The 143,393-nt window shown below is 44.3% G+C and overlaps 2 protein-coding genes across 2 annotated transcripts; one reads left to right on the forward strand and one right to left on the reverse strand.

Moving 5' to 3' along the window:
• Nucleotides 1-746: 746 nt before the first annotated feature.
• On the reverse strand, nucleotides 747-28,245 carry SMYD4 (SET and MYND domain containing 4). Its single transcript, XM_044676336.1, has 10 exons — nucleotides 28,106-28,245; nucleotides 24,098-24,242; nucleotides 20,889-20,978; nucleotides 14,258-15,392; nucleotides 7,444-7,626; nucleotides 6,852-7,018; nucleotides 5,046-5,178; nucleotides 4,290-4,406; nucleotides 3,972-4,095; nucleotides 747-2,125 (listed from the first exon to the last, which is right to left on the reverse strand). Exons 1-10 carry the CDS (start codon nucleotides 28,243-28,245, stop codon nucleotides 1,957-1,959), a joined length of 2,403 nt encoding a protein of 800 aa, XP_044532271.1. The 3' UTR covers nucleotides 747-1,956.
• Nucleotides 28,246-35,762: 7,517 nt separating this feature from the next.
• On the forward strand, nucleotides 35,763-110,668 carry RPA1 (replication protein A1). The gene is made up of 17 exons (XM_044676337.1): nucleotides 35,763-35,854; nucleotides 48,452-48,502; nucleotides 49,209-49,287; nucleotides 50,040-50,148; nucleotides 55,228-55,316; nucleotides 73,340-73,432; nucleotides 76,314-76,443; nucleotides 77,857-77,959; nucleotides 80,217-80,285; nucleotides 80,448-80,640; nucleotides 80,828-80,967; nucleotides 81,544-81,692; nucleotides 85,192-85,324; nucleotides 87,530-87,706; nucleotides 89,781-89,888; nucleotides 108,954-109,040; nucleotides 109,515-110,668. Exons 1-17 carry the CDS (start codon nucleotides 35,822-35,824, stop codon nucleotides 109,623-109,625), a joined length of 1,854 nt encoding a protein of 617 aa, XP_044532272.1. The 5' UTR covers nucleotides 35,763-35,821; the 3' UTR covers nucleotides 109,626-110,668.
• Nucleotides 110,669-143,393: the final 32,725 nt, after the last annotated feature.

Raw genomic sequence — 143,393 nt, forward strand, 5'->3', positions numbered from 1 at the left:
ATTTGGCTTTTTGAAAACTTGTCCCACTTCAGTGGAGTCCCCACCTACTTCCAGAGGGGCCTATAGCAGGGCTTCTTCCCCTTCTGGGGCTCATGGACCCCCCTTGGGCAGTCTGATGACATCCACAGATCCCTTTTTGGAGTGTTTGTTGCTTCCATAATGGAAAGAAATGCTTAATTCCAGTTAGAGGCATGAAAATAAAGATGTATTTCTTTTTCCTATCCAAGCTCCCAGACTCCCCTGAAATTCATCCTCGGACCCCTTGGAGCCCACGACATAAGAATCCTTGGCCCTGAGCACGCTCTAATTCTCTAACAACGGAGCCCCACTCATCACTGACCACATCAAAATCACGGTTGGCCTCGATTCCCAGACCCGAGCCTACCTGAAACTTTCCAGTCGCCAGTGGCTAACTCATAAGCAGAGTTTTTACTCTTGAGTTGTTTACTAGATCTCTGGGTGGGCTGGGGGCCGGGCCATCCCACGCATGTAGGTGGGAGCCAGTCTGCATCCTCACTCCGAGTGTTCTGGCTCTGAAACCACAGCAGAACCTTGTCATTATTCTCCCGACGCTGAATATTCCCCCAGTGAGTTTGGGCTTGGTCTGCCTTTCTAAGGATGACGGATGTGACCTTTCAGTGTCACGTCTGAGATGGGACAGTTAGGACAGAGGTACAGCTATTATGAAATCATGACAGCATGCTCTGTTTTACTAGTTTGCTCAGGAGGCAGTGAGGGAACAGAATGGAAACTAAAGGGAAAGAAAACTGCAAAAATGGCTCCAGCCAAATCTGGAGCTGCTCAAGAGCCCATCCCATGAACACTCCGACCCCCAGGGGAATGCGATCCCATCTGGGAAGCCCAACGTACTTCTTAGAGGGAAGAAACCACATCAACGCCATCATTTCCTATAATGATCTTTTTGTTCTTAATGACTATTGCCATTAGTTCAATCCCCTCTGCGGTGTCCACGGCATCGTGTAACCACTGGGAACAACGGGCGTGTTCCACTGAAGCTGCCTCTTAACAATTTAGTGGGCTGGACCCTGGCCATGAGTCCCGAGGCCCAGACTCAGATTCCTCAGGAAAGTCCAGCTCCTTCCAATGGAACGCGGTGTCTCTAGATGCCCATTTTAGTCATCGGAGGGGGCCAGTTTTCAGTCTGGGCCATTCTCTCATTTCAGGGAACAGCACTCTGAACAATGCAGTCTTTGAAAGCCCATCTTTCCCAAAGGGGTATCTTGGGAGTAATGCTCCCCTGCCTTTGCCCCGTATCACACACCAGGCATGGGATTTTCCTGTAGGACACCTATTGTTTCTTTTTCGAAGGTTTGCTGATGTTTAAAAAAAGACAGAAAGAAACAACTGCTATTTCCTAATACTGGACTTATTTCGACTTGTAACAGAGAAATACAATTAATCTACCGTATCCCCTGACAACATACGCTTCATTCTGTATCCATGGTTCACCACCTCTTCATCAAGTGGAGGGAGGTCAGCTTGACTCTCAGTCCTTGGGAGCTGGGCCTGGTCCCTGATGTCCTTCGCTGCAGTTTTCTTTTACATTATAATGGTCGGGGGGTAAACTTCCCTCAGATTGCTTAATTCACTCTGCATCAATCCATGGAAGCCTCCTCAAGTTTCCAGGCATTCTTTCCATCCGACATTTTTTACAGTGCAATACTATGACTCCCTTAGTCACAGATAATTGTCAGCCATTTTCCAGCTGACAGATACCCACCGATTTCCAGTGTCTGCCACCGACACCTTGCTTGGTGTACAAGTCTCCACCTCTAACCCCTGGGGGCACTCGCCAGTCGGGGGCTGCTAGGTTGGGGGGCGCAGAGGCTTTCGCGGCTGGCCACGGCTCCAGGTCACTCGCCAGCGGCAGCTCACCGGCAACTCGACAGACAATTGGTGTGAGGGTGCCCAGGGCCTCTCTGGCCATGGCCAGCCTCACTTTCCCACGAGCCCGTGTGCGGGCCCCACGGGGAGGCCCGGCAGCTCCAGCAAGCACGCTTTCATCTGCTGCAGCTCCTGCATCTGCTCATTTTCGGGGTCGTAGTGAATGGACAGAACCTTCTCCGCCTTCTCTATCGCATGCAAGGCTTTGGAGACTGCAAACCTGGAGCGGAGGAGGCAAGTGGAGGTCACCCATTCCACCACGTGACAGCAGACCTAAGGGCACCGGGGGGTGGCGAAGGGGACAGCTCGGCTCCTGCCTTCCTTCTAGCCAGGGGCAGGGGCCGAGACGCACGGCTGGGGCCTACGATAGGAGGCAGTGGCTGATACGGGACATCCTCCTATGACGAAATAAAGCCAGCCCAAAGTCTCTAACTCAGAACACTCTTTTAGGATGAACAAGTGTGTCCAAAAGCTCATCTCCCCACTTAACAAAGGCCTGTTGGCTAAAGGGAGTGTCCACTTCCTCTATAAGGAGCCTGTTTATTGAAAGGTTGTCTCCACTGTTAGACTGAGCTCCTTCAGGAACAATTTTTGCCTTTTTGTGTACCCTCAACCCTCATCAGGGGGTCTGGCATATAGTAGGAGCTTGATTTGACTGATTGCAAACTCAGCCTTCACTATTTATCTTCCATGCCGGCACTTGATGGACTCCCTCCATACTCATTAAGAAGGCAAGGACATGTGTTTGTAGCTAGAGAGTGTAGTGAATAGAGTGCTGGGCCTGGAGTCAGGAAACTTCATCTTCCTGGGTTCAAATCTGGCCTCAGACACTTCCTAGCTGGGTGACCTTGAACAAGTCACTTACCCTGTTTGCCCCAGTTTCCTTGTCTGTAAAATGAGCTAGAGAAGGAAATGGCAAACCATTCCATGATCTTTGCCAAGAAAATCCCAAATGGGGTCACAAAGAGAAGGACATGACTGAAATGACTTAACAAGTGTTTGTTGAATGAATACAGTATTTAGGGGCAGGTAGGTGGCTCAGTGGATAGAGCATTAGGCCTGGAGTCTGGAGGGCCTGGTTTCAAATTTGGCCTCAGATACATCCTAGCTGTGTGACCCTGGGCAAGTCACTTGACCCCCATTGCCTACCCTTACCACTCTTCTGCCTTGGAGCCAATACACAGTATTGACTCCAAGATGGAAGGTGAGGGTTTAAAAAAAATAAAAGAGTTGTTGCTAAGAAAGAGAGTTAAAAAAAATGGCAAGGATCAGTGACTTCACTGGGCAGATCGAGACTCATCTCTAATGTAGAACCTCCGGATCTAGCAGAGGCCCAGGCAAGTTAGGTGACTCACTGGGTCATTAACTAGCAAATATCAGAGGCCTGGATTGACCCCAGGTCTTCTTGACTCCAAGCTCAGCCCTTAATTACCAGGATTTATCTCCCTCCCTGAAAGACTTAGCACTCAGTGGGTGCCAGGACGCAGCTTTTTTTTGGGGGGGGGGAGCATGGGTGGTGGTGGTGTAGGAAACTGTTCAGAAATGCTAAGATCAGGGTTTCCAAAAGAAGGCAGCGACAGAAGGAAGTGGAGGTCGTTAGATCACCACCCTCACCTTCTTCTGAAGCCTTTAAAAGAAAGGGTGAGAGGGCAGGAGGGTGAGAAGGCAGCCAGAAAACAGCAGAGTGCAGGGCTGCTGAGAAGGGAGAGGAGAGGAACACAGGCCCTGGGGAGGGGGGAAGAAGGAGGGAAGACCCAGCTCTCTCGCTCTCAGGAGGCACTTTAAGAAATGCCCACGGGCCCTAGGTGGGAATGACATTTTTTTCTCTGGGGAGCTGTTTTGGATTTCAGGATCTATGGGTCACCTCGCTCAAATGCTCACATCAAGGCAGACACAGTTTCGTTTTCCCCAGAAGAGGAAATAAGAAAGTGATTCAAGAATTCCAAAATACTCAGTGAAGCTTCTGGGATGGGGAAAAGGAACAGACAAAGGGGGGGGGCTGTCTTAGAGCGGCAGGTGTGTGCTGGGATGCGGGGCTAGGGTGACTGACGCCTGAAGAGCCTTACCCGTTGAAAAGGACCTGGGCCAACTTGAAGAGCTCATGGCCCATCTCCACACTGGCTGGTCCGTGCCGGGCCTCTACCGCCAGGAGGCTGTTTTGCAGGTGGGTTGCAGACCTGGGCCAGTCCCCTGTCAGGAAACACAACCTGATTCCAGCAAGAGAACCCCACTCTATTACAGCTGAGACTTCTGGGAGTAGGGAAGGGAGGGTGAAATAATGGGGGAGAAGGTCCGGGAGACACTCATTAAGCCAAGGCCAAACAAAACAATCCCCCCTCTTTTCTTGGGGGAAGCAGAATCAGTCAGGTAGACCCGTGCCCTACCGAGGCTGGCATATGCCTGGGCCAAGTGGTCCTCAATCTCTCCCATCAATATGTGCTCTGAGGACAAGAAGTTCTCAGCATCTTGCTGGCACCCCAACAAAAGCCGGACAGCTTGAGCTATGGATTCAAACACAAACAACACAGCGGGAATTTAGGACCCAAGTTCTGTAGCAGCTGGGCTGAGATGAGTGGGGAGTCTCCCCATTTCTCAGCTAAGAACCACATTCCTTATTGGGAGTAATCAGCCACACGCAGGGCATGGCTTTGCTGCCACAATGGTCCGGAGTTCCACCCCAGAGTCTGCAGTCTTCACTCTCAGGGCTGCCTCTACAAATCCTCCAGGCCAGGCCACACTGCAGGGTCCAGGGGGCAACAGGCCGTGGCTGCCCTATGCCTCAGCCCCTGAATAACACTGGTGCCCCATTGCTCTCCGGAGGCATCAGCCCTGTCTGGGACATAACCACACTTCTGGGAAACTGAGTCAGCGAGGCCTTGGGATCAGAACAAATGAGTATGACACGGGGGCCCCCACACGCCACAGAGAACTCTTTTGTTACTGGAGTGGGGCCAGCCTGGCTGTGTGAGCCACGTCATGCTGCCCTCCCAGGGCTGCCAAACGGGGAAGCTGGCTCTGGTTACCATGGATGACACAGCCATCTTGTGGCTGACACGGGGATAATCCCATTAAACTCAATAAGCATTGACTGAGCCCAAGTATGAAGGGTAGGGATTTGGGGTAAAGGGAGGGACTCTCACCCGATCTGTCATCTCTGAGCAGCTCCAGGGCTGCCTTCACCCGCTGCCGAAGGTCTTGTACCTGGTGCTCCAGCTGAGCCCTGCTCACAGAGGCTGTGCAGGCTCTGTTGTCACAGCACAGGATGTCGTCTCCCTGGGGAAGTCAGGTTTACTTACCCATCTTCCTGTGCTAATGCTGCAGTCCGAGGTGGACAGCTGGCCAATGTGGAGAGGGGCGGTCTCAATTCTACTCATTTTACCCATCATTTAGGCTCTGGGCTAGGAGGGAGGGATACAGAGGCAAAGGAAGGTCTCCTCTCTCAGGGGCCTCACACCCTACAGACCACCAGGATCCCTTTATGGCTCCTGGCCTTGACCATGTTTTCACACCATACCCAAAGCTGGGTTAAATCTGGTAGGTGTTGCTCCATAGGGAAAACAGGCTGTCTTGGGAGGTAGTTTCTATGATTTAATCCACTCATTCTTTGGGATTTGATCGTTTAGTTTCTGATGAATTTTTAGTTTATGCTTCCAAGGCCTTTTATTGAATAATGTTCTGAAAAGAGTGCATTTAATATTTCTGCTTTTCTGAATCTGTGAAGGTTTTTTGCTTGAATGTGGTCAATTTTTGTGAAGGTGCCATGGACAGCTGAGAAAAAAGTATATTCCTTTCTATTCCCATTCAATTTTCTTCAAAGCTCTATCATATCTAACTTGTCTAAAAGTCTATTCATCTCCTTAACAGGCCGTCTTGGAGGGGAATGACTTACCCTTTGTAGAAGGTATTCAGTTGGATCCTAAGAGACAGTTGGGGATGCTGGAGCTTCTTGTGGGGTAGGAGTTGGATGAGGGACACATTGGGTTTTGGGGGAAAGAGTGTTGGATATGGAGGCAGAGATGCTGAGTTTGAACGATGGCTGAATCACTTACTACCAGAGTAGCTACAGATAAAGTTTCCTAACCTCTCTGAGTCTCAGGTTTCCTCATTTGTAAAATGAAGCAGTGAGACCAAATAATCTCTCAAGTTCTTTCCAAATCTTCTGATTCACAAAGGAGTCTCCAAGGTCCCTTCCAGCACTGAGCTTCTGCAACACTCCCCTAAGGACAATCTTAGCTAGATATTTGGAGACAGAACCTTTACAAGCAGATTACTGTGGCCCACCCCAGCTAGACCTTTCAACGGCCACAGGATCTTTTCTTCTCAGTCCTTAAACTTTGGATGATTTTTTTGTTTTTTAAAGTGGGAAGGTAACAGCCTCACTATCATTGGAAAACAGTGCCACTTCTCAGTAGTCAGTGGGGTGAATGTGGGATGGGCTCCTGGCTGGTAGTTTTCTAACAGGGCCTTGTTTGGCTCTCTCATGAGTTGGGGATAAGACAATAGTAAATAAAGAGATCCAGGATTAGAACCCAGGTCCTGACTCCAAATCCAGTGCCCTTTTCATGCTTTACCAGTTGGCACCATGCTTCACAAGGCACCTGCCAGCATGCCTGATGAGCCAAGGAGAGAAACCTTATGTGCTATGCTCTTAGGCAGTGGTGTGGAATGAATGTGAGATATGAAGGCAGGAAAGCCCTGAGTAACTAACTGTTTCTCCCCAACACCCACCAGCAGGGTGACCATAGGAAATCCTGTCTCTAAGCTCTCCTTCCCTCATCTGCAAACAGAAGCCCTGACTGTCCCACGGGAGAGCTTCTCATGACTTGCTGGGAAGCTCAGCGCGAATGTGTGTGAAGGGTTTAGGGACCCTCGATGTTGGCTACTGGTGGGAGAATCTGGGTGGGGAGTGGTAAGAAAGGCTGAGGCCCAAGGAGGAGGAAAAGCACCTGCAGAGCTGCCTTGCACGAGGGACAACGGAACCGGCCTGGCTTTGGTGCCGTGCTAGCTGGGCACACCTCCTCATTCTGACAGGCCTGGCAGTGGCAGTCAAAGAAATACTGAGATCTCAGCTTCTGCTGCCTTGTAGTGACATCCATGCGGCACTCATGAGGCCCTGCCATGAGACACAACCGAGACGAGACTGAAATGGAGGGAAAAGGCTGGAGTTTCCTCCCTCAACCCAGCAGAGGGTCTGGGACAACATCTCCCTTTGTGAGCCCCCTCTCCCCTCCCCAAACAAGGGAGATGGATGCAGGGGAAGATGCGGGCCCTAGGACAAGGGCAAAGCAAGGGGCCAAAGAGCTCCTAGTTCACACCACTTTCAGGATAGAAAGTACTTGGTAAGGAAGATGCTGGGCTGGTGAAGAGGGGCCAAGTAAGAGGCCTCTGTTTGGGGCTCAGACCCTCCTCCCTGGATGTGGTGTGCTTGCCATCCTTCTGGAGATGCAGCAGCAGGAGAGTCCTCCCTGGGGTGCTGCTTCTCTTCCACTCTATTCTTTGGGAAAGTCTGGTGGTGAGAGGAGGTGGTGGGCAGCTCACCATAACAATGGAGGATCTCTTCCCCTTGTGCAATGAGCCGTGATGCCTGGATGATGCCCACTGAGCCCCTGAAGGACAGGCTGGTGTTGGGGCGGCACGAGTGGTTCAGCAGGCTGATGACAGGGAAGAAGCCTGTGGCGAGGCGGACCTGCCTGCGCTCTGTAATGAGGTCCCCTTCAGATCCTGAAAGTGCCAGAGGAAAAGTGACAACCTCATCAGGACACTAGTTCTAGCCTAGCTACCCATTTCTCGGAAGACAGAGATAGGAAACTGGGCCTTTAGCCCATCTGACTCATGTCTTTATAACCGGATCCAGTATAAATAGGAGGGAACATGACTCACAGCATTCTCTCGTCCCCAGGAGGCAAAGGGAACGAACACATTTAAAGCAAAAGTCCCCCAGAATTCTGGAAGCCTAATCACTCCTTCTCATTACCATGAAAAGGAACCCAAAGATTAAATATCTTAAATAATAATCAAAAAGGAATTATCAGCAGGGAGGCTTCCTGCCTGGTGAGATGAGAATGTTCACGAGAGTACAGAGACCAGAGTAACTGGCAGGATTATTTCCCGGAGATGTTCCAAATCATTGTAGGGCGAGTGCTTTGATTATCAGACCTTTGGTGGGTTAATTTAACCACTGTCCAAGTCCATTTTTCACATGCGAGGGTTAAATATATGAAAGAATCTCAGGTCTTTTGTGGAAGCTCAGTGATAAGGGCCCTCAGAAAGGAATCCATCTAGTCCGACCCATCCCTGGCCCCCCAATCCCTTTTAGATCACCAACACAGACATGGACATCCAGCCTCCATGGGAAAACCAGAAGTCAGGGGTGGGGGTGGGCCCTGCCATCTCCCAAAGCAACAAGTTCCCTTTCAGATGACTCCAGTTGTTAGGAATGTCTGCCTTCGGGAAGGTCCACTTCTGCCTCTCTCTAGCTTTCACCCACTGGAGCCAAGGTGGACAAGTCTGATGTCTCTAGAGAGCCCTTCAAACACTTAATGATCAGAACTGAACTCCTCCTAACTTTTCTTCCCTCCAGACTTACTGCCCTGGGTTCTTTTTTAAGGTCCTTGTACACCGAGGTTCTGAGTTCCCGTACCATCCTGGCTAGCCTCCCCTGAGTACTCTCTAGCTTGGTGATGGCTCTCAGAGAAGAGAACCTAAAGTCCAGAGGTGGTCTGACACAGGTGGAGCAGAGCAGCCGAGGGCCCACTTTGTCCTAAAGCTTCTGAGATCTTCTCCACACATGCCTTCCAGTCTAGACCTGTCACTGGGAAATTGGTTCTTTGAAGCCAAGTGGGGGCTTTACATTGATTCCTATGCATTTTATCTAATTAGATTTGACTTTTCCTTCTTGTCCGTCCCCACCTTTGGGGATCCTGACTGTCATTCTGTGTGTTTGGTTGCCTCTCCTGCCTTATGTCGTCTGCAACTTTGACAAGCATGCCTTCCATACCTTCATCATGGACCACAATGCTGAACTGAGAGGGCTAAAGAAAAATTCTCAGGGCACATCCTTGAGACATCTCAGGCAAGTGGATAGCACGGCAATTGGGTTTGGTCATTTGACCCATTTCAAAATCTACCAGGTTCTGTGTGTCTGCCCAGCGCCCTGCTGGGAAATCACAGTTCACATCAGTGGTCCCTGACAGAAATCTCAGTCCTCGTGCTTCCTGAGATGCTCTGATGTCTAAACGATCTTTTCACTTATCTGAAGGTCATTTCTCTGGTGATATAACCACCAAGGACACAGCCAAAGACAAGGAAAGAGGCCCACGAGTAGCCACAACAGATGTTGTAAAATGCTGACAAAGAAGCTCATGTTCTTCCTCACAGGAGAGCCCATCCCACAGAGCTGGAACAAGCTATCTGGTCACCGTAGTCAGGGTTTGAAACCCGGAGCCCTTCTGTTGTGTAGGAAGAAGCCTTTAGTTTTTGCTTGACAGACTACTTGACACGATAAAATAAATGCTGTCGTGCTACAAAGAACGGAATTGGCTGGCATTAAAAATGTTTATTTACAAAATGAAACAGTCGAAAATGTTCTTTATTGAGTGTATTCTAGGTGGCCACTTAACCCTGTCTCTCCCTACTCCTGGGTTTGTCTTCAGGCCTTCATTCCAAAGCTGTTTACTTTTACTTTAGACACAATTCCAACAAGTCTGTTTCATGTTTTCCCAGGTCAGTGCACTAAAAAGCAGCAAATTAGTAGGAAGGGAACTGTTGCTCAAGGCAGGAATGCTGGCAAAAGTGAGCTGTATCAGCCAACCGAGAAAGAGAGGAAGGAGGAAATTCTAATAGACCCAAGAACTGAAAAGGTCAGTGCAGTCTGGGGTCAGACTGTGCATGAGGCCTATTTGACACATACAGATGTCTTCGGCAGGCACTTCAGAGCAACATCTCACTCATGGGGGTCAGCTATCTAGTCACCTCAATTAGCAGAATCCAGCTGAGGGCCAGGATTATAGGAAGGCAAACAGCCCCGGAGGGCACAGCTCTATTACCTGACAGTACATTAACTGATGTGCATAAAGCTGACCCCAAGTCATCAAGAGAAGGTTACGGTTTGTTTCCTTTCCTTTGCCTAAGCAGCCAGAGAAGGAAGGAACATTGCAAAGACTCCTCTCCCCAGAGGTCCACTGTCATTCTTGGATGTCACCAGACCAGCGAGGGAGGGCAGGGGAAGCCAATTCTGCTCGCCGGGGTCGTGGGAAGGCACAGGTAAGTGTGACTCTCAAGAGACTCCACGTTAACACTTTTTATCAGCAATGCCCCACTAATTTTCTCCCCATAGCTATCGAATAAGCATCAACTTGACTGATCTGAGTTCTGTCTCTTTTCCTCTTCCCAGGAGGTGCTAATGAGCTGAGAAAATGCTCCAAGGCAGGCAGGCAGGGCCAGGGCCCAGTCTGGAGGAGTGGGCTCTGAATAATTCCAAGTGGACGAAGCCCACTTCTCAGCTAGTGATAGCTGACAATCGACAGTAAAACGGTTGCTAAAATTTTCCCTAAAAACATCACACTCCAGTCAGAGATATCAGTGTTGCAAATTATTTATGGATTCTCCCCAAGAGTGGGCTCAGGAACAGAAATGAGTGTTAGTTGGGTGTGTCTCTGACTGGGTTCCAAAAAACGTGATTTAGAACTCATCCATTATCCTGCTTTTGGTTGAGTCACTCACTCCCCCCTTCCATCAGAGTGCAGAGTAGCAGGATATGGTGGGTCAAAGGTCAGGAGGCCAGGGCTCTTTCTGAGCTGTGGCTTCCTCATCTGTAAAATGGGCATAAGCATATTTACTCTACCTACCTACCTACCTACCTACCTCAGGGTGCGGTACTGGGACTGTGAGCTCCAAAGGACTATACCAAAAGGGAACTAGTGTAGTATAGAGGAGAGGAGGGAGAAATGTTTGTGGAAAGCTGATGAGATAGATATAGGAAACTCTCTTGAAGAAAGCTCCATGAAAGTGCAGACTTCATGTAAAAAAGTAATGGGGGAGGAGGGATTGTTTCACTTCTCCAAAGACAGGGGAGCCTACAGAAACCAAGCCAGAGAGAGAGAAAAAGAGAGAGACGGAGAGAAAAAGAGGGCAGGAAGGAGAGGAGAGGAGAGGAGAGGAAAGGGGAGGGAGAGAGAGAGAGGGAGAGAGAGAGAGAGAGAGAGAGAGAGAGACAGAGAGAGAGAGAGAGAGACAGAGAGAGAGAGAGACAGAGACAGAGACAGAGACAGAGACAGAGACAGAGAGAGGGGATCATTTTGAGCCTAGGGCAGGAGAAGAACAAGGGGAAGTCAGTTATATATACTGGAATAAACAAAGAAACCCAGAGCTAAGGATCACATCACACCATGAAGGGCCTTAAATGTCGAGGTCTGAAATTTATACTTTCATAAACAATGGAGGGCCACTGAAAGTTTCTGAAGAGAGAATTGCCATGATCAGAGAATGTATTTAATTATCTAATTACAGGATATAATGATCACAGTACAATCACAATTATGATTATGCATGTATCCTAATTATATAATTAGGAGAGTGGTCAAGATGGTGATTTGGATGGCGTAGGATGGCATCCTACAGTGGAGAAGAGACTGGATACAGAGGGACTAGTTGGGAGGTGGTTTCAAGAGTCCAGGAGATCCAGGTGGTTGTAGGAAGGGGCAGATGAGTGGGAGTCATACTGTAGATGGAGAATCAGCAAAATCTGATGACTTCTGGCTGTGGGAGATTAGGGAAAGGATGAGTGGGAGGTTTGTCTGGTACAGTGAAATGAATGAGGCTTTAGAATCTGAGGACCTGGGTTCAGACCCTGAGTCTACTAATGATTACCTATGTGACCTTATCCTGTCATCCCTCCTCTTTGAGACTCAGTTTCTTCATCTGTATAGAGTGGGTAGGGCCAGGCCTGGAACTGGGAGAACCTGGGTTCAAATCTGGTCTCAGATACTTCCTAGCTATGTGACCCTGGGCAAGTCACTTAACCCCACGTTGCCTAGCCCTTACCACTCTTCTGTCTTAGACTTTCTACTAAGACAGAAGGTAAGAGTTTAAGGAAAAAAAAAAAAAAAAGTGGGTAGGCCTAGATGGTCTCTGGGGCCCCTTCAGATTCTATATCCATGATCCCACAATTCAGAGAAGCAGCATAACAAAGAAGCTAGGCGACTTGTCTTGGAATTAGGAATATGTGGGTTCATAGCCTGCCCCTGGCATTTATATAGCTGTGAGGCCATAGGCAAGTCACTCAGCCTGCCTTGGGTTTGCCATCTGCAAAATGGATCTAATACCACTGGCTACATCTGCGGTTGGGAAAACTGGACAAGCTATTATCATGTTAGCTGTTATCACTGGGGTCCTCTCAACAACCAAGTCTTTGACTACCTTTAACAGATAATTCAACTGGCTGAAATAAGAGTTCTACAGGACTTTCAAGGGGGACGTCTATGGTCAAAACGGTGTCAAGATGTGTTGGCCCAAAGTGAGAATTCCAGCTATAGACATCCCCCTTGGTTATGGGGAAGAAAAGGTGAGTGATGGGAACAAGACTTTTTCTCAGGACTGTAAAGGGCTAGAGAGCTGGCAGGGGGCTTTAGAGAGACACTCTCATCTTCCGGAAGAGTCTGAGGGAAGTGACCTTCCTTGGATCACTTTGTTGGTTAGTGGCTGAAGAGCCACGACGGCCAGAGCTTGGGTTGAGGCCTGCCTGGCTCCTGAAACGTGACTGCCGATACCTCGGCTTAGCTCCAAGCCAGGGACTGGTTCTTTCCCCTGAGAGAACATTAGAGAGAGGTTTCTTCAAATGTTCAGGAACAGGACTTGCAAATAGCACAACAAATGCCTGTGAGGTTCTTTGTCAAAGTCTCTCTCTTACTTAACACGTTAATCCCCCTTCTGTGTTCCTAATGACACAGCTGCTAATGAAATTCAATGAGAACACTAAATTGGGAGGTGTTGGAGCCCCAGTGAAATAATAAAAAGGGATAAAACCAAGATTAGAAATATGGGCAGATTAAAACCAAATTAGATTTAATTAGAAAATGCAAGTGAATATACCCAAGGAAAAAACTCCAAAACCTCTTAAAGTCTACTCAGTGGATGCTACTTGGAAAATAGAGATGGGGGCCGCTGGGTGGCACAATAGACAGGGTGCCAGACCTAGAGTTGGAACGACCTGTGTTCAAACCTGGTCTCAGATACTTCCTAGCTGTATGACCCTAGATAAGTCACTTAACCTCCACTGCACTGTCTAGTCCTTGCCCTTCTGTCTTAGAACTGTTACTAAGACAGAAAGTAAGGATTAAAAAAAAGAAAGACTAAAGAAAAAAGGGACAGCTCAGGAAGGACAGCTGGCAGTGCCAGAGGGCAGCCCAGGGTGAAAAAGCCAAGGCTACTGTGGGCTCCAATTCTGGGTGCTTCTCCATGCCAGGAGATGAAGTGCAGTTTCTGGTAAGACACCTCAGCAGAACACCATCAGCACCCCAAAGCCCATTTTCCCATGTAAAAATCATTTCACAGATGAGAAAACAGGCCTGAAGAGGTAGAACAACTTGCATATACTCATATACTTAGGTAGGATTTGAACACAGATCTTTCTGAATCAAGTCCAGTGTGTTACCTAGGAAATCACAGACATTACTCAGGTTCCTACAAAAAGTTTCTCTTGTCTAGAAACAAGTAAAGGAGACATTATTTGCCTTCTCCTAAGAGCATCACTTTGTCCTGCCAATGTTGCTGGTTGTCTGTCAGACTCAGCTCAGGTGGCACCTCGAGGGCCTCCTCAAGCTCCCTCAACTCTGGCTGCACGGCCTGCACGTGGTGGAAGCTCCTGGAGGGCAGGGCCCGTTTCCCTCCGTTGTGAACCCAGAGCCTGAGCTTAACCAGTCCTTGCTGAGGGATGGAGAGCTCGTTTGAGCCCCCCAACAGTCCTGGGAGGGAGGCAGGAAAGAAGCAATTCTCTCATTTTTATAGAAGGGAGAAAGTAAGATGCTTGGCTAACGTCAGTCAGCAGAATGAACAGGGACGAGAACTGGGTCAGCACTGACTAACTGCTCCCCCTTTCCCCTCCTCCCTCTCCCTTCTTCCATTTCTCCCTCCTCCCTTCTTTTCCTCTTTCCTCTTCTCCTTTCCCTATATTCCTCCATCCTTCCCGTCTTCCCACTTTCTTTCTTCCCTCCCTCCTTCTCTTCCAGGATGCCTGGCCAGCTCCTTCCTGGATGCTCCTCTAGGCTGACTTTCTCGTCAATCACTCCACTGTGGATAAAGACCAAGATGGATAGACAGACACCTCACTGAGCGTCCGGCCTGCTGGCCCACTTACCCGCCTCTTGGAGAGCAGTCACTCCCTGGGCATTGCAGTGCAGCTGAAGCACATGCCTCAGCATGGCCACTGCCCAGGCGCTCAGCCCTGATGCCTCTGCCTCCGGCTCACAGGGCCCCTGAGCTGTCTGGGGCGAAGGCTGCGTGGCTTCTCCCAGCTTCTTGCACAAGGCCAGGATGCTCAGGCCACAGAGGAACTTGTGCTCTGGGCTGTGCTTCTCGGTGTGGGGCAAGAGGTGGAAGAGGGCATAGTAAGCACTCTGGTAAGTGCCATCCCTGTCACATCCTGGGATTGGCATCCTGGACAAACTGCTAGTTTGGTCCCCCCTGAGAATGGCCGGTGCATCTGGTGTTTCCATTGGAGTCCGGCCTTGGGAGTTTACTGTTCCCTGAAAGGGCTTTACAAGTTTGCCAACGACCTCCAATCCAGCCAGGAGGACTGTCCTCAGGGCCACGTGGCAAAAGACTCCCAGGGCGAGCAGCGTCCCCCCCAGGGGACACTCGGTCCTGTGATAGCGCTCCCAGGCCTGCTGCATACACTGCTGGCTGCAGTACCTGGCATAGCTGCATTCCTGACAGGGAATCGTAGCCCACACGGGCTTCAAACACCGGTGACAGTGGACGTCCCCGGCGGCGGCTCTACTGTCCCACTTGGCCCCTGGGCCAGGCCGCAGCCATGATGTCTCTCCGGGATTGAGGACACTCACGAAAGCCTCCTCTTTCACTAGGAGTTCACCTGGAAGAATGTCCTCTGTGGCAACCAGATAGCGTCCTCTGGAAGGGTCACTGCACAAGCTCACAGAGGAGGACGCGTTGGGAATCCAGCTGTTTTTGGCCTTCAGACCGGCCTCCTTTGAGGTCTGTGCTAGACTGATGGGATGAGCTCGTGCAGGGTCCTGGTCCTCCTGCACTCTGGTTCTCAGGTGGCTGAGCCTCCTCTGCAGGGCCTGGAGATGCGGGGCCCCAGCACCGGCCTGATGGGCTGAGATGTTCTGCTCCAGGGCACGGAGGGCCAGGGCTGCCTCTTGCCGCCTGCCCAGGGCCACGAGGCATTCGGCCTTGCGCAGCATCAACTTGGGCTGTAACCCTTCTGGGTACCCATGCATCTGGGCTCTCCCGATGTCTTCAAGACAAGTCTAAAATGAGAGGAATTGGGGATACGATTGCTGCCTTCTGTGGGGGCCAAATGTCTACCTTGAATTACAAGGAAACCTGCATTCCCCTTGAATTAGACACCCACTTGGGTAACGTAATGGGGCTTTCTCTGAATAAAGCTACGTCCCGTCAACAAACGGTCCTTGCAGAGTGTAGGGAAGCTGACAAGTAGGCTTCTGGCTGAATTACTGCTTTCCTCAAGAAGCTCCGGAGGCTTCCTACTGCCTCAAGAAGCAAAGACCAAGTCCTCTGCTTGGCACTTAGAACCTGCCACAGCTGGCTCCAGCCTTTCTTTCTAGGAAGAATACACGTCAGTCCCTCTTCCACACTGTATATTCTAGCCAAGCTAGCCTTGTTATTCCTTGTCCAGGACACCCCAAATCCCATTTCTGTGTCTTTGCTCCCTCCCAGGCCTAGAAAGCTCTCCCTCCTCATGTATGACAATTCATAGCCCCCTTCTAGGCTGGTGGAAGTAAGCTAGTGAAGGGCCTTCCTTGATTCCTTTGGCCTCTCCTTGTTCTGTCCCCTGGCAACATGATTTGTATTTGGTTGGAACATGCCTTCTATTTCTTTATCTATGAACATGCTGTGTCCTTCTGGTGGAAGGTAAGTTCCCTGAGAGCAGGGACTATCTCACTTCTGCATTTGTAGCTCGAGTATGGAGGGCAAACAGTGGATGTTTAACAAATGATTGCTAACGGAATCTCTCAACCACAAGAGTCAATCTCTATTGAAAGCAGATTAAAAACAAAATCCATGTGGGACAATCTCGAAAAGCTTAATTTTTAAATGCTTGTCCCCCAGCCACTGAACCCACTTTTGTAACAAAACCAGCTAAGCAGCGCTGACCTGCAAAATGACCAAGGTGCAACACACCACATCCCGCCTGTTTCTTTAAAAAAAACCCTGCCTTCTGTCTGGGAAACAACAGCAAGTATCAGTCCCAAGGCAAAAGAGTGCTGCTAAAGGCTAAGCACTTGGAGTTAAGAGACTTGCCACACAGTTGGGAAATATCTGAGGCCACATTTGAACCCAGGATCCCCCATCTCTGGGTTTGGGGCTCTATCCACTGTACTTCCTAGCTGCCCGCCAGCTGTCTTTTTCTAAGCTGCCCATTTTGATGGTTTTTGGAGACGCTCCAATCACTTACCAATAAGACAGTATCCCCAAAAATAGATGGGCAAAGCTTTCTTTTTGGAGAAATAATCTGTTCTAGGGGAAGGGAGCTCCCTTGGACTGCTATTCTGTTTGGACCATCTCCTGGCCACTTCTAGTGAATGTCCAGAAGGTGACGTGTCACAAAGTGGCATAAAGCTATCTACATAAGCATGGATGATTCCGTATAACAAATCTTCCAGTACCTCCCTACGAAGTAGCTTTCTCTACATGGGGTAAATGTGCCCAGTCCAGCCAGGCACCATACCTTTTCTTAGCCAATACCGTGATGTGGCACTACTAATGAGGCCACTCCACCTTCATCCTCCAGGCCACTGTCTCCAAGTGACCAGACTAGCCATGTGCTGAGGGCAGCTGGATGCTCTATGGGTCTCCTGGAAGATCAGAGCCACAGCTAATGCATGGGATTAGAGATTTACAGCTGCAAGGGACCCTGGAGGTCATCTGAAGATCCTCCTCTTTCTCCTCATTTTAAAGATGAATCTACGTAGGCTAAGAGAGGTGAGAGAAGTTGGCTGACCTCCATCCAGTGACACTGGCCTCGTGGCTGTCTCCATCTCTCAGCTCCAGGTATCCTCCATACCTGGAATGCTCTCTCTCCTTTACTTTGACTACTATCCTCTCTGGCTTCCTTTAAGTATAGACAAAATCTTGCCTCCTGCAGGAAACCTGCCCCAACTCCTCTTAATTCCAGTACTTTTCCTCTGCTCCTTATCTCCTGTTTAGCCTGTCTAGAGCATGCTTGGTATGGATTTGTTTGCGTGTTGTTTTCTCCATTAGACTGTAAGCTCCTCCAGGGCCCCTTTTTATCTTCCCAGTGCTAAGCTCAGTCACTGGCAAATAGTAGGGACTTAACGTTTATTGATTAATCAATTGATTTTAGTGTCAGAGGCAGGCTGTGAACCAATGTCTTCCAGAGTCCAAATCCAATACTATCCACTACCTCATGCCTCACCAGATGTTTCTCATTTCGAGCTAAAGGTCGCCAGGAACTCCATGCACTCGGATCAACAAGTTTTGTCATAGGCCATCCCCATAGTGTTGTTTACCAATGCTTTCTTCGGAGTATCCCAGGAGGGAGGTGGGCCAAATGTCATCAGTCCCATTTACAAAGGGTGAAAGTGGGACAGAGGGGACATGACTCACCCCCAGGGGTGCCCAGCCATTGCTGCAGGCAGTATCTGAATCCTGGTCTCCCTTGTTCAAATCTAGCAGCCCCCTCCTCCTAGGCCCCCCGCTCTGTGGTGCTGCTGCTCAGATGCCAGAAGCCATGTTTGATTTTGTCTGGCCCAGCCCCATGGGAACTCAAGACTAAAAGAGAACTGCTCTCCTTTGATGGGAAATACTTGTTTGATGAAGGAGTTGAGGAAATCTTAGACAAAGAAAGGCACAGAGATCAGAGGCTCCAAAGCTACAGCCAAACCTCAAGAGTTTCACAAAGGTTTCAACCTCCTTTTTTCTTTCAAGACCAGGAAGTATGGTAGGCAGAACCAGGGCTCTGGGCTTTGAAAGTGGAGCTCTCAGGACCCTAACCAAAAGGACTCCCACAAACTCTTTCAGGAAGGTCAGAAGAACGTCTCCCCTCTCCTGCCCCAAGCCTGGAAGGGGTTACACCAGAGGAACCAGACACACTCCAAGAGGAATCCCACATCAGCCTTTCTGCACACCTTTTCAAGTCAGCCTACCTCCTATAGGACACTGGGCTCCATGCTGGCCCTCTTCCCTACAACCTGTTACCTACATTGGAGATAACAGTTCATAGACTCATGGATGCTAATTTGGAATCATTGGTTTGTCTTGATTCTTTCCCTGATTTTATTTTAATTTTCTTATTGATTTTCCTAATATCTTTTAATAGAATAATTGATATTTTTGTCTTTTTTCTCATTTCTTGTACTTGAGTACATATAATCACTTAATTTTTTCATTATTTTTTGCAATGCTATAATTTTAATATATATATTTGCTGTAATATTATTGCTTACTCACAAGGTTTAGACTCCAAGAACTTGCCATATATTGTTAAATGTTATGGGACTGTGATTAATGCTTATGTCTAATTCCAGGAAAAGGGAACTCATGAGCCGGTAATAGTGCTAAGAAAAGCACAAAGGTTATGGAGACCGACCAATCCAATGGGATTGCTGAGAACATCTGCACAGTGCCAAGGAGCACAAGGTTAAAGATCATACATATACAGGTGGGATTGAGGTACTCCCACGCCAACACTGAGGACTTGAACTCAGTGTAAGAATCGAAGCTGCGACACTTAACATATGTTAAGACGTAGGACTCTCCGAACTACACTGTCAGTCAGGTACCGCAGGTTGGCCATCATCTGGCTCACCCATATATTCCTGAGAGTGAAGGGAATGACAGACACTTCCCTTGCATATAAATCTGGTCCTTTTTTCTCTCTTATAGAATGGCAACTTCCTGTAGTCTTAGGTGCAAATGAGTAAGTGCAGTATTACTGCATTGTATCCTACAGACTAGTAGGATGGAATTTATAATTGATTAGACCCTAATACAAGGGCCTGTTATAATTTTATTTTGTTTTCTTCAAAAAATTTTATGTACATAACTTTTGATATTTTGATTTTGATTTTAATGCCTTTCTTTTTTCAAAAGCTTCCATTTTCTTCTGTTTCATTTTTATTTTTTTTCTTTCTTCTTTTTCTTTTGAATTTACTCATACAACCCCATGACTCAACTATATATATATATTGAGCTGATCTGGGTATTTCTTTCTAAATACCCACGTCAGGGGGGATTGTATTTTTATAAAATCCAAGATTTTATTGTATTTTAATTATATCCAAGATTTAATTTTTGATTTGTTTAAAAAAAAAAAAAACTCAGGGAAAGAAACTTGCTGATTCCTTAATCCAGAGAATGAACTGTTTGCAGAGAGATGCCTGAAGAACCTACATTTAATCGAGTGATCCAGAATGAACTTTGGGTGCTAATGAATGGACTGATGGGTTTTGAACAGCTACTTTAATTGTACATGATATGCCAATAGGGGACTGCCCCCAATTGGTTTCTTGTCAATGCGCTTAGCAAAACATTGGTTTTGCTTTCTCTCCTTTCCATTTCCCTATTGTAGTTAGAAGACCTTTGTGGTATAAGATGTTTGTGTAACATGATCACTTGGGGTGACTAGGCACCCAATATGATCATCAGGGGGGATTGTGTAAATAGAATTAGCTCGAGCCCATTAATAGTCAAAGATCTACTCAACCCAGGCATGCTAATGATGTCACCCTAACCTCCCTTAGTGGGGAGGGGAGACGAGTTACCCACACGTGACAATAAGTAACAAATCAAGAATAAGGGACTGCCCTTTGGGCAGTCCAAATCAATGTAGAAACTGCCATTTGTCCATTTGAATTAGAGGTGGACCACAGGAAGTGATGAAAGACACGATCTCTTTAAGTAAGTGAGTGAACTTCCTGTCGGGGCAGTTGCCGTCTCGAACTGGGAGCAGAAGCATCTCCTGAGACCTCAGACAGCTTACACTCTATATTGTCATGTGGGTAAGTTAGGCTGACTTCCTTGGCCTAGCTGGGCCGCTTCCAAACTCTACCTATCTGGCTGTTAGGCCTTGCGGCTTACAGTTTCATTTATTTAGCCTTTTAACCTTCTCTCTCCTTCCAGGCCTTTGGCCTGTACTAGCCTCTCCTTTTCTCTTTATTCCTACTTTTTACCTACCAGATTGTAAATAAACTCTTCAACCCGATGCTGACTTGGGTCTGATTTAATTACGGAATCAACCTGAATTGTTGATTCCTGGCGGCCACACATTTTAATATATATCTTAAATACATATATATACTTAAAGATGACATCTCCCAACTTTCACTTTTACAAACCCTCTAGGCCAGTGATGGGCAAACTAGGTCCCTCTGGCCTAATGCGGCCCCCTGAAATGTTCTATCAGGCTGGGGGACATTATTCCGAATCTGATGAATACAATGAGTAGGATACAATACAATGAAACTTCGAAAGAGTTGCCTTAGAGACAGACTGACAGATGAGCATTTCCTTTCCTTTGGCCCCCTCTTTAAAAAGTTTGCCCATCACTGCCCTAGGCCACGATGATAGGTGCTGCCTTCTTCTTGAAAAAGCAGGCCACGCAGGATGTGCCCCACCTAGAGAAAGGCTCAGATTTCCCACCCATTCCTGCAGTCTTTCCTGACACTCATGCCCTTAGAGAGTGGGATTTATCTAAGCTTTTCTTGAGTCCTGTGTAGTAAAAGGCCTTCTCTGCCAATGACACCAGGCATCTTGGTACTCACCTCATACTGAGCCAGATGGAAGAAGGCTGCAGAGCGGTTGGCAAAGCACAATGACATTTCCTGAGTGTTCGGTTTAGCATGGCATGTTCCCTGCAAAAGAGTGATAAGGAGGTACCACTGAATGGAAAGAGCTTTATCAGGGGCCAAGGTTTGAGTTCCAGGCCCACCCCTACTTGTCAATGGATCCATCTGGCCAGTGCTTTCATCTTTCTGGGGCAGAGGTAAGAGCAGAAGTCCTGCCTAGCATGGGAGCCATGTAGTGGCAAGGCTGAAAGCCTGGCACGAGACGGTAAGCTCCCAGAAGGCAGGAGATGTTTTTGCTTTTTCTTTGTAGTTCCAGTTCTTAGCACAGTGCCAGTCACTTAGGAAGTGATCAATAAATGTCTGGGGAGGATGGAGAGAATAAAAGCAGCACAGACAAATGCCAGATATTAATGCTATTATCAGCTCTCTAGCTTTAGGGAGGTGTGTATGGGGGGGGTCACTCTAGTTTTCCCTTGGATTCCAGCCCCCTCACATGCCACATATTTACATAGATGGCACATGCATAATATGAATGGGAGAGTGGAAAGGCAGCTGGACTTGGAGTTGGAAGGGACTTGACTCTGCTGTGTGATCCTAGGCAAGTCACTTAGGTTCTTTAAGCCTGTTTTCTCCTTTGTAAAATGGGGGTAAATGATACCTCACAACACTGCTGTGAGAATGGCCAAAAAAAAAAAAAAAATTAACTTTTACCTTCTGTCTTAGTATCAGTTCTAAGAAAAAAGAGCAGTAAGGATTAGGCAACTGGGTTAAGTGACTTGCCCAGGGTCACAGAGCTAGGAAGTGTCTGAGGCCAAATTTGAACCCAGGACCTCCTGACTCCAGGCCTGGCTCTCTATCCACTGTGCTACCTAGCTGCCCCTGAGGATGACAAATTGTAAAGTATCTCAGAAAGCTTCATGTCTGCTATTATTAGTGGTTGTTGAGTCAATTTGGGTAGACCATAAATTGGAAGGAACCATGACACTGGCCATCCCTTATGGCCCTCAAGGAAATCCAGTCCATTTCAACTTAGTCAAGTCTCTGCATATGAATGAGCCCAATGATTGACCAGGAGGCAGATCACCTACACCAGAGACCACACCATTGGGAAGCCTGGCCCGTTTGGGATTCACATCTGGGTCTGTCTCTGACAGAAACTGACAAGAGGACCCCCAAGGAAGTCCAGTCTCCTGTGAAAACAACACATATGGACTCCTTGAAGAAACAGTGGGCAAGTCACTGAAAACTGTGAGGCTGGTATGGTTCCATGTAGGACCCGTCAGCTGAGGCAGGGCTGAAAATAAAGATTGGAGCCAACTCTCTAAGAAGACAACTATCCCACAAGAACTCCTCTGCTCCGATCATACATGTATAAGCCAGAACAACTGCTTACCATCTCAGAGGGAGGGAGAGAGGCAATTTGGATTTTTTTTTTTTTAACCCTTGTACTTTGGTGTATTGTCTCATAGGTGGTAGATTGGTAAGGGTGGGCAATGGGGGTCAAGTGACTTGCCCAGGGTCACACAGCTGGGAAGTGGCTGAGGCCGGGTTTGAACCTAGGACCTCCTGTCTCTAGGCCTGACTCTCACTCCACTGAGCTACCCAGCTGCCCCAATTTGGATCTTAATAGATGTTAAAAACAGTTATTACATGTAATTGGGAAAATTAAATATATATTTAAAAAATTTAAAAAAAGATCCCCTTGCTCTTAGAGGGTTTATGTGGCGTTCCTGCAAAGAGGAACCTTGGGTGCTTTGGCCAAAAGAAGGTCTGTAACTACAACAAACTTAGGTGGCTTAAAGCAAGGCCTTGACCCTGTTTCTAGACCAACATCAAGACTGAGGGATCGGGGACATGGGTGGGGAGGCAGTCAGTGGTTCAGTGGTTAGAACTCCAGGCTGAGAGATGGTAAGTCCTGGGCTCACATCTGATCCCAGATCCTTCCTAGCTGTGAGATCTTGGGCAAGTCCCTTAACCCCCACTGCCTGGTGTTGTATGGAATTTCTGGGACAAGATGGACACCACCTCTTTATAACACTAGCCCTTACTCCTTTTTCACCTTGAAACTGATACTTAATATTGATTCTAAGATGGAAGGTTAGGGCCTAAAAAAAACAAAACAAAAAAAAGGCCGAGGGAGTGGCAGCAAGCCTGCTCTCCATGACCTTGACCCAATTTCCCTTCTTCCTCTTAAAGGGATTGGGAGGGAGTTTCTCAGGGTGCTGCTGAGATAATTTGGAGCATGAAGGACTTTTACTCTCTCCTATATCCAATATTTTGATCCACGGTTCAAGCTTGCACTCAACCCACTAATTCCAAAGCCAGAAGTTTTGCCTGCAATCTAGAATCTCCTGGGCCTCATACGCTTCCTTCACTTAAGGGGAGGAACAGTTCTCCTGCCTTGGGAGTCCTGATGGGGTGCACTGGCCAGAGGTGAGAAGCATGGAAGGTGGAGCAGTTTCCCAGGTCCATGAAAGGCCAGGATGTCTGCAGGGAATCCAATGGCTGGCTGCTCAGGAAACATCCCAAGTCATGATCATGTTGTGGTCATCCTGAGTGCTGCCTGCCTATAGGCACCACGATCTGTTTGTTCTTTAGTTAAGGACCTGTATGGGATTAGCAAACCAGAATTTTTCAGCAGTGAGTCCTTTACGTCCTCTCCTGATGCCTTGTTGAGGCATGGAGGTGACAGGGGGGACTTGAAGGCTTTGCCCTGGTAGGTCCTGGCAATCTCTGAGAAGGAGCCCAGCGACATCTGTGGCTTGAGGACCAAGCTAGCTAAGTTCAGAGAGGGCCATAAGGTGAGAAGTTTCTTTGCTATGGCAACTCTCAGAGGCCACCTCCCGAGTCATCCAGGGTTTTCATTCCCATAAAAATGGCCTTTGAACCCTGGGGCTCACAGACAAGGCCTAGCAGGAGGCCCAGGTGACTTGAAGTTTGGGCCCCCATGTGTGAGTCACTTTTTTAAGAACACGGGGCTTCTTTTTGGAGTGGAGGCCCTGCTGCTACAAAGTGCCCTTTGTGTCCCACACATAACCAAGGACGGTTCTGCCAGGCATCCTCTTTTTTATCCAAACCCCTAATTACAGCCTGAGTCTCCCGAAGTGGTAGCACTCCATGGGGCACGGGCATGCCCCGAGAAGGCCGAGCTGTCCACCATGTGCTGGGCTTGCCCTACTCCTCACCTTTGAGTAGAGGATGGCTGCAGCCTTGTAGGCCTTCTTCTGGAATTCTCTGTTTCCTTCTTCTTTATAAAATAGGTAGGCGTTTGGATCCTTCTCCACTGAGTAACCTTCGGCAAGTCTTTGTAGAAGTTCCTCATCTTCAGGTCTGCTCAGAGGAGAAAAGGGTCACACAGCTGTAGATCAGTACAGCCTTGGTCCTGGGGAGGGGGTGCTGGATGGGGAGCCAGAGGCCTGGCTCTAGTATTCCCTGCCCATGTGCCTAGGGCTGCCTCCCTCCTGGGCCTCGGGGGACTAGACAGCCTCTTAGGTCTTTTCTAGTTCTAAAGCCAAGACCCTATGGTTCTGTGAATTCGCAGAGAGGAAACGAGGAAAGTGAAGATACTGGTCTGCAGCCACAAATCCCCAGCCATCAGCACATGTGGACACTGCAGATGGGAGCTGAGGAAGAGTGTCTGGAGAAGCACAAAACCCTGGAGGAGAAGCTGCTGGCCAGGCTGCTTGCCTAACAACATTACCTGTCCAATGTGGGGCACCTTGAGGCCAGGGAACTGTCAGCATTTCACTGGCCACCCAGAGAGAAAGAGACACATAGCACTCATCAGAAGCCTTTCCTGCTGGAGCTGAGCAACTGAATGCCCCAGGAAAGAATGGCTCAAAAGGAATCAATCAGCAGAGCTTTTACTAAGGGCCAGTTACTATGTGCCAGATACCAGACCAATGGATGGGAACACAAAGAAAGGCAAAAAAACTTCTGCCTTCGAGGAGCCATGTCCTCCTCTTCCTTTTTAAAGCCCATACCTTCCATCTTAGAATCAGTACTATGCAGAAATCCAGAAGAAAAACAACTGCTTGATCACACGGTTCGATGGGGATATGATTGGGGATGTTGACTTTAAATTATCACTCTATTGCAAATATTAATAATATGGAGAAATAGGTTTTGAACAATGACACATGTAAAACCCAGTGGAATTGCTTGTTGGCTTTAAGGAGGTGGGAGGGAAAGAACATAAATCATGTAACCATGGAAAAATATACTAAATTAATTAAATTTTAAAAAAATCGGTATTATGTATTGGGTCTAAGGCAGAAGAGTGATGTGATAAGGATTATGCAATGAGGGTTAAAAGATTTGCCCAGGGTCACCCAGCTGGTAAGTGTTTGAGGCCACATTTGAACCCAGGACTCCTGTCTCCAGGCCTGGCTCTCTACTCACAGTGCTCCCTTGCTGCCCCCAAGGAGCTCACATTCTAATGAGGGAGACAACCAGTAAATCTGGTGCACGCTGAGTACACGGATGGCAGTAACCTTGGAGGGGAAGACTCGAGCATCTGGGCAGCCCAGGAAAGGCTTTTCACAGAAGGGGCATCTGTGTTGGGTCTTGAAGTAGGTGAGTAAATGCTGGATTGTAGGGTGTGTGGAGAGGAGGAAAGTGTAAGAAGGCAGGAAGGTAAAGGTCAGGCTGTAGATAGCTGTAAATTTATTTAGCACTTTATATTTGAACCCAGACGCAATAGGGTTTACTGAGACAAAGAATAGACACAGCCAGATCTGGGCTGGGGGAAATGAGACCCAGAGAAAGGCAGATGTGCCAAGGACCGGCATTAGGTGGTGGCTGTGTGCGGGGAGACAGAGAGGCATAGAATGCACATGAGGGATATGAAGGAGACCTGAGAGCTCTAATGCTATGGGCTACTAGAGAATCGTGGAGGACAGTTAGAATCTGGCCAGGTGGGAACCCAGGATGGCTGCCTCTCCTTTGGACTGGTCACCTTCTCACTCCTGCAGGGTTTTCAAGTGGAGGCTGGAGGCCCACTTCTCAAGGATGTAAGAGGACAGACTGTTATGACCTTGACACCATCTAATGTCAGAAAGTGATCAGTGCCAGGGAGAAGTGGTGCTGGGCGGCAGGAATGCTGGGGGAGGGCAGGAATACTTCTACCAGACGGGCTCACACTGATGGTTTCCTTCTGCTACAATGACCATTCCTTTATTACGTGTCAGGCACCATGCCAGGCACTTGGCCAACTAAACCCGAAAGTATCTTTGCCCTCTGGAAGCTTATCTTCTGTGGGGGTGGGGGTGGGGGTGTTTTGGGGGGAGAAACCATCCAAAAACATAATATAAAACCAATACAAAGTAATTTCAGAGAGCCCTGAGAACAAGGGGCAGGTGAGAACACATAAGCTGAGCCCTAAAGTCATTGTATGCCACTGGGGCAAGGAGGGCACTTGCAGGCATGGGGGATAGACCATGCAAAGGTCTGGAGACAGGAAGTGGAGCTCTGTACACCAGGAACATCAGGCTGAGTGGTTTGGTTAGATCTGATTCAACCCTGTTTAAAGCCTGGATCATTCAAGAATTGTTCCATGTTATTAGGTCCTTTTCTCTCTCACTTCCTGAAGGGCACAGGGCACTCTGGGGCCTCCTACCTCCTTCCACCATCAGGAGAAAACAGGCTAGATGCTCTCTGGCTCCCTGTGATTGATCAGCAAAGCTCAGACTCCCCGGGGCTATGGCTCGATGGAAAATCTTGGCCGTAGCAAACACATATGTGCAGAGTCTAATGACATACTAAGTCACAGCTCCCTGTTTGGCCTGCAGGAAAATTCCTCCCCTCTGCATTCCTGCCTCTGAGGTTCCCCTTATGAGAACTCCAGGTAGGGGGTGAGGGGCCGGGGCAGTAGGGATGAGAAGGGAGAGGGAGAGAGAAGAAATCAGACCATTCGCCCGTATTTCCTCCATGGCTCTAAAGTACATAAACACTCCTGCTTGCCCTCAGCACTGGAACTGCCAAGATTTGGCATGGAATTAGAGAGAACTCGTTCTTCCTTGATGTACCCCCAGTACTCCAATGATCTCGAACAGTTCTTGTGGAAGGTAAACTGTGTCATTCACCAGTTTTCCCTGCCATGGCCAACTTCACCCTTTACCACATTAGCAGTGAGGAAGGTCTCTGGAGCAAGCAGGACCCACACCCTGGCAGGAATAGTCTGAGAGGCAGGTGGGTGGTCACTTCTTAAGGTCTGGGGTCTAGAAGACTAGGGCTTAACCCCGCCTCTAATATTTACTAGTTATATGACTGTGGGCAAGTCATTTTACATGCTCTGGCCTCAGTTTCTTCAATTGTAAAATGGAGAGATTATAATACTGATCTCAAAGGGTTGGTGTAAGGCTCAATGAAATAAATGTAAAGCCACTGACAAGGTTTAAGGCCCTGTATAAACGTTACCTACTGTTAGGATTTTTATCTGGGTGACCATGGCCAAGTCCCAACTGCCTGCTTTGGGATTCAGGAAGTCTGCAAGGTCACAACCCTTTTCATACTAATATTAAGACATTTTCAGTTCGAATATAGCGATTATCCAGATGCAACCCACACAAATAGCTAGGTGGTACAGTGGGTGGAAGGCAGGGAAGCCTTGAATACAAATCAGGTTTCAGACACTTAATAACTCTGTGACCCTGGGCAAGTCACTTGACCCTGATTGCCTCAATTTCCTCATCTGTCAAATGATCTGAAGAAGGAAATGGAAAACCACTCCAGTATTTCTGCCAAGAAAACCCTGAATGGGGTCACAGAGACTGGCCATGACTGAACCCCCACCCACAAACAAAAGCTCTTTTTTTGGAAAGGGGGGCACAAAGAAGATATCTCAAAATTTTAGGAGTGTGAAGGGGTCCTCAAGAAGTTTGAGAATAGCTTGGCTGCCTCCCTCCCAGCAAGTTTTATTTATTGTCCTCTGATATCTAAAAAGAGGGAGTAGGGTGAGTCGATCTCTGATGTCTTTAAGTGCCATGACTGACCCTTAGGGATGATAACCAAGGGGAAGCTGAGACAATAGGCTCTGAATGTTCCCTGTGTGTGCACTGATCAAAATGCAGCCAGAGCTAAATCTAGGAATGGGGTCACTGACTGCCACATCAGAGTAAGAGAGCCCTTCTGTGCTAAGGATGACGTAGGCTTTGTCCATGGCTACTCTTTCGGGTCTGTCTGCTTAAACTTACTGGAGTAGCGCAGAGCAATGCAGCACAATCTCCCATAGGGCATCTGCGTCTGTTCTAGAGAATGATGTCTGGACAGACGGCTGGAGCCGCAGCCACCTTCTGTGGATGTGGGACTGCCACTCTTCTACAGGCAGGTCCATGCTGCTCCAAACCTAGAAAGTGAGGAGGAGAATCAGATCAGAAAGATCTCTGCAGGCTCTCCAAGGCAAACAGGAAGCCAGTGGGACCTTTCCCCCTTCTCTGTAGGTGGACATCAACAATGATCCACTTGCCTGGGTCCAGGTGATCCCATTCCCCACCAGGGAGGGGCCTGTGTTCTCTCACCACCCACAAAGACCTGTGGGCCTTTAGCCTCCCTCTTAGTCAGGGATTCTCTTAGTCCTTAGCTCCATGCCCAGGGCTAGGACCTTACAGGCTTCTGTTCTCTTCTGTTCCCATCCTTATCATAAGGCCTGCAGCCATTCATTGACCCTCTTCAATACTCCATGGATATATGACTTCAGGCAGCCCGGTGGTACAGTGGATAGAGTGCCTGATCTGGAGTCAGGAAGACTCACCTTCCCAGTTCCAATCTGGCCTCAGATACTTCCTAGCTGTGTGACCCTGGGCAAATCACTTTACCTCAATTTCCTCATCTGTAAAATAAGCTGTAGAAGGAAATGGCAAAGCACTCCAGTATCTTAGCTGTGTGACCCTGGGCAAATCACCTGCCTCTGTTGCCTCAGTTTCCTCATCTGCCAAAAAAGCTGGAGAAGGAAATGGCAAACCACTCTAAGATCTTTGTCAAGAAAACCCAACAGGGGTCAAAGAGAGTCAGGCATGACTGAAAACGACTAAACTTAACACACGACTTTGGTTTTTGGATCCCTATCAAAACAGATCATTACTAACCCCTCTGTAGCTAGAAAGCAGTCTGGTAAAAGAGAAAGTAGTTGGATGCAAATTCAAGAAGATCCAAGTCCCAAACCTGTCTCCAATGATTAGTTATATAGCCATGGACAAGTCACTTATCTTGGAGCCTTAATTTCCTCATTTGGAAAATGGGCATAAAACTACCTCTGGTTCCAACTTCAACAGGTCATTGTGTGGACCTGACAAGACAATGCAGGCAGAAGGGCTCTGCCGACTTTAAAGCATGACAAGGTTGGTCATCATCAGTGACACCCCATTCTGGCTTGTTGTAGCTGGAATATGCATCTGCCTCTCTGACCTTAATGAGGCTGGTCCTCTGATAACAATGGCTCAGCTGCACTCAATGTGTCTCCTTTTGGCCTCACTGGTATTATATCCCCAAACTGTGAGCTGCTGCTGCACTGGGACCAGGCACCAGAGTGGGATTTCAAGGGAGGCTTCCTGTCCTTACATCATTTACATCCCTCTCTTTCCAAGGGAGATAGAAGTGGGAATTAATTCCTAGAGAATAGCTGATACAATTGCTGAGCATTTTTTTTTAACCCTTACTTTCAGGCTTAGAATTGATACTAAGTATTGGTTCCAAGGCAGAAGAATGGTAAGGGATAGGTAATTGGGATTAAGTGACTTGCCCAGGGTCACACAGCTAAGATGTGTCTGAGGCCATATTTGAATTCAGGACCTCTAGGCCTGGCTCTCTAATCACTGAGCCACCTAGTTGCCCCAAAGGATAGAGTCTTTTTTTTTTTTAAGCCTTATTTTCTGTCTTAGTTACAACTCTTAACAGAGAAAGGCAGAGGCTAGGCAAATGGGGTTAAGTGACTTGCCCAGGGTCACACACGATATGACATGTACAAGGCCAGATTTGAACAACTGTTGAGCTTTTCAGGTCTCCTGGCTACTCTTTGGTCACCAATGCTAAGAAAAGCCCAGCAGCTCATGATTCATTCCACAAGCACCTACCATGTATAACACCCTGTGCTAAGTGCTAGAGCTTAGCCGGGTCTGCTTGCTGACTGCTGACCAGAGATACAAAGAAAAGAGCAAACCAATCTTTGTCCTTGAAGAGCTTAAAGTCTGTTGGGGGTGGGGACCCAAAGTGTAGGCAGATTAATAATAAAGACAAACCTTGTTTAGAGGCAAGAGAGGAGAAATTAGGATAAGACTTGGGTAGAGGTGGCTAACTTGGGTAAGTTTAGCCAAGAAGGAAGGGAAGGATTCCAAGAGGCAAGGAGAAACCATACAGGCCAAGCATGGAGGACAGCAACAGAACGCCAGGCTAAAGGCAATCGCAAACAGGAGGGTTTGATTGAAATGAAGAGTCCATGAAGGGGATAATGAGTCACAACATATCCTCACAGTCCACAGAATCACAAAATCTTAGAATGGGAAAGAGCCCCAGATGTCTACCACCACTCTGAACAGGAATAGCTTCCACCTGCAGACTTCCGTGCTGTGTTGCTGAGTTCTCACCATCATGAGGTTTTCCCCTTTATCAAGTCTAAATCTGCATTTTGGCAACTCCTGCCTATTGGGGACAAGAATCCACACCCTAGTCTTCTGGCAGGTTGGCTCTTCGAAGCCTGTCATCCCATCCCATCCACCTTTTTTCCAGGTTAAGCAGCCCCAGTTCCTTCATCTGATTCTTGTATAGATTCATTTCCAGGGGCAAGATGAATGGATGGAGAAGCTCATCCTTATTGGGCAGCTAGGTGGTGCAACGGAAAGAACCCCCAGCCTGGCTTCAAGAAGACTCATATTTCTGACATTTGGCATCAGATATTTTCTAGCAATGTGACCCTAGGCAAGTCACTTAACCCTGCTGGCCTCAGTTTCTTCATCTGTCAAATGAGTTGGAGAAGGAAATGGCAAACCACTACAGTATTTTTGCCAAGAAAATCTCAAATGGGGTCATAAAGAACAAGACACAACTGAAACAAATGAACAGGAAAGCTCCCTCTCTTTGCCTCCTATAAGATATAGCTCAGTAGAAGTCAGTAGTACCTTCTATTTGAAGCATTTCTCAACTCCCAACTCTTCTAAACTACCTTGTATTTAATTATTACATATCTCCTTATTCACTTTTATTTGTGTTGTATATATGTTTATATGTACTTGTTATCTTCCCATTGGAACATAAGGTCATTGGGAGGAGGAATTATTTTATTTAGCTAACCTACTAGCATACTCAACTAAGTCCCAATCGGTCAGAACGAGAATCTTGTGAAGTGGTCCCATTATTTGGATCTGCATTGTAGATTTTCCACTGCACTGGAACCAATGACCGTATTAAACTTTATTATAACTTTGTAAGGGGCAGCGAGGTGGCCTGGTAGATAGGGAGAGAGTCAGGAGGACCTGGCTTCAATCTGGCCTCAAGACATTTCCTAGCTGTGTGACTGGGCAAATCACTTAGCTGTTTGCCTAGCCCTTGCCCTTCTGTCTTAGAGCTGTTACTAGACTAGAACAGAAAGTAAATAAAGTTAAAAAAAATTAATTTTGAACAGTGCAAATTTGAATACTTGTGATCATTCTACAGGACTCATCACTCACACTCATCAGAACCTTGCTGTATTAAGTGCCTACTATTTAGGAGCAACTAGATAGCTCTGTGGTTCGAGTGCGAGGCCTGGAATCAGGAGGTCCTGGGTTCAAATCTGGCCTCAGACTAGCTGTGGGGCTCTGAGCAAGTCACTTAACCCCCATTGTCTAGCCCTTACTACTCTTCTGCCTTGGAAATGATACACAGTATTGATTCTAAGACAAAAGGGAAGGATTAAAAAAAATGAATTGAAATTAAGACAGAAGCATTAAAAAAAAGTGCCTGCTATTTGCCAGGCACTAAGCTATGTAGTGGAGATACAAAGAAAGACCAAAAAGCCAGTTCCTGCCCTGTAGGAGGAGCTCACAACCCAACTGGGAGATTACATGTTAATAACTGTATAGGAACAAGACTTAGAGGAAAAACTGGAGAAATCAACAGAGGGAAGCACTTGCATGAGGCGGGACTGCAAAGGACTTCATGTAGGAGATGAGCCATTAGGAAAACTAAGGGCAGTCAGAGATATATGAAAGCAGAAAGGCGTTCTCCCCCAATGGATGGTTTCAATCAAAAGTTCATTAGTATTTATCAGGTATGCTGTAGAGCAGAGGTTCCTCCTCCCATTTAAACCCTTACTTTCTTTCCTAGTAACAATTCTAAGGCAAAAGGGCAAGGGTTAGGCAATGGGGGTTAAAGTGACTTGCCCAGGGTCACAGAATTAAGAAGGGTCTGAGGCCAAATTTGAATCCAGGACCTCCCATCTCCAGACCTGGTGCTTTTTATCTATTGAACCCCCTACTTGTCCCTAATAGTGACCCTTTATGTTTGCAAAATGCATCAGACTCACAGGCTCACTTGATTTCCTGCCACCTCCCCCCAACCCTGATTTTTTAAATACCCCAATAGCTGCATGAGAGCACAACTGGTTTCCTTCGTAATCTCACATATTTTATGTATTAAAAACCAGGACTCTGAAAAGGGATCCAAAGACTTCACAAGCAAGACTGTTGTCCAAGGAGTCTAGGACCCACAGAAGGTAAAGCCTCTTGGCTGAAGAAGGGATTCCTTTTCAAGAATAGGTCGAGCCAGGCAGTCACTGAGGTTCATATCAACTCCCAAACTAAGGTCAACTGAGTTCAGTTTGGAAAGACTCAGCACCAGGATGGCAAAAGCCTGCTGAATTTTTCGGCTGCAATTCTCACAGACTCTCTAAGTCACTAAGGGGCTGCATTTCCATAAGTGGAGGGGAATAACCATATCAATGGAATCATAATCCTTGAACAACTGAAGTATGGCAAATGTTTACTTTTTTCCAATTGCTTGGTTCTAACATTAGCTCTTTTCCTAAGCAGCTGAATGACTAAATCAATGATGCTATGCCCATGGATGGTTGGCATCTCTATGATCACAATTACTTAACCTTCAAATCAAGATGGTTCTGGCCTCCTTTTCTGGGTTCTCTCCCCAATTCTATCTCCTTTCTCAGGCTGTCCCCCCATACTTGCAATGCATTCCTTTACCTCTGCTTCTTAGAATGTCTAGTTCCCTTCAAGATTCAGCCAAAGAGCCATCACTTAAGTAGCATCTCTCCCCAAATTATCTTTAAAAAATTGTTTTTTAAACCCATACCTTCTGCCTTGGAACCAATAATACTGTGTATTGGTTCCAAGGCAGAAGAGCGGTAAGGGCTGGACAATGGGGATTAAGTGACTTGCCCAGGGTCACACAGCTGGGAAGTGTCTGAGGCCACATTTGAACCCAGGACCTCCTGTCTCTAGGACTGGCTCTCTATCCACTGAACCACCCAGCTGCTCCCTCCCAAATTATCTTGTTTTTATTATGCATGGATTTATATAAGCAAGAATTGCTTACTCTATAGAACATAAGCTCATGAGGCCTTTCTATTGTTGTCACTGCTGGTGGGTCCAATCCATCCTTCATTGAGACACTAAAGTGATCTTCCCAAAACATGTCACTTCTCTACTCAATAAACTCCAGTGGCTCCCTATTGCTTCCACAATCAAAGACAAAACGCTCAATTTGGCATACAAAGCCCTTCATAATCTTCCTACTCCTACCTTTCTAGTCTCATTCATTCATTCATTCATTCATTCATTCATTCATTCATTCATTTATTACCTTTCTAGTCTTCTTATATCTTAGTCTCCAACTCTTCAATCCAATGACACTGGCCTCCTGGCTACTCTGGAAATAAGCCTGTGCCATGCCTGGATGCTCTCCCTCTTCCACTCTGACTACCGAACTCCCTGGCTTCCTTTAATTCTCAATTAAAATCCTATCTTCTACAAGAAGCCCTTCTAACCCCTCTTAATTCTAGGGCCTTCTCCCTGTTAATTATTTCTTATTTATCCTGTATGAGCAGTTTATAGTGGATAGAGTGCTGGACCTGGATTAAAGAAGACCTGAGTTCAGGAGGCAGGTCGGTGGCTCAGTGGATTAACAGCCAATCTGACCTCAGATACGTCCTAGCTTGTGTGACCCTGGATAAGTCACTTAACCCTGTTTGCCACAGTTTCCTCATGTGTAAAATGAGCTAGAGAACGAAATGGCAAACCATTCCAGCATCTTTGCCAAGAAAACCCCAAAAAAGGATCAGGAAGAGTAAGACACAACAAAAAACGACTTAATAAAAATGTAGCTCCTTTGTATACAGCTGTTTGCAAGCTGTCTCCCCTGTTAGACTGTAAGCTTCTAAAGGGCAGAGACTTACTTTGGTCCCTTTTTATATCTCTAGCCCTTAGCACAAAGCCTGACACAGAGCAGGTGCTTAATGAATGCTTATTAATTGACTGCATTTCCAGAATCTCACCCTGTGGCTGGGTCTTAAAATCTACTGGACAAACACTTAATAGAAGCTTATGGATTCACTACTTTAGTGATGTCCTTTCCCGATAAGGCTGCCCCTGGAATTCAAGTTAACAACTCTCTGGGACCAAAGGTCAGTAATAATAATGTTGTTATTGCTATTGATTGTGGTGTATATTGTGTCCAACTCCTTGTATTTGGAGTTTTCTTGGCAAAGATATTGAAGTGGTTTATCGTTTCCTTTTCCAAATAACAATAATAATAGTGATCTTTTTTTTACCCTTACCTTCTTTCTTAGAATTAATATCGATTATTTGCTGCAGTAAATGACTTGCTCAGGGTCACATGGTTAGGAAGTGTCTGGGGGCCACATTTGAACCCAGGACCTCCTGTTTCTACATAGGGCCATCTAGCTGTACCCGATAGTGACCCTTTAAAGTTGGTACAACACATTACTCTTATGGGGGCACTTGATTCCCTCAGAACCCTCACCCCCCTAAAAAAAACCCAGAAAACATAAAAAAAGGTATCTTTAGGCCCACTGTAGCTCTGGGCCTGGAGTCGGCAAGATTTGAGTTCAAATCTGGCCTCGAATACTTACTAGCTGTGTGATCCTGGCCTAGTCACTGAAATGTTGCCTGTCTCAGTTTCCCTATTTGTAAAATGGGAACCACCATGGCACTTGACTCCCAGGGATGTTAAGGATTCAATGAGATCATGACTGCAGGAGCATCGGCCTTAGAAGGTACACAGCAGAAGTTCAAAAAATGTTTCCTTCGGGGGCGCCTAGGTGGACTGAAGGTTAGTTCTAGAGACGGTAAGTCCTGGGTTCAAATTTGCCCTCAGACACTTAATTAACTGTGTGACCCTGGGTAAGTCACTTAACCCTCATTTTGCATAGCCCTTACCGCTCTTCTGCCTTGGTAACTGTATTAATATTGACTCTAAGAGAGAAGATGAGGGTTTATTAAAAAATAACAGAAAAAATCCTTCCTTTCTTCCATATTACAATCGCGGGAAACTGAGGTTAGGAGCCCCCGCCTGGCTCCACCCTCGACCTCACACCTTGCTCTCACCTGGACTCAGGGGCAGACCTCCTGGACCCGGATTCCCCCTCGCGCGTGGCTCCTCCTCCTCGTGGGCTCCAGCTCCAGCTCCCGCCCCGGACGCTCACCCTTCGGGAGGACGCCTGGAGGGCGGGGCCTCACGTTCTCCCTGCGCACGGGTGCTTCGGCCAATGGGTTGCCCGCTCGACGCCCTGAGCCCGCCCCCTACGCCTCCCGCGTCTGGAGCGCGAGAACGGCGCGCGCCGAGGTCGGACCGGGCCAATTAGGTTTGAGCGCGCGAGGACTCCCCCTTCCCCCACCTCTATTCCCGGACCCGCGGAGCCGCCGAGAGCAGCCAGAGAAGCGGATCAACCGGACATAAGCGACACCATGAGCGGGCGCCTGAGCGAGGGGGCCATCGGGGTGAGGGGGCCTGGGGGGTGGTGGGACCCCAGAAGATGGGGCCTATGCTGAGGGTAACCTGGTTGGGAATCCGAGGGTTGGGAACTGGCATCTGAGATGGGGGGCCTTGTTGGGGCCCCTTGGGGTGCGGAACCCTGTTTAGGGGGGGCCGCAGAAGACCTCAGTGTCCACCCAGTCCGTTCATCGCCCGAACATGAAGCCCACTCCCTAACAAGTGGTGGTGGCGCTTTTCCCTGAAGACCCTCAGAATGGGGGAGCCCAGCACCTTCCAGAACAAGTTAGTCTCAGGCTCTGATAGTAGCCCTCTTTCCTTGAAGACCTCCAGAATGGGGGAGCCCAGCAGAACAACAGTCCCAGGCCTTGATAGAAGCCCCCTTTTTAAGGAAGCTTTCGGTGACATCAAGCGTCCCTGGACCCCCCTGCCCAGGTCCCTTTTACCTGTGGCTCCAATCTGTTTGCAAAACTAGTCTAATCAGTGCCAGGATTCTTTAGATACTTGAAGAGAGCTGTCATGGCACAGGATCATAGATTTAGAGCTGGAAAGGTTTACCATCTCTATTTATTCAACTCAGATTGGCATGCAAGTTCTGAAGGCTAAGTCTGACTGTCACTTCACATCTTCAGATAATCGGGACCAACTACAAATTCTTATTTAGCATTTAAACTGAAATATAATCTGGCCCTGTCCTATCTGTCCTGTTTCATACTTGGCTAACACCCCCTTCCTCCAAACCTTACCATCAAGCTATACAGGCCTACTTGGTTTCCCTGAAACAATTCTTTGTCTCCTCAGTGCCTTTCCCTCCATCTGAAATGCTTTGTATTCATTTCTTTCTCTTAGTTTCCCTGGATTCCAGTTTAAGGCTCAAATTTTTTTTTTTTAAACCCTTAACTTCTGTGTATTGACTTATAGGTGGAAGAGTGGTAAGGGTAGGCAATGGGGGTCAAGTGACTTGCCCAGGGTCACACAGCTGGGAAGTGTCTGAGGTCGGATTTGAACCCAGGACCTCCCATCTCTAGGCCTGGCTCTCAATCCACTGAGCTACCCAGCTACCCCCTAAGGCTCAAATTTTAACTTTTGCAGGCTTTCCTAGTCTACCACCCACTTGCTAGTGCCTATTTACTCTGCTTTATTTATATGTATATACACATATACATATTTAAACCCTTTGGCTTAGAATAGATACTAAGTGTCAATTCCTAGGCCGAAGAGCGGTAAGGACTAGGCAGTGTGGATTAAGTGACTTGCCCAGAGTCACACAGCTAGAAACTTGAAGAAGCCGTATTTAAACCCTGGTCCTCTGGACCCTAGACCTGGCTCTATCTACTGTGTTACCTAGCTGCCCCATCTTGGATTTAAATTTATTATTATTTATATAATATAATAATTATTAAAATTTAATATTTAAAATTTAGATTAAAAAATCTCTATTTTAAAGTATTTTTTCCATTTACATGATTCATGTTTTTTCTCTCCTCGTTCCTGGAGCCAACAAGCAATTCCACTGGGTTAAACATATATTATCACTCAATACCTATTTCCATATTATTCACTTTTATAAGAGTAGTCTTTTAAAAACCACAACCTCAAATCCTATACCCATATAAAAAAGTGATCAATAATGTTTTTCTTCTGTGATTCTACTCCCACAGTTCTTTCTCTCATAAGTCCCTCAAGGTTGTCCTGGATCATTCCATTGCTTTTAGTAGCAAAGTCGATTACATTTGATTGACCCACAATGTTTCAGTTTCTGTGTACAATATTCTCTTGGTTCTCATTTTGCTCTGCATCAGTTCATGGAGATCTTTCCAGTTCATATAGAAACCCTCCAGTTCATCATTCCTTATAGCACAATAATATTCCATCACCATCGTATACTATAATTTGTTCAGCTATTCCCCAATTGAGGGACACCCCCTCATTTTCCAATTTTTTGCCACCACAAAGATTGCGGCTATAAATAGTTTTGTACAAACGTTTTTCATAATTATCTGATAACATTTGTAAAGCACTTAACACAGTGTCTGGCACATAGAAGGCTCTTTATAAATACTTCTTATTTTCCCCTTCCCTTCTCTTCCCCCTACTCTGTATATGTCTTATTAATTATGTGGTTGAGCTCCTTGAGGTCTAGGGCTGTTTTTTGCTCTTTTATCGCCAGTACTTAGAACAGTGCCCACCACATATGAAGCCTTAGTAAATGCTTGTTGACTGATTTCCCCATTCTGGTTGTCTTCTGGATGGATGCTCTGAAGTTGAGCAAGGTCCTTCCTAAAATGTGGTTCGAGGAGCCATCTTTTGCCTGGTTTGAAGGACCATCTTTGCTCTGGTCTGAAGGAGGCAGAATACTGTTGGACTGTCATTCCTCTAGTGCTGAATATTCTCTTGGCATAGGCTAAGGTGGTGGGTCAGCTTTTTTTATTTTCATAACACACTGCTGATGCGTATGTAGTTTACAGTCAATTCTATTGAACTCTTTTCAGATAACCTGCTGCATTAAAGGTTTCTTTTCCCTGTCTTGTACTTGTCAAGTTGATCTTTTTAAACTCAACTGAAAGTCTTTCTTTATCCCTACTACATTTCATCCTCTTTGATTCAGCAAAATGTTCTAGATTGTCAGGTGATTGTTATCCTTTTTCTCCCAGCTTTATGCCATCAGTAGATTTGATGAGCATACCCATCAATGCCGTTTCTAGTAATTAAGAAGAATGTTCATGGCCTAAGCACAGATCTCTGGGGCACTCCACTGGAGTGCCTGATGTTTAGCCATTAATGACCAGTCTTTGGGCCCACCTATTCAATCCATTCCTAATTTTTCCAATTACATGAGAATCTTAGTCCACATCTCCACTTTTTCTACAAGAAGAACATAACAGACTTTGTGAAATGTTTTAGGAAAAAGTAAGTTAAAAAAAGGTTGGTTGACAGGATCTGTTCATGATGAGTCCTTTCTGATTTTTCATGATTACTTTTCTAGTTATTCACTAACTAGTGATTTTCATGGATCAAAGATAAGGATCTAGAAGGGGACTTTGTAGACCATGTCTAGGAATCTTATTCTTTCTTTGAATGCTTTGAAATCTGCTTTCTCAACAGTGCACTGTAAATGACATACTAGATCATTTAGCTTCTTGTCTATTACAAGTTCTAAGCTGAAATGGGCATTTACATCCTGGAAACAGGTTTTATTTACTGATTCCTTTGCTTTTTTTTTTTTTTTTTAACCCTTACCTTTTTTTTAAGATAGAAGAGGAACTTTAAAAACTTTTTTAATTTATTGTCATTTAAAAATTTAATTTTATTTTTAAAAATATTTTTCCATGTTTATATGAGTCATTATTCTTTCCCTCCCCTTTTCCCTACCTCTTCCCAGAGCTGACAAGCAATTCCACTGGGTTGTACAAATGCTATCATTTGATACTTATTCGCATATTATTCGTTTTTACCATAGAGCAATTTTTTAAAGCTGAAACCCCAAATCATATCCATATAAACAAGCAGTAAATGATATCATAGGTTTTTCTTTTGAGTTTTTACTCTTATAGTTCTTTCTCTCAATATGGATCGCATTCTTTCTCTAAATCTCTCAGGAAGGTCCTGGATTATTGTATTGCTACTAGTAGTAAAGTCCATTATATTGGATAGTTCTACAATGTTTTACTTTCAGTGTATGATATCCTCTTGGTTCTGCTCATTTCACTCTGCATCAGTTTTTGGAGGTCTTTCAGTTCATATAGAAATCCTCCGGTTCATCACTCCCAATTATCACAGTTAATTCAGCCATTCCCCAGTTGAGGGACATTCTCCCCCCCACCCCCCCATTTCCAATTTTTTGCTACCACAAAGAGTGCAGCTATGAATATTTTTGTACTAAACTCTTAACTTCTGTCTTAGAATTGATACTAAATATCAGTTCCAAGGTAGAAGAGTAGTAAGGGCTAGGTAATTGGAGTTAGGTGACTTGCCCAGGGTCACACAGCTGGGACATATCTGAGGCCATATTTGAATCCAAGACCTCCCATCTCCAGGCCTGGCTTTCTATCCACTAAGCCATCTAGCTACCCCAGTTCCTTTGCTTTTTGAAGGAAGAAGTTAGTAAGGCAAATAGTTTCTAGTTGCTCTGTTTTGGGGAGAGAATTTCAAAAGATGTCTGGATATTTGAAGTTCCTTATTATAACCATATTATGTCTCAGAACTAGGCTTGAAGTTTCCTTATATCTGTTATGGTAAGTAGCTGTATTCTAGCCTTCTATTACTCTAGTCTACTTCTATTTCCATTAATATTCAAGTGAATGTTCCCCATCATACTTTTGTTTCTCTGATTCCTGGATTCTCAATTTAGGAGATATCTTTTGTGATCTTACCAGCTCCCACGGGTTTAATTCCAGTTGATCATCTATATATCTAGCTCCAGTCCTTCTCCTGTTTAGTTGCCTGCTAGACATTTTAACTCAACATGTCTAAAAGAGGACTCATTTCCCCCCTCAAATCCACCCCTCTTCTGACCCTTTGTATGCCTGGTGGAGAAAACAGACCAGCATTCTCTGTCTGTCCAGGCTGCAAATTGAGGGCCACCCATTGGCCTGATCTCACTCTGATTGGCAGGAGAACTTTGACTTGCTCCATTTTCTGACTTAGGCTGGTTTGCCCATTCTTGAGGCTTATCAGCTCATTGCTGGATTTAATATGAATACCCCCACTTCATGCGTTGCATCTTATAACCTGCTCAGTAAACTGATGGCTTCCTATTGCCACCAGGATTAGATATGAAAAGCTCTGCTTGGCATTCAAAGCCCTTTATAACCTAGCCCCTTCCTACCTTTGCAGTCTTCTCACAGCCCACTTAATACTCCCTGCCATGTGCTCTGTGTCCCAGTGACCCCAGCTTACTGATTGTTCCACAGATAAGACTCTCCCATCTCTTGGGCATTCTCTGGCTGTCCTTCTTGTCTGAAATACTCTCCCTCTTCTGCTCTGACATTTGACCTCCCTGGCTTCCTTTAATTCCCAAATAATATCCCACCTTCTACAGGAAGCCTTTTCCTGTCAGTCTCTCAAATCTGGTGCCTTTCCTCATTTCCTATTTATCTTGTATAGAGCTTGGCTCCCTCATTAGACTGTGAGTTCTTGGAGTGCAGAGAATATCTTCAGGTTTTTTCCCCCTACCCCAGCATTTGGCACAGTACCTGGTACATAGTGGTCACTTAATACAAGTTTCATGATGGGCTGGTCAACTGGACTATTGTAATAACTTCTTGATTGGTCTCTCTGCCTCAAGTCTCCACTCCAATCTATCCTTCACATAGTTACCAAAGTGACTCGACCTTCTCAGTAAACACCTCTATTGTCCCAACAATCAAATGTAAACTCTTTGGTGTTTAAAGCCATTTGGGACCTTCTCTTCGGCCTTGACAAAGTCTTCCTGCCATCCAGTTTACTTGTCTTTGCCTTTTAGGATCCTTAGGTTCCTTTATGGCTTGGCTTACAGAGGTTTTCCCGATCCTCCTACCCTTCCTCCAGCCCTGAGCTGCTGGGCTCTCTCCCAAATCCTTTTGTGTCTATTTTGTATATAACTATTCTCCAGCTGGAATGGAAACTCCTTGAGGACAAGCATTGTTTCATAATTATCTTTGTATCCCAGCTCCTAGAACATGTGCTTAATAAGTGCTTGCTCATTAGTTATTTATATTTTTTATTTATACATTGCTACTATGTTCCCTTTCAATCACCAGTAGGTTTTAGAGAAGATATGTCCTTCCAGAGGCATAATAAAGTAATGGTGGACATTCTATCAAATCTGTGATGACCTGCAAGGGCAAATTTGCCTTTTTGCTTTGAGATGCTGGTTACACATATGCTATATGCTACTGTTCATTATCTAATTTAATAGATTTTATTCTTGATTACTTTCTAGGAATTTTTTTTTAACTCTTACTGAGTATTGGTTTCAAGGCAGAAGAATAGTAAGGGCTAGGCAATGGGGTTTAAACCCAGGTTCACATAGCTAGGAAGTGTCTGAGGTCTCATTTGAACCTAGGATCTCCCATCTCTAGATCTGGCTCTCAATCCACTGAGCCACCCAGCTGCCCCTCTTTATAGGATTTTGACTTTGGTAGGGGATGGAGAGAAAGAGTGAGTGAGCAAGTCAGAGAGAGAGAAAAAGAGAGAGACTGTGTGTGTATGTGTGCACGTGCATGTGCATGTGAATGTGAAGTACAGTCATGAGTGGTTGGAAATTATGTGTATGTGTTGGGGCAGGCACTTGAGGGTGAGGATCTTATGTCTCTGAAGAGTCTGGAAGGGGTTGGGACTCTGTGTTGGTAAGATTCCAGGAGGGAATAGAAGGAAATAGCAAGGGGTAGCTGTAGGGATATTAAGGGAAAGGTATTATACCCTTCCAATTCAGATTGAAATATTGTGAGGGTTTGGGAAATGACTTCCCTGTCCTTTATCCATTTATTAGTTGGGGAGTAACTCATTCTTATAATTTGACTCCATTTTCTACGTATTTGAGAAATGAGGCCTTCATCAGAAAAACTTGTAAAATATATTTCCTCAGTTTTCCTGCTTTCTTCATGAATCTTGGCTGCATTTTAAAAATCTTTTTAATATCATCAAAATTATTTATTTTACTTCCCTCCATCCTCTCTATCTCTTGTTTGGTCATAAATTCTTCTCTTACCCATAAATCTGACAGGTAAACTATTTCATACTCTCCTAATTTGCTTATGGTATCACCCTTTATGTCTAAATCCTATACCCATTTTGATCTTATCTTGGTATGAGATGTTGGTCTATACCTAGTTTCTGCCAAATAGCTTTCCAGTTTTTCAGCAGTTTGTTTTTTTTCAAACAGTGAGTTCTTGCCCCCAAAGCTTGGATCTTTAAGTTTATCAAACACTAGATTACTATGGTCATTCCCTACTATGTATTGTGTACATAATCTATTCCATTACCCTTATTTCTCCAGTACCATATTGATTTTGATGATTTTCACTTTGTAATAATATAGTTTGAGATCTGGAAGCATTAGGCCACCTTTCTTCACATTTTTTTTCATTAATTCCCAATTTCATTAATTGATCTATTGTTCTTCCAGGTGAATTTTGTTATTTTTTCTGGTTCTATAAAATAATTTCTTGGTAGTTTGATTGGTATGTCACTAAATAAATTAATTTAGATAGTATTGCCATTTTTATTATATTGGTTTGATCTACCCTTGAGCAATTAATATTTTTCTAGTTTCCAGATCTGACTTTATTTGTCTGAACAGTATTTTGTAATTGTGTTTTTTTTCTTTCCTGGATTTGTCTTGGCAGGTAGACTCCCAGGTCTTTTGTAATGTCTACAGGTATTTTAAATGGAATTTCTCTATCTCTTGCTGTTGGACTTTGTTGATAATATATAGAAATGCTGATGATTTATGTGGGCTTATTTTATATGCTGCAACTTTGCTAAAGTTGTATATTATTTCATCTATTTTTTAGTTGATTTTCTAGGATTCTATTGCCTATTTTAATCCTTTAATTTCTTTTTCTTCTTTTATTGCTATAGCTATATTTTTATGTTATTGTTATAACTATATTGTTATAGCATTTCTAGTGCAGTATTGAATAATAGTGGTGATAATGGACATCCTTTCTTTACCCCTGAAATTATTAGGAAGGCTTCTGGCTATGCCTACTACAGATAACTTGCTAATGGTTTTAGTTAAATAACTATTTAGCATTTTAAGGAAAATTTTACTTATTTCCATGCTTTCTAGTGTTTTAAATAGGAATTAGTGTTGTATTTTGTCATAAACTTTTTCTGTATCAATCAAGATAATATGATTTTTGTTATTATATTGATACCTGGTATAAGTCCCTATTTATATTTACCCATATTTATGTCAACTCCTGGTATAAATCCTATTGCTATAATTTCCTTGCTGGTATTTTATTTAAAAGCATCAGTATTCATTAGTGAAATTAATCTGTTGTTTTCATTCTTAGTTTTCATTCTTCCTGGTTTAGGTATCAGCACCATGTTTGTGTCATAAAAGGTATTTGGTAGGATTCCTTCTTTGCCTATTTTTCCAAATCGTTTGTATGGGACTGCAATTAATTGTTCTGGAAATACTTGGTAGAATTCATTTGTGAGGCCATCTGCTCCTGGGGATTTTTTTCTTAGCAAACTCAGTGATGGCTTGTTCAATTTCTTCTAAGATGGGGTTATTTAAGTAATCTATTTCTTCTTCTGTTAATTTCGGCAATTTATATTTTGTAACTATTCATCCATTTCACTTAAGATTGTCAGATTTATTGGCATATAATTAGACAAAATAACTATGCTTTATTTCCTCTTCATTGATGATGAACTTACCCTTTTCATTTTTGATATTGGCAATTTGGTTTTCTTTTTTTTTTTTTTAATCAAATTAACCAATGGTTTTTGTATTTTTTCTTTGTTTATATAACCAGTTCCTACTTTTACTTATTAGTTCAATGGCTTTTTTAATTTCAGTTTTATTAATCTCTCCTTTGATTTTCAGAATTTCTAATTTGCTGTTTAATTGGGGATTTTTTATTTGTTCATTTTCTAGTGTTTTTTATTGCAGGCTCAATTCATTGATCTTTTTTGCTATTTTATTGATTTTTTAGAGGCATAACTTTTGGCTACATCCCTTAAATTTGGTTTGCTATCTCATTGTCATTTTTAATGAAATTATCATTTCTATGATTTGTTCTTTGACCCACTTATTCTTTAGGATTAGGTTATATAGTTTATAATTTTCTATCTGTTTCCACAGCCCTTTATTGAATGTAACTTTTATTTTATTATGATCTGAAAAGGAGGCACTTAATATTTTTGCTTTTTTACATTTGGTCATGAGATTTTTACGCCCTAATACTTGATAAATTTTTGGGTTGTGCCATGTATTGTTGAGAAAAAAGGTATATTCCTTTCTCTTTCCATTCAGTTTTCTCTAGAGATCCATCATATCTCACTTTTCTAAAATACTTTTCATTCCTTAATTTCTTTATTGTTTATTTTTTGGTTAGATTTATCTAGTTCTGAGAGGGAAAGTTGAGGTTTTCCTCTAGTATAGTTTTACTCTATTCTTCCTTTTTTTCTTTAATCTTTTCTTCAAACATTTTCTTTAAACATTTCTATGCTATATACCTGTGATGGCAAACCTGTGACATACATGCCAAAGATGGCATGCAGAAACCTCTGTGGGCACGGGCAGGCCCCTGGCTTGACCAGCTGGGAACCTGACCCTACCCCAGAATGTAGGGGGAGGGGCTCTCCAGCCTCTCTCCAGTGGAGCTCAGTCCTGGCTTGGCCAGTCAGAAGCCAGCCCTGCCCCTGAACGCAGGAGGGGAGGTGGTGTGGGGCTTCACCATCCTGTGGGTGGTAGTCTGACCCCACCCCTGAGGGTAAGGGGAAGGTATGTGGTGCTGGAGCTTCCCTGTGGAGCTCAGCCCTGGCTTGACCAGTCTATATCCTGGTCTCTCTCCTGAACACAGGAGTGGATGGGGCACTGCAAGCAGCTGGGGGGGCAGGGTATGCAGTTTGCGGTGGGGCATGGCATGAGGTCCCTAAAGAGTTCCAAAAGGTTCACCCAAAAGGTTATTGCTATCTATGATTTGGTGCATTTATGCTTAGTATTGATATTACTTTATTGTCTGGGGTAACATTTTTGCAAGATGTGGTTTCCTTGCATGGTTCTTTTCATTAGATCTGTTTTTGCTTTTGTTTTGTCTGAGATTGTTATTGCTACTGCTTTTTAAACTTCAACTGAAGTATAACAGATTTTGCTTCAACCTCTTCTGTGTGTGTCTTTCTGCTTCAAGTGTGATTCTTGTAAATGGTATTTTGTAGAATTCTGATTTTTAATCCATTGCTATCTGCTTCCAGTTTATGGATGAGTTCATTCCCATTTCCATTCTCAGTTACGATTACTTTATATATTATGTATTTTTCATGTTTTTCCCTCCATCCTATTTTTTATCCATTTATCTTTCTCTTCACTTTTTTCTTCCTCAGGTAAAGTTTTGCTTCTGACCATGCGTCCTCCCCATCTACCTTCCCTTTTATCAGTCTCTCCTACTTCCCTGTAGAATAAGATAGATTTCAATACCAAGCTGTTTCAGCCAGTTCCAATTAGAGTAAAGTTTGTGTTGCCCTCAACCCTTCCTTTCTTCCCCTACTGTAAAAGTTTTTTTGTGCCTCTTTTATGTGAGATAATTTACCCCATTCCACTTCTTCCTTCTTTCTCCTAGTGCATCCTTTTTTTCACCTCTTAGTTTATTTTATTTTTTGGATATTATTCCGTCAGTCAACTCATATGCATGCTCTCAGTCTATGACTCCTATCTGCCCTTATAATGATAAATTTCTTGAAAGTTACAAGCATCATCTTCCCATGTTAAAAAACAGTTTAATCTTATTAAATCCCTTATGCTTTCATTTTCTGTTATATCTTTTTTGTGTTTCTGTTGGGTCTTGTCTTTGAAAATCAGATTTTTCTTTTCAGCTCTATAGTCTTTTCATCAAGAATGTTTGAGAATATCCTATTAAATATCGATTTTCCTTGCCAAAAGATTTTGTTCATTTTCACTAGGTAGATGATTCTTGGTTGTGATCCTAGCTCCTTTATACCCCAGAATATCATTCTAAGCTCTCAGATCTTTTCATGTAGAATCTACCAAATCCTTTGTTATCTTGACCATGGCCCCATGATATTTGAATTGTTTCTTTTGGCTGTTTGTAGTATTTTTCTCCTTCACCTGGGAGCTCTGGAATTTGGCTATAATATTCCTGGGAGTTTTCATTTTGAAAATGTCTTTGGAGATGATTAACGGATTCTTTCAATTTTACCTTCTGGTTCTAGACTGTCAGGGCAGTTTTCCTTAATAATTTCTTGAAATATATCTAGGCTCCTTTTTTTTAACATGACTTTCTTAAATTATTTCTCTTTGACCTTTTTTCAAAAGTCAGTTGTTTTTCCAGTGGGATATTTCACATTTTCTTTCATTTTTTCATTCCTTTGTTTTTGTTTTATGGTTTTTTAATTCGTTATGGAGTTATTAGTTTCCATTTGCCCAGTTCTAATTTTAAGGCATTATTTTCTCCATTGAGCTTTTGTACTTCCATTTTCTCTTTGTTCTTTTCTTCATTGAATTTTTATACATATTTTTTCTTTCTTTTTTGTGCTTTCTTTACAAGCTGTTGACTCTTTTTTTATGACTTGCATAAATAACTTCAATTTCTTTTTCTTTTCTCAATTTTTATTTTATCTCTCTTATTTGTTTTTTTTTTTTTTTTTAAACCCTTGTACTTCGGTGTATTGTCTCATAGGTGGAAGATTGGTAAGGGTGGGCAATGGGGGTCAAGTGACTTGCCCAGGGTCACACAGCTGGGAAGTGGCTGAGGCCTGTATAAGAGACAGGACCTCCTGTCTCTAGGCCTGACTCTCACTCCACTGAGCTACCCAGCTGCCCTCTTATTTGGTTTTAAAAATCCTTTCTGAACGCCTCCTGGCACAAATTCACATTTTTCTTTGAGACTTTGCTGTTGATTTTGTTGCCATTTTCCAAGTCTGTGTCGATCTTTTCTGTTGCCATGGTAATATTCTGTGGTCAGGTTCTTTTGTTGTTCATTTTTTTTCCTGCCTATTTTTTGAGTTTTAACTTTATGTTAAAGTTAGGCTCTGCTCTGTGGGTAGAAGGGGTTACTGTCCCAATCTTCATGTTTTTCATGCTGCTGCATCCTGTTTCATGTTTTTCATGATTCCAGTGAGACCTTTCTTGTTGACCTTCTCAATTCTCTTGGACTGGAAAATTGTTTCCCTGACCTTTCTGTTGGTTCTGCCATTCTAGAATTCATGTTGGGGTGTTAATATTGTTTGGAAGGGAATCTGAGAGAGGTTGAGTGAGTCCCTGCCTTTACTGTCTTTTTTTTTCACCATCTTGATTTTGTTGCCCCTGAACTAGATGTGTTCTGAAGTAAAGTAGGAATTGTTCATCACTTTAACATAAGATTCACATGGAATTCTCTTACTGAGATTTCCCAGTCAATTTGAAATGTAAATATGCCTATATTTCATTCTCACCATCTGTCCAGTTTCAACCTTGATTGTCAGTCAGAGGCACTTAGTTATGATTTTGAGCCAAAACATGCAGATCACAATCTGTAGGCCAGGGCCCCTATGATAGCAAAAGAGATTATGCATGGAGCTGGTCATTGTGGAGTGGAATGCTAATAACAGATCTTCGAGTTGCACATAAAGCAGCATTGTTAAAAGAGCTCCCTTTTGGAGCTGTATGTGTGTATTTATATATTTTCGGTGTTTGAGATAAGGCATAGTGATGCTTGAATTGCTTCAGCTGATCAGTGTGCTGACCCTGAGTGTTGGTATGTTGTCTGTTGGTGGGGTTTGTCCAGTGACAAGACCCAAGCCAATCTCAACAAGAAGCTTTTCTAAGAATTGAGTGCCTTCTTCCCAAAGTCTCTGAGACTAAACAACTACTAATGGTTTTTCTGTCCATGCAGAAAAAGTTCACAGCATCAGTTCAACTTATAACTCAAGTGATCTTTTTCTCTTTTCAGCTCATAATGCAGCAAGGGGATACTACTATAAAACCCATACTCCAAGTCATTGTAAGTATCCAGATTTGTAAAATATAATCTTTCTCACTTGTAAATTAAATTAGAACTACATTTTTATAAGGTGCTCAAATATTTATTTGTGGACTCAGACAGGTCCTAGTTGTGTGACCCTGAGCAAGTCAGTTAATCCCCGTTGGCTAGCCCTTACCACTCTTCTGCCTTGGAACCAATACATAGCATCAGTTCTAAGACAGAAGGTACGGAGTTTTTTATGTATACACAGACACAGACGTGTATAGTATACACAGAAGTATACGTACATGCATATATACATTGTGTGTGTGTAGGTAGGGAGCATCACTAGAGAGAGTGAGTGTGTTTCGGCTTTGGCCTCTTGCACTCTTGGCGAGAACTGACAAGTGACTTTGGCTTGAGGTGCTGACCTGAGGCTTCACTCCCCTCCCCTGCAGGCAGTAGTGGCCAGGTGATATAGTAAGTTCTCAGTAAACACTTGTTTATTGATTTGATTGTGGATTGGGTTTGATTTAGGTGGAAGAGAAGGAACAAAGATCTTGGCAGGGAGCGAAGGAGAAATGCTTCAATCCAGTTTATTTTCCCTTATTTTTAGATATCTAGGAAAGTGGGCAAACATTTTGTCCATGCTGGACTGATGTCAGATTTACTCTCCTGCCACCGTTTAGGTGTCTCTGGAGAGTCAGTCAGCAGGCAGACTAATAACTCAAGTTTTCTATCCTAGAACATCCGACCGATTGCTACAGGAAATTCTCCACCCCGTTATCGAATGCTCATGAGTGATGGATTGAATACTGTATCCTGTGAGTACAGTGTAGAGAATTAAGAATTTGGAAGTGTTTAAGTGACAAAAGGGCCCCTTCCACCTTGAAATCCAATATTTTATGATATCCAAGTGCCTTATTTTAAGGCATACATGAGGTTGGCAGTCTAATTCAGACAGAATTGCAGCTGGCAGAGCATTTTAACAATAGAACAGTCCAAGTGGAAAGCTGCCACTTGGCTTAATTAATTTTCTCTAACTGGCTCTATATGTTTTCTGTGTGATTAATTTCCCTAAGGATGATATTGACTTTAAGTGAATGTGATGGGTTAGTTGTCCTATACCTGCCGCTCTTGAATTTCTTTCCTATGTTGGGAGCTTTAAAGGAAAGAAAGGATATGCCTGGGGAATTTGCTGCTGGATTTAGCAAGCACATGTTCTACAATGTGAGGGACTCCTAAGGGTTTTTTGTCTTTGTCATGAAACCAGAATGATGAGAAAAGGTGAATTTGGGCCCATCAAGATAAAAATGTATACAAGTGGAGCAGCGCATGTTTGCTAACTGCAAACGACTGTGCTGAAATCATTTTGTCGTCAGAAATTGTGGGGATGGGGCAGGGAAGCTGTGATTTGCTTTAATTTCAGAAAACATCTGTTTACATTGCCCTTTCTCCCTGTTACACGGGTAGGGGACTTTTGGCCCAAACATGATCAGCATTCATATTCTTTGAATCGAAGTGTTAGGAAGTTAATTTGTTGTGTTGTGGAGATTAAATCTCTTTTACTTTTCAGCTTTTATGTTGGCAACTCAGCTAAATGTACTGGTGGAGGAAGAACGCTTGTCCAGCAACTGCATTTGCCAGGTTAACCGGTTCATTGTTAATACTCTGAAATTTGGAAGGTCTGTGGTTTTGTTTTTTCCCCCCTTTTCTATCTCTCTGTATGGGAATGTTAATTTGTGAAAATTAACCTATAAGCCAAGTTCTAGATCTGTAAAATTGACAACCCTTAGTAAGTAGGAGTAAGAGGATTGGCCACGGATGCTGGTTACCCAACAGCACTAACCAAGATAAATTCCAACTGGTTATAGAGGGAAAGATCCCTTTATTTGACTTCCTTTTAGATGTTTATTTCTCACTGGAGCTTTTAAATTCAAGGCCCAACCTTTTAAGAAGTAGAGCCAAGTTTTCATATAGGCCCCAATGGAAAGATACATTTCATGTATCATCACCTAACCAGAATCTTCCTTCTTAGAAGACCATTCATCAGAGGGTCTAGTGAAAAATCCTTTTGGGTGTGGACTGGACAGGGTAGCTGCTTCCTTCTCTTCAAATTCTGTTATTATTGTCCCCAGTTATTAAGATTACTCTCTCAAATTTTTTTGTATTTTGTATATACTTTGTGTTTATAGATAGGATCATAAAGAATTGGAAGGCACCGCAGAGACGGCACCTCAGGGATGATCCTGTGCCTTCTTCAGAGGCCTCTGAATCATCTTCCAGCTCCCTCCTTTTTTTTTTACTTTCTGCCTTGGAATCGCTATAAAGCAGTGGTTCCCAAACATTTGGCCTTCCACCCCCTTTCCAGAAAAAATATTACTTAGTGCCCCTTGGAAATTATGAAACTATTTATCAAACTCAGACTAGAATGTAATACAAAAAAAGTGTGGCCATCACCAACTCCCTGGATTGCTGCAGCACCCACCAGGGGGCGGTGGCATCCACTTTGGGAATCACTGCTAAAGTATCAGTTTCGAGGTAGAAGAGCAGTAAGGGCTAGGAAATTGAGGTTAAGTAATTTACCCAGGGTCACACAGGAAGCATTTGAAGTCAGATTTGAACCGAGGACCTCCTGACTCCAGGCCTGCTGCTCTATCCACCATGCTTTCTAGTTGCCTCTCAGTTCCCTCATTTTACAGATGAGAAAGCTTGACTTTAAGTGATTTGCCTAGCACAATTTGAATCCTGGTTCTTTGCTTCTTTATATAGAGTAGACTTTGTCTACCACATTGTTGTAAGGTCTATCTAGAATGTAACTTCTTGGAAGGTAAAAAGAGTTTAGTTTTTGTCTTTGTATTCCCATTGTTTTGCACATATTGATTGCTGCTTAAATGTTCGAATTGAATAGTAAATGGTATTTTATCCTAAATAAATGAAGGCTGAATTTGGCTACATTCAGCATATTAATAAATAATCTGTCCTTCTGAGTTTAGGTTTGATGGAGATTAAGAGAAGAAGGAATACAAGGATATGCTTAAGTAGTACTTTTATAATATTTCAGAATTAAATATCACATATTCCTAAAAATTTATTTCTGAATAAGACCTGTGACTGCTCATATTTACTTCCCCTTGAGAAAAAAGTTAGAAAATTAACTTTCATGCCTGTAATTTTTTGTGGTTTTCAGCTCTTTTTAAGCATACACACTAGTCCTTTATGACAGTATTCACTTATGTCTGTGCAGTGATTTGTGACCATTAGTGCAGTATTGAATTTTGATTTAATCTGCCTGATGAAGTTAGTAGAACAGGGATCATTAACCTGATATTACAGGTTTAATCAGAGAGGGGAAGGAATTTGCTCAATTTTAGGAATAGTCAATGGTCAAGTCAGGACTTAAAACCAAAGATACTGATTCCTAGTTGGATAATTTTTCCCTACTGCACCAGATTGCCTCATGCTACGATCTGATGTCTGGATGACTTTCAGGTCTCTGGAACCCTGGGCAACAGTCTGGAGGCTATGATGGGGGTTTTCTTCCCTTAAGTCCAAGATCCCTCTGAATTGCGGTTCAAATCAGTCAGCTTTTATTAAGTATGAACTAGGGATCCGCTTCCTCCCCTCCAAGAGCTTATATACTGGAATTCAGGTAGAAACATTCCTTTCTCAAGCTTATTTGGTGGCTCTTCTCCAGTTCTTTGACCTTGGTTAAGTCACAACTTCTTTTTGGCTGTTTTCTCACCTGTAAAGGGAAAGAGGAACATGGCTTCTCATTTCTCCAAGGTCTGTAATTTTTTATTTCTAATTCACAGTTATTGAGGATCTTTTTCTTGGGAGTAGCGAGGAGGGGGAAGTTTGGTCCTGTGATCTCATTGATGGAGGAATGCTCCACCAATGTGTTTTCAGCATCTCGTTGATAGTGTAAATTTGAGAGAATTGTCTGAGACACTTCAACATGAAACATCCTGCCCCCAGACACACAAGTAGTTTTTTGTCAGAGATAAGACTTGGGAAGACCCTTGGGCCTTTCTGAATCTAAAGTCAGTTTTTTATCCTCCATATAAGCTTACATCTCTCAGTTCTATATGCTCCACCACTGCAAACAGTCTGACTGGACAAAGATCTGCTGAAAAACATAAAGGCAAAATCTAAAAACATTGTGTCATTTTAGGGACATAATTAATTAAAGCTATGAACATTGATTAACTTGGATTTCTGCAAGGGGTGAAAAAGGGGGTTTTGGGTAGATATTAAATGGTTGGTTGCCAGGGGATTGAAGCAATTATCAGTCCTCAATTAAAGAATAACCTCAAGTTAAAATGACTTTTATGGAAATTTATTTACAAATGAGAAGAGGAAGTAGAAATAAGGAAATAAGAGAGAGGATAAGATAGGATAAGTAATCTAACACAGTAGGTAATTTGCTCTGATCCCCTAGTTCAATCCAGGTAGAGCTAATTAACCCTCAGCCGAGGGAAATCTGGCCTTGATCCCAAGGCCGGAAAGTCAGAGGCCCAAAGGGCCTCAAAGGCGAACGAAGCAAAAGCTTCAGCCACAGAGTCTCTATTAAAAGGAAGTTCCTTAAGAGAAGTTCAGGAAGATTCAGTCTTAATACTCACCATGTGGAACAGTCTCACCAGCTCCAGACCTCCTCCAAGTCTGGTCATGAACCAGAAGAGCTCCTTTAGGTCCTGTTCACGAACCAGAAGAGAGGGCCCAGCTCACTGACGTCTCGTTTTTTTAAAGGGGCCTCTTTTGTGTCACTTCCTGTGGCTGCTTCTTAGTTTACATGTCCAATCACAACAGATGCTTTTCTTAGGACTGCCCACGAGGCAGTCAGTAAATTCTGATTTGTTACTCACTAGCACACTTGGGTTACAGACCACCCAACTTATGAGTTAAATGGAGATGTTTTCACCTTTGGTGATTAAATCTAAAGATGGGCAGGGTAGATTTAATCTCATTATCACATTTCATACCTATTCACTTGTGTTTTACATAGATATAAAAATATATTTTAGGATCAAAAACAGGATGCCAAACTGAAGCAAACTGAGAAAATAGCTCAACTCTTTATTTTGAAAAATTTCTTCCTTCTTACCCCTTACCCCTAGTTTCTTGAGAAGCAAAGGGTGGGGGAGAGAGCATTTCAGGGGGCTGCATCTGGCTCACGGGCTGTAGGTTGCCCATCACTGCTCTAACCTATGAGCATTGGTAAACACGCTAGAATTTATTTCAAAAAGTGTCTTAAATCACTTAAAGCTTTGGAATTTGAAGTCCTACCTGTATTCTACTTGATTTTATGTTCTAGAATGCAGTGTCATATTTTGGTTCAGTGACCAGAGGTTCTTTTATACAGAATAATACTGCAGCTTTTGGGAAGTAGATTTAGGCTTTCTTGGAGGCTCTTGCCTCTAACTGTTTTTGCCAGTGAAAACTTAAAAAGGGAATGTTTTAAGAAAGGCAGCATTATATGTTGGAAAGGACATCGGACTGAGAGAAGATGTTTATTTCCAGCTTTGTCATGCTGAGTAAATTCTTAACCTTTTTGCCATAGTTTCCTCATCTCTCAGATGGGAATACAATGCATGTACTGTTTTATTTTGTGGAGTTGTGGATTCAAATGCTTCATGGCTTAAAAACAATTTATAAATTCTTACTTTTATTATTGGGCACAATGTTATATTATATATTTTATAACATAGTACATACAACATTATTACATAAGTGGCACTGGATATAATGCCAAGCCTGGAGTCGGGAAGATTTCCTCAGTTTCCTCATCTGTCATTTGAACTGGAGAAGGATATGTCAAACCATTCCAGTATCTGCTAAGAAATCCCTAACTGGGGTCAAAGAGTCAGATATGACTGGAAATGACTAAATGATAACTTTTATTATTTCTCTTATTGTATTTTCAGAACTATTGATATAAATTGAATTTTCACAGAAAATCTAAATGCCAGGTCAGTTAGTTGTATATAGATACTATTGAAAATGAAATCTTTGTGCCCTAGCTATTACTCTACTGTAGCTGTAGTTCTTACTCTTTTAGTATAAATAAGGACTGTTTTTTTTTTTATCAAAAAGTCTGATAGTATCCATTGATTGAGAAAATAAATGATAACAAATGGTTGCTATGCCTTCATGAATGATTTTAAATGAATTCTTTTATTAACCACAAGTTTCTGTATACATTTGAAAACTAATGCATATATGTGTGAGATGTTCAGTCTGTAGAAAGTATGTTTATTATAATGAGTCACACTGCATGTTGTTGATGCTAAATAAAGATCAGAATCACCCTGCCTGGTGAGTCTAGATATCTGTAGACCTTTTGCAGTCACAGTGGAGCTCCTATTGGGGTCAGTGGACCACTGTTTGGGAATTACTACAGGAAACTCTTCCTTCTCACATCTTTTAGCCCCTATGGAGATGTGCTCTTTGTAAGTAGAGCCATTTGGAATGTTTGAAAGGAAGAAGGAAGGGTTCCATTATGAAGGAAAAAATGTGAATGTGGAATATGAAGTATGCAGTGAAAAAATTAGGGAAATATTCAGTGTGAGAATTGTTAAAGTAATTTATTTCCCAAGTTATTTGGCCATTTCAAAAGTTGTTAATGCAAAGAAAGTCATTATCGGAATAGTCAGTAGGGACTGCGTGTTTATAAAGCAGCCTGCGTGATAGCTCGAGGTCTCAGGCTCGCATACGCTTCACACTGCTTCTACTAATTCTAACTTTGTATTCTTTTGCCCTTGTAGGAAAGTGGTTATATTGATGGATTTAGAAGTTTTGCAATCTGCTGATGAAGTTGGAGGAAAGATTGGCAATCCGGTGCCCTATAATGAAGGTAGGGCATTACTGTTGGCATAGGCCATATCATCAAATCAAGTGACTGTTTAGAGGGCAACCATGTCATAAGCTTATCATTTTTATATAGTAGTGAAAAAACTGAGGATTCTTGGTTCTCGGTAAGAGTTATTCTGTCATTGTTTTCCAATTCAAAAGAAATCCATGTTACTTGTTGGGTTAAGAAAAGGGGGAAAATTCTACTTAATGTTGGACGTGATGTAAATTCAAGCTATTTTTCTTCAACCGCCTTCTTGTCTCTGGGAATACAAAGTGCAGATAATATAAATATGTCACAAGTAACAGACTCTATAGTTGTTTTTAAAGACTATAAAAAATTAAGCACTAAGGGGGCAGCTGGGTAGCTCAGTGGATTGAGAGCCAGGCCTAGAGACGGGAGGTCCTAGGTTCAAATCTGGCCTCAGACACTTCCCAGCTGTGTGACCCTGGGCAAGTCACTTGACCCCCCATTGCCTACCCATACCACTCTTCTGCCTTGGAGCCAATACACAGTACTGACTCCAAGACGGAAGGTAAGGGTTTTAAAAAAAAAAAAAAAAAATTAAGCACTAAGTTTTTTTGTATGAGGGAAATTAACATCAGTGAGACTAATCCCAAATTAAAATGTTATTGTTATTTGAAAAGTCAATGCATAGCTTATTTTACATAAGGGATTGTTTTCTCCCTAGGTTCTTGACTAATGTGACAGCATATTTCTTGTGAACTATAGTTAGTCATCTGTTGAAATTGTCTCTATATCACTTACTGTTGCTAAGAGGCAACTGCTATCTTGCCTAGCTAAACATTCTTCGAAATTCTTCAGACTGTTATTCTAATGAAATATCCTGCCAAATGTTAAATTTGGCCTTCAGATATTGAATAACTTTGATAACAAACCAATCTTCGTAGTTTTTGGAAAGGTACATCTGATACATTAATATTTTATATAGAACAATTCTTGATTTCAAAACTGGGGAATCTTATGTGTGCTTCTATTCCTTTTATATAATAACTTGTGAAAGCATTTAGCTGGACTTTTAATCAATGACCACTATATTTTGAATGGTATTGGATGTGTCAGGACCACGGTTATTACAAAAATGTACTTGTATATAAGTGTGAACTTCTGATTTAATTTGTGTTAATTGTTGATTCTTGAAAGGCTAGAGAGGTTCGGAGGGAAGTCAGATGAAGATGTGATATCTTATTATGGGAAAATGTTGTGTCTCCAGAGGCCAGGGCTATTGATGGCCTGACAAAGACTTTGCTTGACTCTGCATCTGATGCTCTTAGATTTCTGCATTCTTGCTAAGAGGCATTTATTTAGACTACCTAAACATTGCTAAGAAATACTTTGGACCTTTTTTCCCCTTGTGCCTTCATGCTATGTAAGGAATCTGGGTCATTATAGTAGGACTTGAGAGATTAATAGAGAAGGAAAAAAGGAAAGAATGGCTACCTTCAGGGTACCCAATTTTAGTTTGAAAATTGATGATACATCTATGTAAATATGTGCAAATTATATTCAAATGCGTGGATAGTCCTCTTAGCCATTTTATATATAGTCTAAAATTATGGCACTTGGGAAAATACTGCTAGAAATCAGGGCTCTAGGCATAGGAATCCTGAGAATTAGTATCTGGCATCAGAAGATGTTAGAAGCAGGGAAGGGGAAAATAGGGAAGTCAGGGGACTTGAAGGAATATTAAGAATGGAGCAAGTGCTACAAGAGGATGGATTTTATTTAATTCAAAATTGAAATGAGTGTCAGGAAGACTTAATAACTTTTTTCCTACAGAGGTATACTGTTGCTTGATATAAACTTGTTTTATGATAAGTAGTCATCAGTGTTTAACTCAGTGCCTGAAATTTCTTTTATAGTTTTTGAATGACAAAGCATTTCTCCAATGCTTACTCTATGTCAGACCATGGACTCAGTGCTAGGAATCCAAATACAAGAAAATAAGAGGAGGTGAAAGCTCTCTGGTTTGAGTCCAGGGAGGCCTGCGAGTAGAGCGTGAGGTTCCATAGAGAGAGGGAAGCCTGAAGCTTATTACCAGAACTCTGGCAGTGTGGTTTGGAAAAGACTCCTGGCAGAGCCCAGAAGGTTCAAATTCTACCTGCTTTTTTCTCTCATAACTAAAAACAAATGGTTTGGTTTATTTTTAATGGTTCTCTTTTAACCAATATTTATCTAATATCTAACACGGGCCTAGCACTCTTCTAGGTGCTAGGGATGAAGATGAAACAGCCCCTGCCCTCGGAGCTGTTCTATTGGGGAAACATCACTTGTATAGACAGTGCAGTCGGCAGCATTTCTGCAACCATTTCTGGGGGAGAGCATTATTAGCCTTATGAGAGGACCAGAAAAGGCTTCGGGGGGGGGGGGGGGCTGGCTAGATTAGAGCTCTGAAGTGAGCATCAAGGCAGGGGAGGGAAGGAGACATTGTAGGCCCAGAGGATGTACAGTCTGCTCAAGGGGGGAGGTGAAGAGTGGAGTGTCATGTCCAAGGAATGGTAAAGAGGCCGGTTTCTTTATACTGTGACAGAGAGTGTGCTGGGGAGTAATGTGCAGCTTGGATGGCTGAGGCTACAGCTAGGCTGAAAGGCTTTGGGGGGCCAGTGGGGCCTCTTGGGCAGGGATGTCACAGGCTTAAACCTGTGCTTCAAGAACATCATTGTTTTTAAATCCTTTACTTCTGCCTTAGAATGAATACTAAGGCTCAGTTCAAAGGCAGAAGAGTGGTCTGGACTAGGCAGTGGGGATCAAGTGACTTGCCTGGGGTCACACAGCCAGGAGAATATCATTTTGACAGTTGTGTGGAGGGTGGCTTGGAGGGGGGAGACCAATTTAGGAAGAGTAGTCCAGGAGGGACATGATGAGGGCCTGAACTGAATGGCAGCCATGTGAGGCAAGGGGATGAATGTGATTGGATGGGAAGAAGCTGAGCTTTGGGGCACAAATATAGTGGATGGAAAAAAAGAAATACAGAAATGAGGAGGTGAGAATTTCAGGGGGAAAGGTCATGAATTTTGTTTTGGAGACAAGTGTGGGACGTCTAGGTGGTGCAGTGGGTAGAGTGTTGGGCCTGGAGTCAGGAAGACCTGAGTTCAAATCTGACCTTAGATTCTTATTAGCTGGGTGACTCTGGGCAAGTCATTTAACTGTTTGACTTGGTTTTGTCATCTGTCAAACAAGCTAGAGAAGGAAATGGCACAAACCACTCCAGTATCTTTGCCAAGAAAACCCCATACAAGGTCACAAAGTCAGAAATGATTGAATGACAACAGCAACAACAGATGATGTTTAGTTGGAGATGTTGAATAGAATTGATGTATAGAGCAGGGGTTCAGGAGACCTCAGAGCTGTCTGCATTGAGGTGGTAGTTGAGTCCCTGGAAGCTTATGAGATCAGGGAGTTTAGAGAGACAGAAGAGATTCTGGAAGGAACACTGGGGTTAGGAATGTAGGAAGGGAATGAGGGTCCTGCTGAGGAGGAGGATTAAGCAAATAAAAGGGCAGTGTGTGTGTTTGAATGAGAGAGAGAAAGACAGAGACAGAGACAGAGAGAGAGCCCGAGTGCTCAGTGGTGCATGCTCCAGAGACAGAAGCCCTTAGAAGAGCTGCCCAGTTGTGGAATGAGGTCAAAGTTTAGATTCTTGGAGGTGAGAGCAGAGTAAACTGAGAAGCCAGAGGATGCTGTTATAACCAAGGGGTAGTGGGGCCAAGTGATATAATGATTGATAAGGAAAGAAATTTAGGGAGAAAGACAGATCAGGAGGGAAATCTAGGGGAGAAAAGAGGAGTTTGGATCAAGAGCACAAGGAAGGGAAGCTGGGGGGGGGGGCGGTGGATAGAGTTAGGCTTGGAGACAGGAAATCTTGGGTCCAAATCTGGCCTCAAGTATTCCCAACTGTATAACCCTGGGCAAGTCACTTAACCCCCATTGCCTAGCTCTTATCACTCTTCTGCCTTGGAACCAATACGTAGGATTGATTCTAAGATGAAAGGTAAGGGTCAAAGGGGAAAAAATTGCAAGGAAAGGAGGAATTTGCAAGAGAAGGGCTCCATTACCTTCTGGGATTGGTGCAGAGGGTGATTTGTGGCCTTGGGGAGAAGAGGGAGCTTGTGATAAATGGTCTCAGTTTCTTCTGGTCAAATATTTGGTGAGGCCCTCTGCTTAGAGGGAGTAGGCAGGCTGTAATAGAGATGGCCCAAAAGAAGAGAAGGTTTAGAAATAGGGTGGGAATGATCAGGAGAGGATAATGCTGCAATGAGTAAATTACTTAACAAACTTGTAGTAGACCCCGTCTTCCTGGTTGTTGACTTCCTCCGTCTGGATTCAGCAGCCTGTGTGTAGGAGCAGAGAAGGGAGATGATGGGAATAATCCAAGGTTGGGCTATGGAAAGAAATGAGCAACAAACCATGAATATATAGCAAATTCAAAGGTATAGAACAGCATAAATGTATAACTTATTAGGTTAAGATATTGAAGGGAGATGTAGCAGCTAAGTGACACATTGGATAGAGAGCTAGACTTAGGGTTAGGAGGTCCTGGGTTCAAATCTGACCTCTGACACTTTTTAGTTATGTGATCCTGGGCAAGTCACTTAACCTCAGTTGCCTAATCCTTACTGCTCTTCTGCCTTGGAACTAAAAGCAATTCTAAGACAGAAGGTAAGGGTTTAAATAAAATGTGTTTGTGTGCATATACATACACACAAACATATTTTCATATATATATTTATATATATATGAAGAGAATGAAGCCCAAGTCTGGGTGGGTATAGTGACTAGAGATCTAAAATGAAAGAGGCTGAAGGATAGATGGGATGATAGGGAGTAATGGTCAAAGATTCAGAATTATGTGAATACTTGTGGGTGATAATGTGGTGAAGGCTATCACCATCCCAGTGAGTTCCTTCAGTGGAATGGAGGGGAAATCATGAGAATACGGGAGGCTATTTAGGGAATTATGTTAGCGTCTAAATGGATGACCCCTAGTATCAAGAAGAACCTTGGAGAGCAGTGAAGCCATGAGACTTGATTGAAGATTGAAAGATTGAAAATTATATCCACTACTATATTTTATAAGAATTTATTAATAATAACTTGAAGTCCAGGGAATAAAAAAAAGAACAAGTAGATAACTTGACAGCGGTTGGAGGGGTGGGGAAGAGGAGGAGAGCATGGGAAGAAGAGAGATTAAAAGGCGGGATTCCAGCAAACTTAATTACAAAACATGAGGACATAACATGGGGGTGAAAGAAAAAGTAATTTGGGGAAGATAAAAAGAATTCTGGAAAAATAAAGGAATTCTGGGGAATGTAGTCCTGAGGTACACAATTCTATTTACACACAATCAAAGAGTGAGGTTTAACCTGGAAACCTTTATAGAACAGTCACAAATATCTGGCTGGAGGTAGGACCTAGGGCCATGATGGTGAGCCTATGGCACATGTGCCAGAGATGGCACACCTAGACCTCTGTGGACACACATGTCAAGGACCCAGTGCTCCTGGCCCTGAAGCACAGAGTTCACCAGAGTTCCTAAGTAGAAAGCTGGAGGGAGGTGAAGCTGGCTGGACTGCTCTCCTCCTAGTCTCCCCAGAGGAGTTAGTAAGCAGGTCTCTTCAAGACCACATCCCTTGCAGGACAAGATTGCCCCACCCCATTCAGAATACACTGGCCTCTTCATTACCTTTGGCCTGAGTGAGATAGAAACAACTTATGTCTTTACTATACAAAGTATTTTGGGGGATTTTTGGATGTGTCTTTTGAGTTGATACTTTAGAAATTGTAGTCTAGTGATACAGGAATAAGTTTTATGAACCCAAGGCAGCTATTCTACAGCTCCCTTCCCCAGTTTCTTTCAAAAGCAAACTTGGTCTTAATTCGCATTCTTAGTCCCCACACTTCTTACTAGCTTCTTCAATTTGCATTCAAAGAGGTGCCTGCCTGAGGGAGACCAGGTGGGCTAGAAGCTCTGGAAAACAGAATAATGGCTTGTCAGAGGTAGCAATCTTCTAATCAGCCCTGCATCCAGATTACAACCTGACTTCAACCCTTGACTATTTGCTAAAAAGGTTAATTTGGAGGATACCTGCTTCAGGAAGGATGGAACTTGATGGGGTGAATGTCATTTGACCTGAGTATTATATTTTCCTATAAATAAGGGGGTTTTCCTGCAAGCTGGGGCTTTTTTCCCCCCTGGGTTTAAGGGGATCATAGCTCACAAAACTAGAGGGGAGCAGAGTGCTTGTGCCCCTCTCTTCTCCCTCTCCCTAAGCCTGACTACATCACCTGCCCTCCTGCCCAGCAGTCCAATGGGAGTGCTTCCTCCTCCTGGATGGACTAAGGGGGGGGCAGGGCTCACTCAGCACTCAGTTGGGGGAGGGGCATAGAATGTGGTCTGGGTGGGCCCATGGGTAGGGCACTGGGTCTGGGGGCGGAGCCTGGCTCTCCATCTCTAAAAGGGTTCCATCTCTGACCTAGGGCCAGACTTTAATCTTGTCTGATGATCTGGGTTGGGATTGGGTGGATGAGTGGGTTTGGCCTCCAGTCAGCCACCAGGTCAGTTTTGCCTCAAGGCTCACTCCTAATGTTGAGCACATTTTAAAAGTAAGTTCTTTTTATTTTGTTTGGCAAATCTAATTGAAGTAGATGTTGCACTTAAGGAGATAATAGAAGTTTCAGTTTAACAGGTTTATCATGGCTAATTGGAGGTTTTTTTCCTGTATTTCATTGAGAAGACAATAACTTCTAAAATGATATAAATGATTAAATCTAACAACAGAATTATTGTATGTTTTCTTGAGCATGTTTGTGTAATATTTGCAGTGTAAGCATTTACGTATTTTAGATTTTAGCTATATCGCTTGTTAAAAATAAAATTAGACCCTTTCTGACAGCCCAGCATGATAACCTTGAAATTTTTCAGTATCTTTCTCTTAAATTTTTTCTCATGAACTGGAAGAGAAAGCTAAGCTTTTCATCTTTTCCAGTTCCTGAGTGATTTCTCAACCGAGGATGAGTTAATCCAAAGTAAGAAAATTTGTCTACATGTAGAAAAAGCGATAGCCATTAAAATTGGATTATTTATTTCATGATCTTTGAACACAGCGGGTTGTGATTTTCCCTGGAGTTCATTTGTGTTATTCAGTTCGACTGGACATAACAGTCATTATGTGAAAGGCATTTGGAATGCAAAGATCAAAAACAACTTATTCCCTAGATTGCCACAAAGAGTTTGCAGTCTAATGAGAAGGATGGGACATGTGTACAAATAACTTCAATGTCTCATCTGGATTAGGAAAATTTGGACCCCAGCGAGGGACATTAATTTAAGAGGACGCATTCATTTGTTGAAGATTAAGGATGATCTAGCATTGCAGATGTGGTACTTAAGTGGGGCCTTGAAAGAGGTAAAAGATTGCAGCAAATGGTGATTAGGTCAGCTGTGGGAGCGCCTGCTTTCTTTCATCTTTAGAGCTTGCAAATTCACAGAAGTGGGAGACTCATTTCTCCAGAGCTTCCATAATTAAGAGGAATCTAGTGAAAAGTTGGGAGACATTACTGAAGCTGAATTGTAGATGACCCTGAGTGCCTGGCTAGGGTGTGGCTCTTGGAGGCCTTTGAGCCAGGAAGTATCTTAAATTATTTTGGGAGTGCTGCTGCAAAAGGAAGGGTTAGTGAGGGAAGAGACTGGCAAAAAGAGCCTGGCTAAGAATCTTATTAGAAGGGCTAAATTAGAGTGGTGGCCGAGGGAATGGGAAGGACAGATGTGAGATGCTTTGGAGATAAGAACAGTAAGACTTAGCTTCTGATTCGTTTTCCAGGATTTCAAGTCCAAGTGACTGGGAGAACCATGGCACCAGACATTTAGGGAAGTTAGAAAGGACAAATTTTGGAAGAAGGGGGATGATTTCTGGTTGGTCATGTTGTGATTGAGATAGAGATGTCCATCAGGCAGTTAGAAATGTGGAATGGAGATCAGAAAAAAGATTGGGGTTGGATGTATAGATTCGGGGAGTCATCTGTATAAAGGTGGTGATTGAACCTTGATAGGAAAGGATTAGATTGCCTTAGGAAGGCATGAAGAGAACTGAGCTCCTCAGAACAGCTCCTCGGGAATCACCACAATGAGCAGGACAAAAGCAGACTGAGTAGGACTGTTCCAGACCCTCATCTCCTCATTCTGGACTATTGCAGTAGCTACAGATTGGGCTGCCTCCCTCAGGTTTCCCCATGCTTGCCTGAGCTCTGCTCAGCCATCAGTTATTTTCCCAAAGGGCAGGTCTGGCCAAATCACTCTCCTGACTTAGCCCCAGCACTTTATTCACTGTGCTATCAGCTGCCTCCAGGTATATATTATTTCTGTAAGTTTACTTATGAGAAGAGCCAGGAAGGGATAGTCAAGGGGAAAGTTGAAGGTTTAGACTGGCGAATAGGATCAGAGCATTCTCTAAGCCTGGAGAGGTGGAGGAGGAGGCCTAGAGGAGTTTTGAAATATGAAGGAAGAGAGATGGAGCTCATCAGATGCACTCAGTCTCCTCTGTGAGAGGACATTTGGGGGCTTTAGAAGAGCAGAGGTTGGGGCAGCTCCTCTGGGGGATGTTGGGGAGGTGGTTAGGAAAGGTCTGGAGAGGTCAATTAGCAGTTGGTATGGTGGCTCTACGACTTTATATGGCAGCACTCCTAGTCATCTGGGCAGGCGGATCCAGAGTTGGGGGGCTTTGGAATGTGAAGGACCGAGTAATGTAAAAGTAGAGAATTGATTATTGACTACAGGGAAGGAGGGAAGGGTATATAAGCAAAAGGGAATTGGAAGTAGAGGAAAGACTAGATGCATAAGCTTGGGAGTGATTTATACTAAGAACTATCTTACTTTTCTTTAGGAGGGGACTGATATCCAAAACTGTAGGGGACTCATTTCCTCCCTTTTCCTGCCAGAATTCTAACAGTAGTTGGCCCCAGGAAGACCACAGGGAAAGCTAAGAAGAGCAGCCTTCTTCAGGTCACATTTAGCATTTAACTGTGTGCCAGGAATATTTTGCTAGGTGCTGGGAACTGTGTCTGTCCCCAACAAGCTTATGTTTTATTGAGGGAAACAAAATATACACAGATAAATTGATACATTAGACATACAAAGTAAATTCAAGAGATGACTTCCCACCTCACCTCACCCTGCACCCGTCACCTCAATTCTTCCCCACCTAGCTTCCTTCAAAACTGCTCTCACCTCCAAATTAGAGGGCCTTCTCCCTTCCCTCCTACCATCATACTAAGTATTTGGGTTTGATCATGTATGTGTTCTTTCCTTGATGGAATATAGACTCCTTGAGGACAAGGACTGTTTCATTTTCATTCCTATCTCTAGTGCTTAGCACAATGCCTGGTTCATAGTAGCTGCTTAATAAGTGCTGGTTGGGTGGTTGATTTATTAAGAAGGATTAAGCCAGTGATGGTGAACCTAAGGCATGGGTGCCAAAGATGGCACACAAAGTGCTCTCTTGTGGGCACTTGGCTTCCCCCCCCCCACCTCCCCCAAGTCCCCCAAGTCCATTACTAGAAAGGCAGAGGAACTAGAGTGGAGCTGCTCCCCTCTCTCTCTACATTGCACCTGAAAACTTTTTTACATTACACACCCCTCTGCCCAGCAGCCCAGTGGGAGCTCTTCTCTCCCCTGTGTGGGGTGAGGGTGGGGCAGGGTGCACCTGGCACTCTGGTGGGGAGGGGCACATTAAGTGGGGGGGGGCATGGCACTCCATCTCTAAAAGGTTCACCATCACTAGATTAAGTGATATGCAAACACCCTGTAGAACTTGATTGCATGAGAACAGATTAGGATCTCTTAAGTCATTGTCAACTTTTTTGCTTCATTAATTAAGGGTTGACCCTTTTAATAAAAAATGCTGTAATAAAATCTCATTTATCCTACTAATAGGCTTGTTGTGACATTTATTTATAAAATTACTGAAAAAAAATTACCTCATTTATAATTTGTACTAGTCATAGGTCATCCTGTTCTGTGATGATACATTTGAATCTTAATGTGTTCTTAGACTATATAAGCTTTTATTTTAAAAAATTTATTAACATAAAATCAGTTGTTGGAATTTAAACATTTCTTTTCCCCACTCTAGATTGTGGTAACTGGTGCCAATCTAGAAAATGGAGAAATATAACTTAGAAATACAGTGTCAGCAAAATTCCAAACTAATGAAATCTCTGGAAGATCAAAAATTGTTTTGTAGTTGGGGTACTAGTTAAAATGCCTACGTTAGTAATCATCATGTATGGCTGGTAAAAAATGAAATAACTGAGGAAGCAAAGGTTTGATCTTCTGAGCATATCCATTTATTAAGCAGTGCATGCCAGTTGCCCAAGAAATCGAGAATAGGCCCCTTCTTCAGCTTTGGGTTGTACCCCAAATATTAGAAGACACAAACTTTTAGTCAAGGAAGACCAATTACTTGAAAGGAAACAATGCAACATTAGATGATCTGATTTCTAATTGGAGAAAATGTTAGGGTCTTTCCAGGTTGAGAGGGGAGAATCAAAAGGTACACTTCTCTGAATTCAGAAAAAAAAGGTGTCCCATTCCTCCCAAATATCTGTAAACAATCAAAGGGACATGGAAACAATAACAGATTAATCAGTATATGGACCAGTTTTCAAATAAGACATGGGTTTCTTGAGATGTCCAATTAAGAGGAAATTCCTGGCATCAATCTTAGGATTTAACTGCATTTCTGGTCAACATAACCTAGATCTTTAGTTTGGGTCTCTAAAGAGAAGGTAGAGGAATTTCCAGGCACTCAGGGGTACTTTCAAATAATGCAATATGGTTTTCTCCCAGCCTCCATAATTTATTAAAATTAGACTAGGCCCATAATTAAATAGAAAGGGAGAGTAGCTAACTTCAGAATTGAATCACAAGATGGACTCAGTGTAGTTCACTTAAGGCCCACAATTAACCCTTGCTGTCCTAAACCCCTCAATTTACTCACATGATACCAGTCTATAGGAGTTAGTCTGAGGATGAGCTGAGCTCTACTTCTTTTGGGAAAATAAGTTTCCCTGAAGCCCCTGGGGAAAGTAAAAAACAAATGTCCTGGTTTATCTTCTCCTTTCCTCCAAGCTCTTGGTTCCTTTTTTTGTTTTCATTACTTGTGTGCAATGTGGATTGAGCTGTGGATCTATATATAATCAGGAAGATCTGAGGTCAACTACGGACCATTTAAAATATTTGGGAGTCTACCTGCCAAGACAAAATCAGGAATTATATGAACACAATTACAAAATAACTACAGAAATAAAGACAGATCTAAACTATTGGAGGAATATGAATTGTTCATGGATTGACTGGGCCAGTATAATAAAAATGACAATTCTACCTAAATTAATTTGCTTATTCAATGCCATACCAATCAAACTACTAAAAAATTATTTTATAGAGCTAGAGTAAAAAAAAATCATCTGAAAGAATAAAAGATCAAGAATATCAAGGGAATTAGTGAAAAATATGGCACTACCAGATTTCAAATTATTATAAAGCAGTAACCATTCAAATAATCTGGCACTGGCTAAGCAATAAAGTGGTGGATCAGTGGAATAGACTGGGTACACAATGCACTATAGTAAATGACCACACTAACTTAGTGTTTTTCAAATCCAGTGAGCTATGCTTTTGGGACAAGAATTCACTATTTGACAAAAATCCCTGGGAAAACTGGAAAGCAATTTGGTAGAAACTAGGTATAGATCAACATCTCACATGTATGCCTAGATAAGGTCAAAATGGGTATAAGATTTAGACATAAAGGGTGAAATATAAGCAAATTAGGGGGGCATGGAAATATTTACCTATCAGATCTATGGATAAGAGAAGAATTTATGATGAAACAAAAGATACAGAGGATCATGGGAAGTAAAATATATAATTTTGATTATACTAAATTAAAAAGATTTTGCACAAAGAAAACTAATGCAGCCATGGTTAGAAGGAAACTGTGGAAAAATTTTTACCTCATTTCTCATATATATAGAGAATGGAGTCAAATTTATAAGAATGAGGCATTTTACAATTGACAGGAGCAGGTAGTTTTCAGAAGAAGAAATCAAAGCTACATATAGTCATAAGAAAAAGTACTCTAAATCACTGTTACAGAAATGCAAATTAAACTATTCTGAGGTACTAACTCACAGCTATCAGATTGATTAATGTATCAGAAAAGGAAAATGACAAATGTTGGAGGAGACATTAATGCACTCTTGGTAGAGAGCTATGAACTGATAAAACCATTCTGGAGAGTAATTTGGAATTGTAGCCCCAAATGGCTATAAAATTGTGTATATTCTTTGATCTAGCAAAATCACTTCTAGGTCTGAATCCAAGAGATCAAAGAAAAAGGAAAAGGATCTCTATGTACAAAAATATTTATAGCAGCTTTTTTTTATGATGGCAAAGAACTGGAAATTAAGGGGATACCCATCAATTGGGGAATTGCTAAACAAATTGTGGTATATGATTGTGATGGAATACTACTGTACTATAAGAAATAACAAGGTGGGGTGGGGCAGCTAGGTAGTTCAGTTGATAGAGAACCAGGTCTAGAGATAGGAGGTCCCTAGGTTCAAATATGACCTCAGACACTTCCTAGCTGTGTGACTCTGGACAAATCACTTAACATCCCTTACTGCTCTTCTGCCTTGAAACCAGTACAGAATATTGATTCTAGGACAAAAGATAAGGGTTTTAAAAGAAAGAATTGATGAGCAGTATGGTTTCAGAAAAACCTGGGAAGATCTACATGAAAGGATACAAAGTGAAGTGAGCAGAACCAGGAGAACATTGTAGAGTGATAGCAATGTTATATAATGATCAGCTGGGAATGACTTAGTCATTCTTGGCAATACAGTGATCCAAGACAATTCTGCAAGACTTATGAGGGAGAAAGAATTCCAGAGAAAAAACTGATGAGTCTGAATGCAGATTGAAACATGATTTTTAAGCTTTCTTTTTTCTTTTGTAACATAGCTAATATGGAAATATGTTCACAAGAATAACTGATAATCAGTCATATTTCTTGTTTTCACAATAGTAGGGAGAGAAGTGAGAGAGGAAGAAATTCAGAATTCAAAAAAATTTAAAAACAAATGCTAAATATAAATAAATAGTATTTTGGAAATTAAAAAAGCACATATTTACAAGGGAGAAAAAAGAAAAGATGATATGAGGTAAAATCTCTCTTTCAGCATCAGCTCTGCAACCCTGTTTGAATCAGTTGCCCTCTCTGTGCCTCAGTTTCTCCTTTGTAAAATGAGAGTGATTTGTGAAGAACTGTGTTGTTGTGAGGAACAATGTTTTTCAGACCTTCAAGTGCTGTATAGATGCTAGCTATTTATTGGGTGGTTTGAATATCAAAGTGGCTGCTTTCTCTGTGTTTTTACAGTGATGACAAGAATGTATGAGGTAGGAGAGTGAAGGGAGTTGAAAAGTGGATATTTCTTGATAGTCCCTTTCTTGAAACTTGGCTTTTCTTCTCCCTGACTTCAGTGCCAGGAAACCCTAAGTCAATATTTTCTTCTAGTGAAGGCTTTACATGTATAGGGACCCAAAAAGGTACTTATTGTTCAGGATTATTTATGGTAAAGATTAATTGAAACGAGATCAATACAGCATAGTTACTTTGGGCCAACCACTGGGACTTGAAAACAGCTCAGCTACAGAGAACACTTCTTTGCAGTGGTGTTCCAAGGTAATGAGATTTTATTTGTGTTTCGAAAGTGAAGAAACACTGTCCTCCATGGGATGAATGAGTAGGGGAATCTTTAAGAGCATCCCTGTAATTTATTTCAGTCCAAGAACTGGCCAGAGGAGTACTGAAATGTAGATTGAAGTGTTTTTTGTCTAATTCTATTATGCTGTCATTTTTCCACTTTAAATAAAGTAATTTTTATTGAGTTTTCAAAATGTCAGTAATAAAGCTTTAATGCACAAGGGTACAGATTCATGTTTCATATACTGTAGACACTGGACGATTATTGGATTTGACGATTATTGGGTTTTGAGGCTCCTATGTTTAACACTGCCTATTTGCATGTGTATATGTAATCAAACTAGCTACATTACCTTGAGCAAATAAAATATAATTGTTATTGCTTGTAATTAATCTAGCTTATACAGTATTTAGCTATGTTGATGGGAATATGATTCATCATTGAGATCTTACTGAAATCAAAGAAAATTGATCAGATGGTTTTTTTTTTCCCAGTTGGATTCTGTTTGTTTTAAGTTATCAGGAAATTTTAAAACAATTATCTGTTTCTGTTCATGTATGTTCAAATAAATATGTGTTGGAGTGAGCTTCATTCCTGGTAGAATTTTTAAAATGTTAAGTTATAGTAATACGATTCTTTGTTATTGTACCTTTTCCCTCATAGCCTATGGCACAAAGTTTGTATTTACTTGTCTCACAGGTCAAATTCTCAGGTCAAAGTGTTGTTACTAAAGCCCACACTGGAACACAGAATGGTCATGGCCCTGAGGGGGGCATTGTACTCCAGTGTTAAAACAGGTTGTCCCCAAAGTCTTAGTATAGTTTTGTCACTATTAAAACTTAAAATTGTGCTAAAGGGGCAGTTAGGTAGCACAGGTGATAGAATGCCAGACCTAGAGTCAGGAGGACCTGGATTCAAATCTAGCCTCTTCTACTACTTCCTAGTTATGTTACCCTGGGTGAGTCACTTAACCTCAGGTGCCTAGCCCATGCTGTCCTTCTGTCTTAGATCTGATAAGAAGACAGAAGGTAAGGGTGAAAAAAAGAAACAAAGAAAACTATCCTGTCTAATGTTGAAAGAGCACCAGACTGCAGGTTGTAAGATCTGGGTCTTAATGGGATCTCAGCTGGATCATCACTTGTGTGGTCTTGGGCAGCTGCTATCTCCAACCCCTCAAGTTTTCCTCTTTGGAAATGAGAGATTTGGATCAGTTGGTTTCTAAGGACTCCTGGTGTCATGATTGGTGTTTCTAGCTCTGACTCTAGAACCAAAGGAATGTACCAAATTGTTGAGACTGTGATGCTAGTTTTTGTGGAGGAATGAGTTAAATTGTTTTTTTAATTGCCTGATGTAGGGAGAGTATACTCCTAATGCCAGAGTATACATGGGCTAGCTTTGTTTTTCTAAAGTAATTTAACCCATTTAGTTTATTATTTGAGAGAATTGGGAAATTAAGGCTTTATCTGACAAGGGTTGACAGTAGAGGTGAGCGCAGTCACGGTGAGATTCCAGAATTTTTTTTTTTTAAACCCTTAACTTCTGCGTATTGGCTCCTTGGTAGAAGAGTGATAAGGGTGGGCAATTGGGGTTAAGTGACTTGCCCAGGATCACACAGCTGGGAAGTGTCTGAGGCCGGATTTGAACCTAGGACCTCCTGTCTCTAGGCCTGACTCTCAATCCACTGAGCTACCCAGATGCCCCTCCAGAGTTTTTAAATGGGATATTGTTAGATAATTTTTTTACTTGGTGTACCTTATGAATGGGGTCATATTATAAATTTTTTTTCATTGATGTCATACTTTACAAATACAGATGTCACATTTTACATACAAATTTACAAAATTACAAATGCAGATTTGAGATGCACGGAAGGATGAAGGGTATCTTTAAACATGAGAATGCCATTCTTAACAACATAGTTTTGAGGATTAGCTAGGTAAGATGGGGGACATGAATATAATGAAATATTGCTGTGTTGTAAGAAATAATAAATATGATTGATGGCTGTAGAGAAGCATGAAAAGATTGAGTTAGACCACAGCTCAGTGAATAGAAGCAGGAAGACAGTGTACACAGTGACTCTAACAGTGTAAGTGGACAGGCGAGCAACAGAAAAACAACAGACATACATAGAAAACAGAAATTAGGAACACAGCATGGCCCCAAAGAGGAGGTTGGCAAAAAGACCGCCCTGCTTCTTTGCCCAAGTGGAAGGCTGTGGGGAAGTAACATGTCCTATATTGTCAAGTCTTTGGTTTTTTTTTTTTTTTTTAAATTTCTTTTTCTTTTTTTTCTTCCTTATAAGGGATGGATTCTTGGGAGGGGGAAGGGATACACTGAAAAGAAACAGAGATGAAGTGAAGACAAAATATATCAACATAAATGAATTTTAATATAATTATCAAGCTTGTTACAGTATCAAGAAATGTCTGTTTTTGTGTGTGTATGTATGTACATCCTGCATATGTCATTAACGAGTTTTATAGAAATAGGAAAAGCAGTTTTGTATGGGAGTTTAGTGGGAGCAGTGCTGAAAGGGCTCTACTGTAATGTGGCATGAAAATGGGGTTTGATTATGATGCATTAGCCACATTCTTGTGAAATGACTTTGGCTAAGGTCCTGTAACATGGGGCTGTCGTGTGATGTATGTGGTGGATAGAGAGCTGTCCTTGGAATCGGGGAGACCTGTGTTCAAGTGTGACTTCTGACATCTAGTTGTGAGTGCAGGGTCTCGGCCTCTCAACTATTGAATCTGCCTGGGTAGAGGGAGTGCCCCCAAATCAATGAAATCACAATTATGGACTAGCCCTTCCCCCCAAACAAAAGAAAGCAACAAGAAAAGAGCTTGGGATAAGAATTGGTTATTTTTTTTTTTAAACCCTGACTTTCTGTCCTAGTATAGAGAAATGAGGTTAAGTGACTTGCTTAAAGATCACACAGCCAGGAATGTCTGAGGTTAGATTTGAACCCAGGTCCTCCTGACTTCAGGCTCTCTATTTGCTGTGTCCTCTGACTGCCCTAGGATCATTGTTTTTTAACCTTGTCCAATTTTTTTTCTGTGATTTCATCTTGATGGCCTGATCTTCTTGACTGACTGTGGCAGCCATGGAGGGTGGGAGACCATTGGTGTATGACGTCTGTCTTTCGTGTGGGGCCCCAGAAATTGGGATCAGGATGTCCCCTCCCCATTTGGAGCAGCCAGTGATGGGAAAGGAGCCTGGAGCCCTGCTGCAGAAAGCCAGTGTTTCCCCAGCATCATTCCCGGTTGCAGTTGCCATAGTACCCTGAGGAGTGCTCTGAGCTCACTGGTGTGCTGTGCTTTCTAGTTGAAAAAAGCGAGATTAGATGAACTGCCATATTTAATGCCTAGTCGCAGTTAAATTCCCCAAATCAGATGTGTTGCTTTTAGAAAGATTATTTATATTTTTATACTTTTAACCTTATACTTTATAAAAATTAGCCTAAGGGATGAAGGAGCAAGTGGATACCTTTATATTGTTAGGAAGTCATTTCTTATTTTCTTTTAGAGAGCCTTATTCATTTAACCTCCTGTCCCTACGAATCTTGCTATTTCCTTGACATTCCTGCTTCTGAACCCTGTCCTCGGCTCTCCCTGCTGAGACAGTTCACTAGCTCTTCGTGGTTACTGAGGACTCTTTCATTTCTTATTTTCTATCAACTGTTGCAAAATAAGGTGCCTTTGTTTGGGGAGAAGGGAGAGAGAGAAGCCTTCCTGAATGTAGCCATTCCCTTTGAAGTTGGAGCACTTCAGAGACAATTGAGTTGCTTTCAGGCTTCTCTCCTACCACCCAGCCTTTTCTTCTGCTAAAGCCTGCAGTGAACACGCACTTCTGTTGATGACATCGATTTGTTGCTATGGAAATAGCGGTAATGTCACAGATTCAGCCCGGTGACTTTACTGCAGGTTCATGCAGGAGAAAGGAGTAGGCTTTAGGGAAGAACCTTATTAAAACTGAAAGCCATCAGTTGTGAGAAGGCGAAAGGTCAATGGAGACAACCCGGCTTCTTTTTGTAATAAAGACAAAATTGCGTTCCCACCCTCTCTGCCTTGGCAAATTCACTGCACACATTTAAATGTCCCAGTACGAATTCAGGCCCAGAAACATCTTTTGTGAAATCAAGGCTTTTTAAATTTCTCACTTACCTCAAGATGTTTTAAGTAACTTTTAACCCCAGTTCTCTGTATTGACGTGGCCTTTTCCCTTCTTATCCTTAGGACAAGGGCAGCAGCAAGCAGTGCCAGCTCCAGGGCCAGCAACTAATCCAGTAGCCACCAAACCCCAGCAACAGAATGGGAGTTCAGGCCTGGGTAAGTCCTGCCACTGGATGAGCTATACACAGGCATTGGGAATTGGAAGCCTTGGGATGGTGCTGGGAATCTCAGCTGGGGCTAAAGGTGTGTCTAGAGAGCACGTTGCTTAGAAGATTTAAAAATAGCTCAGATTCTTATTCTTAAAGTTCTTCTAGTTAAAGGTGAAGATGTTTGAAGTTACTTAGCCATCCATCATTTTTTAAACGACGTATTGCTAATCTAGGAACTAATATGTAGTACTCTTAGCAGTTAAGAGTTTACCTTAGAGTTTCTCACACATCCTTAGCTTTTTATGTCCTCCTACTTTTCTGTTCATTTGCATACCTTTTAAAATTCTTATCTTTTAGCTTGTTCTCTGCCATCTGCTTCATCAAATTTAGTTTCTCTTTCTTTCCATTTTTGTCTCTTGGGTTTTTATCTTTTGCTTGAAGAGCAAATGTTGGTCAGACAGTCTCTATTTTTCAATATCATAGAAAAACTATATTTTCTTCTTCTGACTTTTGCTATAGCAGATCCAGGGAGACTCTTAATTGAATCATTTCATTATTTGTTTGTTTGTTTGTTTATTTGGGGGCTTTTAGTTGAGGAACCTCCAAAATAGAGTCCATGATTTGTAGAATTTGGTTGGGTCTATTTTTAGGTGTGACTTTTTTCCTTCTTCACCAGAAATTACTGTGTCTTTCCCTGTTCCCATATCTTTCTCTCTCTCTCTCTTTTTTTTAAACTCATATCTTCTGTATTAGAAGCAATAAAAGAGTCAGTACCAAAGCAGAAGAGTGGTAAGGGCTGAGGAGGTCACACAGCTAGGAAGTTTCTGAGGCCAGATTTGAATCCAGACCCTCCTGTCTCCAGGCCTGACTATCCATTGAACCACCTAGCTGCCCCACCCCCCCAATTTCTCTCTTAAAAGACATTGTTTTCTGTTTTTCAATGCCACCCTTCTGAGAGGAGCAAAAGGAAAACATTGATATTATCTGGGTACCTGTGACACATTGTCATTGCCATCAGCTGGATTTGGTGATCTTCAGAATTCTTCCTTAAAACTTTGCCTGCTCCTCTGCAAAGGTAGCTTCCAAGATTTTCACTGCTTAACCCACTCTTACCACTTTTGCATTCTTCTCAGTAATGTGTGATTATTGTCTAATATAACATCAGCTCCCAAATATTCAGCCTCCGGATGGATGCAGTGGCATGGGTCATCCATTTTGCTTCAGTGATATTCTCTGATTTTCCCTCAGATGTCCCTTCCCAAGAGCTTTGATACTTTGTGGATGTGATTTCATTGGCATGTGTGTGCCCTTCACTGACAGCCCCAGCCCCGGCACAGCTTCTCATCCTATGTGATTCTTGTCTGTGTCATTTCATAAGTCTTCCATTGAATATTTAACCAACTAGATAATGGTCTCTGGTTCTTTTTCATAACTTGGGTTTCACCACTGGTATCCCTCTTGTGCTATCAGTCTGTTGTCTCTTACTCTTGATATGTGACTGGTCCCCCTATGCCTTTATATGCACAATAATGTCTTTTATAATCCCTATTTTTGTGTCCAAGTCACCGTCATTGGTCACATGCCCATGACTGTCCTCAGTTAATGTTCAAATTAGTTCAGGCACCCTAATCCCCCATCAGCTGGGCAGTGGAAAGAGAAGACCCAGACGTGTGCTGTGTGTTGGGAGAAGCAGACTGGCTGCAGATGCTCCCTTGAGGGTATTGTGGTTGTGCCTTGTTGAGAACTTTGGCTTTTGATTCCATGCTTATATCTCCTGGTCTTCCTGGAGAAATAAAAACTCTTTGAACTTAGGAACTGTGCTCTTTCTCTGTTCTGTCCTTTAAATATTCAGACCAACACTCAGTAAATACTTGTTTAATGGATGACAGGGTTCCATTTTTTTTTTAAACTAACCTCTTTTCTGGGGAAATATTTTAATCTAGGTGACAATCAAAGGGATATTTTGTTAATTTACAGTTCTAGTCTTTATGGAAACTGAATGGATTGAGAGAAAAGAATCAGCTGTTAAGGACCAGTAGTTACTACTGTGCTATCTCCAGAGAGTATAGAATTGCAGCCTGGCCTCTGTTGTTCAGTGACACCAGCCGAGTCAGAGCTGCTCTTCTGCCAACCAGGTGTCCTGCACCCAAGGGCTGGTTCATCCCATTAACTTCATGCCACACTTTTCCTTAGTATCTATAATAGGATGCTAAGATCTGGAATTTTTCTTGTGTCAAAATGATAATACTGCTAGGAAGTAGTAACTCATTTATCTGAGTGACATTCCCCTCCTCCACAGATCTGGGAGCACCTTTTCTTTTGCCTGTTATTACTTTTCCTGATGTCATTATGTTCATTGCAAAAGATTGTATTTGCTTCTCTGCAATCTTATGCAAGGCTATTGCTCTAAAATGAGGTTTAAGGGGGGCAGCTGGGGAATTGAGAGCCAGGCCTAGAGATGGGAGGTCCTAGGTTCAAATCTGACCTCAGACACCTTCCAGCTGTGTGACCCTGGGCAAGTCACTTGACCCCCGTTGCCTACCCTTACCAATCTTCTACTTTGGAGCCAATACACAGTATTGACTCCAAGACGGAAGGTGAGGGTTTAAAAAAAAATAAAAATAAAATAAGGTTTAAGGAGTAGCACAGGAGGGATTAGAGGTTGATGACCCCTACTTATCAAACCCCTCCTGTACTCCTCCTGAAGACTGCCCTTCCACCCCTCTGTAACTATCAGCTTTTAGGATCTGGGTTGAAATGAGAAGTAACCTGAATACATTTCCTACCAGTTTAATTTTATATAATTCTCATCACTGGAGCTGGCCATAAATACATTATACAAGTTAAATGGCATAAGGATTTTTTTGGTCTTTGTGTATATTTTAAAGGTTCTACTGCAACCAAGAGCTTTGGTGTTTCCAAGACATTTGGTAAAGTTGGGAATGCTAACCTGAGCACTCCCGGAGGATCCCAGCTGAAAGTCGTACCCATCGCCAGCCTCAATCCCTACCAGTCCAAGTGAGTTGGGAAACCTGCCAGGTTTAAGATTTCCTTCCTTCCCCTAGAAGTGCTTTCTGCCTTTTTTAGATGTTTGGGTGCCAAATGTAGTTGGGTGCCAGATGTTCGATAAGATTTTGGTAATGCGTCTAATTTTCTGTCTTTTGAATAATCTGTGTCAGCTTTTTCAAAAATCTCCCAAGACACTAAGATTATTAAAAGTAGGGATGTATAAACTTCATGTAGCAAGTAAATAATGGAGATTATTATACTGAAAAAATGCCAATCTTAACAGAAAAACACCTGATAGTTATTGATAGTAGTAATTGAGAGAATAGCCTCCTAGTCTAAATTTAAGCCGTCTTCCTATTAATTCCCCCCTTCTTATGTAGGTCCTGTTCCTAAATGAAGTTTCTTTAAAAGGAAAAAATCCATTTTGTGTTACACACTGGTAAATAAATCTGATTATGAATAAATTTGGATTTTATAGAAGACACAATGGATGGAAAGTACAGGCTATATTTAGATCAATACAGCACCAGCAGTGAACATCAATGTCCAGTGACATGCTGTGCTTCTGGACACCTGTCATCAGTGGGAGATTTTCAGCCTAAAAATAGATGATGACGATGATGGTGGTGGTGGTGGTGGTGGTGGTGGTGATGCTGGTGATGCTCTTGGCTAAAATTACCTATATGTTGCAAACTGCAGTGCAGTCTTGTTAATCTGGTTTAATCTGTTAAATTAGACTAACACGGGCTATTTAAAAAGAATACCTTTCTTCTCAAGACTCTTTCATAGTTAATACTTCATATTTATGACTCCCTTGGAGGTAGGAAAGTATATGTGGGATTATAAGGGGCCTTGCAAGTTAGCCTCCAAGATAACATGAGAAGTTTGTAAAGTGCTATGTAAGCCTTAAAGCACCATATAAATGTTGGTGATGGTGGTGGTGGTGGTGATTATTATCAAGATCCTATCTAAAAAGAGAAGGGCCTGATCTAGAAAGGGTGTGTCTGATTCCTTGTACCATAAGTTTGTGTTTACTTGACTATGTGTCAGAAGCTGGATGCAAATTTACCATCATTTGTAACATTCACAGAATTAAAGAACTGATAAACTACAAGTGCTGACCAAAAGCACTAGACTTTTTAGCTTAGGGCCTTATCTGTTGCTGCCTTGGAAAGGAAGATGGATTATAAATCTGTTTCTTTGAGAGAATGCATAAACATGTTATCATCTTGCCTACTTTGTTTTTTATTTTTTTCTGTAAACTGCTGGGCCTGTATGTTCTCTTTTGGTCTAAGTGCCTGCCCAGTGGGCATAGCCTGACCCAGGAAGGTCCAATGTGTTGGCTGGGCCAGGGGGTGTAATGCCATGTTTTCTTTGAATAGGATTTTGTGAACATTTGATATTTATTATTTTTTTTCCCAGGTGGACTATTTGTGCTCGTGTTACTAATAAAAGTCAGATCCGCACCTGGAGCAACTCCCGAGGGGAAGGAAAACTTTTCTCTATAGAAATGGTTGATGAAAGTGTAAGTTGTATCTGTCATTGGGGAAACAGAAGCAGTTGACCCCTTGAGCAACAGACGACATCTCTTTGCTCACTGTCCAGGCAAAAACCAGAATAAGCCAAAGTTTTTTTGACCCAGACTGTGCTCTATTGGTGTTCTCTTAGATTGAGAGTCATAAATAATATATACCATCCCTTCCATATTTCATGGGTTAGGGTACAGCACCCCCTTGATTTGGAAAATCTGTCTAAAATCTTTTGGCCCTTTCATATCTAAGGAGTCTGAATTTTTTTTTCTTTCATGGGTGTTTATATGCATTTATGAGTTACTAAACATTTTAAGGTACCTCTACGTTTCTGATCTTTGTGTGTCATCTGCTGGCTTTCACATCCTTTTTCACAAACTTTTAACTTTTTACTTATTTTAACTTTAAAAAAGAAATTGTGTATATGGTGTTAAAAGATAAAAGTATTGGTATTACACAAATACTTTACATATATTATGCATTTCTGGCTTTCTCTACTTTTTCTGTGTCATCTGTGGCTTTTGCAAAATTCCAAAAAAATTCTTACTTAATTTCTTTTGCCAACCTGTGCAATATATTGAAACTGAGATGGGAAAAGTTGTGATGTAGAAATCATGATTTGTATCTTGATTTTAAGTGAGAGCATTTAGCATTGTTAGAACTAAATGTGTTTGTTTTTTCCTACTTCCTAACAACTCTTTAGACAGAAAGCTCTGGGCTAGGCAGTTGGGGTTCAGTGACTTGGGCAGGGTCCCACAACTAGAAGTGCTGGAGTTAGACTTCTGAACAAGGAGCTCTGTTAGACTCTTGGCAAGCAAAGTTGTAGCACTATGATGTGGTTGATGCTTGTTTTTACTTAATAGAGAAATGGTGCTCTTGAGGAATCCCTTATTCTATGCAACAGCCATTTTGTTAATTTAAAGGACTTTAGGGAGATATGGTGTCTGACTGTGGCCTTTCATATAGTTTATCCAGACAAAATGATTAGGCGTGTTAATGGAATAAGAAGAGATTCTTTACTAGTTTGGGGCAGGAGCAAATAGAGAGAGAGACCAGAATTTGTCTTTTGACAATCCAACAGCTACTCTTTTTCGACATTGAGGCAGGGTAGCGGTAGTAGGGAGAGCTTTGGACTAGAAGTGTGGAGATTTGAGTTCTGAGCCTGAAGTACTGAGGTTCCCTCCCACCCCCCCAGCCATTGGACCTCTCCAACATAGTTCTTTGACAAAAGCAAAAAAAAAAAAATGAGTGAATAATTGAGAGGATTGGAATAGATGAACGGTTAGATCTTTTCAGCTCAGAATTTTTATGATTCTAATCCATCTTCATGGGATGTTTCAGCCATTTATTTCCATTTTTGATCTATCAGCAGCATTTTACCTGACAGTGAAAGTAAAAACTAAGCTACTAGCAACTTTGAAAATCAATTTATTGATCTGGCATTAGTTGCCATGTATTTAAGAATGAGTTGTCACAACATTTTTGGCAGATATAAAGCAATACCTCATTTAAGAAGTAAGTAAGTTTTATCTACAGCAAAGCTGGTGCATCTCTAATTTGATAACAGTTTCACATGGTAGCCCAGGGTGTGGAGAGTTGGACCAGTTTTAATTATTTCTACTCAGAACTCAGTTCCTACTAGCTGAGCTTTATTCTAGGTAATTCCTAACCCAATTTTTCAAAAAGAATTAAAAACCCTTTCTTGTCTTATCAAAGGCAGAAAATTAGTAAGGGCTAGGCAATTGGGGTTAAGTGACTTGTCTAAGGTTACACAGCTAGTTAGGGTCTGAGGTCAGATTTGAACCTAGGTCCTCTCTGACCACTGAGTCACCTAGTGGCTCTAAATTAATAAGGCTTGGAATTGGATACATTTTTCATCTGAAATTAATAGTTCCACCTGAAAAACTGTAAATTGTACAGAATCCCTGAATGCTGGCATTAGAAGCACCTTGTACTCCATATAGTCTATCCATCCTCTCTGCAACTACTCCTCAAGTATTCTGGACAGCTTTTACTTGAAGAGTTCTCAAGGGAAGGGGACAGCCTTCTGGGACAGCCCATTCCACTTTCTCATAGCTGTAATTGTTAGGGAGTTTTATTCTACTTGGAAGTGAATTGATGTACATTGATTTGGGTGTTTCTTGGCTGCTTGTTACAGGCACACTAGGGAATTCTATGACTCTTATGACAACTAGTCTGTTGAGACCTTACACAGAACGGCTGGCTCTAACTGCTTCTCCCCTTTTCTTGCAGGGTGAGATCAGAGCTACTGCTTTTAATGACCAGGTGGACAAATTCTTTCCCCTCATCGATGTGAATAAGGTACAGTCTTGGAACTAGGACTGTGGAGTCTCAGGTCACTCATTCACCTAGAGACTAGTTGAATGGTGGAATGAGGATGAGGAGATGGGGATCTTTTGGCTGATTGTGAAAGTTGTTCACATCCCTGGTTTGAGATCTCAGTGGTTTGACGTGTCTTTGTAGGTGTATTACTTCTCCAAAGGCACCCTGAAGATTGCTAATAAGCAATTCACAGCTGTGAAGAATGACTACGAGATGACCTTCAATAATGAGACTTCTGTTGTGCTTTGTGAAGACGCTCATCACTTACCTACAGTTCAGTTTGACTTCACAGTGATCGGTGATCTGGAGAACAAAGCCAAAGACTCACTTGTAGGTAAGCGGATGCAGTTTCAAGAAGGGGGGGAAAGGCTGATATTGGGCAGTCATTGGCTTAATTATGCAAATGTGCGAGGAAGGCCAGATGAGGCAGGGATGGGGGCCTTGAGATTTCATCTTGGGGAGGGATGTTTTCCAGGTGGGATCTGTAAGCATCCCTCACTAAAATAGTGTCTCCATTTCAGACATCATCGGGGTCTGTAAGAGCTACGAAGATGCCAGCAAAGTCGTTGTGAAGTCTTCCAACAGGGAAGTGTCCAAGAGGAATATCCATTTGATGGACACGTCAGGGAAGGTGGTGACAACAACTCTGTGGGGAGAAGATGTAAGTTACTGTTCAGGAGTCTCAGCAGAGGCAGAGTATGCATGAAGACTGTAGATCAAGACTTTAAAACGCTTGGTTTGTAGTTGTTGGGGTCTGTGCACAGAATGGGGAATTGTCTTAGGAATCAGAACTCCATTCGAGCATTTTCTCTGAAAATAAATTGCTCAGGGCAGCTATGTGGCTCAGTGGACAGAGAGCCAGGCCTGGAGTTGGGATGACCTGGGTTCAGATATGGCCCCATATACTTCCCAGTTATGTGACTCTGGGCAAGTCTCTTAGCCCCATTTGCCCAACCCTTGTCTTTCTGGCCTAGAGTTGTTACTAAGCCATAAAGTGAAGGCTTTTTTAAAAAATGAAGAAAGAAAGAAAATGTATTGCTCTTTAAAGCTTTACCTAGTGGTTTCTGAGGTGATCTCAGCCCGTAAAGATGCTGAGAAAGTCCTGGTATAGTGGGTGGTCTTATGTTGTACATAACCTTCTTGAGGTGAGGAGAGGCCAGGCAGGAGCCTTTTCGTGTAAGTATTAAGTGTGCCCCTGGAACCCTAGTAACTGTGTGTGTGCTCTCAATTATTCCAGGCTGACAGATTTGATGGCTCTCGCCAGCCTGTGCTGGCCATCAAAGGAGCCCGAGTCTCTGATTTTGGTGGGCGGAGCCTCTCCGTCCTCTCTTCAAGCACAATCCTTGTGAACCCTGATATTCCAGAGGCCTTTAAGCTGCGTGGATGGTAGGTTTTTGTGGGCCCTTCTTCCTCAACTGGTAGAGAACTGGGTTCTCCTTGTGGTCCTTGTATCAGTCCTCTGACCTGTCTGCTAAGCAGGGGGCTTGTTTCTCTATTTCTGGGAGGCATTATGCCCTCTGAGAGGACGGCTTTCAAGTTCTTAAACTGACAAACCTGTAATCCCATGACAAACCTTGAAGAGTTGGAGGGAGGCAATTAAAGTGAAAGCTTTGCCAGCTGACCCAGATCCTCCCAAAGCAGGGCGCACTTAGACTTCAGCAATTCTGCTTTGAGGAGCTTTAGTGGAGAGAACATTTTTCTTCCTGAGATTTGATCCGTGTTATGGGTCTCTTAAGGTTTTCCTTGGTGTGGGTGAGGGGAATGCTTTCTGATTCCTTGAACTATTTGGTGTTGGAGTACATCTTCTTCTTCTTTGGCGTTTTCATTGGACTCTGTGATAGAGTACAATGAGAACAATAGGCTTTTGTCAGCAGGCCATTGTGGTTCCCAAAGCACTCTGGGGAGGAGGAAAGCCTGTTAAGGTTTCTACAATATATCTTCTTTTTCAGGAAGTTAGAAGTCTGAATTAAAAGAACACTTCACTTCAAATTGGAAACATGATTTGTGAGAATTGGTTTGGTTAAAGAAAACATTTTAACTAGCCTTAGCTTAAATTATGTGGCTGTAGTTGGAGGGAAGAAATGGTATGACTTCCCAGTTGTGCCGTAGGATTCAAATAAAGAAGCATTTCACTCTTGATTCTAGATAAAATCTTGTGGGGTTGTAAGTCTTTACTGTGGAGTACCAGGAGACTTAGAGGGGATGGTTCTGCCACCAGGAGTGATGGCTGACATTTATGAGGCCTTCTGAGAGGCCTCAAGCAAAGCTTGGTTTTTCCTACCTCTTGGTTGATCCTCTAGGCAACTATGTGAGGTATGAATTGTCCCTCCCTTTTTCTTTTTTCAGAGGAAGACACTAAAGTTAGAGACATTAAGGGAATTGGCCATGATCCCACAGTACCTGGGAAGTGTCTTCGACAGGTTCTGGGTTCAGTTCTTTATTAACTTGGAATCTAGCCCATTGGCTGGTAGGCCATAATCACTATGTCCCCACATCCAGATGTGATTAGGGAATTGCTTAAGGCAGTGATGGGCAGACTACAGCCTGGATCTGGCCCTCGGAGAATAGTTTGCCCATCACTGGTCTAGAGAACCCTTTTAAAGGATTATTTTTTTTTAATTCTGAATTTGATGAATGTTCCCTCAAAAAGAACATTTTCCATATAAAAAGATCAACAGGGGTGGGGAAGGTGGGAAGTTATATGTGAAAATGTCACTTGAGTATTGAAGGCTGCCTTGCTTGACCATTTATGCTGAACTTCAGGTCTCTGATGTTAAAAAAAAAAAAGCTTCAGAGACCCTCTTTTCTTTCTCTTTTTTTTTGGGTGGGGGTAGTCCTATCAGTTGTTCCTTTCTTCCCCCCAAATCCCTCAATACAAGAAGAAAAACATAATCCTTGTAATGAGTAGGCCTCATCCTCACATATCTTATTCTGTGCTTTGAGAACATTAGGCCTCTGCAGAAGTTGGAGGGGCAGACTTCCTTATCTGGAATCAAGAGCACCTATTGAGGGCACTTTCTCATTCAAAAACCAATTCTAAGATTAAACTGGATTTTCATGTCTTTTCATTTATTTGTGGTGGGAAGGGACCTGGACCCCTTATTCTTTTGGAATGGAGGAACTCCTGGCAAGGAGTTTTTCTGCAAAATTCACACCAGCACTTTCTTTCCCTGCAGTTTTGTCCCTTAATCTTAGAAAGTTGCCTGAGGCCTCATTAAGCATCCCTCCCTCAGGCAGCTTGTTTCCAGGAGAGGATAAATGTCAGCCTATCTAAGGCGCAGGGCCTTTCCATCCTACTTCTATTTTCCTGTTATTCTAACCTTTCCTCCTCCCTTACCTTCAAGGTTTATTTAAAGAAAATGTTTTATCATAAACTAGGAAGTCATCAACAGGTGTTAATGTTGATAATGGCCAGAAAATGGACATTAAATGTGAAACTAGGAATCCTTAGGGTTTTTTTTTTCATGCCTTTTAGCCTTATATCTAACTTTAAAAACCAATTGCCACCTACCCTCCACTTAATATCACTTCTTAGACAAGTGGGTATCAGTCCTCTGACCCCAAAAGGACAAGGGCCCTGAGCTCTGTTTTCTGGAGCTTATGAACCAGGTCTAGTTGGCATTGCCACACTAAGTTGTTTTCTCTTAATTTTATGAGGGATCCAGACAACATAGAAAGCTACTCGAATTTTAAAAATGCTTGTATACACTCTGTTATTGCTGGAAGCTGAATGGGATGCAGAGTATTTAGTTCTCAGCTCAAATAACGTGGAGTTTTTATTGTAAGAGGGGCTGTTCCTCTCCTTGCTCTGCTGACTCCCGATGAGCTGTCTAGGGTGGAAAATGTCTCCTTGGAGCCTTTGAGACAGTAAACTAGTGTTGCTGGTGGTGCTGAGACAGATTTATGGACTGATGCTTCTGTGTGAGGGATTTCACAGCTTACCTGATAGAACAAGAAGGCATTTGTCTGCAGCTTAGCCCAGCAGCCAGCCTGCAAGGTGGCCTGCTTTAAGTGGGTAGCTATAGGTAGGGTCACTCTCAGTTCCCCTCTTTCTCGATTATCTGCAGCCTAGTTTTAGTTCAGGCTGCCATCTCCTCCTTGTTTGATAGTTTCTTATCAATTCATTTTGCTTAGGGAACATGAATTAATTTTTATGTTAACATAAGGACCTCATTAAGAAAAGAGGTAAATCCATGATGGGATGGAAAGGGGCACTTCATTTTAAAGTCGAATGCAAATGCTTTGGGGACTGTCTAATACTTAGACTCTCTCATATCCATGTAAAAAATATAGATATGTTTTAATCCACAAAATCAGAAGTGTTTTTACCACATGCTGCGCTTATTCATGGTAGGGCCAGCGCTGTTCTGCTGACTGAGTATCCAGGGGAGGAGAGTATTAAAGAAGGAACTTTATAGGCCTTAAAGGGCCATATACATACGAAGTGTTATTTGTGGTTACCAGAGCGTCAGGCTTTTGGAGCTTTTTTGTTTTAATTGAACGCTTTTTGCCTTTTCAGTGTATTATTGTTTTTAGGACTTGGGCCCCTAAAGCGCTGTTGATAGCTCTGTGGCTAATGACTCAGTGATACTCGGGACTTTGCAGTGTGTCCCTTGACCACTGGGTGGCATCAAAATGATTGAGATAAGAGTGTGGAGGTCATTTACAACTGGTCTTAATAGCCTTCAGAATGCAGTCAAATTGGAACTAACTTTTTCCCAAATGTGGTTTGAGTGATGCTCCTGCACAAATGTCTTTTGCTGGTCAAAATCTGTGGGAAGGGAACAACAAAGATCTACCATCTCGCCTAGGGGCATGAGGCAGGTTTTGGGAAGGTGAGCTTTGATTTTATTTTCACGTCTGCTTCTGTATGCTACTTCTTCAGGTTTGACTCTGAAGGACAAGCCTTAGAAGTTGTTTCCATCTCTGATGCCAGGGGTGGAGGAACGGGAGGGAGTAATACCAATTGGAAAACTTTGTATGAAGTTAAATCTGAGAACCTGGGACAAGGTGACAAGGTAAGTGGACATCCTCCTTGTTGGGATGTTTTTGTTTACACTGAACATTTGGGAGTCTTTGAGCCAGTTACCAGCAGACTTCAGCTTGTGAGTGACCCTTCCTGAGGCCTGGGCAGGGCTGCCTTTTTAGTGCTTATTCTGAAGAATTCTCTTTTCTCCCAGGCTCTGGGGCTTGTGAAGACCTGCCCCAGGCCTGTTGATCACCAGGTCCAACCCCTGCTCATTTCTCTTCTCCTGGCTCATTGCACTCACTGCATTCTCTCCCCTGCCTTTGTCATTACCATCTTCATCGGGCGTATGTACCATCACCTAGCAACCACCTCCCTGTTCCCTTTGACTCGATACCCTTCAAGCTAGCTGGGTCACTGAAGGCAGCTACTCTAGAGAGCCCATCTGTACTCCCTCTTCTCCAGGATGTGTTCAGAACTTGGCCCATGCTGTAAAAGCAAGAGCACTGAGTTGAGATAATTTAGTGACAGGTTCCTTCCCAGAGCTCTCAAGAGATGTTGGTTGGGGATGGGGGAGGTCAGTGGGGTGTGCACAGCATGTACTAGAAGGCCTTGAACTACTTCTAGGGCTCTAGGAGCTAATTGGAGTCCAGAGCAGACATCCCCAGGAAGGCCGGAGCTTGCTTCCTTTTGCTTGTCCCAGTTCCAAACTCAATCCCAAAGCTGTCCAAATTTCTTTGAATCTTTAAACATTTGTTTATATTTAAGTATATTTTTAAAAATTCAGTTTTCAGATGCCTTTTGTTTTTACATGGCAGCCATTTTATGTACACACACGTTTCCTTTGAACCTACCTTTGTGAGAAAGAAAAAACATACAGTATACAGTCCTAAATAGTTCCCCAACTTCAAAGAGATTTCTCTGAATTCAGGATGTGGTGTGGAAAGCCCTGTTGGCTGGCACTGAGCCTCCTTTCTGTGATGTTGAGGTTTGAGTTCACATTGACTTGCATGACACTGATTTTCCACCTTTTTACCAGGACTTAGTATGTTAACCTTATTTCCTATTCATTTTACATTCTGCTAGAATTGTCCTCTGCCACCAAAATGTGAGTTAGAAAGAACCTTCGAAATCCCCAAGGCCAGGCCATAATCTTAGCTGATAGTGGTAGTCGATCCCATTTATATCAAGTATTGAGGTTTACAAAGTGCTGCCTTTTCACAACAACCCTGTGAAGTAGGTAGTAAGCTCTGGTTTTATATCCCATTTTATAAGTGAGAACGCTGAGGCTCCAAGACTTTGGGATGACCTACTCAAGGTCACCCTGTTTAGAAGTGCTGGGCCTGAAATTCAGACCTTGGGCTTTCCTAATGACAAAATCAGTTCTCTGCTTAGACAATGCAGAATGCCTTTGGGAGCTCTCCTGTGAATTAGAGAGGAAGGACTGTGGGGAATCTCAGAACCCACTTTAGGAAAGAGACTCCATAGGGGAAGCTGGCTTCTCTGGGGGCTTTTCCATTGGCAAAATGAAGATAAAGGTCACTCTGGACCCGAGCTCAGTGTCGTCCCCACCCCCCAAATTGGTTGGGAGGCTGGTTGGCCATTGCTTTCCTAGATTTTCTAGTCGGTAGCACTCCAGCTCGTAGATCTGCTAAGTGGTGATTCATCGCTCTCCAAAGAAGAATGGAATGGACAGAAAGCTTTGTCTTCTGAAAGAGAAAACTGCAGAGTGCAATTCTTGCCCAGTCTTCAAGTAGAAGAAGGGAATGAGCACATCTCTTCAGCATAACCCAATTGAGAATTTGGCTCAATTCTAGCAGTACAAAGTTATTTTCCTTAGAACCTGGGGGCAGTTGGGTACATGGTAGATAGAACTAGGTTCAAATCTGACCTCAGACACTTCCTAGCTATGTGACCTTGGGCAAGTCACTTAACTCCTATTGCCTAGCCCTTACTACTCTTCTGTCTTAGAAATGAGACTTAGAAGGGAAATGTTTAAAAAAAAAAAAACACAACAAAAACCAAACCTGGTTTCACTTTATAGGCGGTGGGGTTTTTGTTGTCATTTCTGCACTTCAATGCTTAAACTGTTAATGCTCTAAAAGAAATCTTTCCCTGTAAGCCCTGGGATCTTTAAGACCTTGAATATTTAGACACACTATATAATAGTCTGTCATTGAAACACTAGTTGCCTGTGATTCTAGTGCAGAATATAGTTTTGGTGAACCAGTGTCTCGTTCTTCTCTCTCTCTGAAAGGCGGATTACTTCAGTTGTGTGGGAACAGTGGTGTACCTTCGCAAGGAGAACTGCATGTACCAGGCTTGTCCCTCTCAAGATTGCAATAAGAAAGTGATTGACCAGCAGAACGGGCTCTACCGATGCGAGAAATGTGATCGTGAATTTCCCAGTTTCAAGTACCGGATGATCCTGTCGGTAAGATTCTGAGGGTCACTCACATCTGGCCAGTCCTTAGGCATCCAGGGTGCATTTTGTTTAGAGCCCTGAGTGATGGATTACTTCCTGAGTAACCCAGCTTTAGGTCCTGAGGTTCAGGTCATTCAGAAATTGGCTGTGATTCTTGTTGAAGAAGGCAAGACATTCACTAACACTGTCTCTGTGTTCCTGGAGCTTGTAGTCTTGCTTCCCAGTCCTATAGCCAAGAAGTGGCTTCCTGGACCCACTGGGCACGTGGTATCTCTTGCTTCTCACTCAGTACGTATGCCCATTCCCCATACTGGCCACAGTGCTACAAGGCCTATAAATGAATGAGCAGGACATGGTTTTTGAGGGTCCTGTAAACAAGATGGGAGGGAGACAGGCTTTCAGGGAACTTACTAGCATATTTTCTTCCTCCTTTCTTCTTGCCAGAAATTTGAATTTGGTGACCCTACCTGACTGTGGTTCACAAGTATGGCCTGCAGTACAATTAGAGTATCGGTAGCACTTGCCCGCTAACAGTTATGAAGATAAATTAATTTGAAATGGCATTTCTGGAGAGCAGTAATTGCACTTGTACAGCTGATCCCTATATTTAGTTCATTTCTTGTAGGTAATGTTCTGTTTCCCAGGCCTTAATGGAGCCTGCCTCAGAGGAAGACATCTCTGAGTGATGTTGAGATGGTGGCGTCTTCTTTCCCCATATGAGTTGAACTGCTTTCCATTTTAAAAAACCTCTCACACATTAAGGGTCTACAGCTACCCTAAGTCGTCATGCAGAATCTTAGCCCAACAGAAAAGGTCTGTCTACAATCAAGTTTATTATTTTGGGTTTGCCGCCCAGTGCTTTTTGCCGAGCTGAGATAACAGAAATTGTTTGGTAGATGGTTTATTCACAATAGCCTTTCTTTTAAACTTCTAAATGGCAAAATTCCCATGCACAGTCTCGTGTGTCCTGGATCTATTCATCCAACATGACTGCCACTTTGGTGGCACCAAATGGGAGGCCTTTTTCCCCCTCCCAGGACTGGAAGTAGTTGCAGATGGGAACCAGATGGATGTGTTGTCCATTGCCATCCTCTGTATGGCTGCTTTTTATTTTACAAAGAGGTTTTCACCATATTTTATCCATTGAGTCAAGTCAGTAACAGAAAAACCCTTCTTAAAAACCCTGCAGATGCCCAAAGTCATCAGAAGGATTTCTTAAGTCCCTTGCCCTGTAAATCATAGAATGTCAGCATATTAAGCATTGTAAAGGTGAGAAAGGAAGAGTCGCTTATCCATGGTCACATGGTGTTCGTTACTGGAGGCAGAGCTAGATCTGGTACCCCTGTTCCTTGCCGAGCTGTCTAGGGCTTTTCTCCCATTTTCTACTTGGCTCTCCTCTTTCTTCAAATTCTCTCACTTTTGAAACTGGGATATTTGCAGCTTGTTCCTCTATCCCCACCCTTCCACCCACCCTCACTTACTTGTGGTAATGCCTTTCGCTGATTCAAGCTTCCTGTGCTCTGTCCAAGTTGAGAACACTTTGTTCTCATCTAATTTGCTCACTTAAGTTTGAATGTAAATTTGCTGGCTGCCTTACAATGAGAAGATTTTAGTACAGACTAAACCCCTCAACTCACATCTATGCATTGTCTATTTTTCTGGGCCCCCACTGATGGAGGACTGTTAGTAACTGAAATCCTTGGATGAAGCCCCCAGGGTGACCTATGGAGCATGCAATCCCAGTGAAATAAAAAACCAAAGGCATAAACCTCATGTCGTAAAGGAGGAGAGGCTTATGAAAATGTCTAGACTCAAGGGCAGTGGCAGATGGATGTAGGGAAACTTGAATTCTCTTTGTCAAGGGTTGTGAGAGTGTGTTTCTCCACATTTTTCTTCATTGCGTTGGGTTTTCCTTTCATCCAGATTTTATTTTTAAAACTGACTTCTTATGGGATAACATTAGTGCATAGGAGTTTCTTCAAACAATAATTGTAATCTTAATAGAGTTTAAAATCACCAAACCAGCTTTGTGTCTCTGTTTATTTTCTTTGTGGGGAAATAATTTTGAGTTTTGATTTTTCAGGTCAATATTGCAGATTTCCAGGAGAATCAGTGGGTGACTTGTTTCCAGGAATCTGCAGAAGCTATCCTTGGGCAGAACACAGCGTATCTTGGGGAATTAAAAGACAAGGTCAGTCACCTTTCTAATTTGAAGGAATTGGATTTCCCAAAGGCCTTCTGTGTGGACACCATTCTTCTCTATGAGATGATTTTTACCTCTTTAGACTGTTTGCTCTGTTTGTATTTCATTTCCCAGTCCTATTCACCTTGATGCCCAGCTTCTTGTCCTATACTTTAAGTCAGATATGGGTGCCCCAGAAGAGATCAGATTATATAGCATCTGTGAGATGTGCTCTAACAAGTAAAAAGTACTCTTTGAATGTAAGAGATTGATTCCTGTTGCATAAATGCCTAAGTTCTGTGCTTTTGATGCCAGGATATCTCAAATCAACATCAGTTCTAAGATCATCTGAAGTATGGATATACCTTGCTTTATACAACTGACACCTCTGAAAAGCTGTATGGAAAACCAATCAGTTTCTAAAAATAGATTTCATTGATGTCTTGTTTTAACATTGCTTACATTTTCTCCTGAATTCTCCCCTCTCCCAGAGAGCCAATTCTTATTATAAGAATTTTTATTGTAAAAGGGGAATTTGTAAAAATAAATTAGAACTAAGTAACAGATCAAAAACTTCTACTGTTATATGCAGTGCTGTACACCCCCCGGACGTTCCCCTCTGCAGAGGAGTAGGGGGATGTCTTCCTGTCTCCACTTTGGGGCCAAGCTTACTCTTTATGCTTTAGAGCATTTAGTTCTGATTGGGTAGCAGAAGGGGAACGTCCCTTACATGCTTGCAGACACTGTGTAATTGTCTTTATGGTTCTGCTTCCTCTACTTTGCATTAGTCTGTAAACCATGTTCTCTCAATTTGTCACGTTTGTTGTTTGACACTCATAATGCTTTCTGTAATGGTTGTGCCGGTTCACAACTACACCAACAATGTACCTGTGGCCTGGGGTCTTCTTTTCTTTTGTTGTCTTTGCCACCTTAGCTCTGAAGGGAAGCTTAAGGGTTGATTTGTATCTCTTATTAGTGGTTTACAACATGGTTTCATGTTATTAACAATTTGCAGTTCTGTTGAGAACTATTTGTTTTTGTTTGGCCATTGATATGTCTGGTCAGAGACATTTGTTACAAAGATTTTTGAACAGTGATTATCTCCTAGGACTGAGCCCAAGGTGCCCTTCCCTTCCTTCTTTGCCTTCTTTTCCCTCCCCTCCTTCTGTGCCCTGCACTGTTTACTTGCTTCTATGGATTCAGCTATCATCTCTATGTAGACAATTCCATAGTCGACTTTTCCAGCCCATGCCTTTCTCATGATCTCCAAATTTGCATCTTCATCTGCCCGTTGGACATCTTGAACTAGATGTAGACAACTGAAACTCAGAATGCCCCCAAATCAGCTCATCATCTTCGTCCCCAAATCCTCCCACCCCTTCTGAATTTCCCTGTTACTGTTGAGGGTATCACTATCCTCCCAGCCACCCGAGCATCTCACCTCCTGGGTGTCATCTTTGACTTCTTATTCTTTTTCTCTGCCCCCGAATTTTTTGCTAAGTCCTTTTGATTTCAACTTTGTAATATATGGGAAACAACTAGGTGGCTCAGTGAGCCAGGCTTAGAGATAGGGAGGCCCTGGGTTCAGTTCTGGTCTCAGACAGAACTTTGTGACCCTTAACCCCTATTGCCCAACCCTCACTGCTTCTCTGCCTTGGAACCGGTGCACAGTATTGATTCTAAGACAGAAGATAAGAGTTTAAAAAAAATACCTCTTGTATGAGCCCCCTACTCTCCTCTGATATTGCCACCACCCCAGGACAAGTTCTCATACCTGGACTTTCTGCAATAACTTTCTAGTTATTTTCTTTGTATCTCTCTGTCTCCTCTTCTTCCCCTTCCCTTCTCTCTCTCCCCCTCCTCTCTCTCTTACCTACACACACACACACACACACACACACACACACACACACACACACACATTCCTATCATATTCAAGAAAAAATATAAAATTGTTTATTTGGTATTGAAACCCCTTCATAATCTGGCCCCTTCCTACCTTTCCAGTCTCCTAGTGACAGTGGCTACTTTGTTTGTCCTTACACAAAACATTTCCGTCTCCTGACTGCATTTTCGTTGGCTGTCCCCCAGTTATTCCTGGAATTCTCTTGCTCTTCATCTCTACCTTCTGGCTTCCTTGATTTCTTTCACAACTCAGCTAAGATTCAGCCTTCCAGAAGAAGCCTTTCACCATCCCCCTTAATGTTAGGACTCTCCCTCTGTTCATTATCTCCATTTTATCCTGTATCTATTCTTGTACACAATTGTCTACATATTGTGTTCCCTTTAGACTGGGAGCTCCTTGAGGGCAGGGAGTGTCTTTTGCCCCTCTGTATCCCAACACTTAGTACAGTGCCTGGCACATAGTGGGCACTTCATAAATGCTTGTTGATTTGATGTTTCTTATCCTAGATGTGCTACTTTGTGCAAAAGTTTTTCAGTTTCATGTAATCAAAATCATCTACTTTATCTTTTTTCATTGCCCTGTCCTTTGCTTCATTAAAAATTCATTAACTAATAGTTGCAAAAGATAAATAAATGATCTGCTTCTCTTCGAATTTTTTTATGGTGTGATCTTGAATATTCAGGTCACATCCATTTGAATTTTATTGTGGAACACAGTGTAAGATGTTGGTCTAAGCCTGCTTTCTGCCAAATTGCTCTCTAATTTTCCCAGTGGGTCCTGTCAAATTCTCTCCTAGGCTGTTTATATTTTCAAATTTATCAGTGAGGTATTGAGTTCAATTATTGCTGATTCTTCATTGTCTATTGCATCAATCCATTTAAAAAAAAAACTTGCTAAAAGGGTTTGGTGATTGCTACTTTACATTATAATTTGAGGACTAGAAGTGCTATTCTTCCATTTTTGTTCTTTTTTTTTTTTTTAATTACTTCTCTTGATAGCCTAGATCCTCTGTTCCTCTGAATGAATTTTGCTATTTTCTTACCTAGCTCTGTAAAGTGTTCCTCTAGTACAGCATTAAATCTGAAAATTAACATTGATGGTATTTTAATTTTTATTATATTGACCCAGCCCAGTCATGAGCATTGAATATTTCTCCAGTTGTTTAAGATGTTCTCAGATCATATTTTCACCACATAAAAGGCAATTGCTGTTTTAAGAAAATTAAAATTTAAACAGATGTTTGTTAAATTTGTACTATTTGCCCAGGACTGTGCTTTGGGATAGAGCCATGGCTTTACCCACTTAGGGTCCTTACAATTTAGTAGGGAAAAATGAGACACCTAAACAAGAGAGGTACAAACCAAGTTGAGGTCAAAAGGGGAAAGGGATTGTTACTGATCAGGGGAACAGAGACTGGCAAAGGCTTCTGATGGAACAAATGACAATTGAGTGGGCTGTCAGTGGGCAGAAAGGTGAGGCAGCAAGCCTTTGGTTAAGATCTTATAAAAATGAGTATTTCTTTTATAAATAATCAGCCTCAAATTTTAATATATTTTTGATTGAAAAATCTGGATTTCAAAGTATATTTGATGCTTAAAGTGGGATATACCAGAAATTAGGCCGTAGTCAGATTAGAATTTCCATTTGTCAAGTTCTATTTGATTTTAATGTGATACACTTTTCATATAGGTTTGTTAATGATTATTTCCTATCATGTGAACTGGAGAGACAGTATGAGAACAAAACCAAGGAGAGTTTGGTATTCTTTGAACCATACAAAGAAGAGCATTGATAAATGGACTTTTTTCCTTCACCCAAAACAGTCTTAAAGTAGGTCATAATCTTTTCTAGTGATCTTAGTTTATCTTCCATTTCTTTTTGCACATTCTCTCTCGTCCTCCTTTTCAGTTTCTATCCATTTTGTCCCTTCCCCCACCCATCTTAAAATTGTCTGCTAGCTTTCTGAAAATATTCTGTCAAAACTGTTTACCAGTAACAACTAAAATGTGCTTTAAAGAGTGGTGTTATCCTCATTGTCTGTTTTGCTTGGCCCTCTGTTTTCATAACAGATTGTAAGACTCAATGCAGGCCTTTCAGGATTTTTTATTAGCTTATTAAATTTAACTGCCTTCACTGCTGCTGAATGAGGACATATAGAAACCCCTCCCCATAGGAGCCATCATATGCTTGCAGTGTGAGCCCGATACTTACCTTAATCTTGGAAGGAGATAGGAAATGATTTAATTTTTGCACATTTGACTATGCTCGGTTTACATATTCATAGCTTATTCCTGCAAAATAACTTTTAAAGAACAGACCAACAGGAACAAACCTTTTTTATATTTCTGTTCCCCTGAGATTAATATACAAATAGCTCTTGTCAGAGAGATCCAGCCACCTTTGGAATGGTGGACTAGTCTGGTATTTTAAGTGATCCTACTTAGATTTCAAATTTAACCTTCCTGTAGCTAAGTGCAGGGATTTCATACTTCTTCTAGAGCTCATTGCTTCAGTCTGGCTGGTCACAACCTCCAGACAACAACATATTTCACAAATAATGGCTAGAGACTTTACAACTGGGCAAAGAAGGGGAGAGACAGGGAGAGAGTGCGAGTGAGTATGCCTGACATGGGTTCCCTACAGGATTGGTCTATAGACTCTATACCATCTTCTGCCTTGGTTTGATTTGTTGCAGTTCTTTCAACTCCCCTATTCCTTATACTCCATTCTCTTGTTTGGTGCCACTCTGGTGCTTCCCTCGCCTTCAGCTCCCCAGTAGTGTTTTAGAAGTTTCAAATGCTTTGTGAAAAGTTCCCTCTCATTGTGAGCAGGAAGCCAAGAGAGAAATGTGAATAAATTATCAGAAGATTCTGGTCTGATCATTAAATGAAAGAGGTAAAAGCTACCATGTAGGCAGAAGGAAAGTGGTAGAGACATCCAGGAGTTCCTAGGAGAAAAGGTCTGAGAAAGAAGCCAGCAGTAGAGAACCTGTGACCACAGAGAATGGTATAAAAAGTATAGGTAATAAATGCAGGGTGATTTAACGATCCTAAGGTGATGAGGCTAATTTGACTTCGTATAACATTGAGATTTGAGACAAAACTGGAGGCCAGAGTTTGGCTTTGAAAAGAATGTACCTTATTCAGATGAAATGGGATGGAGGAAAGAGTAGGGTGTGGGAGGATGGAGCAGGGGAGCATATTATATTAAGAAGGTAAACTTGTGGGAGGAAATCCAGGAAACAGGAGGGGAGAAAGCGTTGTGGAGAAAGCATTTAGGCAAAGCTCCTTAGAGGCAGAAATAGAAGGTGTATTGTCATCAGAGGAGATTCCTGGCTACTTGGACAGAAAAAAGAAATGGATGAGGAGTTTGAGAAATAAGAGCAGCAAGGCAGCACAGTGGATAGAGCCCCAGGCCTGCAGTTCTAGTCTCATCCCAGATACTTCCTAGCTGTGTAATCTTGGGCATCTCACTTGATCCAGATTGCCTAGCCCTTGTTGCTCTTCTGTCTAATAATTGATACTGACAGAAGGTTACATTTTGGGGGGTGGGAGGTGGGGTAGAGACTAATAGACTGACAAACTGATCAATCGACCAACCACAAGCCTGGTGTGGAAGTAGTGATGGAGAATTTCAATTATCTGGACATTTCTTGCCATGGTTTCTCCTGCTCAAAGAATATTAACTAATTAATTTCTTGACTTTCCTTAACTATTCAGTCAAAAAGCTTAAGTGCTTAATGTATGCTAGGCCCTGTTAGATACTTGGAATATAGATACAAACATGAAACAATCCATATTCTTGAGAAACTTAAAAAAAGTGTTTCTTGATATTTTCATTTTCTTACATCACCATAGCATCCCATGTGTTCTTCCCCAACCTTGAGAGCCATCCCATGTGACAGGTTGTATATTTTTAGAGGAAAAGAAAGCATGACTGATTGATACATAGAAAAAGTCTGAAAACTTGTATATCATCCTACACAAAGGTATAAGTTGGGAGTAGCTTCTCATTATGTCTTCAATTAAATCCCACTTGATCTTTATACTTTTGTTGCATTTGTTGCTTTTGATTTTCAGGTACATGGTTGTTCTTTTCATTTCCATGGTTATCACCACAAACTATTTTCTTGGCTCCACATACTTCACTTTGCATCAGTTCATATAGATCTTTCTGGGCTTCTCTGTATTCATCACACACATCATTTCTTACAGTCCTGTCCTATTAAATTTGTGTACTACAGTTTGTTGAGTCATTCTCCAGTTGATGGGCATCTATTTTGTTTCTAATTCTTTGCTGTCACTAAAAAATGCTTCTATTTTAGAGTATATGGAGATTTTTTTTCTTCCCAGTAGCTTCCTTGGGGTATAAGTCCAAATTAAAGGCTATTTGATTTACATTATTACAAATTGCTTTTCAAAATTATTGCCCTATCTCACAGCTCCACCAATAATGTATTAGTGTGCTTGTCTTTCCACAACTCCTCCAACATTGACTGTTGGCATTTTTTGTCATTTTTGTCAGTTTGCAGGTAAAACCACAGAGTGATTTTGCTTAACATTATCCTTAATATTAATGATTTGTAGCATTTTTTTTCTCATGATGAAGCTGATATTCTTACCATTAAGGGTGGCAGCTTTTCTGAGTTAGAGTCTCAGCAAGGAGAAATGGGTTGCTGAGGTGGAGATGACAGGAACCTTAGGGGAATTAACTGTTCCCATTTTATTTGTGATGGAGGAGAGGTAAGATGGGCATGATCTGACATGCCCCCTAGATTTTATGAGTAGATTTTAAAGTGCTTTAAGAAAAGATAGGCAGAATATGACAGTAAAGGAAAAAGAATAAATGTTGGAGGTGATGTGGCAAAAATGGGACCCTATTGCACTTCTGGTGAAGTTGTGAATTGATCTAACCATTCTGGAAGGAAATTTGGAATCATGCCCAAAGGGCTTTGAAAGAATGCATGACCTTTGATCCAGCAATACCACTACTAGGTTTGTATCCAAAAGAGATTTTTAAAAAATGGGGTTGGACCTGTTTGTACAAAAATATTTATAGCCACGCTTTTTGTAGTAGCAAAAAATTGGAAAATGAGGGGATGCCCTCGAATTGGGGAATGGCTGAACAAATTATGGTATATGATAGTGATGGAATGATATTGTGTTATAAGAAATGATGAATAGGATGATTTCTTTAAGAACTAGAAAGAGCTCTGTATAGTTAGAAATATCTTGAATCCCTAAAAAACTAGATTACCCAAACTTCCTTTCTGTATTATCTACAATGCTTTTCCTTTTGTTTATGTTTGCGTGGTCAGGTTTGTATAAATTCTAAGGCTCCACCTGGTTCTTTTTTTTGCTGGGTGAGTTTAGCACCTTTTCCCTCTAGTTTTTTATGTTAGTTTATTATTAATAAAACTTTATTAAATAGAATATCTTAGTTATTGAATGTTAATTTTAAAATCAACACCTTCATGAATTGATGCAGAGTGAAATAATCAGAACCAGGTTAATGTTAATTAAAACACTGTGAAATGATCAAATGTAATAGACTTTGCTGCTAATAGCAGTGCAGTGATCCAGGACAATTCTGAGAGATTTTATGACAAAGAATGCTTTCCACATTGAGAGAAAGACCTGTGAGAGTAAAAATGCAGGAGAAAACACATGATTTATCACTTGTTCATATAGGTATGTGATTTGGGGTTTTGGTTTTTGAAAGATTATTACCAAAATGAATAATATGGAAATAGGTTTTGAATGATAATACATGTGTAACCCAGTAGAATTGCTTGTTAACCCCGGGAGGGAGGAAGACAACATGAATCACCTAACTGTGGAAAAATAAATAAATAAAAAATTTGGAGGGCATAGGCAGATTCTCATGGTCAAAAGTTCTACAAAGGAATTCATCAAGGATGCATTGGAAGCTCTCAAAACTGAAATCCCAAAGACACAAAGAAACAGTTAGGATTAAGAACTAACAAGGGTAATTGTCAAAAAGCCAAAACCAAAAAGATGATGTTGATATACAAAGAACTCGTCAACCAGTTTAGATTTCTAAAAGACACATTTAGAAGATAATTGCAAACTAGAATATGAAAGAACACCTCCAAATAATTAGTATTAGAAATGAAAAGCAAAACAACTCTGAGATTTCACTCATAGCTAGCAAACTGGCAAAGATGAGTGGGAATGGTTATTACTAGAGGAATTGTGGGAAGATAGCCACACTATTGGTCTGTTGTTGAAACTGCAAATGGGTCTAGCTGTTCTGAAAGGCAGTTTAGAATTATGAAAAGAAAGAGACCAAAATGCCCATATCCTTTGACCCAAAGATTCCCTTGCTAGGCACATTCCCCAAGAAAGTCATTGATAAAAAGGATGTTGTCTAGGCCCAAAGATTACAGCAGCCACTTCTGTGGTAGCAAAGACAAAGTGGGTGTTGGTTGATTGGGGTCTACTGTATCTAAAAAGATATGGTGTGTGAATGTAATTGAATATTATTATTCTGCAAGAAACAATGAAGGTGGTAAATATAAAAAAGAAGGGAAGATTTCAGGAGCTGAAGCCCAGGGAAGCTGAGCTTAGACATACGATGACTGTACCCATGGAAATGGAAAGACAAAGAATGTTCATTGTTCTTAGCAAGAAAAACTGAAGCAAATGATGGGTTAAGGAGCTGGGCCTTCTATTTATTTTCTTTCATCATTGTTTCAGTCACCCAAAACAGTAGGCCTTGCCTTTCATTAGTCTTCCCTTTTCCTCCCAAACATGTTAAAATCTGTTTCTTTTCCTTGGTTTCCCTCATCAGCCTCAGCTCATTCTGAGTTTTGACATTCCTCAGACCAGTTTTATAGCATTGCCACTTATTTCTGGTCCTTCCCTCTCCCCCCCCCTCCCCATCCTTACTTCTCTCTTTGAACATGTCTTTTTTAAAAAAAAATTTTTTTTTATTATCTTTTGCTTTTATTTCACCTACATTTCCCAGTATATCCTCTCCCTTTCCCTCCAGAAGGTCCTATCATTTCCAAAATTCAGACTTCTGAAATTTCTCTCTCAGATTGCAACCTCCTTTCTCTTCTCACCCTATTCTTTGGCCTCCAAGCATTAGCCCCCTTCTTACTCTTCTGGTTCATCATCCATCCCTACTATCTTCTTCTTTTTTTTTTTTTTTTCCATTGCAGTTGATCATGTAGTTAGCCAGTTCATGTCTCTCCTCGAATTCTCTGCCTTGGGTGTCCTGCCACTCGTCCCTTACCAAACCTCAACCTTGGTTTCTTCCTGCTGTCTGCCTCCTCTTCCCTTCCTCACGTGCTACCAGAGGAAGTCACTCTGCTTTGTTGACTGAGTTCCAAGAAGTTTATCTTATTCCAACTGGGACCACGGTGCTTTACAGCAATCTTTTTATTCTTTCCTAATTAACTATCACACTTCCCTGGTAACTCTTCCAAACCTCTTTTCTCCTCCAGCCCCTTTACCACCACCTTCTCTACAGAGAAAATAAAGGCTATCCATCATGATCTTCCCTTCAAAACTCCTCTATTTCACCCCCTCTTTTGACCCTCTTGGTTTTCAATATATCACAGAGAAATGGCTTTTCTCATCAAGGCTAACTTTTCTACTTGTACATTTGAGCTTATCTTCCCCCTTCCTCAGAAGCTTACCCCCTTTCTCTACTCATCAGTCAGTCCCTATATTTTGTTTCCTTCTTGATGCCAACAAATCTGCCTGAGTCTCTCCCACCCTTAAACCCCTACTTATACCCCTCTTCCTTTTCAGACTGGGGAAACTGGGTATGGCTATGGAGAATGGCAGACTTTGGGGATATGTTGGATAGTTTTGCTGAGCTAATTTGTTATTTTTCCTTTTTTGTTCTTTGTGATGAGGGATGGCGTTTTAGAAAGGAGATGTATATAATATAAAAACAAAAGATCAGTACATATTTCCTTGATTATACTTCCCTCAAGCTATCATCCTATATCTTTCCTCCCTTTCATAAACAAACTCTTTGCCATCTCTTCTCATTGCTTCCATTTCCTCTCTTCTCACTTTCCTATTTCTGGCTTCTGATTTACCATATAATCAATCACCAAATATTGATTAAGCACCAGCAACTTCTCAGGCCCTGTGCTAGGTGCTCAGAGTATGGGTACTAAGAATGAAACAACCCCATTCAGAATGAGTTTACATTCTAATAGAGAAGACAACAATTAAAAATAAAATATATATTTATACACAACACAAGTGTAAAGTGAATAGATAACAAATATAAACAAAGCTGTTAAATATAAGGTAATTTAAAGGGAGGGCAATAGCAGTTGGGGTAAACCTGCAAGAAACATGCAGAAGTTAATGCCAAAGCTGCATTTAATTTTCCTTCTTTTCCTTTCTCGCTCCCTCCTTCTTTCTTTTCTTCCCTCCCTCCCATAAAAGCACCATGCCCAGGTCTGGAGATACAAAGAAAAGCGAAAATAGTCCTGAAGGAGCAGCTAGGTAGCACAGTAGCTAGTAGGTAGTAGTAGACCTGACAAAGCTAACATTTTAAAGGAAGAGAGGAACTCGGGGGCATACCTTGTAGATATAGGGATGACCAGTGCCAAAGCATGGAGATGGAAGATGAATAGCATGAGAAGAAGAGATCCATTTTGGCTGGATCAGAGTCTAAGATGGGAAAAATGTTTGGTGAGGGTGGCTGGGTGGTACAGTGGGCAGAATTCATCTGTAAAATGGTGATAACACACCTGTTTCTTGGCCTTGTTGCGAAGATCAAATGAAATAATACTTGTGAAGCATTTAGCACAGTGCTTGCCCCAAAGCAGGCACATAATAAGTGCTTGTTTCTCTTCCTTCCCCCTCGCAGTGAGGTTAGAAAGATTATTTGGGACCAGATTGTATAATAGATCTTGAAAAGCTAAACAGAAGAATTTCTATTTTATCCTCGAGACAATTGGAAGCTATTGGGATTGATTGAATAGGCAAGCCACAAGTCCACCTTAAGGAACATTACTTTGGCATTTGTGTGTAAGGTAGACTGGAGTGGAGAGAAATTTAAAGTAGAGAGTCCAATTATTAGGAGGCTGTTATAATAACCTAGATGACAGGTGATGGGGTCCTGAACTAAGATAGTGGCTGGGAGAGTAGAGAGGCAAGGAGTCATACAGAGAAGAAGACAGTGAAGACTGAAATGAAATGGTCCTGTTTGGCAACTGTTGGCATATGAAGGCTGAGGGAGAGTGAAGAGGTCAAGATGATGCCAACAGAAGGATAGGAGGCCTTCGATAGGAATAGGAATGAGTTTAAGAAGAAAGATAGTAAATTTAAACATGTTGAGTTTAAGATATCTCTGGGTCATTCAGTTTGAAATGTCTATTAGGCAACTGAATATCAGGAGGGACCAGGGCTGGATATAGAGATCTGTGAATCATCTGCATAGAAATGATAGTTAAACCCCTGGAGAAGAGAAGAAGGCCCAGCACATCAGTTCAGGAGATGTAATGATGAACCTGCAAAGGAGACTGGAAGGGAGCCATTGGTTGAATCAAGAAAGAGAAGTGTTCTGGAGACCCATGTGTAGGGGCCAGAGAGGGAGGGAATGATGGTGCCAAATACAGTAGAAGGGGTGAGAGTCATTCACTCCGAGAAGAGACCATTCAATTTGGCAATTAAGAGAATCATGATAACTTGGGTGAAAGCTGTTTCTGTCAGGTGATGAGGTCCGGAGCCATTTTGCATCAGGTAGAAGAGTGGAAGACTATTTTGTGGAGTTTGATCGAGACAGAGATAGGGAGAGATAGAGGCCAGGAGCTTGAGGGGACCGTAGCGTATAGAAATTTTGTTTTACAAGTGAGGGAGACTTGACTAAAACTGTTCCTTCCCAGATTATGAGGGATCTCTTAATGATGAAATCTGATAGTCTTTTCTCAGTTTACCCTTCTTGACTTAGATGGAGTTTTTGACACTTGGTCATGATTTCCTCCTAGATATATACTCTGCCCTTACTGCCCTTTTTCTCCTACTTGCTTAATTTTCTCCTTTACTAAGGCCACAGTTCAAGTCCTGCCCCCTAACTGTAGGAGTCCTCCGAAAGCTCTCCTTTTCTCTCTTCTTTTGGTGACTGTATCAGCTTCTATGAGTTCAGATATCATTCCTAAGCACTCCAATTCCTGCCTTAGGAATCTGCTTCACATCTCATGATCTCTAGACCTCCCATTAACAGCTGACTGCCTAGAGAGCCTTTACATGTCAAAATCTACATCTCCAAAACAAAATTCATTCTCTTTTCCCCCATTTTTCCTTCTATATATTGTATGTTGTTTGTTGACAGCAGTGTACTACTTAATGTAACAGAATTCCACCTTAAAGTTTTCCTTCTGGCAAGGTGTCCCGCATATATGTGTTAGATACAAGATTCCTTATTCAACAACTGCTGCCCTCGCCCCCTCAAATTATTAATATCAGATGAGACATTAACTGGGAGAAGTATGTTCATCAGAGGGATTTGCCGCTGTTAGAGGAAATCCAGTGGAGATTCCTTCAGACTTGACTCCACTTGTGGAAGGCGCCATCATCACCTGCAGCCTCACCATCATCTTTGGCCCCTCATCTCCCCTGAGCCAAGGTCTGACCTGGAATCTTGGCTCAGACACGAGTAATAGCTGTGGGACCCCCTGTTAAATGGGGAGACTAATAGCACTTCACAAGATTGTTGTACAATTCAAATGAAATAATATGTGGGAAACTGTGAGCTGTTATTTGCCAAGTCTTGTCAGTTCTGCTTCAATATGTTTTTCAGCTGTCCCTTCCCTCCACTTCAGACACAGACACAGACACACACACACACACACACACACACACACACACACACACACACACACACACCCTCTGCACTCTAGAAATAGATTCTGATTGGTCTTGGAGCTTCCAGGTTCTCCATCCTTCCTATAGCTGCTAAGTTAATATTCCTCAGCTTTGTCTTTTTCTTTGTTCTGTAAGAAGGGAATTTTAGATATGTGGTGTGTGTGTATGTATTTAAGGTGTGATCACCAGGAATCAAGCCAGATCAGCTTGATTCCATAATTAATATGGAACCAAGTCAGGATGGCTTTTATGGTAGTTTATTTACAATTAGGAAGGTTGAACTCTGGCGGAGGAGGATTTAGAGCTAAATTAAACAAGGCTACTAGCCGCAAGGCCTTGACAATTAGAGAGGCGAAGAAGCCTCCTTGAGGATAGAGATTCTAGAACGCCAAGAGAGGTGAGGGAAAGTCAGCCTAACTTACCCACGTGACAATTCAGAGGGAAGCTGCCTGAGGTCTCACCAGAGATCCTTCTACCCCAAGTTCAAAGCGCCAACTGCCTCACAGGAAGTTACCAGCTGCTTTCGTCACTTCCTGCACCCACCTCTAATTTCAAGCAGACAAATGGCAGTCTCAACACTGTTTTGGACTGCCCAAAGGGCAGTCCCTTGTTCTTGATTTGTTATTTATTGTCACGTGTAGGTAACTCATCTCCCCTCCCCACCCCCACTCAGGGAGGTGGGATGACATTGTCTCTGGCGGCTAGAGTTTTAACTATGAATGGGGTGAGCTAATTCCATTTACACAGTTCCCTTCTCCCTGCTCAGATATATCTTCACTTGCTCCCTATTGCCTTTATGATAAAAATAAATTCTTCAGGCTCACATTTAAAGCCTTTCCTAACCTGGTTTCTCCCTTTTCTCTTATCATCCTTTTTCTTCTTGATTCCCTGAGCTCAATGTGCCATCTCCCACCTCTGCGCCTGCAGAAGCTGATCATTACCTGTCTCCATTGTACTTCCTTCTCACCTGTCTCTCAGAATCTGTCTTATTTCAAGATTCTGTTCCGCCTACATGAAGCCTTTCCTGATCTCTCCAATTGCTAATGCTCTTCCCTCCTCCAATCTATCTTAATAATAGTTGCCATTTCTATAGCATTTTAAGGTTTGCAATGCATGCTACAAATATCTCATTTTAGGTGACTCATGGAAAAAGCACTGGGCCCAGAGCCAGGAAGATCTGAGTTCAAATTTGGCCCTAGACACTTAATCATTTGTCTTTGGGATCCTGGGCACACTTAGTCCCTCTCTGCTTTGGCTTCCTCATCTGTAAAAGTGGGGAAATAATAGTACCTACCTCCCAGTGGTTGTTATGAGGACCAAATAAGCTAATATATTTAAAGTGCTTAGCCCAGCACCTGGCACATAGCAAATGCTTAATAAATTCTTGTTTCCTTCTTTTTCCTCACAGCAGTCACTGGGAATAGATGCTATGATTATCCCAGTTTTACAGATGAGGAAACCAAGGCAATTAGAAGTGAAGTGACTTGCCCAAGATCACATAGATAGTTAAGTATCTGAGACTAGATTTGAATTCAAGAAGATGAATCTTTCTAACATGAGGCCAGGCCTTCTATCTGCTGCTCCCCCTAGCTGGCCCACTGGGGTGCAGAAGATGCTCAGGGAAGACCACTACTCTGGCGTGAGGCCTTGCCAAGCCCTTTTCAGGGCTGCCTTCCTCCTTGGGCATCCACCTGCCACTCAGCTCTCACCCTAACTCCAAGAAGCTGTCATGTGCTGGTGAGCCATCGGCAGGCAGGCGAAACCAGGTTGAAAGTAGCCAACAGACCTCCAACCTGTCACAAATTAGGGGAGGGGTCTACCCCGGGATGCAAAGGTTTCCCCCGCAGAAGAAGTTCATGAGAGCAGTTTGTTCCAGGAGCCATGAAGGGGGTGGAAGCAGGCCGCACGGAGCTAAGATGAGTGCTTGGTGAGGCAGTGAAGAAGCCGGGGGTCCCCTGTGTCCCGAGCCATCGCCAGGCGTCCTGACTGGAGGAGAGAGAGCGCACCTTGGCCTCACTTCAGTGCCGCACCTACGGCACGGCCAGTGATGTCAGCGTGGGCTCCTTCCGCTACAGGGACAATAACTGAGCCGTGTTACCTAGTGAAGAGGAGCTCCTCGCAGACGTCCGGCCTCACCCGTTATTTCACTGCCTCTCAGAGGGCACTCTAGGCTCTGGAAGGTTGTACACGTTCTGGCAGGTTCTTTCGGGGCAAAAAGGTCCTAATGACAGATGATGTGTTTCTACTTAGTGAGAGCTCTGCAGCCTACCACCGATGCCTTACCTGATCATGAATTCCTGTGTTGTGGCAACCTGTAAAACTAGGAAAAAGCCAGAATGGCCCTATGTCTTATGCAGCCCACTTCTGCTCTTGGGGTGCAGAAAAGTCACCGTGTAAACACTGAACATGAAGTCTTTGTCCAGGACCATCAGGGGGGCTTACCAGTGGAAGAATAGAATCACTTTAGGCTTGACCATCTCACCAAAGAAAGCTAGAATATTAAAGGAGGTCACATGAAATGGAAAGATAACTCCCAGGTTCTCTCTTGATAATCTGTAAGGAGCTGGCAGAGTTAATTTTATTGTGCGTTCATCAATAGCATGTTCAATTCAGGAAGGATTTATTAATCAGCCAATGCATCCTGGGGATACAGAAACCGAACCACCCTTTCCTCAAGGAGCCTTCATTCTACTGAGGAGAGCAGTATGGGCACAGAGAAGTGTAAAATGTGTATGGAATAAATACCAATTAATTTTAGGAGAAGCAGTGACAAACCAGGGGGATCAGGAGGCCTTTTGAGAGGAAGTGGCATGTGAACTGAACCTTTAAAGTTATGTTCAAGTCCCAGAGGAAGAGATGAGAGAGGCATTCCAGACATGAGCTAGATAGGAAAAGGAGTGTTGTCAACAGGTTGGGTTGTGCAGTGTGTGAGGGAGATAACTGGAAATCAGTTTGGAAAGTAAAAAGAGAGTAGAGAGGAAAACCAGTTTAAAGAAAGCTTGTCAAGAGACTCAAGAAAGTCATTCCAAGGGCATTTAAAAATATAACCGGAGGAAAGACAACAAATTGTTAGAAAATGGAAAAGATCTGCAAGGATTTCTTTCCTCTTCTCCCTCCCCCCCCTTTTTTTCTTTTTCTTTTTTTTTGAGCAGACTCTTCAAAATCCAGGTCTTAATTGAGCCATTCTATGGATTCCATTGTCACAGTCTTTAGTGGCTCTTAAAAGTGTAAATGTCACTAAAGAAGACCAAATCTATCCAGAAAAGGTGTGTGCTAGAGGTGAACTAATTTTGAGGGCATTTGGGAATTGATTCTCAAGTGACAAGTAGAGGAGAAGATAAAAGAATGCAAAAGATCTCAGGACTTATTACTCCTAAAAAAGGTTAAAGCATCAATAACCATCAATGTATATTCACTTTATATTATGTACAGAATTTTTGTGAAAATTTATTCGTGCAATAAGGCATCCCTCTGAGGGAACTGGAAGGAAATAAGCAGACTTTCACAAGGCGAAGTTCCGTAAAGACCATGTCTTTACCATTATAGATAGAATTGACTAGAAGATGGTGAAGTACAAGATTCCACTCTACTTATGGTTTGTTGCCCAAAAAAAACCCCAATTTTATTTAGTAGAATGAAATTCTATCTTAAATGTTTTCTTCCAACAAAATGTCCTCATTTGCATGTCAGAATTATACATCTTCCCTTGAAAGGAATAACAGAGAGAACTTTGTTCAGTAATCACCTTGCAGAGCTCAGACCAGAGAGACAGTCACCAAACTTTACCGGGGGTCAGACCACTTTTGGAGCACTGAAATCTTATAGATCTCCAGCCAAAACTGTCATCTGGATCCTGGTATGACACCACACTCATCCTAAGAAAATAGCAGCAGGACCACTCCCCCCCATGACCTTCCCCTACAGAAGTGCATGGAGTCTGTCCTTAACCTAAAGTCAGAAATCAGGAAATAAGTTAGAAGAATGAGCAAACAAAAACTCCCACAATAAAAAGATATTACAATGACAAGTACACTCAACATAAGAAAGAAGAAAATTATTCCTACATCTCCAGGCAAAGCCTTTAAAAAAAGCATAGTTTGACCACAAATTCAGCTAGAATTCTTGAAAAGAGATAAAGCAAGTGTTAAAAAATGTTTTTAATGGCTAAACAAAGTGTGGTATATGATTATAATGGAATACTACTGTGCTGTAAGAAATGATGAGCAGATTAATTTGAAAAAATGTAAGGAACTACATGAGATAAATCAAAAGTGAAATGAGTAGAACCAAGAGAACATTATATACAGCTACAGATTTCATATTTGAAGGATAACTTGTGAATGTTCACCTCCAGAGCTTGAACTGAAAAATGGAAACATGAAAGACATAATCTGTGAATGTGTGTATATATATATATATCTATATCTGTATCTATATCTATGTTTGTTGGATGATGCCTTTTCTGGTGTGAGGAAGAGGGGCTGAGATACCTGGAAATAAATTCTATTATTTTTTTTAAGAGAATGGTGGGGAGAGAGTATTAAGCAAAACCAATTAGGGATGTACAAAATTAACAGCCTTTTTTGTAGTAGCAAAGAATTGGGAACTGAGGAGTTGCCAATCTATTGGGGGACTGCCGAATGAGTTAGGATATGGAAAGGTGATGGAACATATGGTGCTGTAAGAAATGATAAAGAGGGTGGTTTCAAGAGAATCTGGGAAGACTTGTATTTACTGATCCAGTGAAATGAGCACAAGTAGGAGGACAATTATACAATGACTGTTGTAAAAGCAAACTACTTTGTAAGACTTAGAGATGACTAACCTAGTTCCAGAAGACTGATGATGAAACATGCGTCTAACTTCTTGGTAGAGAGGTGAAGGACTCAGAGGGGAAGCCCTAGGCAGGCAGACAGACAGACAGACAGACAGACAGACAGACAGACACACACACACACACACACACACACACACACACACACACACACTCACACACTCTCAATAGGACAAATGTGAAATTCTTCTTTGCTTGATTATACATGTTTGTAACAGAGGTGTTCCCCTCACGCTTCCACACATGGAGGGTGGATAGATAAGAGGGAGAGAAAGTAGGTTTTTTCTATTTGAAAAAGAAAATTAAATTATCTTTTTTTTTCCTTTTTTAAAGCTAATTATAGTAGTTTAGGCAAGAGGTGATGAGGTCTTATACTACTGGGGTGGAGAGGAGATGTATATGAGATGTTATGAAAGCAGAAACAAGATTTGACAGCATATTTATTTGGGATGAGTGCAAGTGAGGAGCCAAGGATTATATTGAGTTTTAAGCCTACGTGACTGGGAAGATGATGGTGCTCTCAACAGTAACAGCAAAGCTGGGAAGAGGAAAGTGAGGGGAAAAGGAGTTTAAAGAGCTCTATTTGGGATATGTTAAATTCAGATGTCTATGAGACATCCTATTTTGACATGGATAAAAGTCCATGGGTATGGGCAGCTAGGTGGCTCAGTGGATACAGAACCAGGCCTAAAGACAAGAGAATCTGGGTTCATATCCAACCTCAGACACTTCTTAGTTGTGTGACCCTGGGCAAGTCACTTAACCTCCATTGCCTAGCTCTTACCACTCTTCTGCCTTGGAACCAATACCCAGCATTGATTCTAAGATGAAAGGTAAAAAAAAAGATTTAAAGGTTAAAAGGTTTAAGATGGAAGGTTTAAAAAAAAATGTTATTTGGCAATTCAGTACTAGAGCTCAGGGAGAGATTAGGCCTGGATATATAGATTTGGTAATCATCTAAGTAGAGCTAGATGATCATTGAACGGTGGCAGTCGATGAGGTCACTGACAGTATAGTGGGCAGAGCATGGGTGGACACATATGTTTAGTGGTCCTAGCACAGATGAAGAGCCCGCAAAGGAGATAATATAATTGTTCAGACAGGTAAGAGGAGAGCCAGTAGAGAGCAGTGTCATGAAAACTTAGAATAGAGAGACTATATCCATCATAAGCCCTTAATAGAGTCATGAATGAATGAATTAATCCCTGGCTCTCCCAGTCTTGGAATGTGACTACTAGAAGTGTTGATTTCAATAAAATTTAAAACCAAAATACTTTTAAGTCTTGTGTGAAATTCGTTATAATGGGATTCTACCTGTAGATTAATTGGTTTTGACAACTAATTTCTATCAGTCTGAGAGTGAAAATCTTGTCAAAAGAAAGACGCTTCAGAAATTAAGCTGATTTTGAGCATGTGAATTGTGTTTAGATGATGTGATCCTGCCAGTATCCGAGTCTGTGTGTTTGCTTTTACAGAATGAGCAGGCGTTTGAGGAAGTCTTCCAGAATGCCAACTTTCGTTCCTACACATTCAGGATCAGAGTCAAACTGGAGACTTACAATGTAAGTAAACTCACCTGGGAAATTACTTTGTTTATCAAAATGAGTCTGGGCTTATTTTCTCTGCATTTGTGAAGACTAGGAATCACAGGAGGTAGAGGAGTATCGTATGTTTCCTAGAATTTTAAGTAACAAAAAATCATAGAGGGCATTTTGTCCAGCTGCTGGGTGACCTCGGACAAGTCATTCCACACCTGTGGACCTCAGTTTCTTTTTCTGTAAAATGAACGTATTGGACTAGACAAATTCTGAAGAATCTTCCAGGGAAAGCCTGCAGTTCTCTGAACTCACTGCCTATTGATTGGAGTGGCTTATAGAGTCGAGAGAGGGGTAGGGTGAAAGGGGGAGCTTCTACGTGGGCTAGTGAGACCCTTGCCCAAGGCCATTCTTCCCTGGAATCACTCATGTGAGTCACAGCTGCTGAGGAGAAGGGGGAGGCTTTGTGGACTCTTGGTCAGCTGTTCTTTTCTTTCCCAGGACGAGTCTCGCATCAAGGCCTCCGTGGTGGATGTGAAGCCTGTAGACTACCGAGAATACGGCAAGAGGCTCATCATGAATATTAGGAAACATGCTGCTCGGCAAATGTGAGCAGGCGGCTGCCAGTTGGGGGCCCAGAATGACCCAAGAACTGGTGTGTGCTGGATCTCTTCCCACCCCCCGTGTGACAGTTGAGCTTGCAGAGCTGCCCTTTATGGTGGACTAAGCAATTCCCTTTGTTGAGTGAGCCCAGGAACCCCTTGGTAGGTAAAGAGGCGTGTGCTCAGAATTGTGACCATAACCGTGTCGGGCCCGCGGGCCAGAGTCGGACGGTACCGTACCAGTCGTCACTGCCATTCGCTCCGAGCGTCCGTTGCTTTTATTAAGATATCATTCTCTTTAGGTCGGAGTCATGTCCAAAGTCATTATCCCTAGATTTGCAGACAACAAAATAAATGGTTTCCCCAAGATTTCCTTTCTCTGGAGGGTGACCTCTCTGGAACTTTCTGGGGAAGGAATTGGAAAAGCAGCGACTGTAGAGACCTGAGTGTTAGCACAAGGGTTTCCTCCTAGAATTCAAAGGCTTCCTCCTTCGAGAGGGGCCGCGTCGCTGTTAACGCCTGGAATGGCAAGACGGCAGAATTATTAATCAAAGACGTATCTCTTCTATCTGAAGAATATCCTTCCTTCAGGGTTTAATAGACTGAGTCAGATGGGTCTGATATTAATCAAAATTGTCTCTTCTGAGGAAGGCTGATAAGCATTGACTCACTGTCCCCTCGGGAAATCTAGGCGACTACAAAGCTTTGCTTGAGTTTTCACTTCAATTAACATCACGTTTTGAATTGATGATTGTACACGTTTCCTACCTGTATATATTTCCTGCATTTGTATGTTTCACTTCTTCCGTTTTGGTCGAAGCTGTTTAAATAAGGAGAGAATTATAAAGGGGGGAGGGGACCCTCTGTTTCTATTGCTTTGTTTCAATAAATAGTATATTTAGTTCTCTGTGAATCCTACTTTCTTTGAACTCAAAGGGTTCTACTTACTGGAAAGCAATTAATTAGCCTTCATAATAAATGTTCACTTGGGGGAGATGTTAACTTATTACGAACTCTAAGATTAGACCGAGGCATAGAGATCTCTATTCCTGATGTTTGCAGCCCTGAAATGCATCTTTAAAAGAAAAAAAAATGTTTTGTGCCCAAGAATGCTGATGATCTGGCACTTTGGGGATTTTATTGACGTTTACGCAGCAGTCTAAAACCAACCAGGCTTTGAAATTTGTACAGACAGTGAGCTAGTATAGAAAACAGTAATTATGCTACTGGGCTTTTCAGTCAGCAGAGCATGCTCGCTCTGTGTGCTCCTAATCACATTAATTATGCGTCCGTTGGCTGCAGCTCACAGCTTGGCATTTGCTGCACATCTCTTGGAGGATCTGGCCAGTGGTGCAGACCGGCTGCAGCCCTGCGAACTGGATCCTAATTTGTGGAAATGTCTTCCTGGAGGCTCTTTCTGGAGCCCGTGGCACAGTCTCTGGTGCTTCCTGACGAGTCCTCTTTGTTCTCCGGGCCTGCGAGCTCCACTTCTGAGGAAGGACTCAAAGGGTGTTTGTTGTCAGGACCATCGATGGCGTGGCCAGGTTCCTTCTCAGAGCCCCGCCTCGGTCTCTGAAAGCCCGGCAAAGTCGCCTTGCTTGGCCGAGGCCTCGCGATTTTTGTAGAAAAGGCTTCTTCCTTCTGACCTTGCTTATAAAGCATCAACTAGAAAATGATAGTCTTCAGCACCTTTCTGGATTGACAAATTGTGGGTTAGCAGCGAGGCTCTGTTGCTCCGTCCTGTAACGAGTCTTCCTACTCGTTCCTCTCTGCTTCCTTCTGGAGAAGAAAGGCTCCGCTCCCCCGGCGTCGGGGTGGGCCTGGTGTGCATCCTCGCATCCCCGGCAAAGGAGGGCCCCTTCCCGCACCACGTGACCACGCCGGCGGTCACCGCCTTGTGATTTGGGGAGAGACTCTTGCAGGAGGCTACCTCCAGGGAGGATTTTTAGCAGATTTCCCTACTGGAAATCAGATCACCAATGGAGAAACATCAGAAACTGGCTCCACTGTTTTGCTTTTAAAAGCTTAAAGTCCCTGAGGAGTCTTCCTAAATAGATTCTGGCCCCCCAGTCCCTATAATTCTCTTGGCTTTAGTCTAGCCTGAAAGGCTGTTGCTGGTGTTCTATCTTCCATCTTTCACTTGGAGATCAATGCTTCAGTCACATTCACCATGACATCAGTGTTAAGCAATTAGGAAAAAAATCTAATCATTTTGCCTTTATTTTAAATGGTTCTAGAATTCCCTTCAGTATCATTGTGAGTGGTGGGGGAAAAAAATAGAAGCGTAATAATCCGATTTCTGTCTATATTTCCAGTGTTTTATGCTTTCCATTAAAGCCCTGCTTGTCTCCGGTGTGTTGTGCTGACTTTTTGAACTGCGGGGTCAAACATCCCTCGCCTTGTTTTTCTGAGTGGCCTGTCTTTGAAAAGAATAAATATTATCGATCGTGGTATTTAATACACTAATGAAACCCACGGTTATTGACTACGTAATTAATATACTGTCTAAAAGTGAAATTTGGCAGCACACTATAGAAAGGTTATATTGACTTGCATTTCTTTGGCAATATGCCTTCTGCGTTTATTTATAGCAAATGAAGCAGGTTGCTCCTCAGGTAGCAATTCAACTCAGTCTTCTTTCCTACTTTTCACTTGTTGGAAAGCTGTTCTACTACGGTTTCCTCTTAGTGGGAGAATTTCATCTTTGTGTGTGTGTGTGTTTTTTTTAAATCACTTTTCTGCCAAGTTTGCCAACTCTTAGCCTCATGAGCTATTCTGCTGATAATCTTTTGGCATTTGTAAGCACACTTGGAAAACATCAAAGCTTTTCCAAATCTGTTTAGGTGGTGGTTCTAGCTGTTATCGTTCTCCTATGAAGAAAATTCTGTGCTTGAGAATCCATTTCACTTGGCTTATACTAATTAAGCTGATATAGAAGGTTTTGGTAATGTCAAAGGGGAAAAAAAACAGTTTGAAGAGCTATTCTCCCAAACCTTTACTAAGAAGAGGGCAGTTTCTCAATCAGCCTCTTTTGACAGAACTGTTGCTACGCTGGAGTAGTTAATAATACACCCATGTCTGCCTTGCCATTGGACTCCTTTTGGGTTCTTCATCACTCTCAAACTTGGCCACATTGCCATCACGAGTCTGGTTGGCTGCCCATGATCCGGGGCTCAGGTCTAGAGTTCCTATTTTATGCTCTTGCAGATGCAGTTGGCCTTTTAGGAACAGTCTGTGGGTTTGAATGGACTTGGCTTAGGCATGGAATCAGTTGGAGACTGATAATTTTCCATCTTTTCTTGTGGCCTCCTGTAGTCTTTCGCGTTCTCTTTGGCCCACGTTAGTTTTCAGGGAGACCCAGATCTCAGGTAAAGATTATCTCCTGTCGTTCTAAGCTATGAATCCTTCTCGCCATTCTTTCCTCCCTAGCCGTCATTTCCCATTGCATTTTGTATCTCTTGCTTCATTTTTTCCAGGTATTCTTGAAGTCCTTGTGGCCAGGGCATTCTTTTCTCCAAGGCTGTCCTTGAACTTGTGGAGTTGCGCTCTTCTTTTGGGTTCACCTCTTGGACTTCTCGCAGGCTATAATTTTTCTTTATTAGGGTCCTCATTTTCTTTTGTTTGCTCCTACCTCCAGTCTCATTTTTTGGTTGGGGCTTTATGGTTGGGTTCTTAGAAGGGGTGGACAGGAGCTGCTTAGTCTCAGAGGTGGTGACAAGACTAATTCCTGCCTTCTTCAGGAATTCCCGTGTTTCAGCTCCTTTTCCTAGTGGTTCAACTTAGGTTTTGGCTTCAGGCCTTCTTGATCTCTCTCCTTCTCCTTCTTGCGCCATTCTGAATCTGGAGGTGGTTTCATCCCTTGTTGGGACTGTCGGCCTCTTGTCCTCGTAGGTGTTGTGCCGCTCAGGCTGCCCTGGCTCTGCAGTGACTCGGGCCGAGGCTTCCTGGGCTCTGGCCAGGTGCTGGATCAGACATGGGCATGCTCTTCTGCCGTGGCTCCTATCTTCTCTAAAGAAAGTTTATTAATTTTTAAACCCTTGCCTTCTGTCTTAGACTCAGGACAGAAGCATTGGGGGGTTAAGTGACTAGCCTGGAGTCGCACAGCCAGAAACTTTCATCTTTATCCACGGAGCCACCTAACCGCCCCATCTAATGCAAATGGCCCCGTCACCTTGTGAGAACGCAACAGATACCGAGCTTTCTCTGAGCCTCTCAATATCCCTGTGAGAGCTGGTAATGCAGATTTGTGCTTATTTCACAGATGGGAAAACTGAGGCTCAGAGTCTACAGGACTGGCCTCTAGTTAGTTAAATAGTGCCGAAACTCGATCCCAGCTCTCTTGACTCTTAAGAGCCTTATTCAGAAAGGCATTCAGGGTGATGGTCTAGTGAGTGATCAGAAAGTACAGTCAGGTCACAGGCACTCGCTCCCTCTTGTTCATTGGGATGCCAAAAACTGCCAGTAGAGGACAGGAGGAGGCCTTCCTAGATTGTTCCTGGTGTTGGCTCTTCCCTGGCCCTGAAATGAGATCCTTCTGTAAGGAAAACCTGTATCGATCTCTTCCACCCTGAAAAAGAATCGCTCCACATTTTTGTGTAGATAAATAGAAACCAGCTTGAGAGAAGAAGCTGTTAGTTAAGTGAATATTTCACGGATTGAGTGCTTGTCACAGAGGAGAATGTGCTCACCCCAGAAGAACATTCTGTAGAATCAGAGAGTCGTCGGGGATGTCGGAGACCCTCGTGCCCCGTCTCCTTGGGTGACCGAGAGCCGGGGAGGTGAAGCGGCTTGTCTGAGGCTGCAGAAACAGAAGTGTCCCAGGAGGGATTCGAACCCAAGTCCTTTGGCTCTGGACTTTGTTGGGTTCCATCTACCCAAAGCCTCGTCTTCCGGGTCTGCCTAGAGCCCAGAAAGACAGAGTGCGATGAGAGATCTGAAGGGAGGAGGAGCACCTGGAGCTAGGGCGATCAGACCAGAACTCGAGACCAGGCTTAGAAGGACCTCAGCCAATGGCCGTGGCATCGAGCGAATTCCCGGCCTGGGACGGGGACTTTCTGAACGGGAAGTAGAATGAGATACGGCTGGAAAGGCTGGTTGGAGAGAGATTGGTTTTGTCCTGCAGGCTAGGAGCTGGGCAGGGCTGTGGACGGCCTGGGCACAGCGTGAGGGGCAGGAAGGGCAGGAAGGCCAAGGGCAGGGTGGGAGGGCCTGCTGAGGTCCGGCGGAGCAGGAACAAGCCAGGATGGCCAAAGTGGGGACGGAGCCGGGGAGCCGGAGGAATCGGCAAAGCAGCCGACAAGCTTCCGGGGGGATCCGGGAGGAAGAAGCAGAGCCTCCGGTCGGTGCTGAGTGCCTGCCGCAGGCCGGACCGTCCCTGCCCTCAGGAGCTCCAGTCTGAGGAGGGAATCCGGCTCTGAGACGGAAGGACTAAAGGACTTCCCTTCCGCTGTGCTACCCAGCTGCCCCCTCCCCGCCCCTGTCGAACATCTAAAGTCCTCGGCCTGGCCCCGGACTCTCCTCTGCCTTCCCCTCTGCCCTCTCGTCCAGCCAGGCCGGCCGCCTTCCCTTTGTTCCTCACACACAGCCCTCCGTCTCGTCTCCACACCTTTGCCCCGGCAGTCTCTCCCGCCCTGGATGCCCTCCCTCACAAAGTCTCTCTCTTCCTTTAAGAGGCAGCCCCGGCACCACCTTCTGCACCCCCAACGCCGTCATGTCCCTCCTGTGAAGCGGCCTCTTGTTGAGCTGGTTTGCGTTTTTCCTCTGTCTAGGCCTTTGGCGTTTATTTGTGAACGTCTCCTCTCCCCTCGGCTCGGGAGGGCCTCGTCCTTGAGGCTCAGGCCCTGGAGCCCGGCAGGGGGGAGGACGAGGCCTGGGACTTTGGGGGGCCTTCTCTGTCCTTGGAGGCCTGCCTGGTCATGACTCAAACCCAGGCCGCCTGGCTTTAAGGCTAGATGTCTAGCCACCAGGCTGTCCTGTCCTCAGGAAGTCATTGTAGAGAAGAAAAGGAGTCGTGTGGAGTGCTTTGCCGCTTCCTTCTCCAGCTCATGTCACAGATGGGGGAACAGAGGCAGAGGTCAGGGACCTGTCCAGGGTCATGGGGCCGGATTGGAGCTGGGCCTCACTGACTCCCCCCGGCGCTTTGCCCCTGGGGCCCCTGGCCGCCCGCGACAGCGGTAAACGAGAACATGACCAGAGACAGCCCATCTCGATGCCGGCCGAGCTTTGGACAAAGTTCCTCTTGTTCTTGGAGGGAAGCGGCCTGGAGGGTCAGATCATTAGACGGCCTCAGCACGGTGGATGGTGGGACTCGAGGATGGTTGGTGGCCACCGTCATGGCGTCAGGAGGTGCCTCGGGGCTTTCTCCAGTCTCACGGGGGCACCTGACAAACCAGCGTCCCAAGTCCAGGAGGGGGTTCCGAGATAGCCCGCAGGTTCGGCGGCGACAGAGCCTCCCTGCCCTCCCCAGGCCGCCCTCTGGGGATCATGCCCGCGTCTGGGTGCCCCGGCGTGAGGACAGGACGCCGCAGGACCCTGGCACGTGGGCATCTGTGGAAGGAAGGGGAGCAGACAGGGAGGAGGCCTCCGGATAGGGGAAGGCTGGCACGTGGAGGACAGATCAGACTTTTTCTGTTTGGCCCAGATGGCGGAACCACACACCATGAGAGGAAGCGGCCAGCCCGGTCTCAGAAGGGAGTTTTCCGCCCTTGGGGACGTCCTGGAGCGGATGGCACTGCCTCCCCAGAGGTCTTCTCACAGAAGCTGGAGACCGTTTGTCCGGTATGTCTGTGCGGATTCCTTTCCTTCCTCCTAAATGCAGTTCTGAGTCAGTCACAGGGACGGGGGATGGCCCAGCCTGGGGTGCAGGAAGAGAAGCCAAGTTCGTGGAAGGGGCTGAGCAAAAGGACAGTGAAGTCAGCAGCGGCAAAGGCTCCTCCAAGGGCCAGGACGATCAGAACCAAGAAGAGGCCGCTGGACATGGCACTTGAGGCACCCGGCAACGTCTTAGTAATCTGGGGAAAACAAACATCCAGATTTCAGTGTTTTAAGGAGACAGTGGGGGAAAGCCAGGCGGGGACAGCAGATGTCACGCCTCTTCCTGGATGTTTACTAGCAAAGAGCTAAAAAGTAGGGTGAGAGCTTGAAGGCGATTTGTTAGGGAAGCTCCAGGTGTGGGTCAAGCACGTCTGTAGTCTGAGGGGAAGGAACCAGGAGAATCAAAGGATTCGAGCTGGAAAGGACCTTCAAGGCTGTCTGATTCGACTCCCCCCTTCTAGAGATGAGAAAACTGAGGTGTGAAGAGGGCAGCTGCCTAGCTGAGGCAGTGTGCATGGAAGCGGCCAAAGCTCTTGTTCTTCCCACTTGTCCTGCACAAGAAGGTGCATCGTCATCAGCTGTGGAACAAGGACCCAGAGGAGATGGAAGGGGATGGGAGCAGGGGTTCCCCCATTAGCTGAGCCTGGAGGGAAGCCATGCCGGTGTACCCACACGTGTCTTCTCAGGAAAGTGAGGGGCTTCTGGCCATCTGTTTAAAAAGGAGGCAAGGGTGACTGGGGGGAGCAAAAAGGGGGTAGGATCATCGCTGCCAGGAAGGGACTGGCCACAGTCCAGTGGTGTTAGGGAGCCGGACTTTGTACTAGACCGAGGACTCGGCGTGGTTCCTCGGTATCGCTTATGGAATGGAGAAGGCAGCTGGTACACGTGGCCCGGGCCTCAGGATGGGCAGGCAGGAACCCCAGAAAGACAAAGGAGGAAAGGATTCTTGGACAACATGGTCAGAAGTGGAGGGAAGGAAATGAATAGAGAAGACAAGGAATAAACTAGGAAAAGGGGAGGAATGGGGGAGACTAAAAATTGTGGTAAAGAACACATTCAGAATATGAATAATAATGAACATTTATGTAGCATTTACTAGGTGCCATGCATTGTGCTAAGCACTTTACAGAAAGAAAAAAAATCAGAAACACATTTAGATACAAAAATCATGTCTATGTTACATAGTTAACTCATACGATCCTCATAACAACCCAGGGAGGTAGGGGCTATTATTGACCCCATTTTACAGATGAAGAAACTGAGGCAGACAGGTTGAGTGATTTGCCCAGAGTCACACAGCCAATAAATGTCTGAGACTGGATTTGAACTCAGGTCTTCTGACTCCAGACCTATTGCTCCATCTACTGTGCAGCCTGACCTGACTGAGAAGACAGGAAAGCCGTAAGGACAGGAATCCCCAAGAGGGATTCCAGGACCTTTGGAGGCAGGGCGATACTAGGAGTGATTGTGGGGAATCCATGTGGAGTGGAAGTAAGGATTGTGAGAACTGAGAGGAGGATGGAGGATGAGCATCCCCTCTTGGAACTCTGAAGTCATCAAAGATACTGGCCTGCAGTCATCCAGCTAGAAAGTGCCTGAGGCCACATTTGAACCCAGGACCTCACATCTCCAGCCCGGCCCTCCATCCACTGAGCCAACTCGCTGCCCCCAGGTGCCCAAGAGAGCGAGGAAGCTGGGAGAACGTCCTGCAGGTTGGCTCTTGAGGCATTTGGAAAACAAATCACAAGTCTGGTCCACAAGCTTTCGGTATCAGCGACGTGCCCAGATGGCTTGAATTCCCAGCAGCGGTTGCATGCGGTGGCAGAGGAAATGTCTGGAAGTGGCTGTGAGTTGGAGGGCACGAGAGGAGATCCTGCCAGCAGGGAGAGGGCCATGCCAGGCTCCGGTTCGTTCTGGGAAGCAGGAGGAGGAACCGAGGTGGGAATCGGGCAAGGGGGAGTTTGTGAACAGGAGATCCCAGGTTCCAGGAATCTTGAAAGGGTGAGCCGGGGCAGAATGAAGACGTGCTGGGACCGAGCTGGGTGAGAGGAGACATCCCAGGAGCAGGGGTTCCCCCATTAGCTGAGCCCGGAGGGAAGCCAGGCCTGTGTGCCCGCACGTGAAGTGTGTAGAAGGTCACCAGAGCAGAGCAGTTGTATTTCACGTTTGTACGGTCAGGCCTCCCTCCTTTTTAAAAACAACAAAAACCCTCGCCCTCTGTCTTAGAGCCCGTATTAAGTATGAGTTCCAGGGCAGAAGAGCCCTAAGGGCTAGAGGATTGGGAGTTAAGTGACTTGTTCAGGGTCACCCAGCTAGGAAATGTCTGACACCAGGTTTGAACCCAGGACTGAGCCCTATGTTCTATCTATTGAGCCACCTAGATGCCCCCTCCTTTGTTTTTAAAATTTTGTTTTAATTGGCCAAGATCTGCCTTCTCACCTCCCCCCAACTCCTACCCCAAACTGAGATCACTATAAAAAACAACCCAGTAGAAGCACATATAGTCAATCAGAACAAGTTTCCACTTTGGCCATCTCCTCCTTCCCCCTCCCCCCAAATTGTCCCATTCTGCATCCCGAGACTTTGATCCCTCGCTCAGGAGGTGAATAGCATGTTTCACGACTTTCTCTGGAACCGTGGTCGGTCATCCCACTGATAAAAGTTCAGCATATTAGTATTTCATTACATTTACACGCCATAATTTGTACATCCATTCCTCGAGTTGTGGACACTCCCTCAGATTCCTATCCTTTGCCCTCCCAAAAAGAGCTATAAATATTTTTGTACACGCTCCGAGTTTGTTTTGCCTAGAACTAATTCCTCCCTTAATCTGCCCTCCCTCTAATTCCTCTCCCTTCTCTCTCATTTTCCTGCTGAGTGAAATTTACAGTTATCCCTTCCACATGGTAGGGGTGACGAGAGCCGTGCCCCACGATCTGGAAAATCCGCATAAAACTTTTTGGCCCTCCCTTTGTACCAGAGAAGTCGGAATTTTTTCTTCTTCTTTTATGGGGTGTTTACAGTACCTTACTGTAAATTTGGGGTTAGGCCTGCATTTGTGAGTTTCTGAATTTTTTCTGTGTCATCTTGGCCTTTACATTTTGTCTGCAACTTCTACCAAATTCCCATTTAATTTCTTATGCCAGCCTTTGATATATTGAAACCACGATGGGGAAAGTCAGTGTTCAGATGCCATCTCCCCACCTCCTTTTTCTTTTTTAGTATGCCTCTACTTGTACATTGTCAGGATGTGAGATAATCTCCCTTTCTCCGTTGTATATTCTTCCATTTTCTTTCCATTTTTTTTAATGTCATCAAGACATAACAGAACCACTCCTGGACCTTGTCTAATTGGACTCCCTCTATGAACCCTAATGGTGGGTTCAGGGGAGACAAGTGAATCTTCTCCCCATATCTGAGTGTTAGAAGCTTGTGTCTGAATGTCAAAGTTTCTAAGCAACTCTGGTCTTTTCATCAGGAATGCTTGGAAATCCCCTCATTAAAAATCCATTTCTCCCCCCTGTAGGATTACATTGTTTTGCTTATTCTTGTCTGTAAACCCTTATTCTTTACCTTCTGGTATATCCTATTCCAAGTTCTTTGCCCCTTTAGAGTGATGTTTGCTAAGTCACGGATGAGCCAGACTATGGCTTCTTAGTACTTTCTTTTTGGCCACTTGCAGTATTTTTAATCTGACCTAGAAGCTCCGGGCTGTGGCTACGATGTTGCTAGGAGTTTTCATTTTGGAGTTTCTTTCAAGAGGGGATGGTGGATCCTTTCTATTTATTTCTACTTTGCCCTCTTGTTCTAAGAGAACTGGGCCATTTTAAGATTTCTTGAAATAGGATGTCGAGGCCCCATTTTTGGTCATGGCTTTGAGGTAGTCCAGCGATTCTTAAATTATCTCTCCTTGATCTCTTTTCCAGGTCATTTGGTTTTTGCCATCAGAGACTTTACATTTTCTTCCCTTTTTTACCTCAGGCTTTTGACTTCATTTTAATATTTCTTGTTGCCTCGTGAGGTCTTTGACATCTTTTAAGGCCATTTGAATTTCCCAGGAGTTGTTGCTAGGACAAGGTTTTGAACATCTCATGCCAAGCTTTCTTCCATAGCTTTCTTTTCTTTTTCAATTTTTTTTTCGTCAAGCTCTCTCAATCTATTTATAAAATATTTTTTAACTCTTGCTTCATCTTTTCTGTGAATTCTAGTTGAGTTTGTGCCCGGCCTGTGTTTTCTCTGAGGCTTTGCTCATAGGTGTTTTGGAGTCATTCTCTTCTGCCTTTGTGTCCTGAGTGCCCCCGCCCCCATGATTGTTCATTGTCGTGCGGCTCTTTTTTGTTTGCTCATTCTTCCAGCCTACTTCCTGGCTTCAGATTCGATGTGAGGGTCAGGCTCAGCATCACTTCTAGAGGGAAGGTGTGGGCTGGTCCTGGAGTATTGAGTGTTGTATTGACTGGGGATTTCAGGACCAGGCCAGGGACTTAGAAGCTTTCATTGCTCCCTAAGAGGTCTAATTCAGAGCAAAATCTGATTGCTGCTCCCTTGTTTCGAGCTCTGCAGGTTCATAATGTGGGTTTGGGTCTGTGCGAGTGTAGAGTTCTGCTAGTCCCTGGTCCTTGTTAGCCAGCTGGAAAGCTCTGTTGGGTTCAAGGTGGCAGAATGATTGGCTCTTCTTTGGTCTGGGTTCTTACCTTGGTTATTCCTCTGTAGGCTGAGCTAGATAAGTGAGGCCTTGCTCTGAGCTTGGGACCCCCACTGCCACCTCTGCTGCTGTTGCTGGCTCCTGATCTTCTCCCTTTCTTGGTACACTGTCCAGGGCAGCTGTGTGGAAGGTCTCCTTCTCACTCTAGCCAGGATATACCACCTAGGATTGGGTAATGGTTGATAAAACTGCTAGTGGGGGGCCTGTCACCATGGCAGTACCCCAGTGTGGTGGCTCTAGGGCTGCTCTAGTAAGGGTTTTTTTGTTGTTGTTTTTTTAACCCTTGCTTTCTGCTTTAGAATCAGTATTATATATTGATTGGTTGGGGGCCAGGCAATGGAGGTTAAGTGACTTGCTCAGAGTCATACAGTTAGGAAACATCTGAGAACAGATTTTAACCCAGGAGCCACCTAGCTGCCCCCTGGGATCTCTTCTTGTGCTGATGCAGCATCTCCCTGGGTGCCAGATGGCTCCCTGCACCCCATGTTTCTGGCCTGGTCCTGGCCCAGTGGCTGTTGAGCTGGACCAGAGAAAGACTTAGCTGGGTCATTTTCTGAACTCCTCCATCTCCAGGATTTGGTCTGGCACATTTTATAGGTCTCTTTGGAGGCATTATAGACGGGAGCTCAGGTGTACCACTTCCTTCTGCTCTGCCATGTTTGTCTGGGCCCCTCACTAGCCATCTCTGTTCTATGTGGGGTCTTTTTTTCTGGGTATTTTTACTGCATCCCTGATGGCTCCACCTCAAGAATATCCCATCCAGATCATGTATTAAAAAAATGTTTCAAAGAACCTGTCAGAAATGGAACTCCTCTCTCTCCCCCACCCCTTCTCCAGCCTTCGCTTCCTGCTAGCCCTTTCCCTCTCCTTCACCCCTGATATCTGCTCACTTGCCAAGTCTTGTCAGTCCTGCCTCCCCAATATATTCCCCTGGTTCAGGCCTTCTCTTCTTGCTGGGATTATCCCAACAGCCTCCTAATTAGACGCGCAGCCTCCAGTCTCAGCCCTCTCTAATCCATCCTTCACACAGCTGCCAAAACAATCTTCCTAAAGTACAAATCTGTCCACATCACTCGTCCGCTGCAGAAGCTTCTCCATTGGCTTCCTATCGCCTGTAGGAGAAAATACAAACTTGGCATTTAAAGCCCTTCACATTCTGACTCCAGCCTGTCTTTCCAGGCTCATTTCACACAAGATTCCCTTTCCCACATTGTGTATTCCGGACAAACTGGCCTGCCTGCTGTTCCCCCACTTGGCATTCCATCCCCCAGGGCTGGAATGTGCTCCTTCAAAGCTTCTGTGCTGGCTTCTCTGGGAAGCCTTTCCTGATCCCCCTAACGAGGCGCTGATGCTCTCCACCTCCTCCAGTCATCATATTTATGCTTTTTTTTTTTTTTTTAAACCTTTACCTTCTGTGTTAGAAGCTATCCTAAGGATTGGTTCCCAGGCAGAAGAGCGGCATTAAGTGACTTGTCCAGCGTCACAGAGCTAGGATGGCCTCTAGGCTAGCTGCCCCAATCATGTTTATACTTGCCTGTTTATGCCTAGATTCTCCTCTTCCCCTCCCAGCTCCCAGCCCAGTAGAATAGAACAAACACAGATCCCTTCGCTTTCTCCTTTTTGCTGCTCTTGTCCTGTGTCCCTTGGCCTCCCAGTTTGGGCTAGAACCCACGCTCCCCACCAGGGCCCTCTTTTGGAGCCCCTGCATCAAATGCCAGTATCTTAAGGAGCTTTCCGAGGGAGGCAAACCTCCCCAAAGGGGTCTGCTTTCATGTACTTCCCTCCCCACTCTTCCCCCCTTCCTCCCACACTCCTAATGTAGCCCCTGGATCATTTGTGAAACTCTTAACATCCTATTCCTTAGTGAGCCCCATTTCTTCCCTGCCTGCTTTTCCATTCCATGCTACTGACTCCCACATTTGGCCCTCACAGTAATCGTGTGGAGTCGATTTTGTAGACTTTATCCCCATTTCACAGATGAGGAAAGTGAGTCTTAAGCTAAGGATGCCCATCTAAAACATCAGAGGCAGGATTCAAGCCTGGGTCTGTCTTTGTTCCTACATTCTCCCACGACACGCTTCCTCCAACACTGTCTACACGTGGGAAATAGGCCACGCACCATTATGAGCTAGATTTGGGGGTGCTAGGGTGGGCCACCCATATTTAGAACGTTATGGTATGAAAATGTGATTCTTGCCCTCAAGAAGCTTATCGTCAAGATGGGGAACAAAGATGCACAGAATCATGAAGGAATCAAATCGTATACAATGAATACTGAATGGTATAAACCAGCTAGAGGGCCCAGTAGATAAGAGTTGGGAAGACCCGAGTTCACATTGGGTATCGGACATTTCTTAGCTGTGAGTCACTTAATCTGTGCGCCTCAGTTTCCTCATCTGTCGAATGAGCTAGAGAAGGAAATGGCAAACCATGCTAGTGTTTTTTCCAAGAAAACCCCAAGTGGGATCATGAAGAGTTAAGGCACAATTGAAGTGACCAAACACCAACCTAAACCATAAGAATAACAGGAGGTCCAAGAAGTCTTGGTGGGCTGCAGTCAGGAGAGTCCACTGAGGAAGGCGGCTATGAGACTTGGCTCCCAACTGCAGCTCTAGGTAGACTCTGGCCGCCATATTGGTGGCCAATGGGCGATGGGGCCAGTGTCGAGTGACAGAGGCAGCTGTGGGAATGCGGCGTGTGCTGGGTGGTGGAGCTCGATCCGAACAGTCTTCTCTCCACAGAGAGAGTCGTGTGTGGAACAAGGGGCGCACAAAGCGCGCGTGCTGCATCACTTTCCAGGGAACTGGTGGGTGTAATTGGGCCTTGAAAGCCCCAGGCCACACGGGCAGCCTTTTCAGCTCTTGTTTCCTTTACCTTGCCACCCACCCCACACACCTATTGATGCATCTCGGAATGTATAATTTTCCAGAAAATGGAACCTTTTCTTTTTTTTTAGCCTTGAATACACCGCGTGACCAAGAGTGTTTCTCTCAGGCCAGGTGAGATTATTTATATCCAATTCAAAAGTGATCCTGTAAACTTTTTGAATAATTGTAAGCCATTCTTATAAAATTCTCCCAGCTCCCAAGGGGATCGCCCATTTGGTAATTGGAGCTTGTGCTGTCATTAAAAATGACAGCTTTCTCAGATAACATTCTTGGTGCTTGTAAAATGCAGATAACCCAACCTATATTTAACTCGTATGTGGTACAACTTCTTTTCATTGGTTAGGTAACCCAGGGACCGCTGCTCACTAAAGTAGGAGAACACACTGCAGGTAGTAGCAACTTTTTGTGTTCATGAATACCCTACCCTGAGATGGAGCTAGAACAAGAGACTTAAAAAAAAAAATAGACAAAACCCAAAAAACCACAATTGGACTCTCTTCTCCCTGTCTCTCTCCAGTTGACACTGCTGTTCATGTTAAAAGTTTATTTATATCTTCAGTCAGCCATGGTACAAAGGTCATTTCCGTTGGCCTAAAATTTTAGAGGCTTACGTGTTTGCCTCTAAAAAAAAAACAACCGTTTCAGCTCTTATTTAAGCTTGTAACCCCAAACTTGTTCTCGTGTTCCCATAATCCTCCCTCGACTTCCTCCTTTGCCGTTTATTTAAAATTTGAATAGCTTTTCAAGGTGCATCCTTATTAATGAGCTCATGTCTTCTAATGGGCTCCTCTCACCAGGCTTCAAGCTTTCCATAAAGAAGCCTCTAATTAAACAGAAAATGGTTTGTCTTGCCTAGCGACTTCCCCTGAATCCAGCAGTCAATTTAGGAGATAGCAACATCCCTCTTTATAGCTATGATTTTTAATAATCTCCTATCAGAGTGGATTCTCTCCACCAGCTGTCTGTCGTTCTCTCCCCCTCCTCCCCCTCTTCATCCGCTAAACCCTCTCCCTCGTCTCCCCTCCAGGGTCGTCGTCCTTGTTCCGAGGAAGTCCGGGGCCCCCCAGCCCCCCGACAACGAGCCCAGACCCTCCCTGCCTGAAAAGTAGGCTGCTGGCAGAAAGGCTGGCTATTTACAGGGGAGGCACGTGCGGCTTTTCATCCGTCACTCAAATGGATCTCATGTTGTGAGAGGGCCTGAACGGCTCTGTTCCCTTCTCCATTTGATGGAGAATTGGAGGTGTTTAGGCAGGCTTACTGGGAGAGCATCATTTCACAGACAGATGTACGTGGCGCAGCCACGCCGCCCGGGCCCCCCAATAGAGGCCCGGAGCTCCCCGAGCCGGGGCTCACGTTGTGTGTGTTATTAAGCGCGGGGGCCTGGGAGAAGGGAGAAAAGGCAGAGCCCTCTTAATTAGAGGGAGACGTTCCCGAATAGTAGTCGTGTGCTGTTCGTGGCATAATTGTCATAGCAAATTACCAGTTAGGTTAAATATTGAGCTGGTGGGTTTAGTGCTTCAATTATGTGCTCTAACCCCAGCCTCCCCGACACCCACTCCTGCCAGCGCCATCCCCCCCACTATCCTTCCCATCTGACTTGATCTCCTGCCAAAGCCGGCTTCCGAGCGAGCTCCGGGAGGAGAACGCGAGGCATCGGCCAAAGGCTCGCTGGGGCTCGGCACGGATGGGCCAGGGAGAAGGAGCCCCGGGTTCGGACCTGGGTTCGAATCCCTCTTGCTACCTTTGTGGCCTTGGGGAAGTCTCTTTCCCTCCGTGGTCCTCTTAACTTCCCCTGTAAAATGAAGGACTTGGACTAGATGATCTCGGTAGGTCCCTTCCAGATGTTACACTCCGTAATTATATTCCAGAGACATTCGGATTGAATTAGTCGCCGCATCCTGAAAGACTAGATGTAGGCCAGCAGCTCATGACAAAGAGGAGAGTTTTAAATCCAGCCTCAGACGCTTACTAGCTGGGTGACCCTGGGCAAGTCGCCTCTCCTTTGCTTGCCTCGGTTTCCTCAGCTGTATAATGGGGGTGCTAGCAGAGTTGTTGTGAGAAATAGAGGATCTTAGCCCAGCGTCTGGCACAAGTGCTATATAAATGTTAGCTTTTGGGGGCAGCTGGGTGGCTCGGTGGATGGAGAGCCAGACCCAGAGATGGGAGGTCAAGGGTTCGAATCTAGCTTCAGATACTTCCTACTGTGTGACCCTGAGCAAGTCACTTAACCCCCATTGCCTAACCCTTACCGCTCTTCTGCTTTAGAACCAGTATATACACAGTATTGATTCTAAGATGAAAGTTAAGGGTTTAAAAAAAACAACAACTTAGCTATTATTTTTAAACCCTCACTTTCTGTCTTAGAATCGATTCTTTGTATTGGCTCCAAGGCAGAAGAGAGGTAAGGGCTAGACAATGGGGGTCAAGTGACTTGCCCAGGGTCACACAGCTGGGAAGTGTCTGAGGCCAGATTTGAACCCAGAATCTCCCATCTCTAGGCCTGGCTCTCCATCCACCGAGCCCCCCAGCTGCCCCCAAACTCAGCTATTATTGTAGTTATCACAATTGGTCTCCGAGCTGCTCCAGAGGCTCCTCTGACCTTGGGAGCCAAAGCTTTTCTAGGTCAGCATCAACAATCCCCTTCCAAATACATTGAGCAGATAGAAAACCATTCTAGGGGGATCCAAAAGAACCTTACTGCGGTTTCGCTTTAATTATATCACCTTTTTTTTTTTTTTTTTAATGCTTTAACAAGGACAGAGTAATACAGCTTCCGCGTGGAGGACACCGTGGGGTCCCCCGACAGAAGAACAAACACGGATAGCGTTCACCGGGGAAGCCGCCCGGAGGAGTTTGTTTGAATGAGATGGCGGAGGAGCACCCCAGGCTGGGGAGATGGAGAGGTTCGGGGTGGGGGCAAGAACGAGCAAACCTCACGCAGGCAGTGCCAAGTGGCTCTGCTCGCTCGCTGCGAGTGGGGCGTCCCCATAGGGCAGGCAGAAGAAATTAGGTTGGGGAGATGGGAGGGGAGGGAGTGGCGCAGAGCTGCTCGGAGCCCAACGTGGGTCTCCGCCGCCGTCCCGTCTTGGTTGCAGGTAGGTGGCAGCCAGGGAGGCAGGGGAGGGCCGTTCCAGCACACGCCGGCCTCTGCTTGGCCCACTGAACGGCCCAGGAAATCCTGCAGGGGGTGTTGTTGGAGTCCCATCCTCTCAGTTCCTCGCGAGCTTCACGCTGGGCTGCTCATTTCCTCTGGACAAAGACAGACTGGCTCCCCCTCTTGTTGATGGAATGAAAATCCTCCTTTGCATTATGGCTCCTGTGCTCACTTTGGTGTCGGTGGTGTGGGGATAATGAAGAGTCTCTTAATGGCTCTGGTTAAGCCCAGTAATAGCACTCGGGCCGGCTGGGCCCGTCTAACCTAGTTTGGGGTGTCTCCGCGCTGCCAGCTCGCTCCCGCCATCTTCAAAGGCGGCCAGCTCCCGTCCGTTGGCTGAGGCATATTTATAACTCGCTCCCGACGCGTGATGGCTCCGGAACGGTGCCTCTTCCCATGCTGGCTCGCCAGCCTGAGGTTAATCTGTTTGGATGGCCCGGGAAGCCAAATTTGTCATTTGGATCAGTGACATCACCTTGGGGCCCGGCTGCCCACCTCCCCCCGCCAGGCACTCCTCATTTTGTCCTGGAAACACAGGCTGGATCAGGGAGGACACGAGGCCCTTCGGACCGGCTTGGGTCTCCTTGGAACGGCCCAGGCGGGGCTCGCTTTTTGTTTCTCCTCCGCACCCTCGGCCGGGAGAGAGCATATGCTTGGTAATGGCTGCTTCTCTGGATTCCAATTGCCCTCTTTCCCTCGGGGTCCCAGGGGCCCCCCACCTTCTTCCTTCCTCCTGGAGGATGGGCCACAGTCACTCCCATAGAAATCGGGGCGGTGGGAGCGCACGCGCCCCCTTTAATGGGTCATCGACGAAAGCGGCCGGTCGTGGGGGTCGTGGGCCCTGGGCTGGGGGCTTTGGGGGACACACGGGGGACATGTCGGACAGGGAAGGAGGGTGAGCTCTTAACCCAAATTAAATAATGGCCACGATAAACACGAACAGCGAGTAAGCAATGATCCTGAGGATGGAGCCTACGTGGCCGTGACAGATGGCTCTCCAGAGAAGCCTGCGGCAGCCGCCACTCGTGGAAGTCGGGGAAGGGGTCCCTCCGCCCGTCGGGGCAGGGAGGCGGCTCCTGCCCCCACCTGATTTAGCCTGGAAGTTAAAATCACTGAAGCAGTTTATAGGAACGCCAGAGTGTAACTGCACTGTACAATCAATAGGCAGAATCCAGAGACGGCGGCATAAATGTTTCAGATGTGCTTGGGGTAATTAGTTTTGAATTACCATGTGCATATTTTAAACATTCAAATGATCATCCCAGGTTTGCGTAAATAGTTTCCTATCGCCGGCTTTGATGCTTTTCCTTTTTTTTCCCTTTTTCCCGTCCCCCTCCCTCCTCCCTCTCCTCTCCAGGAAGCAGCTAGCATGTCCCAGGTCTGCCTGGAGTTGGCTACGGCCTGCCTGTCTCCTCGCCTGCTTCCGTGAAGCCTCCTCCAGCAGCCCTGGCTGCGCCCAGGAAGATTAGGCTGCAGCCGGCGCACCTTCCTCAGAGCCACAAATGATTTGTTCAGCTTTTACCTTTCACATTGTGCATGAAAATGCATTCCGTTTAGGGGGCTTTTTGGATTTTCTTTTATTAGAGTTTGACAGCTGGGAAATGTGACAGATGATTCAGGCTGGTAGGAACTGCATTGGGTATTTAAAAAAAAAAAAAAGGTTTTCTCCCCCTGCCCGCCGCCCCTCTGCCCAGCTAGTCCCCCAGCCCCGACGGAGAGGGCCTGGCAGTAGAGCCGCCTCCCTCAGCCTCTTCCAGGAGTGTAAATAGCAGGTGAAAAATATTCTTAATTAAGTAAACAGCAGAAAGGCTTCTGGGGGCGAGCGCTCGCTCCCCAGCCTCTTGAGAGATGCTCTAAGTAGTATTAATGAGTCCCGGCCTTCCTGGGTACCTGGGAGGGCCCCCGATTGGACTTTCAAGTCAGGTCTGGAACTTTCCTGCACTGGACTTGGCCGCGGCGGCCTTGTCCAGCAGGGGGAGCTGAAAGAATAGGAACTCCGCCGAGCCCAGGCCTGTGCCCAGGCCCACGGAGTGGGAGCTATCTGTGCCCAGATCCTGATTGAATGAAAATTGTTCATTATGCAAACTCTCTGGCTCAGTACACAGAGGCAGCCCCCAGGCACAAACCCCAAGTAGCTGCTTTCTCTCTCCCCAGATTAAAACATATGAACTGCTTTGATGTAATCTTATGACAAAGCCTAATAGAAATTTTATTTCCTCTGAAGTCGGCTGTCATTTCTTATTGCCCCCTCTCTCCTGTCCTATTAATACCCTTCCATCCGGGGACGCGGGGCCGAGCGACACCGCACTCGCCCTTTACAATGTTCCGGGTTATTTAAATACACTTCCATGGGCTCCCAATATATTTAATCTCTTGTTTTCCCATCCTGCTATTTATCATCTTAATGGAATGCTACAGAATATCACATTATGCAATGTGTTTAAATTGATAAATTATATTAGAAAAATATTGGATGGGGTTTTTTAATAGTAAGTGGGCCTTCGTAGATATATTTTCTCATTAGTGGATCAGCTGCGTGCAGACAGCACGGGGTTGGCTTCATAAGGATTTGGGGATAAGCTATATTTATGACCTATTTGGCTAATTAAAATTAAAGCATAATTTTAGCCTGAAGTTTCTGCAAAGATTTGCAGAGAGGGTGGAAGAAGAAACTTGCTCAAATGCAGTTACTTTAAAATGTCAGTTGCCATAACAACTTAACATGATACTATATTTTTACTTGAAAATTCCTTTTAGGACTCAGTTGCTATAATAACTTGGTTCAGCTCTTTTAAAAAGGCATATCTTGCTTTTTGTGGTGGCTTCAAAGCTCTCATTACCGTAATGACGACACCAGCACCAAAAAAAAAACACAATAAAAACCCAACTTTGGCTGAGTAACACAGACTCCTCCTTTGAACATATAGAAGAGTTCAGTGGTTTTCTCCCCCCCAAAAAACCTAAAAAGCCCTCCGCATTTTGAGTTCGGGGGATGATTCTGCAGCCAAGTCTCTCTCAGGCAGGAAGGGAAGAAGATGCTTGTTTGGTTCCTTTCACCAGCTGAGCTGGCCAGGCTAATTGTTGGTCCAAATGGGCTTTTGTTAGCTGTGATTTCACGGTGTTTCTACATCCTTCCTCTTTTGGGGGGCAGCGAGCGGGGCAGGGTTAAGGCTTTTCTTTGTTCCCGTTGATGGCTTGAGTTGTTTTTTGTTTTTGTTTTTTTTAACGTGAGACAAATGCCAGCCTGTCTTTCACGAGGAAGGACAGACCTGTTCGTTTATTCTGAAGAGCCGTGACTGCTGCCAGTTTGCATTTCAGTGGTACTGTTGGTATTTGACTAATGAGTGAGGCAGTCCCTGAAGTATTTACTTACAAGGCGAGTTGCAGAGTCGAGCCTGGTGCCCTTTCTTTCATGGTTTAGCTGCTACCTTAATTCATTAGCAGATAATGACCTCAGAGGAGCGCCTGTGTCTGTGTTCGGTTTTGGCCACAGGCACACCAGAGGGGAAGAGAACTCTGGGGCTGCCTTGATCATTGCTGAGGGCAAGCTCAGAGACCCGAGGAAAAGACCCTGCTGAAGGGAAGGACACCGAGCGCCCAGGGAAGAGCACCAGTGCCCTCTCCTTCTCCCTGCTCCCCCTCGTCCCCCATGGCAACCTTTGTCTTCTGCCGTGGAGCGAGAGCCTGAAACTCTCCGGGGCCCTTCTTGTCCTCTTCTGTCTCCTCTGGCTCTCCTCTCCCAGCCTCCCACCGACATCAGGATGCTGTTCATCTGGGGCCCCCGCAGTTCGCAGAAAGTCAAGACACTGGGCTAAGAGAAGAGAGTCTGCCCAAGCCCGGGTAGGAGAGTGGAAAGGGCTGCTCTGCAGCCTGGGTAACTCCCTAGCCCTGATTTCCATCCTGGACTTCTCCGCCTCCTCCCCAGGAGCTTGGCCTCTGCAAAGATATCTGTCTCCTTCTCCCTGCACTTTGCAGATTCCTTTTCTAGATCGTCTCCCCTCATTAGAAACAATAGAAATAGCCTTTGACCTAGCAATGCCATTCCTAAGAATCCCCAAAAAGATCAAAGGAAGAGGAAAAGGGGCCGCAAGTACAAAAATATTCCTCGTGGCTCTTTTTGTCATGGCAAAAACTGGGAATTAAAGGGGTGCCACCTGCACCTAAAGAAATGCTGACCTACAGTTTCAGAGAAATCTAAGGAGGCTCGAATGACCCAATGCAGAGTGAAGCGAGCAGAACCAGGAGAGCAATTTCTACGATGACAACACTTTATTTTATTTTTTTAAACCTTCACCTTCTATCTTGGAATCAATACTATGCGTTGATTCTGAGGCAGAAGAGCGGTAAGGGCCGGGCAATGGGGGTGAAGTGACTTGCTCAAGGTCTCACAGTTAGGAAGTATCTAAGGCCAGTTTTGAACCCGGGACCTCCCATCTCTAGGCCTGGCTCTCAATCTACCAAGTCACCTAACTGCCCCCAATGATAACACTTTAAAAACCACTTTGAAAGACTTAAGAATCCTGATTGGTACAAAGGCCAAGCATGATTTCAAGCTGAAGAATGATGAAGAATGTTCCCCATCTCTTCCTGATGGTCTCGGGAAGGTTGGAGAACCAGCAAACATACATTTTTAGTACTTAGCCATTGAGGTGATTTATTTTGCTTAATCGTGCATATTTGTTAAAAAGGTTTTGTTTGTCTTTTTCCCTAATTGGGGCAGAAAGCAAGGAAAATAGATTCTTGTTAATTGTTTAAAATCAAATAGACTTTTAAAAACATCCCCAAGTTCTGATCCCGGTTCCTACCTTGGCTTGCTACACCACCTCAGGAAGTTGTTTGACCTTCTCTCATTTTCTTCATCTGTCAAATGGGGATAATAATAAACCTCGTCCTGCTCCGTCCTCACTCTACAAATGGACCGGCCCCCGGGAGCTCAGCCTTATCATGGGGAGGATCAGATGAGCTGTTGTATGTAGACACCTTTTGAAGGCCAGAAAGCACTGTGCTAATGTAAAGGATTGTTATCATTGTCGTTTCTTTTTTTTTTTTTTTTTTTTTTTTTGGCCTTTTCTGGGTGAACCAGAATTAGGAATTACAGAGGAGACGATTCTGGAAAATCACTGGGCCGGGAACATGATCTGCTCTTTTCAGCACCTTCAGGGGTAATCTCTGGGAGAAGGTGCCACAGCTGGATCGTTCTGCATACGTCCGATAAAATGTGATACTTGACATTTCTGGAGAACCCGTGGTGCTCTTTCTGGTTTCTTTTTCTGTTTTTCAGACCGAGTGTAGAATAAATTTAAAAGAAAGATGGCTGATCACTTTGGATCCAGAATACGAGTTTCTTCCCTTCTTTTCCTCCTCCTTTTCTGAGCAGTCACCCATTCTCTACTTTGCCTCCCCTTGAGAATAGAAGGCAGAGTTAGTAGCATCTTCGTTCAAGGGGGGAACTGAAATTATTCATTCTGATGTGGCCGTAGGTGGCATCCCACTGACTAGAAGAGGGGAGCTTTGGGGACCCTGGATAGCTACCATTTTGCTCTTTTAGGCAGTTATAAGGGGGAGTACAGTGCCATGGAAAGGCCACCAGGTTTGGAGTCAGAAAACTGAATCTGATCCCCAGCTGGGTTGTTTTCTAGGGACGCAGGTGGTGCCACAGTGCACAGAGCCCCGGCATTGGAATCGGGAAGATGAGTCTTCCTGAATCCAAAATTCAGCCTCAGACACTCACTGGCTGTGTGACCCTGGACCTGTCACAAAATCCTGTTTGCCTCAGTTTCCTCATCTATCAAATGAGCTGGAGAAGGAAATGGCAAACTATTCCAATCAGTACCTTTGGCAAGGAAAACCCCAAATGGGGTCATAAAGAGTCAGACACCGCTGAAGTGGCAAAAATAACAAATGAAATCTGTTGTTTACTGCCAGTGTGATTTTCGGGAAATCATTTCACCTTTCTAGAGCTCAGTTTACCCCTCTGTAAAATAAAGGGGCTGAAGTAGATATCTCTGAGGTCCCTTCCAGATGATCTCTGGAGTTCCTCTTATTAATAGAGGTTACACAAAGATACCTGCCCAATATAAAGAAAAATTCTTGGGTGCAGCTAGGTGGCTTAGTGGATAGAGTCACCAGGTCTGGAAGCAGGAGACCCTGGGTTCAGATTTGGCCTGTGACCCTGAGCAAATCATTTAACCTCTGTTGCCTAGCCCTTGCCACTCTTCTGTCTTGGAAACAATACATAATAATTGATTCTTAGATGAAAGGCGAGGGTTTTTTAAGAAAAGAAAAAAAAAGTTAACTAACAGTTTGAGTCATCTGACAGGATTTTGAACTACTTTGTGAAATAGTGAGTTGCTTGTCATTAAAAGTATTCAAGCGCAAGATGGTTGACTGTTTATGAAGGATACAGTAGGCTGGATTTTTATACTGTTTGGAAGGTTAGACTAGATGACTCCTGAGGTCGTATGAATTACACAGAGCAGGAGAGGACTTTAGAAGTCGTTTTTTTTTACCAACTGAAATGGCTTGTTGGCTCTGGGAGGAGGGGAGGGAAAGAACATGAATCATGTAACCATGGAAAAATTATTCTAGATTAATTAATTAAATCTGAGGAATTGCAACCCCAAAAAATTTTTTTTCAGGTTCTTAACATGGCAGCTGAGAATTTTCAAAAATATCTCTATTTTGATAACTGCATTTCATTGTCATTTTACTCCCATGCATTTTTTAATGTATTTAAAAACCTGATTCTGAGAAGGGGTCCACAGGAACCCCACTTGAAAAGGTGAAGAACCCACGATTCTACAGAGGACGATGCCAAGAAACACAAAAATAGGAAGTGGCTGTTGGAGCCTAGGCCCTCTGGCACCAAAGCCAGGCCTTTTCCCAGCAGACCCTTCACTGCCCCAAGAGCAAGAGATGAGAAAGAACCGAAGGCTCTAAATCATTGGAAAGGTTTTGTTTCAGTGTTTGACCGTCGGGGTCGTGGGCTCTTCCCTGATGTCTTAGAAATAACCTTAGCAGGGAGGGAATAAAGGCCCGGAGGACCCCCTGACGAGTGCCTGGAGAAAGGGAAACGGGCCTCTGCGGCTCAGTAGGGCAATGGGTATGTCCACTGCTTTGTCCACTAGGCCAAAATCCCAGGAGTGCCCCCTCCGTGCTTCTGGAACCAAAGGAGGTTTGGCTCTTCTTGTGGGGTGCGGCACTTGTCTCCGGAGGAGCTCCCGGCGCAGCCGTCTGCCCTGGGCCCAGCGAGGAGCCTCGGACCCCAGCCTCAACGCTCTGCTCCTTGGGGCTCTTCGTCTCAGTCCGGCCGACCCCAAATCCCTCTCCGAGTCTCATCAAGTGCCCAAGTGAGTCTTTCCTCCTTAACGACATCTGTAGCATAGAGTGAGGGGCCTCCTTGAGGCATGGGGCAAATTTACCCGCAGGAAGGATACTTGTTTTAAATTGCCTTTTAAAAAAGCTTAAACAAAGTGACAGAGCGTGCTGCCTGCCAGCTTTCAGTTTCATGTTTTGACCTCACTGACGCTGTTTCTTTCCTTCCTAGTCTCATTCCAGGCGGGCAGTGGCCTGGTGCCCATCGTCCCTGGCAGTGGGTTTTCCCGCTTGGAAGATGCTGTAACGAGAGAGTTGGCCATAAGTGCTCTATCTCTTGGTGAATAGTTGCCCGAGTCAAAGTTCTTAGTTAACGAGTTTGGGGGGCTTTGATCTCAAAGGAACCAAATGGAAAAGCAGAAGGAAAAGTGCCCCTTAGCCCCGCTGGGCTTGGTTGTACCCACAAGAAGGCGGGGGCTTTTCTGCTCCCTGACACCCCTCAAGTGTTGGGGGGCAGAGAACGGGCCTCGCTCTGCCTCTTGGAAAGAGAGAGGAGCCGCCTCCAGAGGGGCCCAAGGAGTCCTCCTTCAGGGACCTCTGTGGATGGTTTCCACCCAGAGCCTCGGCGGGAAGCGGTCCAGAGCACGGAGGGTAAATGGGTTCTCTTTGTCCAGGCCCGTCCGTCTCCCGTGGAGGCGTCCCTGCCCCAGACATCTGTGGAGGGGTGGCAGCGAGTTCTCCCCAAGTCCTAGGTGAGCCATTAGGGCTAATAAGAACCTTTCAAGCCTTTTTCTCAGCCCCCCACCCCCTTCCCTTTTTATGCCAGCAGAATGGAAGGAAAGGGGGCCATCAGAAGTTAAAAAGAAAATCGTGAATGTTACCCCTGGTGGCAGCAGCTGAATGAAGCCCCACGACCCCTTCCCCGGTCCCCCAGCGGGCTGAGCTATGTCTTTGCCAGCTTAATTGCCTTCAAAGCTTGTGTACCTGTATGGTAATGAGGAACTCGAACACCAGGGTACTCTTTAAATGACGCCACATTTAAACAACATCCATTTTACCTTTCATGCGCCTCCTCGTCACACGAGTCCTAATTATTAAAGGCTTTCAAGAAAGGCGCATTTTAAAAAAATTTTAATGTTTTTGCCCTCTAGAGTCTGTTTTCTCGTTGGCCCGCCGTGAAGCCGTAACCCCCGCGTTCGCCGGCACGTTTCACGGCCACGGATTTCGATTTTGGAAACAAGGTTGAGATCAGCAAAAGCGAGAGGAGAGGCCCTGGGAAAGGGAAGGTCTCTCTTTCCAAGAGGAAAAAAAAAAAAGAAGCAGCATTTTTAATAGAGTACTTAGCGGGGGGGGGGGGGGGGCTGCTGCGGGGGAAACGCAGGCAGCTGTAGCATAGAGTGTAAATATGATGATTGTTGTCTCTTCCACAGAAGGTAAATAAATCAGCGCCATGTAGATTCGAGAAGTAGCTGGCGAGGCCGGGTACTCAGACAGCACCCCGGCCCGGCCCCGAGAGGGCCACAAGCTGCCCTTTAGCCGCCCGCAGCCCCTGCGGCCTGGCCGCTGTTCCAGCCACTGGCTTATACTCTACTCGGAAAGCAGGCAATTATCAGGTAACCTATTTTGTTGTTGTTGTTCCATTGCAGAATAGGAGGAATTTGGCTTCTCTCTGTTTCTCGCCTTCTCTCTGAGAAACAGATGAGTCTGTTGAGGAGGAGGGAATGACTTCAGTCATATGCCAGGCTTGTTGGGGGGCCAGGAGGTCCTCCTGCAGGAGTCACGGTACATGTGAGCGCTGGAGCGACTTAGCCTTGCCCTGCCCCCCTCCCCAACACCATCGAGGACCCCCAGGAGCCTCCCTTAAAAAAGGGGAAATTCATGACACGGGCCGTACCCTGAGTTCGTGGCTTTGGGTTTTAACGAAAGTGTGGATATGAAATTGGTTTATCATTAGAGCCTGTTGACTGAATGTCAGTGGAGATCGGCTCCACCCAGGAAGGCACAGGTGCATCCTCTGGGGTTCCTGTTAACTCCTCGGGGCGCTGAAGCCCGAAATGGCAGCACAGGCAGAAATCAGCCACCGAGCTCTGCAGAGACGGGGTCTCGCTGTGCACCCCGAGGCCCCGGGGTCGAGGATCCCGGATCTCGGGTCTGGGAGGGGCCTCGGAGGTCCCCCCGTCCAGCCTGGCCTTGCCCGGAGGAGGACGCAGCCTCTCGAGCTCCGGTGACTTTGTCCAAGGTCACAGACAGCAAGTGTCAGAGGCAGGATTTCAGCCTGGATGCTCTCAGGCTGTTCTCTGACTGCAAAGGGAAAAAGACTGAAGCGAAGGGCCCCGGCACAGTGCTGGCCGTCGTGGCCCTTGGAAGGCTCCGAGGGGCCGGAGGGCCGTGGCTTCGGCCACCCCAAACCTGCAGCCTTCGTGGGGGTTACCGGGGGGGGGGGGATGCTTGCAGAGCTCTTGAAGGGGTTACCAAGGAACCTGCGTGCAGAGAGAAACCGACTTCTGCCTCCCCAAAGACCAATTTCTTCCAGCCCCGGCGAGTGTGGAGAGCCTCCAACTCCCAAATGTCAGGGCAGCTGCAGCTCGGCATCCTAACCAAGGGCCGCAAGGAGGAGCCGGAATGCAAAGCCAGCCGCTTCGCTGCAGCCGGGGAAGCAGGGTGTGGGGGGCAGGGGGGTCCCCCCCAAAACCCACCCGAACTCCCTGATGCCCATGTCCACCGGACCAGCCACGACCCGGCTCCGGACAAAGGCTTTTTGCGCGTGTGTGCACATATTTATCCACAGCGATGGGAAGCTGCGGGGGACCCTCCTCCCATGTCTGTGTTGGCCATAGCGTCAGGCAGTCCTCTGGGCCCAATAAGTGTCGCTAGAATTTCTGCAGGTACCCCGGCCGCCTCCAGCACCGCCCTCCTCCTCTCTCCCCCACGGTTCCCTCCATCCCATTTTCCCCCTCGATGCCTCTCTGCTGAGTTCTGCACTGACATCAGCCCTTCCTAAAACAACAAAGGAAAGTAGGTCACTGGCAGGTCCCCCTCCATCGCAGCCCCGTCCCTGGTGCAGAGCAGGAGAGTCCGAGTCCCCCGGAGGGGAGCGCCTGGCCCCAGGGGGCCTGGCATGGGCAGAGAGGCTCCGTTTCCAGGCAGAGTGTGGGCCGATCCCGGTGGGTTTGTCCGGGAGCTCGGTACCAGGTAGATGGCGGCGCCCCCTGGGCTGTGATGTAAGGCATACGAGCACCCCCTCACGTGTGTGTCTGCATCCCCCCATGGAAGCGTAGAACGCGGCTCCCCTTGGCACGTCCCCGCACCCACTCGCCCCTTTTTCCCTGGAGGATGCCCGGGCACCAGAGTCATCCTCAGACATACGTGGGCGCACGGGGCCCGGGCAACTCCCAGGTCTCCTCGAAAGATTACCCAACACGCTAATTGGGACTCCTGCTAGGATTAAAAAGAAATTTCAGAGGAGGGCCGCCATGCTGTACAGCTCGGGAAGAAAACAGCTCTTTATAAACACAGCAGGGATGGGCTTTAGTGGATTTTTTTTTTTAACTTTGAAGAAAGCGGCTCTCGCTGCTGATTTTTGCCCACAAGGAGTCAAGTACAGACAATCCCTGGTCGCCGTCAGAGCCGGGGGAGACCCGCTTGTCGCTCCGGCCCACCCTGCCCCCTCCCGCTTTTAAGCACCATCAGCATCGTGGGTTTACCTCTGCGGAGATCAGATCGTGCCCGAGTCAGCCTCCCGGCCTCTGGGATGCCCCCTCCGGCCTGGGCCAGCCGTTGGCCCTGGAGAAAGCCTCGACGGGAAGGAGAAGGCGGGGGGGCTCCGCTCGGGCAGCCCCGGCCTCCGGAATCCGTCCCCCGAGCGATTTGGAGAGGGAGGCTCAGACTGGTCCGTAAGAGGCCCACCTGGACCCCGGAGCATTGGAGAACGATTTCTGACAAAGCTAAGATCATGAGGTTGATGCTTTATGATCCGTTGGGCTTAGCAGGGCTTCTTAACCTAGGCCTGGGAAGTTGCCTTCTAAAAATATCCACCTATCTATCTTGATAGCTCTATTCAACAGAACGAATTTCCTTGTGATCCCACTGATTTTTAATATGTTTAAAGACACTCTTGTGAGAAGGGGGGCATGACACCCCCCAAAAAGATGAAGAACTCCTAGTTTAAGGAGTTTTAACCCCCTTTCTTCCCAGTGGCACCCATTTTAAAAGCAGTTACAACTGTTTAGGGAAACGGTAGAAATCTATTCTTCCCCACCTCCCATTCTTACACCCCCCCCCCCAAAAAAAGGCCCACCCTAAACCCTAGGTGAGACTTGTGGAATCTTTGCCATTTCACTGAGACCCTCCTGAAAGGGAATTATGTGACTTTATGTAAATAAAGACTTCTTCAGATTGGTTTCATTAAAAGACACAAGAAAAGAACATCCGTGTTTGCTGTTGGAAAAGGATAATCGTCTTTAAGGGTAATTGTCTAATTATTGCAGATAATTGTCTGCAAATAATGGGAAAGCAAGTAATAGGGAGAAGTGTAAAAAGCTGTGCTTCTGCCTTTCTTTGTAGCCGGCTTAGCTCAGGGCCTGGCAGGATGGTGTAGTAGTTAGAGCAGCCTTTGGAAACTGCTGCTGCTGACACATGCTGGCTTTAGGAACCTAAGCAAGCCCTCAGGCAACTAGCTCTCAGAGACTCTAAGGCACAGTTTCCTGCCTTGGCAGAGAGTTTTTTCCTCTGGAATTCACTGTATTGATGAAATCATAGATCCAGGTTTCATTCCTTTTTTGCCCCCAAAAGCTTAGCGTAGTGCTTGGCATACAGTAAGTGCTTAATACAAGAGTTCTCAACCTTTTTTGTGTCTCAGACCCCATTGTGATCTGGCGAAGTCTGTGGACCCCCTCTCGGAATAAATAGTGATTTGTGAATAATTGAAGGAAGTGCTACATTTCAGTTAGAAATGAGTGAAAACAAAGATGTCATTTTTCTCCCCCTTCCAAGTTCATGGAGGGCCGGGGGTCTATGGACTCTAAGTTAAGAATCCCTGGCTTAATAAATGCTTGTCGATTGATTGAAAGGGCTGGAACTATTCCCTGAAATCAATTGATTCCTCTATACCAGCATGTAAAATTTTGGAGCTTGGAGAAGCCCAGGATTGTCTGAGACTGAAGCACTGGCTTGTGACTTGGATTAGGGGTCCTTCCTCGCTACCGATTGGCAGAACCTTTTGTTTAGAACGAATAAGAAGTGGAAGGAGACTTGGCTGAAAATTATGTCTATCAAACTACCTAGTTTTGTAGGGGAGATGAGGAAATAGCATTCTAGCTCGAAGGGCACATGTGCCCCCAAGGCCATTTTGTGTGTCTGTGTGCACACTGCACATGGTTAAGCTGTGTTTAGAGCTTCTTCCAGGCCATCCTTGGCCCCATCAGATGAGAGAGGGATTGATGAAAGAGTTTCAGGGTTCAACCCCTTTCAGTGGGGAAGTCTTAAGTGTGCCCAAGGTTTTTGTCCAAGGCATAATTCTCTGAATTCATTTTTCTTGCCTTGGAGTTCTTGGAAATGAGAGTGCTGCTGAGTTACCCAGGAAGCTGGCATTAGCTGCCCCCTTCAGCGTGCTAGGTCTGTACTTTACTGTTCCAAAAAAGAAGAACTTGAGGGCTGTCATGTAAGAAAAAGTAATGATATTCTTTTTTTACTGTGTATTTGCACTGGCCCTGAGGTCCAGGCCTGGATTCTCTCTACAATTGGAAGGCTTTTTTAATATCCCAGAGCACAAAATTCCAAGTCTCCTTGGTTACAGCATGGTATTATTGGATGTACACTGAGTTTAGATTCCACAAAGGTAGGCTTTGGCCCTCAGCCCTCTGCTTCTTACCTATGTGACCTTGGTTAAGTCCTTTAATCTTTTTGGGGCCTTAGCTCATTTAAGAAAATGATTCAAAGTTTGAGAGGGACTGATAGGAGTCCTCTTTTGAAATCCTATGCCCTGGTTTAGAGGGAGCAAGAGGACTTTCTAGGGTGTACGGTGGTGGGATTGGGGCTTCCAGAATAGAGATGATCAAGCATTTGGGAGAGAACAGTAACATGCCCCAACATAATCACTCACATCTATGCATCACTTAGACCTTGCAAAGTGCTTTCCCATAAATTATGGAATCATTTCTCAAGAGTTGGAAGGGGCATTAAGAGTTCATCTACTCCAACCCTCATTTGAAGCAGCAAGTCTCTCCTGCAGCATCCCTGAAGGGAAATTGAGCCAGACTCAAAACCTTCCAGGGAAGATCTCAGCAGACACTGTTCCACCATTTTTGTTGTTGTTCAATTGTGTCCAACCCTACACGACCCCCATGGACTTGTCCTTGAGGTTTTTGGAGCAAAGATACCGGAGTGGCTCACCATTTCCTTCTCTACTGTGTCTCCACTTTACAGATAAGGACCTGAAGCAAACAGGGTTTAAGTGACTTACCCAGGATCACAGGGCTAATAAGTTTCTGAGGTTGGATTTGAACTCAGGGCCCTGTACTCTAGCCACTATGCCTCCTAGCTACCTCTGGATCCATTGTTGGCTCATTATTCCCAAGTTTCTCATTATAAAAGTTGTATGAAAGGTTAGGTTAGGTACTCTATCTCCATTTTACAAATGAAGGAATCGAGGCTTGCTTAGAGAAATGGAACAACAGGATCACATGCAGATGAGACTGGGATCCAGGACTCCTAGTTCCAGGACCAATGCTTTTTTTTTTTTTTTTTTTAATTGGAATGTGGATTCTTAACCTTTTTTGTGTGATGGTCTCCTTTGCCAATCTGATGAAGACCTTCCTTTCTAGGGCCCTTTCTTGGGATGTTTTAATTGCGTAGAATTATAAAGGAGAACAATTATATTAAACAGAATGCTTAAAATATTTTTAAACTAATTTATAGATACCAGACTAATATCCCCTATAAATTAGGCCCTTCTGCCTCTAAAGCATGGGGCGGTAATGGTGGGATTTTTAGGAGTCAGAGGAAGGAAGGGGGAAGAAAAGAAGTGTAGGAGGCTCCTAATGGCCACATTTTCTACCTCGGTCACACGGATGAGGTATGAGTGGGTGCCATGAACCGATGATCACCCAGAGTCACCGTGGCCACGTCCCAAACAGATATTTGATGACTCCCCTCGTCCCAGTCCTCACCCATGACGCTGGGCCCATCACTGCCATCGTGGGAGGAGACGAGAGAGGAGCTCGCAGAGCCTGGAAGGCGGCACGCAGCTGAGCGGCTGGCGTTTTTAGGGGTAAGGCCTGTCTTGCACTGCCTGGCGCTGGAACTAGGAAAAGAGGCCAGCGAAAGAAGGAGGCCAAGGGTGGAGTTCCTCCAGAGGACAAAGAGTCTGGAGGTGTCCAGGAGGCCCTGGGGAGGCCCAGCCTGGCATGCTGTCTGGCCTGAGAAATCTTCTGGCCAGAGAGTGAGACATTGAAGTAACAGGAGCGATTACAGCTGAAGCTTCACACTGTTTACATCGTCCCTGAGGGACTCCCGAAAGTCGATGTGCAGGAGAGGTGAGCTGGCGAAGGGGCCAGACGGGGCGGGCGGGCAGGAAGGGAGCCGGCGCTTAGGCTTGGGGGTCCCAGGAGAGGAAATGGGGGAGGCTCAGGGCCACGAGCCCCACCGAGCCTTCTTCTCGGCGGGTGCCCGCCGGGCACTTGGCCGAAGCCAGGAGAGTTCGGCCCCTTTCCCTCGCGGCCTCTGCGTAAATTCGAGGCTGGCAGACCAAGAAGGCAGCTCCTCCAAGGGCCTTCGACCGGCGCCTGAGAACGGCCTGGAACTCGCACTCGGGAGGTGCGAGACTGGCCAGGCCAGCGCGGAGGAGGGTCAGGGAGCCTGGAGCCTGGGGGGCTCCTCGGGCCCCTCTGTGACTCTGGGAGGGAACGTCTGTGGAGCAGGGCCGGGAGGGGGCTGGGCGGCCGGCCGAGACACCAGCCACAGGGCACCGTCCCTGTCAGAGGCTTCCTTTATTCCAGGATTAGGATAAATTCCCTTCGGGGCCAGCGCCGAGGAGTAGCTGCTGATGCTGAGGCCCAGGGATCAGGTGCAAAAGGAAGCACTTAGAGAATGGTATCTCCCCCCTGATTACTGAGCCGCCTCGTAAGCCTCAGGAAGGTTATCAGGAGTGGGAGGTGGGACCCCACTGGAGCCACCGTCCAGGGCTGAAGCCTCTCCTCTGCCTGGAGATCAAAGGGCATCGTTCTGGAACGCGCACACCCCGACACGGCCGTCACAAGCCGCTCTGAGGCGCCCGCAGGATGACTGGCAGACATGTTGCCTCGGTGACTTTTAAATGTGTGTCGTGTGAAGGGCCAGGATGAGAACCCAATCCCTCTCCTCTCCCTCCCTCCCTCCCGCCTTCCCTTTCCCTGACTCCCCTCCCTTTGTCTCTCTAACCCTCTTTATCTTCCTCTGTTCTCCTTTCTCTCTTTTTCTATCCCCTCATCCCTCTCTGTCTCTCTGTCCCTCTCTCTTTATCATGTCTCTGCTCTCTCTGTCTTCCTTTCTCTGTCTGTCTCTGCCTTTGGTTCTCACCCCACCTCTGTCTCTTTCCCAATCTTTCCCCCTCTCACTGTCTCTGCTTCTCTGTCCCTCCTCTATCATGTCCCTTTATGTCTCTGCTTTCTTCTGTCCCCATTTCTCTCTCTCTCTCTCTCTCTCTCTCTCTCTCTCTGTCTCTCTGTCTCTCTGTCTCTCTCTCTCTCTGTCTCTCTCTCTCTCTCTCTCTCTCTGTCTCTCTGTCTCTCTGTCTCTCTCTCTCTGTCTCTCTCTCTCTCTCTCTCTCTTTCCCTCTCCTCTCTGTTTCTGTCTCTCTGTCCCTCTATCTCTGTTTTCCTCTGTCCCCATCTTTCTCTGTCTGTCTTTCCCCCTCTCATTCCTTCTCTGAAT

Source organism: Gracilinanus agilis, chromosome 4 (genome assembly GCF_016433145.1).
Source record: "Gracilinanus agilis isolate LMUSP501 chromosome 4, AgileGrace, whole genome shotgun sequence".
Classification (NCBI taxonomy): Eukaryota; Metazoa; Chordata; class Mammalia; order Didelphimorphia; family Didelphidae; genus Gracilinanus; species Gracilinanus agilis.

Coding starts and splice junctions, on each gene's coding strand:
- SMYD4 (XM_044676336.1), bottom strand. CDS start 28,245: ATGGACCTGCCTGTAGAAGAGTGGCAGTCCCACATCCACAGAAGGTGG. Junction 7,627..14,257: donor GACTGCTCTCCAAGAGGCGG/GTAAGTGGGCCA, acceptor TGGCACTTTCAG/GATCTGAAGGGGACCTCATT. Junction 4,096..4,289: donor CCAGGCATATGCCAGCCTCG/GTAGGGCACGGG, acceptor GTTTCCTGACAG/GGGACTGGCCCAGGTCTGCA.
- RPA1 (XM_044676337.1), top strand. CDS start 35,822: ATGAGCGGGCGCCTGAGCGAGGGGGCCATCGGG. Junction 50,149..55,227: donor AATACTCTGAAATTTGGAAG/GTCTGTGGTTTT, acceptor TTGCCCTTGTAG/GAAAGTGGTTATATTGATGG. Junction 87,707..89,780: donor AGTACCGGATGATCCTGTCG/GTAAGATTCTGA, acceptor TTGATTTTTCAG/GTCAATATTGCAGATTTCCA.